This window comes from Alligator mississippiensis, chromosome 7 (genome assembly GCF_030867095.1).
Source record: "Alligator mississippiensis isolate rAllMis1 chromosome 7, rAllMis1, whole genome shotgun sequence".
Lineage (NCBI taxonomy): Eukaryota > Metazoa > Chordata > Crocodylia > Alligatoridae > Alligator > Alligator mississippiensis.
Window position 1 is genome coordinate 36,351,628 of NC_081830.1, and position 122,471 is coordinate 36,474,098.

Consider the following 122,471-nt stretch of genomic DNA (forward strand, 5'->3'; position numbering starts at 1 on the left):
CTTCCATAAACATATCCAGTGTTATTTTGAAGCGATTCAGGTTCTTTCTACTCCCCACTTGCTTCAAAGATTTATCTAAAACGTTAGTTCTCTGATCATTAGACAACTCATTCCAGCTCTGGAATCAGAACTTGTGGTAGAGAGATGATGTCTTTTACTAATTTCTTATCTGAATTTATCTATAGCTAGTTTGCAGCCACTTGATCTTGTACCAATGTTGTTTTTCGACATGAAGAACTGTTCCCCTTCCCTAAAATTCACTCCATGACTGTGCTTGTAAAGGATGATCATACAACCTCTCTATTTCTTGTTTGTTACACTAAACAAGCCCAGTTCCTTTAATCTTTCATAAGAAAAGCTCCCTATTCTCTTAATCATCTGCGGCCCTTTTCTTGAGCCATTCCAGTTGCTTTTAGTCTTTGGAACTCTGCTGACCAGAATTGCATATAGTATTCTAAATGGAGTCTTGCCAGGGCCTTTAACCCCCCCATTTCTATTGGCTATACAGCATCGTATATACCTTATGATCTAAAGTTGCAGTGAGGGAAGTTTAGGTTAAATATCAGGAAAAACTTTTTCACTAGGAGGGTAGTAAAGCACTGGAAACAGGCTACCCAGAGAGGCTGTGGAATCACTATCCTTAGAGGTTTTTATGGTAGACAAATTCTTGGCTGGGATGATATGTTTGGGGGTGGTCCTGCTTTGAGCAAGGGGTTGGACTGGATGACCTCTTGAGGTCCCTTCCAACCCTAATTGTCTATGATTCTAGGATTGCATTAGTCTTTTTCACACCTATGTTGCAGTAGCAGTTCCTGATCACTCAACATTTGACCAATATGCCCAGGTCTTCCTCATCCTCCAGATATCTCTCTATCCCTAGAGTCCTTGCTATTTGTCTCTAAATGTGTGACTTTGCACTGTTCAGATTAATTCAATTTCTAATATTCCAATCCACAAGATTATCTGATTTTTTTTTGTATTAATAATCCAATCCTTTATACAACTGCAGTACACTCCAATTTAGAGTCATTCACAAATATCAAGAGGATGCTTCAAACTCCAGTACCACGGTCACTTACCAATTGGTCTTAAAACCAATTTCTGAGAGACAACCACTGATAACCACCTTGCAATCAGACCAGTCACCTTTTAACATATATCTGCTATAGTCTCTCTTTGAGATAGCTCCTTTATTTCATGATGTAATTCCCATCCTCCCATTTGGTCAATAATTTCCCATGAGACAGCATCAAAAGCTTTTCTTAGATCCATATAAATTAAGTCCACTGCAATAACCTTGTCTAAGGAAAGTCCTTTATTTTAACACAGAAGGATATTAAATAACCTGACATGGTTGTTCTTTGGCAAACCCTGTTGCATTCTGTCTTATTCTTCTTTTCCTTCCAGATCTATAATGATTATTTGCTTCAGTATGTATTCTAAGACCTTCCATACTATTGAAATTAAGCTAACAGGCCTGTACTTAGCTTGGTTACTCATTCTCCCTTTTTTAATTGGCAACTTCAATATTCTAAGGCAGCAGTGTGCAATGTCTTCACCTTGCAGGCCAGATGGATGGTGCCCAGTCCATCCATGGGCCAGATCTGGCTGCTGGGCCCAATCCAGCTCTCAGGGTGGCTGCAGCAGAAGCCAGATCTGGCTATACAGAAAGAAGGGGCAGGGGGTAGCCCAGCCCCAGTCTGGCCATGTGGGATAAAGAGGCATGGCCTGGCCCCAGTCTGCTCATATGGGGAGAAGGGGCATAGCCTAGTCTCGATCCAGCTTTGTGGGAGGAGGAAGCATGGTCCACCCCTCATCTGGCTGCACAGAGTTTGGGAATGTGTCAGTGAGGGAGAGGCGGCAGTATTAATTGCCGCTGCTTCCTGCCACCAAATTTCCCAACCTGTGGCATGCTACATGGTCTGGGGGTCACAGCTCCACGGGCTGGATTTGGCCCTCAAGCTGGAAATTGAGCATCCCAATTCTAGGGGAAAGAATATCTGGACCTTGCCCCCAATTTTATGACAGCAAGCAGTCCCAGTATTATTTCCACCTCAAGTACAAGAATTTCTATTAATAATTTCCTCTGTATATTCTTAATGGCCTATTTGAAGTGCTTGCTCATTCATGCAGGTTTGTAGCACTCCCCCCCCCACCACCACCCCCACCCCCACACACGCATACACACACACACATTTTTTCTTTTATTTAGGATGCAAATTCCTGATTGCATTTATACTTTTTCCTTGAAATAATAGGTCCATGCCACTTCCACATCCAAGTCTCTTAGCTCTCAAATCCAATCAACTGCTTTAACCTCTTTAATTGGTTGCCTATGGTTCCCAAAGTGAGTCTTTCAGAGGTCTCAGACCCTGGTTATAGACCTCTTTTTGTCCCTTCTGAATTTAGGGGACTGTTAACACGCCTCCCAACACAAGCTCTTTAAGGTCCTTTTTCTTATTCCTTCCTAAGTGATTTTCACCTAAATAGATTCTATTTTGTCTACACCATCACATCCCTAGTCTACCACCACAGGTCACGCAGGTCGATTCCCTCCTACACCCTCCACAAGCCCCACACCTACGCAGGATTCTGCTATCCATTCCCCTAAGACAGACACAGAGTTGCCTCAAGGGGTCCCAGCAGCTCCAGTCCTCAAGCCGAGAACAGGACAGGTCACCACCTCCTTCCCCCAAGACTATTGTCAATCTCCATTGCTGCAGTCAGGATATATTCCCAGACCCCCACCCCCACCCCTCGGCAGTACTGGGGTCTCTGCCTTACCCCCTCTTGGTATCCTCTCCTCTTCCCATCTCTCTCTGTCCCTTCCCCGCCCATTCTGGGCTCACCCTGTCTAGCCTGTATGCTCCTCCCCTGACCCTCCCTCTGATCTTTCCAGATATAATTACCTCTAACTATAATCTGTTCCTCCTTCCTTGTCATGGCACAAAGCTTCCTGGTGGCACTTGCTTGTTCCTTAAGGACAGATGCATTATTACAGCCGGATGTCAACAAGAGCCACTGGTCTGATGGCATAACAAGGAGCCTGAGTCACCTCCTTGAACCCAAGGGAGAGCGGATTGATTCAGATGCTTTTGAAGCACATGGTGACATTGTAACAAATACCATTGATTCAAGCAGCCACCTGCTCCTTCCCATTGCCATCCTCCCCGGGCCTGCCTAACACCTCTGTCTGTGCAATCTCTTTCTGTCCATCCATCTGTCCTTCTGAGCTGACAGAACATATCCATCTGTCCTAAGCTCTGTCCAGCACTCCAAGCTCTGTCTTTCAGCTCCAATGGTCAAAGCAGTGAAGTACCATTCACTTCTGCCATTGTCTATAGAGCAAAGACCTGGCCAGTGACAACACTTAAACCCTTCCAAGACAACAATTCACCACACCACCACCCCTGGGCCACTTTGCCCACCCTCCTGGGAATAGCAGAGGGGATGAAAGCCAGGCATGCGGATCTCCTGCCATGGGGGAGTAGGAGCTCCTGTTATGAGGGGAAGGGGAAGCCTAGAGGAACCCAGAGCCCATGAGATGAGAAAAAGGCAACTTGGTATGAGAGAGGAGTACTGGGGCAAAAGTCCTGAGATTCAAGGGAGGCACACTGGTGGGGGAAGGAGAAATGGAGGCATAGGGGAAAGCAGGGAACAGGAGGACACAGAGTTGCTGGTTGTGGGGAAAGGTTGGGGAAACTGTAGGGAGCACCTGAATTAAAGGAGGGCAGCCAAAGGGGCAGAAAAGGGGGAATGAGGCCCCTCGGCTACATTAAGCGCACCTGAAGGAGACTATGCCAAGTGGTACCCCTAACAGTCCCTTTTTCTGTGCTACGTATCCATCTTTTTTCCCCCTCCCCCTACCCCACTCCCTGCCAACCAATCTCCTGGTGGGCTTCACGTATCCATCCACCTGAGTATTGTTTATCCCTCCCTCCATCCCAGCTCTCTCCCATCTACCTATCCATCTCAGCACTGGAGGCCAAATTTAGTGCATTTGTTAAAATCAGGCTGGAATAAGATTTCTAGTGAACAGGAAGCTCTCAGAGCCAGGCAGCCTAGTCGATTTGATGCCCGGGTCAGTTTCACTGCTAATGGCAGCTGCAGAACTGACCCACTGTCAGTTCCAAGGGGCAGGGCCAGGGCCAGGGGCAGAGGTCCCCCAGGATCCCCCCTCCCCCAGCCTCCCAGGCCTGTGTAGAGTCAAGCCGGCACACCTGCCCCCAGCAAGGCTCCCTGCTAAATATAACGCGGCCAGGCTAAACACAGCACAGAGCTTGCTGGTGCAAGAGGTCCCGGGGGGAGACCCTGAACCCAGGAGCCAGGCACAGCCCCCACCTCAGCTGGGACCTTCCTTGGCTGGGACTCACAGGCCCCTGCCGGAGCTCAGCCCCGTGGCCCCAGCCGCCTAGCTCCCCCGATGTCCAGGGGTCACCTTGCCAGTCACCGGCGGCTGCCAGCCGGTGTCCATTGACACGGGTGGGTTCACAACAGCTGGATCCAGATGCCCGGTGGCTTCATTGGGGTCAGTGGCCCCGCACCCCTGGCGGGAAGGCGGGCTTGTGCCCCGCTTTCTAGGGGAGCTGCCGGCGCGGCGCGGCCCGGCGCAGGGGACAAGGCGGGGGCTGGTGGCGGGTGCGGCCCCAGGAAGGGCTGCGGCGGCGGCGGCGACGCATCCCCGGTCCTCGCCGCCCCGTGTCGCCGTGACGACGCGCCCAGAGCCCGCCCCGCCCGCGCCGTCTGCCCGCCCCGCGGCTCCCATCGCTCGGCGGCTCCGGCGGGGCCGCACTGCGGGGGGGCGATGCCGGCGGGCGGGCGGGCGCGGGGGCGGCCCGCGGCTCCCAACCCCTTCGTGCACGACCTGCGGCTGAGCGGCGGGCAGCGCGCCCAGGTGAGCGCGGCCGGGCCGGGCCGGGCGGGGCTGCGGGGCGATGATGCTGAGCCCCTGGGCCCGGCGGGGGGGGGGGGGGGCGCTGGGACCTCCCGCGGCGGGCACGGCCCTGCCCGGCCCGGCGCGGCGCGGCGTGTGTGCGCTGCTCCCGCGCGGCGGGCGGCGGATGCCTCGGCCCGGGGGCGCAGGGAGGCTGGCGGAGGCGATGCCGGGAGCGCAGGGATGCTCGGCGCAGGCTGCCACAAGGGCAAGGCGGCTGCCCCGCTTCCACCCAGGCCCAGGCCCAATCTCCCTCGGAGCCTGCCTGCACCTTTGGAGCACCGAAAATCCCCTTGAAAAGCCCAGCCCCGCAGATGAAAGCGCCGCAAATGTACCCGCGGTGCCGGAAGCCAGTGGGCCATCTGACAGCGGCTGAGTTCTTCGAGGGCTTGCTTTGTGTCTGTGCCATCGTTATTCGTTTCCTTATTTTCTGGCCGCCACATAGGCGGTCCGTCTCTTTCTGCAGACCTGCCTGCCTGCCCTCACTTTGCTCCCAGCCGCTCCGTTTCCTTTCCTTCTCCCCGTAATCCCACGCTGTTGCCCCTTGCAGGCCCCCTCCATGCCTCCCCTGCGGTTCCCAGCCGCCGGGTGGAGCAGGACCCTGCTGCATTAGCAGTCTTCCTGCTCCAGGGTTACTACCGGTCAGTTCCTCCAGTCCCGTGGGGATCCCTGAGGGCGGCTGTAGGAGGACAGCACGCAGAGCAGCTACATTAACAGCCACTCACCCAGCCATGTTATGGCTGGGAGTTTGACCAAGGGGATTCGTGCACCATGGATCCGGGGGTATGTTAGTCTAGATGAGAGCCCCTCAGTGTCATTGGTGGTTCACTGCCTCCTGGCCCAGGACATCACTATTATTAGCAGCAGCAACCCCATACCAAATTTAGGGTTTTCATGTATGTTGGGTGGGATAGACAGCCAGGGCCTGCATGCTTGGCAAGGGCCCCACTCTCATTGCCATAACACAGGTGGCTACGCCAGAACCTGGGCTTTCCTGGTTAGTGCTCATTAGTCACAATATCTCACTGCTTCCATTGGGTTATAGCCAACCAGAAGCACCTCCTTCATGGGGAAAATGCTTCCAGGGGGCCTTGTGCTCAAGTCAACCAGAATCTCTGAACCGCTGCCACCCTCCCCAGGGGCTGCGGGAGCCCCTCTTCTCCCCTGCCCTGTCCCCGTCCAACTCAGGGGTTCTCTGCAACTCCACACCCCATCCCCCACATGCCAGAGGTGTGTACTTCTCATTTCCTCCTTTCACCAGCATCCCCTATCCTGCAGATTTTCATGCTCATCTCCCCCACTTCTAAGGCTCCCCAGTGTGCCAGGGGCTCCGTGTTCCTTCTCCTCCTCTCTGCCAGGGGATCTGTGTTCCTGCATTCTTGTCTCCCCCGACTCCAGGGTTCCCCATTCTTCCCCATGCAAGAATTTCTTTGTGCCTTCATATCTTCCTTTCCCTGACCATTCTTTCCTCTCTTCTTCATGTCTGCCAGACAAGACATTTCGGGGGCCCTGCATGCTGAGCAGATGGCCAGAGCCAAGATGAGGGGCATCACACTACAAAGCATTGATTGGTGCCCAGGCTGGTCTGCTGTTCTATAGACAGTAGCAGAGGTGACCAAAGCTGTGATGTGAAGACTTCCATGTCCCCTGTTTTTCCCACTCTTGCTTTTCTGATTCCTCCTCTCTCCCCCCAGTTTGCTGGTTGTCTCAAATCTAACCTGAAGGCTTGGAATGGTGAATATGCATTCATTCACGTTACATCTATCTGAATGACTTTAAGATAAGGATACGTCTCATAAGCATGGCTGATTTATTAGTAATTCTTTCTGGAAGTCTGTGCAACCTGGTATTAATGACATGAATTTTCATTTTCATGCTTGTATGAATTTTATCCCAAAAAAAAGGATCTTGATAGATTGGGGAGGGGATCAGAAAACAGCCCCAAGCATAATGAAGAGATGGGGAAGATGGGGGAATAGTATGCCTTAGAGTGAAAGCTACTGGGAGCTCATTCTGTTTCACTCACTAGGAACGGGTAAAGGTTATGTGGTCAGTCTGAAATTAGAGCGGGTCAGAAATTTTCTGATGAACCAAAGTATTACCAAAAAATGCTAATTCACTGAGCCCAAAAAGATGTGTGTGGAAACATTTGGATTTGTCAGACTCTCACCACAACCAGTAAAGGATTCTTAAGGAAATGCATGTGTATTTCTGAAAATCTCTGTGGGCTGGGGTCCTGGAAGTGTATTATCCCCCACTTATAGCCAATGCGCAGGCAGGTCTGCCCCTTAGCTGGTGACCTCTGGAGCTCCCTGAAATTGACATTCCTGCAGCTGTACTTAGCCATGAAACTGATGAGAATATCAATTTCACTGAGCAGTTGCTGAGCCTGGAGAGCTTCAGGTTCACTGAAAATCTGCATGGAAGAAAGAAATGTGAAGTTTGATTAGGGATTCTTCATTCAAGTAGTTAGTAGAACAGCGAAAGCCAGACAGCCACACGCTAGAAATAAGATGTGTGGGTTTAACAACAAAGATGACTGGTGTTTGGACCAATTCCCCAAGGTTGTTCTCCATCCATGGCAGTTTTTAAATGAAGATAGGCTGTTATTTCTCAAGGTGTACTCAGGTGGAGCATCTGCTGAGCTGTGATATATATAAGTCAAGCTCCTGTATCACCACCTGCACATTACAAGAAAGTGGTCGCTGGTGCATTTGAGGAGGGACCCAGTCATGTTGCTCTGAATTATCTCCATGCAGAGAACACTGACCGCATGAGGCCCCACAGAGGATTTAAGCTGAGGAATGCCTGGGTACCAGATCCTGACTGGAGGCTGGAGACCAGAGCTGGGCAGCTCAGCCTGGACAAGCACAGCAGCAAAATTGAGGCATCCGGGAAGCTTTCAGCTCATGTTCAGAAGTGCTGTATGAAGTCAGGTGTCTCCAAGATTGGGCTGCAGCTGAATGAGGTGTCCTAGATCACAAATTTGGATTTAAACACCCTCAGTTCAGCCTAAATCACTTTAGGAACCTAAGTCCTATGCTGGATCTACATTGGATCTAGCTAAATCCAAGAAATCTTAGAGTACTGTATTCCCAAGGGGGAGTATGGCATGGGAGAGGGCTCCTGAACTTTACCCCTCTCCATGGCTTAGGTGCCTGCCTGCAGCCCTGAGTGAGGCATCTGAAAGCACTCACAACCCAGAGCCCAGAACCTGACCCCAAGGAGTTTCAAAGAGAAGGGCTCACCCTTTAATTCTTAAAAATTTCCTGAAGATGCTGGTGCCCGCCTTTCATATGAGGACTTAAAGCTAGGTTCTGTTTCGCCTTTGCACACCCAAGTGTGCTAATGTGGTTATGCAAGTGCCAGTTTTCAGCACATATGCACATTTTAGATTCCATGCCTGATGAGGAGGCTCAGGAGGCTGCACTAGAGCTGCATAAGTGCCCATGTGGAATAGAATACACATGTGCCAGATGAACAGCAGTTCAGTCCTGAACCTTAGTAAGGGGGAAAGCCATGAGTTATGAGTGCCTGGTGGTAGAGGAGGAGGCATATTCTCCCAAATTGTAACTCAGTTGTCTGCTGTATAGTCACTTGTCCAGGAAGCAGAAGATCCCAGTTCTAGCTTACCCTTATCCTGGTTTCTGTCCCTAAAGTCTTTTCTGTGCTTTGAATTTAGTTTTCATTGAAAAAAGGATAAATATCTGTGGGATAGTTTCTGCCCAATAGCCAGTCTCCTCCATCTCACTGACCTACATCCTCTCTTGGTTGCTTGCTTTTGCCTGGCTGCCCAAGGTGCTACTACCTTCAAGAGAAGAGCTAGAGTGTGTTCTGGGCAATGCCTAAATCACAGTCTGGTGGTTCAAACACTTTGCAGGAAAGCAGGACATACAAGGTCAGAGTTGCTCCAGGTAACATAAGCTTAGAACCCCAGCCTCCCAGACCTTAGGCAAGTGCCCTAAGCATTGAGTCTGCAAAGCCAGATACACTTTGTCCTAGGGTGCTGAAGGAACCAGCAGAAGGGAACTCAGATTGTCTATACATGTGCTCAGGGTTGGGGGTTGGACATTTTAATTAGAGTGGTTCCTGGAAAGCTGCTGTAATTAAAACACTGCAGCATCACTTGTATTAAGCCCCCCATGCATTTAAAAATGGTTGTGGGATGCTTTAACTAAAGCTTATTCAACAAGCTTTAGTTAAAGCACCCCCACACAGACATTTTGAAATGGGGGGGGGGGGGTTAATACTTGTGATGCTGTGGCATTGCTAGAGCATTCCAATTAGAACAGGGAGCAGACTTGATTAATAGAGTCTGCTCCAACACAATCCAATTAGAACATGTCAGAGCATGTGTATAGGCAGCCTCAGAGTCCTTAACAATAATATGTGCCAAGTGGTAGGAGACAGGCAAGGCACCAGTGGTGTGAAAGAGGGCCAGCATAGTACACCTCTACAAAAGGTAAAGAGGGTCCAGGGAACTTGTAGTAAGCCTGGTGAGGGAAGGGCTCAGGCAGTCTGGCACTCCCTGTTACCTAGCCAAGGTCTGCTTTCTACTCTGGCTACCTGGTATGCTCTCCCAGCTCATCTGCCATGCCTTGATGCTACAAGTTATGAGTCCAGGAAACTGTCCTTGATCAACCAGGTTGTTAGTCTGAAACCCCTTCTCCATTCAGAAGGTCTCTGTTCCTCTCTCTCTCCTCCCTGAGCATGGTGATAGCCCCCAAAGAGGCTGTGGGCCTGACCATCACCCATCCAATAGGCTGTTTCTCTCAGTGGCCTCCTTCCATCCTTCCAGCCACTCCCATACCTCACAGCTTGTAAAACAGCAACAGAAATATAAACACCCAGCACAAATTAATTAACTTTAGTCTCAAACTTCCTGCAGAGCTTCTCCTACTCCCAGAGCTCCTTCTCTGAGCCTGGCACCAACCAATGGGTCTGGGCTTATATAAGGCCTCTAGTCTCTCCTCTTGCAGCCCCTGCCCTCCCTGTCTCCCATGTGGCTACTGGCCCTTTCTTACAGTTCTCAGTAGCGGAATCGTCAGGGCAGCTGTGGCCATTCTCCAATTAGGGCCTGTGGATTAGTGCTGGGAGTCCTGCAGCTTCTTGGCTCTGCAGTCTGGCTGTACTCCCAGTACCTGGAGTAGGGGCAGCAGTTTTCTCCAGTATCTGGGTTTCCAGCAGTTCCTATAGTGTCCAGGAGACTGTCTGGAGCTTCTAAAGGGCTCTGAAGCCTACTCCTGAATATGTGCTAAAAAAAGTCTTTTTAAGGCTGCCATACCACTTTCTCGCCCTCTACTTATCAGTTACAGGGTAGGGGTCCTGGTACAGAATTATAGACAACTTAGCCTGGCTTCAATACTGGGGAAGTTACTGGAACAAATTATTACCTGGTGCATATACCCTTCTCATAAGCAAATTGGACAAATGTGGGCTAGAAAGAATTACTACAAGGTGGACAGATAACTGGCTTTACAACCGCAAGTGAAGAGAAATTATAAATGGATCAGTTTGAAATGGCAGGAGGTCTTGAGTGGACTCCCACAGGGGTCTGGTGCTTTTCAATGTGTTTGTTAATGATGCCCGAATGGAGAGCTTCCTGAGCAAATTTGCAGGTGACATGAAACTGGGAAGTATTGCAAACACATAGGAGGACAGGAGTAGAATTGAGAATGATCTTGGTAGCTCATAAAGCTGGGCTGGAGCCAACAGGATGAAGTTCCATGTAGACAAATGCAAGGTGCTACACCTCAGGAAGAATAATCAAAAACACAAATACAGAATGGGAGGTAACTGCCTGGCCCAGTGGAAGCATTGCTGAGAAGGATCTTGAAGTTTTGATGGATCACAAACTCAACATGAGTCAGCAATGTGATGCAGCTGCAGAAAAAGCCAGTGCAGTTATGGACTGCATCAAAAGGAGTATTAGGCGTATTAAGGGGGAGGCATGATGGCAGTTTTTAAATGTCTGAAAGAAGAAGAAAAACATGTCCACCCTCATTGCAGAGGGCAAGACATGTAGCAACAGCTTGAAATTGCAGCAAAGTAGGTTTAGATTGGATATCAGGAGAACATCACTGTAAAAACAGTAAGGTAGTAGAATAGACTGCCGAAAGAAGCTGTGGAATCTTCTTCACTGAAGGGTTTCAAGGTTGGATACACATTGGTCAGGGATGATCTAAGAGTAGCAAAACCTAAGGTATGCTGTGAAGAGCAACAGATGGAAGCCCAGTAGATTCCCACATGTGCATTGTTCAGACACGATAAAAAGCACTCTGCCTCCCAGAGAAGGTGAAAATTGGAGAGAGCCATGCACATCACCAGGAGAATGAAGCAGAGCTCCTCGGTTGTCTTGGTTATACAAGACATTTAAAGGAGCTGGGGTGATATTATGCAATTTTTGGCACTTATGCACAGTTTGGATTCTGTTTCCACCTGTGGAATAGAATTGCCTAAGTATGTGTGTACTTGCCAGAAGTAAACTGAGGAGGAGTATAACAGAACAGGGATTTCTGGCTCTCCAGTCAGTGTGTGAGATCTGTGGAGTTGTGCTTGTGATCCTCAGGTTGCTATACGGAGTGGAGGGCATTTGGTTTTTCCCATGTTCCTGGATTTTGTTGGTTGCCTTATGTGGCCTGGAAGGAATTTTTTCCCCTCCTGTTGTTATGGGTCTCAGGTTTGATTTTGTTTGGATTTTTTTCACTGTCCTATGAAGCATTGGGTGTTGGCTGCTGCCAAAGCTGGGGATTATGACTGGGGTATGCTGATGTTCCTGCTGGGACTTAAGAAACCTGGAGGTTCCTTGTTAGAGAATCTTGCTTCTTTGCTCAGGGACAAACTGATTGCCACATTTGGGATCAGGAAACAATTTTAGCCCAGGGCAAGATTGGCCTGGACTTTCAGAATTGTTGCCTGTCTCTGTGGCGGGGGTGTGGTCCTTCCTCTTGAATCTCTTGAGTGTATTTAAAAGAACTACTTCCTGTCCTTGCAGTGGCAGAACATTAACAGTGCCCTCATTTCCCTGTGGCAAATTAAAGAGTATTTGGATAGTTCAGGCATCATGCCTGGTCACTGAGTGTAAGGGTTAAAACTGGTTAGACCAGTGGTGCTGAAACTTCCAGCTCTGCAGGATGGATGAATGATGCAGGGCCGGTCCACAGGCTGGATTCCAGGGGCAGGGATGGTCTGCGGGCCTAATCCAGTGTGAGGGTGGCACAGTATCAGTCCCTGGATGCAGCCCCACCCACCACATCCGACCAGCTCCATCTGCCAGATCTGGCCAGAGCTCAGCTGTGTGTGCAGGGTCATGTCACCCAGTCCAGAGGGCTCCCCACTGGTCTAGAATGGTGGCAGCATGAATTGGCATGGCTCTGGAAGTTGTGGCAATTAATGCTGCCATTTCTCCTCCACTGCCAAACTTCCAGAACCACAAGGAGCCCTGTAAACCGGATGACACAAGCCTGTGGGCTGGATTAGGCCTGTGAACTGAAGGTTGAGCACCACTGAGTTAGACAAACACTTGTCTAGAATGGCTTAGATAGGGATGATCCTGCCTTGAATTGGGGGTTGGACTAGATGACATCCTGAGGTTCCCTCCAGCCATACTTTTCTATGCTTAGACTATCAGGAAGGCTCTCCTCCTCTGTTTCACTTTCAGCGGGTACACACATACCTGGGCTATCCTATTCCACTGCAGGTGGAAATAAAATCCAGACTGCATACGTGCCAAAAATTGCAGTCACACAGCTATGTAAGTGCTACTTAGGCTCACGCAATTGAAACAGGATTATAGAATCAGATAAAATAAGGGTTTGGAAGGGACCTCAGGAGGTCATCTAGTCCAACCCCCTGCTCAAAGCAGATCCATCCCCAACTGGATCATCCCAGCCAAGGTTTTGTCTAGCGAGGGACAAGGATAGAGATTCCACAACCCCTCTGGGTAACCTGTTCCAGTGCTTTATTACTCTCCTCTTGAGAGAGTTTTTTTTTCTAATATCTAATCTAAACTTCCCTTGCTTCAACTCGAAACCCTTGCTTCTTGTTCTGTTATCTGCCACCATTGAGAACAGTCTAGCTCCAAGGACTTAATCCTTACTAGTTGGAGCACTCCCTTAGGTAATGTCAGACCTGGATTCTATTCCCTCCTCAGCCTGAGGGAACTCAAACCTGTAGATCCAATCCTGCAGGAAACTATCCTAACCAGCAGGCTGTGTGGCCAGGCTGGTTATGGGCATACTCCATTGCTGCTGTAGAAGCTGGTCACTGTGCAGAAACAAATTCAGTATTTTTATGGGCAGAGAGACTGCACAAGAAGGAACCTTACTTTGTAGCACTGGTTCACCTGGGAGGGTGGAGGCCTGAATTCTGATGCCTGCTCCAGGTACTGATTTTATCTTTTCCATTAAGCAGTCATTAGATCAAATGAATACAAAGGCCTTGGAGCAGAGACTAGAATTAAGGTCTTTCCTGCCAGGCAAGTAGTATCACCACTAGGATACAGAATGGATAGAGCAGTAATTCTCTGCTGGACTGCTCTGGCACCTCAGGGTGCTGCAGGAGCCTCATGAGAGTGCTGCAGTGTCTTCCCCCTGTGCAAAGATATAAGCACTTTACTTACTCTTTCCCCTGCCTGCCCCAGAGGTCCTTGGACAAGGGGCACCAGTGGCTGCTCCCCCACCCCCTTCAGCCCCAGTGCTAGCTGCTCTGAGCAGTGCACTCTGCTGTGGCCAGGCAGATATGTAGATGCAGAGCTGTGCTTTTCAACCTAGTTTATCCTCAGTTCCTTGCTTACTTCCAGGGCTGACAGGATGGGTTGTGGGGGCAGGTGGCTCCAGTCCCCAGCATGCAAGTCCCCAGTAGACCAACTAAGGCAATGGGGGTTGCACTTGTCCCCTCAGATACAGACTGGGAGCAGGGAAGGTGTCCCCCACCCCAGTCTTGCTCCCAGGTCTCATGTGTTGTGTTGTCTCCCCAATGTCCCCCCACCCCCAACCTCCTCAGTGCCCTCCACCTGCATATTTGCAACCTGGCACCTCATCCCTACCAGCTGGGTGTCCCTAGGCTCTGTTCACTTTGGCCCCCTGGCTGGAGTTCAGGGGGATTGCCCTGTGATAACTAAGGGCAAAAACTGTCCTGCCAGCATCCGGTTCCCAGCAGATACCTGATGCCACGTGCAGAGAGTTCAGGAGCTATGCTGGGAGCAAATATGTGTAGAGCCAGGTAGAGCTGGGAAAGTGCTCCCCAACGGCAGCCTGAAGAGTTGAAAATTGTATTATATTTTTTATTATAATTTGGTAATGGTGTTAGTGCATATTAATAACACACTAGTATAACATAGGAGTATCATAATTGCATGATTATTCATCCTGTAGTTATATTAGTTTTTGAAATGGGGTGCTGCTCAATTCTGAAGAGTCACGGAGGGCTGCTTTGAGTCTAACAAGGCTGGGAATCGCTGGGGTAGAAGCAGACCCACTGTCCCAGGACCCATGAATGTTGTGTGGGGAGTGTGTCTTTTCTGTACATCAGCCCAAATTTAACAGGTGGGATGGAGAGTGTTTCCCACCACCCCTGTCTATTCTAGCCTGATGGTGAAGGCCTATTCCTGGGACAAGGGTGATGTGGTCTTGAACCCCTCAGACTGGGGTAGGACATGAGCCTGTATCTGAAACAACCCAAGTTCATTTTTTTTCCAAAAAAAGTTGTTGTTTTTTTACTTTTCTCATTCACTGAAAATTTCACTGAAAACAATATTTTTTTAAACTTTCCAAAACGGCTAATAAATAGAAAAAAAATCTATTCCTCACCCAAAATGGATTAAATAGTTACACTTAACATTGACAATAATAGCATTAACACACAGCACAGTGGTGAGGAATCTTTCCCTCATGAGGTTTATAAATCCGTTTCCTGTTTTCAAATAACATTTAGAAAATGGACTACAGATTTCACCCACAAACTGTACAAGAACCCACAGGAAACACAAAATAACTGTACAGAGGACAGATAGGCCAGACAACCAATAAGCAGAAAATGGAGGACAGATAGGCCAGCAAATACAGGGTCTTCATAAAGTCCTTGTGCATTTTTAAACTTTAATAACTTCGGTGATAGGTGTGATAGAAACAATCTGTAAATGGCATTTAAAAGCAAATTTTTTGAAGTTTTAGGACAACTAGAGTACACAATGCTAGACTTCAATATAACCACCATTTTCTTCTCACAGCTGATATGGACTTCAATTCTGCTAGCCATAGGACACAGTTTACTTTCTCGTCTACAGTAGCCATTTTTTGTTTGTCAAAGGATCTGAAATAAGTATAAATTCATTATTACTTATGAAGTCTAGCAATATGTACTCCAGTTGTCCTTAAACATGAATAACTTTGCTTTTAAATGTCCTTTACAGATTGTTTCTATCATACCTACAACCTAAGTTACTAAAGTTTAAAAGTGCACAAGGACTTTATGAAGACTCTGTACATGCCTGCAACAAACAAACATGCATGCAAAATAAATTCAACATGCAAAACAAATGGCACACAGAGCAAATGAACACACAAACTAAATAGGCACAACATATAATATACAATGCACACACAAATCAAATAAACACACAAGCAACATGGCAACTTAACATATACAACATAAACAAATAAAAACTAAACAACATAAAAGACATCAAAAACACACACCAAACTTACACAATGCACACACCAGAAGCAATATACACATGCTGCAACACACCACAAAAAATACAACATGAACAAACAGAAAATAATCACAGTACACAAAACATATTCAATATGTATAAAACGTGTAATAGAAAACATACACTACATGTGCAGAGCAAATATACACACACAAATTGAAACTCAGTACAAAAACATTTTTTAAAAATCTTGAAAATAAGCAAATAATGCAAAGCATATACAGCACACAATATATATAAGCAAACACACATATACAAACAAATATGCATGAGAATGATAAGGAAAGCAATCAAAAAACTCCTAAAATATGGATAGTCAAATAAACCTTCCCCATCGTAGAAACACAACCTACTTCCCTTTAAAAATAACTCACAGGCTAAAAATAAACAGCAAACAGAAGGAGTGAATCAGGGAGAACTCCATAGTACAAGAATTTCAGACTTTCAACATGATGCACAAAAGAGTGAAAGGGGAAAACCCCAAAGAAATAAACCCAAGGTGCAATACGTGCATGTGTGCACACACACACAACTTCACAACGCTATTGAGCACAATGTATGAAACGTAAAGTACCATGTGTGTCCTGTATTAATGTGTATGCTACTTGTACACACTATCCAGACAAGTGTCTGGTACTCTGATACAGAATAAAAACCACGACAGGCCTCTGCTAATAGTGAACCCCCTTCCTCTCGCCTTCCCCACCCCTCACTCAGGCCCTGTCTAGGATTTATTCCATAACTATCTGGGCTTTCCTCTTCTGCCCTGCAAGCATCTGGTTGTGGGTCAGAGCGCACTAAAGACACAGCACATGCTTGCTGATCCTGGAAATACAGCTGCAGTCCAGGATTATTTCTTGTGGGATGTGTCCACTGCACTTGAGATTTCCTCAGGCCTGGAAATAATCTCATCAAGCTGAGGGAACTAGTTCTATATGTACAAGTGCCTCTTTCTGTTGGGGAGAAGCCCAGTGTGTGGGTGGCAGTGTAACCCTGTTATCGCTTGCTGGGGAAGTAAGAGCCTTGCACTGTTGATGCATGTTGATCCTAGTTTGCCCATTATCCTTTCAGTTCTTGGTCTCTGCTGCTGTTTCCTGGAAAGGGTCTGACAGTTGGTGTTGACCATCATTTTTCCTGTTGCTTTTCAGTTCTACCTGCTGGGAGCACTGTTGGCCCCTCTCCGTGTGGCTCTGGCCTTCATTGTCCTCTTCCTCGTCTGGCCCTTCGCGCTGCTTCAAGTGGTGGGACTGTCTGAGGAGAAGCTGAAGGAGCCACTGAAGGGATGGAGGAAGTAAGTGACCCCTCTTCACAGCTGTACTGAAGCCCCTGAAGCCCTGGGCTCTACCCCCCCACCCCTCCATGCACTGTCTCACTCTCTCCCATTCCAGCTCCATCGCCCATGGCTCTGTCTACTTCCTGAGCCGCCTGATGTTCTTCCTCCTGGGCTTCATGCGGATCCGGGTGCGGGGTCGACAAGCATCACGGCTGGAAGCCCCGATCCTGGTCGCTGCCCCCCACTCCACCTTCTTTGACCCCATCATTCTGCTGCCGTGTGACCTCCCAAAAGTGGTATCCCGTACAGAGAACCTCCATGTTCCAGTCATTGGAGGTGAGTCGCTGGGATAGGGTGGAAGATAAGACTTGCCATTGCATGGCGGCACTGGGTGATGCAAGAGGACCACATGACAGAGTGGAAAATGGGACTTCCATTGCATGGTTGTCCCAACTGCATGGTGCCAGTGCAGGGTATCAGGGTTGTTAGATACATGAGACCCTCTGGGCAGGGCAGAGATGAGATATTCCATTGTTGGGTAGTACCTGTTGAGTAGTATCTAGTGTCAGTCCATAAAAGAGGCCCAGGTAGTTTCTTGGAGCTGCTGGTGTGGTGGAAGCCTGTGGTGTATGTGTAGAAATGAGCCCCTCAATTGCATGCTCTGCCTGAAATGGGACATGGGAAGTGAAGTCTCTTTGTAGCTTGCTCCCTGCAATGGGACCTACCCTGTACAGGACATCCCAGTCAGGGTAACAAGTGCTGCAGGCTGGAAAAGTGGAACCTGGAAGGAAATGGGAACAAGAGTGCAGGCATGATGACTGTTAGCAGCTGAGGGTTATAAGGGGCATTAGGGAAAGGGTGCAGGCATGACGACTGTTAGCAGCTGAGGGTTTTAAGGGGCATTAGGGAAATCTGGGGAGTGAAGGAAGGTGAAAGTGGATGGAAAGAAGGAAGCCATGAGCTGAAAAACGGTGGGATGGAAGTAGCTGAAGGCTGTAGAGTAGCAGGAGGGCACTGGTCTGCCTCTTGCCAAGTAGCCCTCACCTCTAAATGCTGTTCCTTTATTTCCAGCCCTCCTCCGGTTTAACCAGGCCATCTTAGTGTCACGCCATGATCCAGCCTCCCGCAAGAAGGTGGTGGAGGAAGTGAAGAGACGGGCCACATCAAGGGGGAAATGGCCACAGGTGAGACCAGAGCCTTGCCGTCATCTATCCTATAAGCCACAGCCTGACCCCTTTGCCTAGCCATCTCTTTCTTCTCATCCCTCACATTAGCACCTTGGCTCAGCCAACCCAGTCTCCTCTCCACACCTATAATCAGTACCTCAGCCAAGCCAGCATAGTCTCTCCTCCTCCCATTAGCCCTGTTTCCCCTCTGTCCCCCTGCATCACCCCAACAATGCTTGACTCATGCCTCTGTTACCCACTCCCCTAGGTGCTGTTCTTCCCTGAGGGAACTTGCTCTAACAAGAAAGCCCTGCTGAAATTCAAACCAGGTATGAGAGATTGCAGTGGTTCGGGGACATGCAGCAGGGTCATAGGGATGGAGGCTGAGGGGGGAAGACAGTAGGCCTGATTCCCCTTCACCATTCATCAAAGCCCAGAGACCTCCACACCATGCCTGCTGCACTGTCAGAGAAAGGCTGTAGAGGTAGGCAGGAAAATCTGGCCCTGGGGTGTATTCAAGCTGAGTGCAAACCTGGGGCATCTTGACTGTGCCACATGTGAGGGGCATGCTGATAAGTCCAAAACTTTTGGGACTCCTGGGGTAACTAATAGTCCCACCAGTAACAATGTAATGCCTATGCCAGTCTCTGCACACTCTTGCAGTGACAACTATCAGTTCCTGTGCACTTGTGCAGTGACAGATGTGTCACTCAGTGGACACTCAGGCAGAAAAGGGTTGTCAGTAGCAGCACCCTTCTGCAGCAATCTCTGAACACTTGTACTCTAAGGCCCCTGGCAGACATTATATTTAAGACATGATTAACCAGTTAATCCTATTTTAAGTAGTTATCTGGCCACACATTCATGAAATTAATGGTGCAATAAAACAAGAAATAAGCCACCAATTTATTATACAAAATATGTTTAATAACTTTGTAGCCATGTCCCATCACACCTTACATTGCATGTATCAGTTAATTGGTGTTCCCAGTCTCAGAGGCATGTTGGAGTCCTTGATTCCTGTGTGTTTGCAAGGCTGGGAGCAAGGACCATCTGACTGGCTTGCTACTTACCAAAGCAGGGGGGAGCCCAGGATCATGATCCTGGGCTTCCCCCACACCAGTAATATGGCACAACTGGGATCTGATCCCTGATCCCATAATTGCACCTCCTGCCATGAATCCATAGCAAGGCTTAAAGCACTGTTGTTGGGGTGTGCATCAGATCCTATGGTGCTTTTAACTGAATGTCTGCCAATGGCCTGACAGGTGTGTCAATCCATTGACAAGTACATATATTCCCACATGCTTATCATCTCTCTCTTTCTCTCCTAGGTGCCTTTATCGCTGGGGTTCCCATCCAGCCTGTCCTCATCCGATATCCCAACAGCTTGGTGAGTGGCCAGGTGGACTCATAGGTGCGTGTCATGCACCCTGGGGAGTGGTGTGCTTGCTCAGCACAACAAATATGCTTTTCTTTTTGCAGGACTCAACCACCTGGGCGTGGAGAGGACCTGGAGTGTGAGTCACAGTAGAGATTTTGTGCATGTGTGTGCGCGTGCGTGCATGTGTGTGCATGGCCACATGTATGTGTGTGCTTGCATGTGTGTGTCTGTAGGGGGGCTGTTAGAAAGGCTAAGGCAGAGACAGAACTGGGACTAGAGACCCAAATCAAAGACAACAAGAAGTCCTTTTTTAAATACATAGGGAGTAAAAACAAGGCACCGGGTAATGTGGGGCCCCTGCAGGACATGCTTGGCAATCTGGTGGTTGCACCAAATGATAAAGCTGACTTCTTTAACAAATTCTTTGCCTCCATATTTCCGAGCAGGGACTGGGACACCCCCCCACCGGGATCCTGGACAAACTCAGGAGAGGCACAGCCAGGCCCAGGGTCAGAGAGGACCTAGTCAGGGTTCTTCTGGTGGGATTAGACATGTTGAAATCAGCAGGTCCAGATGATCGCCATGCAAGGATGCTGAGGGAATTGGCAGAAGCCATTGGCAGAAGCCTGGCACAGCTCTACGACCACTCGTGGTGCTCTGGCGAGGTGCCAGAGGATTGGAAAAGGGCCAATGTGGTCCCCATTTTCAAAAAAGGGAGGAAGGAGGACCCAGGAAACAATAGGCCCGTTAATCTTACCTCGGTCCTGGGGAAGCTCTTTGAGAAAATTATCCAAGAACACATCTGCAAGGGGCCAGCAGGGGGAATCATGCTTAGGGGCAACCGACATGGGTTCTGTGCGGCCAGGAGCAGTCCGAGGCCCCTTTTTCACACGGCAGGCTGTGGCCAGCAGCTCGGACACGCCGGGTCGGGGAAAGCAGGTGGCATGCTAGAATTAGGCACGGACGCTTAGTGGTTGATTTAAGATTATTTTACTTACACCGAAGATGGTCGCGGTGCAGGCAGGAAAACTTGCTTGAGTTGCGGTTACAAAACAAAACAAAAAACTCGAACCTGCAGAACGTAAGGGTACATCGCAATGGGGTTTCGGCGACGGGAGATGGCCAAAAACCTCAGGAGTACGTCGCAATGGGGTTTCGGCGACAGGAAGAAAAAAAAGCTGCAGGACTTGAACCCCAGGTAGAGCTCTGGATTCACTCACATGAAGTTTGCTAGGCTCCGTGGAACTTTGCGCACAGGGAAGGGTACGTCGAGGGATCAGGCAGCGACGGGGAGAGGCGAGAGGGTGATCAGACCCCTGTAGCCTTCTTGAGATACATGCTGGGTCTGATAGGCTCCGCAGCACTTAGAGATCTTCACAAGATGTGAAGTTCTCTTCCTCCTGATAATCATGGAGTCCTCCAACTTGGGTGGAAACCACTCAAGCCTTTTATACGGCTAGCAAGCCAATCGCTAGCCGCCACGTGGGAATAATTTAGAACTGACCAATAGTGGGGCACGAATCTGAATACAAATGGCGGGAACTCCTTGCAACGCGCATTTCTCTGTTGCAACGAAGAAATGCACCCTGCAAAGAAAGCTACAAGTGGCAGGAAATAATTCAGCAGTGCCGAAGCACACACAAACAAAAATCACACCCTTGGGTTGTGACAGGTTCATTCGAGGCAGATCCTGTCAGACCAACCTAGTTGCCTTCTACAACCAGATCACAAAATCCTTGGACACTGGTGTCGCGGTAGACATAGTCTTTCTGGATGTTAGGAAGGCCTTCAACACTGTCTCTCACCCCATTCTCATTAAAAAATTAGGCGACTGTGGCATCAATACCTACACAGTCAAATGGGTGGCAAATTGGCTAGCTGGTCACACCCAGAGAGTGGTGGTGGATGGGTCATTTTCAACCTGGAGGGATGTGGGCAGTGGGGTCCCCCAGGGCTCAGTCCTCGTGCCCACACTGTTCAACATCTTCATCAGCAACTTGGATGAGGGGGTGAAAAGCAACTTGTTCAAGTTCCCAGATGACACTAAGATGTGGGGAGAGGTGGGCACGATAGAAGGTAGGGACAGGCTGCAACTAGATCTGGGCAGGTTATAAGGGTGGGCAGATGAGAACAGGATGGGTTTCAACACTGACAAGTGCAAGGTGCTGCACCTGGGGAGGAAGAACCAGCAGCATACCTACAGGCTGGAAACTCTCTTCTCATCAGCACAGAGGGAGAAAAGGATGTTGAAGTCATTATTGATTCCAAGATGAACATGGGCCGCCAATGTGGGGACGCTGTCAGGAAGGCTAACCGCTCCTTGCCATGCATCCACAGATGCATCACAAGCAGGTCCAGGGAGGTGATCTTGCCCCTCTATGTGACATTGGTCAGGCCGCAGTTGGAGTATTGTGTCCAGATCTGGGCGCCGCACTTCAGGAGGGATGTGGACAGCATCAAGAGGGTCCAGAGGAGGGCCACTTGCATGATCTGGGAGCAGCAGGGCAGGCCCAACGAAGAGAAGCTACGGGACTTGAATCTGTTCAGCCTCCACAAGAGAAGGCTTAGAGAGGATCTGGTGGCGATGTATAAACTTACCAGGGAGGACCAGCGGGGAACGGAAGAGTCCCTGTTCCCCCAAGCACTACCAGGAGTAACTAGGAATAACAGCCATAAGTTGACTGAGAGTAGGTTCAGACTAGACATCAGGAGGCACGACTTCACTGTCAGGGTGGCTAGGAGCTGGAACCAACTTCCAAGGGAAGTGGTGCTCGCTCCTACCCTGGGAGTCTTCAAAAGGAGGCTAGAAAATCACCTAGCTGGGGTGGTTTGACCCCAGCTTTCTTTCCTGCCCATGACAGGGGGTTGGACTTGATCTACTCAGGTCCCTTCTGACCCTACCAACTATGAAACTATACCTGCTGCCTCTTGCTAGGATGAGCCCTGCTGGGGGTGTGTGTGTGTGTGTGTCCCTGCTGCCCTCTCCTTGACTGGTAGAGAGCTGTTGATGTATAATTCCCTGTTTTTCACTACAGACTTAAAGTCATCTGGTTAACAGCATCACAGCTCTGCACTACTGTGGAAGTGGAGGTAAGACAGCACCACAGCATTGTTCTCTGCAGCACAGCACCTCCTACTGAGCCCCTCACCCTGACCCTTGCATGATAGCACCCAGCACCCCCTACTGAGCTTCCTGGGCCATGCCCTGCAGCAGCATGACATAGGGGGTAGAATCTGCACTGCTTTGTTCAGTGCAGCACCTCCTACCAAGTCTCCCCACATGCCCACTAACATGCCTGTTTCTTTCAGTTCCTCCCAGTCTATCACCCCAGTGCTGAAGAGAGTACCAACCCTACCCTCTATGCCAGTAATGTCCAAAAAACCATGGCACAGTAAGTGCTGGTGGGAGAGAGGACTGGGATCAGCTCTGGGAAGGGCAGTATAAACTTCCCCTGGGGGCTGATGCAGGGGTACCCAGGGTGTGATGCAGGAGAGGTGGATACAGAGAATGGAAGAAGTGGATGTGAGGGCCCCAGAGCAGCTGGAAGTGGGAACTCAAGGGAGGTTATCACGGGAGTCCTGGGGAGCTGTCACAGGATACCTGGGGGTGGAATGAGCAATCCAGGAGGGTTTGTGTGGGGTCGTAAGGGAGCAGGTCTGAGGTTCCTTGTGTGAGATTGCTGCAGGACACCTAGGTGGTTCATGTGGTTACCCTGGAGGTGACATGGGAAATCCCTGTAGACAGTTGATGTGTGGGGCTCCCTGCAGATTGGCACAGGGGCTCCTGGGAAGGGGAGTGTGAGTCCTTTGGGCATCCCCAGTCTCACCCTCAGTTGTGCTCCCCCAATGTGTCTCTACAGGGCCCTCAGCATTCCAGCCACTGAATGTGAATTTGTAGGGAACTTGCCAGTATGTGCTGTGGGGCGTTTGCGGGTGGCACTGGAGCCCCAGCTCTGGGAGCTTAGTAAAGCCCTAAGGAAAATGAGGTATGTAAATGAGGCAGAGGGATGGGGGAGGTAGCATCAGTGGGAGATGAGAAGGGGTGGGTTGGGGGCTTGAGGGAAGGGAATAGAGGGCAGCAGGAGAAGGGACATGGTCAAGGGAGGGACTGCAAGACACTGGGGGCAGTGACTTCCCTGTTTCTCTGATTTCCCCACTGTGGGCTCACCTTCTGCAGATGGGTCCCAGGAGGTAACTTGCAGCCCCCTTTGAGCAATGGGCCAGAAAGACTGGGGCACCAAGAACTTGCCCGCTGGCTGGGGCTGGCCCACCTGGAAGTGGCCAATGGGCTCCACACCTTCTTCAAGCAGGTATCAGCAAGGGAGACTGCTCAGGGGAGAACAAAAAACAAAAATGCCTCAGGGGTGAGGACTGATCCTGGGAGAGACAGGCTAGGCATGGATTTGCCCCTAGGAGTGAGAATTGGCCCAAGGGAGGTGGGAAGAGAGAAATATGTGGAGATTGCTTCTAGGGAACAAGTGGAGGTACTGCTCTGATTGTGACAGGAAGGTAGGGAATTACACCTGGGGGTAAGAATTGCTGCTGAGGTGTGACAAGGGAGGGGACTGTCCTACAGCTTGGAAGATTCCCTTGGGGAGAGCAATGGGAGGGGACTATCCCAGGAAAGTGTTTGGGAAGGTTGGATGGGGCTGCAGCCTGATGTAATTCCTCTCTGTACATAGGATGAAGAGGGCAGAGTGGATTCTCGGGAGGTGCAGCTGGCCCTGCAGGCCCTGGAGGGGACACACAGCCCCAAGGAGCTCACACAACTGGCCTTTCAGGTGCACCAAAGGGCAGGAGGGACTGGAGGAAGCAGAGATAAGAGGGTGCCAGAGTGGAAGGGTTTGCAGGACAGGTTGGGAAGAGATGGGGGGCATGTGGAGGGAAAAGGAGATAAGGCATGCAGGGATATGGGGAGATTATGGGGAAGAGATGGGATGGGGTAATACACAGAAAGCTGGGGAAATGTGCAAGAATATGGTGGCTGTGAAAGAAGGGCTGAGATGGGGATTATAAAGAGATATGAGGGAATGGGGTGTCTCTGGGATTGGGCTGAGAGGATATGCAGAGATCTGGCAGTGAAGAAAGAGGGGCTTGAATGGGAGAATGAGGGGAGATAGTGGAACTGAAAAGCTGCATGAGAACCTCTCTCATACTGCTGCTATTTCTCTCCTTGCAACTGTTCAGTAAGCAGGGGGATGGGCCAAGCCAGGGGAGCACCTCTGGTTCACATTTGCGCTCTCTCCCTACAGCTGTTCTGTGAGCAGCAGACTGAGCTGGAGGAGCCACGTCTGTGCCAGGAGGCCTTCTGCACCATCTTACGGCTGGTGCTGGGGACACCACTGGCTGATGGAGCTGAGCTCTATGCTACGCTGGGTGGGATTGGGATCCACGGCGGGCTGAGCATTGGTGAGCACCTACACAGACAGAGTCAGGAGAGGGAGACAGGTGGGGAGGAAGAGATTGACAGGGAACCTGTAAAGAGTGATGGGGAGGCTAGATGCATGGAGAGACAGACAGATGGGAAGGCTAGATACATAGATGGGCTGCTGGTGACTTTATCCTCGTCTTCATTCTCTCTTCTTCCCTAGGTCAGTTCCAGGATTTCACCCTGAATCACCCTGACTATGCTCCCCTCTTCACCACCTATCTCTGCCCCCCCATGCCCACCCGTGGGGCCCCCATACCTCACAGCAATGGCTCCCTCCTCAACCCTCCCAAGAGCAAAGCAGACTGAGCCACAACCCTAACCCCAAAAAGCCATGCTACCACGCAGAGACTCCCTCCAGTGCACTCGCTACTTGGGACACATGCAGCAACTCAGGGCAACAGAAAATGGGGAGGAAACAGCCAATTCTTGGGGTTGGGGAACATTTAATTTTATTTTTTTAATTGTTTTTAAATTTGCTTTTTTTCTGGGGGAGGTTATTTTGTTTTTGTTTTGTAAAATTAAAAGAATGCTATTTTATATATAAAATATCTATATTAAAATATTATATCTATATGTATAGATAGAGGTGTGTATATATATATATATATATATATATATATATATATATATATATATATATATATATGCGTTTTAAAGCAAAGGTAGTTTGAGCCTTATTAGTGTAAAATGGTGGTTTACCGGGAAACCAAGTGCTGTACCTTTTAGCTTAAACTGGTAGTTACAATGGTACCTTTTGAGCTGTGTACTTCAATTACAAACAGCTGTTTCAAGGGGGCTCCAAGAAGCTTTATTTTTCTCTTAAAATGATGGTTTCTAAAGGGACCTGGACCTGTATCATTACATACAAAATGCTAATTCTGAGGGCACCCTCACAATGAGCCTTTAAATTAAAGCATAAGTATCAAGGCAGACCCTCTAGAGCTGTTTTTAAACTTAAATGGCAGTTTCAAGAATAAATACCAAGATGATATGGGATGTTTTCAGATCTAATACAGTTCTAATCTGACTCAAGGGCTGGGTTACTGCCTGGCTTCAAGGGGTCAAAAGAATAGCATCACAATCCTAGGAAAACATACCCTAGGCCATGCACTTAGCTCTGGCCAAGATGGAGAGGGATCCATTAAGTCAACACTGGGGCCAGATTGTATCTATATCCCTTTAATTTGCTCAGTAAATGACAAATTTGCTTTTGTTCTGGTATATATTTTCTGATGGTACTTCCCATTTCAGTGTAATTCATGGCTAAGAGGTTATCCCCCAATCAGGGTTCATATATCACCTTGTATATTGCAAGAACTGGGGCTTTGAGGGTTGAGAAAATCTCTCTTTCATCCTTACGATTTAAAGGAGAGGTCTTAGGAAAAAATGCAGAGCCAGTGATTGACTGCAGAAGGAATTTAAGGAATTTTTTGGATGGATGCTTTCAGTTAATCTCTGTCAACCATCATCATGACCAGGTTCTCATTGGCTGTGTAGACGTTTGCTCCTCCGGGCAATTGTGTTGTTTTTCCTTCTCTTGTGGCTGTGCTGGATGCCAGGGTCTGGAGGAAGGGATCCATCTTGTGCTCCATCTGGGCAGAGTCGCATAGAGCGCCTCCTCTTGTTACCTTGCCTTTCTGTCTCCCCCGAAGGGAAAGGAACTTTGCCATGAGGCTGTGCTTGTCCCTTCGGCACTGGAATTATGGCAATAGCGCCCTTAGGACTGGAAAGGTGGAGTTTGTATGCCAATAGCGAGGAGAAATTAGATAGTTCTTCATCATCATCTTCCTCTTGACCACATTTCCCAGCATTCTTTATGCTTCCTGTTGAAGTTTCTGGGTTGGCATTGGAGGTTATCTTGGAAGAACTATTACTTGTGGCTAAACTGGCCTCTTCTGCTTCCTTCCCATCATTACTTGAACTCATCCTTGCACCACAGGCCCTGTAGAAACTTGAACTGCACTGTCCTGAATTTCCTGAACCAGATCCCTGATTAGCCGTGGTACTGATACTACTGTTTTCATGGCTGTTGTCATCTTGGAGATGAGCCTGATTTGACTCTGTCTCCAGTGTGAATTTCTGTTTTGGCTCTGTTTGACAACCAGGCTTGAAGGTCTCTGAAATTGCTTGAACAGGCTCCTCCTGGCCATTCAGGCCAATGAAAGGCATTCCTGTGGTATGATCTGGGTCCATACATTGCTCATAAACCTTGGCTGCTGTTTGGAATTCATCCTCCTCTTGTCCATTAGCGCTTGTTACCCTCAGAGGATGAAGAGAGAGACTTGATGACTGTTCACCATTCTTGCCAACTGGTAATGCCAAAGGATGTGTTGTGTTCAGTTTAGTTTCCAATCTAGTTAGCTGAAGTGTTTGGCAGTCATCTGGTTTTCTAAGTCCAATGGGAATTGATTTCTCAGTACCCTTTTTTCCCAAGTTCTTCTCCCTTGACTTTATGCTCCTTGAGGGGATGTCACTTTCTTTTGCAATGGCTTTACCCCAACTATCCTGTGTCTGTCTTTGATCTCCAGCCTTCCCTTCCTGGTTGCCAACTTGTTTTGGACATCCAGTAGGAAATGATTGTAGCCCTGCTTGTCCAGTAAGGGGGTTCCTACATGATCTCATTGTCTTGACCTGATCTGTAACACTTTGAATGTCACTCAGTTTGTCCCAGCCAGCCTTGGCCTGGGTTTGATCTTTGACCTTTTCTTCTTGACAGCCATTATGTATTCCACATTCAGAAAGTGTTGACTCTGGAGCTGCTTTTTCCACTAGGCTGTTCCTTTGTGATGTCACTTGTGAGACTTGGCTATTGCACTCTGTCGTCACTGGCACGTCTCTTAGTCCTTCCCAAACAGTGTAGGTTTCTGTTTGACCTTTGACCTTCTCTTCTTGGCTGCAGTCTTCTTTTCCACCTCCAGGAAGAACTGACCCTACAGCTTTTGGCTCTAACATGCTTCCAACTTTACCATCATCCTTTGTTGCTGTTTGGGCCTGCATTTGATCTTTAACTTTCTCTTCTGGGCTTCCTTCTTTTCCACACTGCATGGAAATTGACTTTAGATGTTCTTGTCCTACCAAGTTTTTCCCCCATGAACTTAAGTCTCTGGCCTGACTACCACACTGTATTGCACTCAGAGTGATTCCTGATCTTAACAGTTGACCTCCAGTTTGGACCTGCCCCAGACGCTTCAGCGTTGCCTTTTCAACTCTGTTCCTCAAAGATTTTAATAATTTCCCTTGGCCACCACATTCATGAGAGGATGTACCTCTTGGCATTACAGTGCCCTCTGGTGAACTGTATCCCTGATGGGATATCAACATGGGTGCTGGGGTGAGTGCCTCTGGTTGCTGTTTTCCCTGAACCCCACTCCTGTTTCCTCTTTTCCCAGGAGGTGAGGTGCTGGTACCAGCCTGGTCACCAGTGGCTGGTGCCTTATGACTGCTGTCTTCATCCTCCTCCTCAGACTGAGAGGGGGTAAAATCATACTGGGAGGCAGGACACCCAAGGGGGTTCAGCTCTTCCTCTAAGAGGGCTAGAAGACGTTTCTCGACCAACTGCAGGGACAGAAGGAGAAAGAGATCGCCAGTGCCTGGGGGGCTGGCTCGTAGGTGGAATAGCTTACACTGGTACACTATTTCCTTGTTTCTACCTCCACCTGGTGGCTGCATGGCCACACAGCAGAGAGAAGGGACTCCGTACCTGGCTTGGTGTGAGCCCTGATTCTTGCTCCAGTTGGGCTGCAAGATCCAAAGGGTCACATTGCTTCTCCAAAGAAAGCAGATCAGCCAGGAACTGGGGATGGATCACAGCTTCCACCTGCCAGAGCAAGGGAACAAAATGAGTGAGTGCAAGGCCCCGGTCCTGTGCTGCTTTCTTGGACACCTGAATGCCATTCGCCATCCCAAACTCTTCCCATGGAAGAATGGGAGCAGCAGGACCCCCTAAGGGGCAAACACCCTACTGCTGTCCTCATTCTCTGCTTTAGTCATGCCTTCCTGAGAACTGCAGGAACTGAGATTCCTTAGGGTAGAATACCCAGCAGTGCCATCCCTGACACCTGGGTTTTACTTCTCTTCTGTCCTTCCCCCTTAAAGTTATGTGGACCTCTATAGATGAGAGTCCTGCAAGACTGTCCCAGATGCCTAGGTTCTACCTACTTCTCTGATCTCTTACCCTGGAGATTAGGAGCTGGTTGTGTCCCCGAGGACAAGATCTGGACCCCCTCCCCCCAATCCCCCACCCCCCTGGTTGGCAGGACTCACCTTGCAGACAAAGCTCTCATCATCACACAACTGCTCAATGTACTGCAGCAGTGCAGGATCAGGTAGTTCCCCTTGGCCCTGGCTCTGAGGGTCCCCATCACTCCCAGAATTTCCCTCCTCCTTTTCTTCCCAGCTGGTGTGTAGTCCCTCCATGATGTCATCATACTGCTTCACAGCTTCAGCTGGAATCTCCCGTGGCACACCCAGGGCTGGGGTGCTGGGCGGGTGACGCTGCCGACGCCGGGGTTGGCTACCTTTGGACATTGCCTTCTTGGGGATATAGACTGTGTGAGAAAAGGAGGTGATATATGCAGAACCCTGTTGGTGTGCAGCATCTAGCACTCCTGAAGACCATCTACTCAGTCCCCACAAAAACTCCATTCAGTCCATTTGATTGTCATAACCAATATCAACCCCCACCCCCCCCAGCTTCATTTCTTTCTTCCATTCCCCAGCAGCCCCTCCATCATACCAGGTACTCATCCCTTAATCCATCCCTTCCTTTATTCATCCACCATTTAACCCTCAAATCATTTCAGCCATCTTTCCATCTCTTCTATCTCTGCCTCCCTCCCTTCCTCCCCTATCAATCCCTCCTCTCTGTCTTGTCCTTCATTCCTCCATCCGCTATCTGTTACTTTATCCTCTCCCTTCTTAATTTCATCTACTTCATTTTCATCCCCACCTCATCCGCTCTAACTACCCATCAGTCTGCCTCTCTATCCAGCCATTTCCATAGCCAAACTTCAAAAAAGTTATAGAAGGGTGCATCGAGTCCAGTGAGGGGTGACTTGAGTTCAGCAGGGTTGAGAAGCCTTGACGTAAAAGATATACAAAGCTGTGAATTCATGCCAACACCCCCACCCCTGTAAAAATGTACAAGGTCTGTGCAAAAATGTGCAAAAGTTCTATGTCTGTACAATAATAATGAATCTTGCAAAATACTAGCAAAAGGAGAGGGGACCAAATCCATCAGAGAGATAATGGCTCTGCCCACTGGCTCCCTTACTGGTGGTAAGGGACAGGTTTCCATGTCTGTACTGGTGGGCTGGGAGGGCAGAATACCTTGTTGGTTGGTACCAGAGGCAGGGACTGCAAGGGGCATGATGGGCTCAGCAGGGGGGGCCTGGAACTGGGAGTTACTCAGGAGCTTCATCTTTTGGATCTGTAGCTCCTCTTCTGCCTCAAACTCCATAAACCTGAGGAAGAGAGACAGAGTCTAAAAAGGGTGGCATTGTCTGAGTCCCTCTGCCCCAAGGTGCCAGAAGCAGGAAACCTGGGACAGACTCTAGAAGAGCCCCACTAACTTCTCAGCCATCTCATAGAAGATCATGCGCTCAAAGTTGCTGCTGTGCTCCCACTCTTGCACAGCACGTGGCACGCCCTCCTCCAGAGTCATGTCAGGGCGCAGGCGAGTCAGGGAGCGCAGGACGGGGCTGAAGAGGGAGGAAGAGGGTTAATGCCAGAGAATGCCCCTCATCCTGAAACACAAACCCCTTGCAAGCTCCTTTAAGGCAAACAGCTTTGCCAGTGCCCCTCAATCTTAACCCACAGGCCCTCTGCTTTCCCAGCCCTGGTCTCCCTCCATCTCTCACATGAAGAAACAGGCCAGTGCTTCTGCATCGGGTGTGTTTGGGAAATGTTGCCTTGCCAAGGCTTTGTAGTGCTGCCAGCGCCGAAAGTTCTCATAGACCCCTTTGGAAGTGCAGGCTGAGGAGGAGTCACTGGGAGGAAGTGGCTGCGTTGGGGCACCTTCCGACTCCCCCGTTTTCCTCACTCTGGGCTCCTCCCCAGCTTTTGTCAGCAGAATGGTCCTGATCCCAGCTCCAAATTGAAGTCGAATAGGGGTCCCATCCTGCCGTGGGGGGACCCAATCTGCAGGAGCCGCTGTAAGGATGATAGTCTGCCCACAGGGGGCCTCCTGGGTCCCCTCCTCCTTCAATTTGACAATCAATTTGCCATTGGGAGCATCTGGTGAGGTCAGGAGCAGAGCAGTGCCAGGGAAGGCAGGAAGCAGGATTGGGGATGGTGGGGGAGGCTGTTGGGATTGGGAGCTCATAGCTGAAAGTGCATGGGTATTGAGAATCAGAGAAAGATGGGGAAGAAATGGGGCTCCTTTCTCTCCTCCGTCTTTTAGGGGGGATGGCAGGATAGGGTGTGCAGGAGTGTCAGCTGCACCAGCTCAAGAGCAAGTCTGGGAAAGATCAAGGCTGTCCCAGGTTGGTGTCCCAGCAATAAGGTTGAATCAAAACAAATCCGGAACCTGGAGGCCTCAGGGGTTCTGAGCTGGGTGTGGAACGAGAGTGGGTGTTGAGAACCACGCAAAGGTGGGCAGGGAATGCAGGTCCTTTGTGTGCAGGGGGGGATGACATGGTGGAGTGTACAGGGGCGTCAGGGGCACCAGCTAAGGAGTAAGTCTGAGAAGGATCAAGGCTATCCCAGGTTGGTATCCCAGGTCCCAGCAGGAAGGTTGAATCAAAACAAATCTGGAATCTGGGGGTATGCGGGTTCTGAGTCGGGCGTGGTGTGCGCAGTCAGAGACTAATCGCAGTTCTTCCCTCCTCTCCAAGCTCTGTAGATGCCCCAGTCCCATCCTGGAGGCCCTCTGCCCTTCCAGGCATGGGCTTCACACATTCCCAGGTGTGCCAGGGCTCCTCACCGCTAACCAGCTTTGCACTCCCCATACACAAAGAACTCTCAGTCCCTCACTCCAGGGTTTTTAGGAACAATGTAGGAATAACCAAGATGCTCCCCAAATTGCATTCAATGGTTCAATTTAGGGTACGCTAAAGCAAAATGGCTGAATGGAAATGGCAGTATCAAAATCATTACTGGCAGGCAACCAGGGTTTAGGAGGCTACAACTCCTGTGTTGCACTAGGGTATTAGAGATTTACAACTGTATTAGGGAATTGTAAAAAGCAGGCTTATTCACATGGCTTTGTCCCCTCCAAGAATGAATCATGGCCTGAAAACAACTCCCAAAACAGGTGGGTAGCAGAATCTACAGCTGCCATCCAACGTTGAACAAGAACCTACATGCCCTAGGGTACACGGGGGACTTGAGAGGCTGCAATTCTCAGACTGCAGGGGCACAGCTGAGCCATTGAAAGTCCTGGAGCATTTAGGGAGTCAACATGAGGAAAAAGCCTCAGGTTTCCGGACTAGAGAGCAAAGTGTGGAGCCAGAGCGCATGCATTTTAGGAGATGAAACTGCACATGGAAGATATCGAATTTTGCCATTTGAACTGGAAACTTCACAACATGAAGAAAAAAGAAGCTAACCTCAACAGCGACATCTAATTTATATTCTCACTGACCTCCTGTTGCACTTTTAGCTTTTTTCATTCCTTAGAGATCTCAGAACAACAGCTGAGTCTCCCTATGCCTGAAGAAGGGTGATTGCGCCCAGAAGCTTGCAAAGAACTTTTTTCTAACTACTCAGTCTTTTATCTAATAAAAGACATCACATTGACCCAAAGAACCTTGCCTGCCCAGGTCCTTGAACAGGCAAGGCTCTTTGGGTAGATTTGATATCTTTTATTACACCAACTGAGTAGTTGGGGAAAAGTTCATTGCAAGCTTTCAGGTGCAATCACCCTTCTTCAGGCATAGGAAGTCTCTGCTGTTCTGAGACTCCAAGAAATGAGAGAAGCTAGAAGTGTGGCGGGATGTCAGTGAGAACGTAAATAGGTAGAAATCAGGAAAATAAAAGGTAAAGCAGGGAAGGGTGGGGGGAGGGGGGCAAAGGTGAGTAAGGGGGTGTAGGTTGTAGCCATGTTGGTCTAAGGACGCAGGCAGACAAGGTTCTTTGGGTAAATCTGATATCTTTTATTAGACCAGCTCAAATAGTTGGAGACATGGGCGACTGGTGCCACCTTTGTGGAGGGGGGGCACGTGCCCCACCCTACGACCAGTCCTACCAACTTGGGGTGGGGGAGGAGTCCCCCCTCCACAAAGGTGATCTCGCTACCGGGGGGGCCCCCGGAGCCGTTCCTGTGATGGCCGATCGCTGTGCTGCAGCCTGCAGCAATTGGCTGGTGCTTTCAGGGGGGTACCTGCTCTCCGGCCTGCCCCCACACCCATCACTGAAGTGGTGAGCACAGCCTGTCAGAGGGTGCACCTGCGCTCTCGGGGGGGCACGTGCACCCCCATGCACCCTCTACCTGTCTGTCACCACTGACTGGAAAAATTCTTCTTTGCAAGCTTTCAGGTTTACCCTTGGCCAGGCTGAGGAAGCATCTGCAGTTGGTGTGTGCTCTTCCTGGATGGAAGCAATAGTAAAGGAGCCAAAGGGGAATAAGGGAGACTGCAGTCATACAAGGCAGAAAAGAGGCTGTCTGTACAAAAGGAAAGAGCTGGAAATTTGGAAGACAAAGGGCAGGACCCGCCTAGCTCCTTAGACCAACACGGCTACAACCAAGACCTCAGGCCCTGGAGAAACCCTCGGCAAGCAGATCAAGTCCCGCGTTTGGAGGACCTGCAGCTTGGTTTGGCGTGTTCATTTCCTGGCCAAGCACAACGTATTTCCAGAGGCTGAGGCAGAAACGGGGCGCTGGGCGGGCTGCCCGGGACCGGCGTCTCCTACAAGTCCCAGAGTGCCCGGGGAGGGGAAGGAGAGGCGGCCGCAGCTCCCGCCCCCCCCGTGCGCCGGGGCGGTCCCCGCTGGCAGTCGCGGGAGCGGGCGCGCTGGGAGCACGTGTGCGGCTGCGATCTGGGGCCGGGTCGGAGCCGGAGCCATGTTCCTGCAGTACTATCTCAACGAGCAGGGGGACCGGGTGTACACCCTCAAGGTGAGCCCCTGCCGCAGCCCCGGGACCTTTCTCGCCTTCCCTTATCTGCCCCAAGATCTCTTCCAGCCTCCCGCGCACGTCCTGTGCAGCCGGGGCCGTGTGTCGCTCTGCCCCTGGGTGCAGGTTTGCATCCCCCTGGTCGGGGGAGGCAGGCAGTGGGACAGCCCAGGGCAGGTGGGGCAGGGGGGTTGTGCCCCAGGGCTGGGGTGGGACCTGGGGGTCAGGATTGAGTAGTCATGGCAGAGTTGTGCCCGTGGAGCTCAGGGCTTGGGGGGGCAGCGAGTTGGGGGTTGAGTGACATGCCCTCGCCACCTGGGTGGAGGCTCAGAGCTGGGAGAGGAGGTGGCAGTGAGTGAAGCACAAAAGTGGAGCCGTGGGGGGTGGGGACGTCAGGGTGGCCAGACTTGGGTATTTGTATTTTAGGACCCAGTTGCCGTGACCTGGTATGATATCATCTCTTTCCATTTCCTTCCCTGTAGAAAGTAAGCCCCTCTGGCCAAGTGACTTCCTCTGCACATCCTGCCCGCTTCTCCCCAGATGACAAATACTCCCGCCACCGGGTCACCATCAAGAAGCGCTTTGGCGTCCTCATGACACAGCAGCCGCGGCCCATTATGTGAGGGCAGGCCTTTTCCCAGCTGGAAGCACAGAAACGTGCCCCTGACTGCCCTGAAATGGGACAGTCCTGCTCAGCTGAAGCTGGCTCAGTGGCTCCCTCTGCACCAACTCATCTTCCACTCCTTTGTTTATCCCTCTCCTTGTGATCTGACTGCTGATCCTAAACACATCCTAAAACCTTTCCCCATTCTCCTCTTGTCTGTGGAAAAACTGCTTTGATTCCCCTTTTGATCAAGCCAGAGTTAATCACTGTAGTTGAAAACATGGTTTGTCTTTTGATTGCCAATAAATTATCTGATGTTTATTTCTACCCTTAGCCCAGACTCTCCTTCCCTGCTGAGCTTTTAACCCTCTAGTAGTGGTGAAGCTGTACTCATTTGTTTCATGCTGTGCAGATGTTCATGTTGTGTTAGGAACTTAAGCATAACAAGGGAAGGTTTCTGACTAAGCTTTCATTGTTTTAGTAGGGAAGCATATTCATCATATTAGAAATGTGAGATGGCCTTTATTAGATGTGGGGGAAAGCTGCATTCAGGGTCTGATATGGGATCAGGTGGTTGGGCCGCATGGCAGGAAAGGTGGGGAAGATTCTACAAAGTGAAAGAGAGGAGACTGCAAGCTTGATGGAAGAGAATAAGCTTGAGTCTCTGCTGCTCAATTTGAGAGGGAAAGATACTGAATGCTAGTATCCCAGCACTGCACCACTCAGCTGCTTAGCTTGGCATTCAGGACTGGCATCAGTAGTGTAACTAAAGCACCCACTTAAGGAGTGCAGAAATAATACTTACCACAGATGCTGGCCCGCCATGCCACCAGCAGCCTAGCCGCTGTCTTTGACTTGTGCGTTGCTGGTGCCCAAGGTGTCACACCCATGATAACTCTGGGGGCTCTTGTTTATCCAGAGAAATATAAGACAACCCAAAGCAAGTTCCTTTGAATGATGCACCAGTTTATTGGGATATTATCAACCTATCAAAATTACTAATAGTGGCTATATGCAGCAGAAAATACATAGATATACTCAGTACTAAGCAGCGAGCTCTGAGGGCCCTCAGAATCCATCCTTATAGTTGAAGCAAGTTCCAGTTTCCCACACAAATGCCTTTGTGTGGAGGAGTTTTATACAGCTCAGATTCAAATTTCTGTATTCCTGCCCATTTCTCTGCGATAACTCTGTCTTGGCCAATCACGTAGGGAGCAAGGAAGCTCTGAGTCCTGACCTGTGACTGCTGTTCTTACCTGGAGTCATCACTTGGTGTTATCACCTGCCTAGATATCTCAAGTGTAAGAGTGATGTAGCTGTGATGGTCCAGAAATTATGCGAAAGGCAAGGATTTCTTAGGGTGAGATCTTTTATTGGACCAATTAAAGATCTCACCTTAAGAAATCCCTGTCTTTTGCATAGCTATCTCAACACACTTAAAACTATCCTGTTTCTCACATACTAATCACTGATTCAGACTGGACTGCTTTTGGGATCAGTCTACCCGGAGAAGGAATGTCATGAGACCCAGCGCTGGGCAGTTTGGGGCCTCGGGGCTCTCCAACAAAAGTGCAGGGCTGCCTTGTTAACACCTCTGTTTGCTGTGACCTATTTGGGACTGCCAGCACTTGAGGCTTCTGTACTCATTGCTATAACACGTAGGTTGGTTTTTATTTCCGCGTTTTCCCTTTAACCTGGGATTAGAAATGGCTGAAAAGGCCATTTTATGCAGCACTGAGAGAGATTAAATCGGAGTTTACTGAATCAATGTCCATTCATTTGTGGCTGATGAAAGAATGTTGTATGGGCAGAGTTTGGAACAGAACCCAGTCAGCTGTCCTGTTGCTGCTTTAACCACTAGATATTACTCCCCTGCTAGAGCCAGCCATAAAATCTAGGTGTGCCCTCCCAGGTCCCTGCCCTGACGTCAGAGGCTCATCCCACAGCATGGGCTGCAGCCTAGGAGTCATGACTTCTGGACCCCAGCAGTAACTACTAACTAGATACTGCTTCCCTACCACAGCTTGGAATGCAATTATAATCCTTCTTCCCACTTCTATCTTTTCCTTTTAGCTGCAAATCAGCTCTACTCATTTCAGAGACAGCAGAGAGTTCAGCATACTTTCACTGAAGTATGTGATGGATAAAGGTCACTGAAAGTTTGGGCTGTGCCTACCACCCAGAGGCCTCTTAAAGAGCCCAGCACTGTCAGATCTGTGCCAAAGAGGGAGTCACTAGTGTCATAATTTATACAGAGAGGCCACAAAGATGGGGATGTTCATTAACCCGAACCACTGAGAAATCCTGGGCCTGCTGCGCAGGCACCAGCACCCAGGACTCAGCCGGGCCCAGGGAGGCGGACAGGCAGGTGCCTGGTTTGCAAGTGCAAATATCAGCTGTCGCCTCAGAAGAGTCCCAGGACTCTTTGTCAGAGCCTTTGGCCTTTGGTCTTTGTCAGAGCAGGTGGACACAGAGCAGGGACAGCCAAGCTCTGCAGGACACAGGACCACTGGTCTGACACGGAGGCCCCAGGGCCTTGGCCAGGTGCCACACACAGCCTTCTGCCCCGGGATCATGAAGGGAAGGGCGCTGAGCTGCGCCCCTATCCCTCATTGCTCCCCACTCCTCTACGTCATCGCTCTTCCTGCTGAGGCTGACCTCAATGGGAGGCTAGAAGACATCATGAGTCCTTCCGGTCACGAACTACAACTCCCAGCGGCCCCCGCGGCCTGCCCCGCCCCGCCCCGCCGAGCCGGTGCCTGCGCGTGCGCATGCGCCGTGGCGGGCGGGAGGGTGAAGTGCGACTCTTCCAGCCCCAGAGCCCTTGCACCTGGCAGCCTCTTCTTCTCCCTCCTCCCCGGGCGCGGCCTCCGGGAGCAGACGCCGGTCCAAGGTAAACGACCGCGGCCCCTAACAGCCTTTCCCGCCTTTTTTGGGGGGCCCTATTCACGGGTACAGGGTTGGTGCGCATGCGCAGCTGAGCGTTCTCACCCCCTCCCGTTCCCCTAATTTAGTGGCAGGCTGCGCATGCGCAACTTGTCGCCCCGTCTCAATGGCAGGTGCCTGTCTCTCCCCATTACAGAGCAGCAGCTGCGGCATCCCTTGCAAGGCCATGTGCTGCCATGGATCCCCTTGCCACCACTGTCTGGCCCCTGCAGCAGGTCCGCATGGCAGGGCAGTGTTGGCCCCAGGCTTAATGCTGCCCCACCCCCCTGCCCTGCCACCTTGACCCTTGCTTGGTTTGGTTTGGCTTGGCTTGGCTTGGCGATCCTTGGGCTGCCCCAGTTTGCTGTAGCAATGGCACTGAGCTTGGAGGGGGCGTGCACATCCCAATACTGTGGGCTAGTGTGGGTGAGGCCTTGTCTGGTGTCTCCTTGGACCGAGCGCTCTTTAATAGCAACCTTCTTGTCCCATGACCCTAGGGAAAATCCAGCTGTGTTAACCTTGGGAGCTGGTGGAACTGGAGCATCGTTGAGTCACGGGGACCTCGTGGGCATTGCGTGGAAGAGTTTTTGCCCGGCGGGAGGATATTCAGCTGCCAGAGCCCTGAGGGATGGTGGCAGTCCTACTCCAGGACTTGGGATATTCAACCTTCCAGCACACTTTTTTGGTGCATCCAAAGTGCAAGGTGTATTAGCACAGAGTGCTCTTTGGGACCTGCTGGCGTACTCGCTGTCCTTGCTCGCCACACCAGAAATCGGTCAGTGATTCTCCTCCTCGTGCTCGGATCACTTGGTTTGCTTGGTCTCTTCGCACATTTTGCACCAGGACTTGGTGAAACCTCTTGTCTTTTTTTGCACTTTCACATGTTTCTAACCAATGGACCCCTCTTCAAACCAAATCCCTTTTTGGATATTTACCCAAAAAATAATTATTTGCATCAGGACGTGAAAGTTTCTTCTTGCCTGTTTTGGCACTGGAAGTCTGCAGAGTAGTAATAGTAACGGATTATCTGTGCAAACAGTTTCAAATCAGGAACTCTGACAAACAGCTCACTGAGTGAATCAGATAGCTGTTGATTGATTTACTGGGTAAACCATGGGTCAAGCCCTGCACTCCCTTCTTAGCCACACCCATGGAAAATTCACTTGATAATCAAGAGGTGTCTGGACACCACATAGTAGCAGATCACAGGAGATCCATGGTAGACATGCATTTGCTGTATGGTGGAACTTCTTGTTATGCAGTTCATTTTGCTACCTTCTTAAATTATCACTTCTTTTTTATTTATTAAGATTTCTGGATGATCATAATTTTAACATTTCCAGGAATGTATTAGATTGTTCCACCACCCTCCCAACAACAGCAACACAGTAGCTACACAATGGCTTCTGTCCGGTTCATGGTGACCCCTACGAAAATCGATGACATCCCAGGCCTCTCTGATACCAGCCCTGACCTCAGCTCCCGCTCTAGCTCCCGGGTTCGCTTCAGCTCCCGGGAGAGTGTTCCTGAGACAACCCGGAGTGAGGGCATGAGTGACTTCTCTGTAGCGACTACATCACTGGCTACGGTAGCAGCTGATCCAGCTAGTGATAAGATATCCAACCCTCGTGATGTGACAGAAGGTAAGAAGGATGTAGATGTTGATGTATGCGAATGAGGGGACTGAAAGTTATGGATGGTATTAATGCTTCTGGGTTGGCTTGGGCTTCTGTTGGACGTTAGAGGGAGACTGCTTCTGTATTAATTAGCAGTAAAGGAGGATGTTCTGTGGGGATGTAGAATCTGTCCACCTCAGTTTGTGCATACATTGGAAGTGGAGGCATGTGTTTTATGATAGCAGTGGAGATTGATCAACAGCTCCACCTTTAGTACATCCATTTGCTAGTTATTTTGTGGGCCCTTTGGAAATAGCAGACCTCTTCCAGCTACACTAGGGCCACTTCTTGGTATGTTGGAAATGCAGTGAGCTCTTTCAGAGCTTTGGGGTTGTATCCATTTGAACTGATGGCTGCTTTAGAGTTGATCACATTTAGGGTGGATGGTATGTTGCTATGACTGTTCTCCATAGGTAGTGGCATCTCACCAGATCTTCTGGCCACATGGAAACTCCTGGAATATCATGGAAGAGCAAAATACTTGCATTAAAGGCCAGGCTGGCACTGTGTTTGTGTTTCCTGGGAATGGGTGCCCACTTAGAGCTTTTCAGTTTTATTAGTGAGGTGACGCCCTGCTTGAAGATAGAAATAGCCATGTGAAGTCTGCATTTTCAGTGCATTTGTGGTGTTGACTCTGAACAGCTAAACTTGGTTCTGCTTTTCTTCAGACTCTTTTCCTATATTGGGAAATGCTGTATAAAGCCCGGGGGAAATGACTTAGGGGAATCTCGTTTCCTGTAACTGTGTTGACTTCCTTTTTATTGAAAATCTAGCCATAACTGGCTGCTAAGAGTCATGGCTTCTATTGGGATTTTTAGATAAAAGTTATGAGTTGGGGTTTTTTTTAGCTATTAATCCTGAGTCTCTTAATTAGGCACTGTGGCTGCCATAATGATACTGCAGGTAGATGAGTGCCTCTTTTTGGTGTTAAAGAATATGTACAATGAAATGCATCTGTCTTCTTAGGTGGGCCAGCAGCGTAACAGCAGCATTATATGCGGGTAGTTCCAAAATGTGGAAATCAGGAATGAGGCAGGGCAACTGGTCTACCAGTCACATTACCTTGGGTACATCTACCAGGGATATGGATCATCACACTGACATGGTTATGCTGTGTCTAGCACCCAAGCTGACCTGCTACTGCCCTGTCCGGTGCAAACCTGAAAGAAAGCAAAGGAGAACTCTGTGTTGCATTGAAACTGTAAAGTGGGATTTAGGGGAAGCAGAGGTGGGTCTTTAGACCTGGGGCACTCTGGCCGAAGTGTCAGGAGGTCTTCTACAGTGGTCACAAGCATTTGGGTCCTCATTTACACATTTTTCCTTGTGCCACAGAGGGAACACTAGGGTCATCTCTGACTGAGACAATGGTAACACTGAGCTGTCTTTTGCTGTTTCTTATTCTCCTTGAGCAAGCCAGTTCTGCTGTTGGGCTGCAGTCAGTTCTCCCAGAGTAGAAGAACTTTGTAAATGATTTTTTGCCTTATGAACCAGTAACTTTCACTTCCCAGGGACCAGGTTGGAGCCAGCATCCCATAAAGGGGAAAGTTCCATATCCCAATCCAAATCAATACTTTCCCTGCCCCCTCATTTGTCATCTTTTTGAACTAGCTCTTGTTTTCCACTTCTGGACTGAATTGGAGTCATCAACTCACAAAAGGAGAAGTCCTGTGTTCAGACTAATGGCATCTTAGTGACTAGGAAATGTGAGAGGCAGGGATTTTTGTGGGGGATATTGATTATTGCACCAACTCCATGGTTGGGGTAGACTTAGACAAGCTTTTGAATGCTGCACAGTATACTTGAAGGGAGGGTATTGGCTAATGTGGTCAGGCCTGTGTCCTTTCAGTGTTCAGCTGGGCTGAGAGCAGAAGTTGCCCTTTGTGCTTTTACGTATTACATTCCCTTGCCCTATTGTCTTGTCATCCCTTCCTCCCCCCCCCCCCCTCGGCTTTTTGCTGAGGCTGCCTCATTACAAAAGTCTGATCTTCAGCCTGATGCAGTCTGCTTGTCTCTGTCTAACCACACCACTTCCTGTTTTGAAAGCTTTGTCACAGTTTTCTGCAATGTTTGTGATCAAGGGCCTAAGGTGATTGTCCTTGGGTTAGGAAGGGACAGTTAATTGGTTTGTGGATGTTGTTATTCTCCAACTCAATCTGCTCATCATGGGTGCAAATGCATTCTCTTTTTTAAGTGATTGTCCTGTGTGGGTTTCTTAATTCTGTCCCCCCACCCCATGCACATAGAGGTGGGGATGCACATTTGCAGTGCTTGTAACACTCACAGTTATACATTAAGATAGTGCCTGTAATCTTATCTCATGCATTGGGGCTTCGGCCAGTCATCTGCAGGAATCATGAAGGATTTGTTTCCCCTGATGCACAACCATGCATAGAGGTCTTCTGAATTCTGGAGGGGGGATGTCCTTCTTTCCACTGCTTCAGGGAAAGGTAGATCTGCTACAGTAGGATGTGGGATATTGGGCTGAGGCGGTGGAGAGAATACGTTCTGTGATGCCTATCTTTGCTGTCTTGCTCAGGGACACATTTTGGGGTGGAAAGGAGTCTTTTTTTTTTTTCCCCCATGGCAGATTGAAAAACATTTTGGGAAAGGTATTTAGCTTTCCTTGCAGTCTAGGGTGTGAATCGCTTCTGCCAAGATTATCTTCCATATCTCCCCTGATTAATTTCCAGCCTTCTCAAAGGGGCTTTGGAATTGGTGGCACTATTCTTTGTCTGGAGCACACACTGTAGTCTCCTGAGTAGAGGTGAGTGTCTTTCTAAATCTGTAGACTTGGCATAGGGGTGAAACATGATGACTTCTGTTTTAGAGGCAATCAGACTAGGAGATCTTGTGGTTCCTTCTGGCCTTAAAGACTTTAAGCAGCATCAGTACATTATCCCCAACTTTCAAATTCAGCAAACTGGAAGTTGTGGCAACCATGTTCTTCACAAGGATCCTTTTAGTTGTCATCAGTGCCTTGTGATGCAACAAAGCTGCTGCTGTGGGAACTGGAGAAGATGCATGTGTGAATATGCATGCCCTGAAGGGAGACCAGATCACATACGCAGTCTGTACTTCAGAGACATTATATCCCTTGTACTTCTATTGAAATCCCTTGTATTTGTCTCTCTCAGTATGGCAGTTGTGCATTTTCAGCTACCATTTATTTTTGCAGAGCAGAAGAGAAAGGGGGAGAAGTGATATTCCTGTGCCTTAGATTCAGACATTTGAGGCAAGCTCCTACTTTCCTAAACATGTATGTGAGGCTGCCTTGGGAGGCTTGCTTTTTTTAAAACCTGCTTGCAAACAGACACATACCAAAGGCCTACATGATCCTAAATGTATCCACATATCCATGCAATTCTGTGCAAGGAGAACTGAGTTAAGCCTAAGATGAGGCCCCAGACCCTGGTGTGTGCTTCCTTCAGTGCTGAGCTGTCTCATCTATCCTCATTTTTTTTTCTGTCCCATTCCATAATACTCACTTTGATCCCATAATGAATATCCATTTGTTTCCCTCATCTATACTTTTATTCCTTGCTCCTCCTATGGCTGGAGCTAAGAGAGTAACAAGCCTTCTCATTGTGAGTGCCTTGCCAAATTCCCTTGATGCTGGGTGATAGATTTGTCCCTTTTGTGGGAGCTCTTACCCAGTTGGCATTTGGACTTGGTTATAGGGAGCATTGCCCATACGCTGGCTTATCCACCCAAACTAGTTGAGTTTATCCTTTCCAGGTTGTGAACAGAATGGAGTTAGGTCACCCTGACTTGCTTACAACACTACCTGTTTCCCCTCTTTTGCAGTTGGTGGGTGAGCCTGGATTCCTACCTAGGATGGGATTATTGAGATCGAAGTCTGTCCATAAAATTATCACTGTTGGTAGATTATGTGATCTTCCACCTGGCTAATACGGATTAGATTCTAGCTGTAACTCTAGGAAGAGCCCTATATGAATGTCGCCACAGTGGTGATCATAACTCCAGTTCTGTGCCCCAGTGTAGTTTCATAGTTGATGGGGTCGGAAGGGACCTGAGCAGATCATCAAGTCCAACCCCCTGCCATGGGCAGGAAAGAATGCTGGGGTCAAATGACCCCAGCTAGGTGTCTATCTAGCCTCCTTTTGAAGACCCCCAGAGTAGGAACGAGCACCACTTCCCTTGGAAATTGGTTCCGGATCGTAGCTGCCCTGACTGTGAAGTAGCACCTCCTGATGTCTAGCCTGAATCCACTCTCCGTCAACTTATAGCCATTATTCCTTGTTACTCTCAGTAGTGCTCGGGGAAACAGGGACTCTCCCATTGCCTGCTGGTCCCCGTTGGCCAGTTTGTAGATGGAGACCAGATCTCCTCTCAGCCTTCTCTTGTGGAAGCTGAACAGGTTCAGGTCTTGTAGCCTCTCCTCATAGGGCCTGCCCTGCTGCCCCCTGATCACGCGAGTGGCCCTCCTCTGGACCCTCTCCAAGTTGTCCACATCCCTCCTGAAGTGCGGCGCCCAGAACTGGACGCAGTACTCCAACTGCGGCCTGACCAGTGTCGCAAAGAGGGGGAGGATCACCTCCCTGGACCTGCTCATGATGCATCTATGGATGCATGGCAAGGTGCGGTTAGCCTTCCTGACTGCGTCCCCACATTGGTGACCAATGTTCATCTTGGAGTCTATAACGACTCCAACATCCTCTTCTGCCTCTCTGCTGATGAGAAACGAGTTCACCAGCCTGTAGGTATGCTGCTGGTTCTTTCTCCGTAGGTGCAGTACCCTGCACTTGACAGTGTTGAGTCCCATCTTATTCTCATCCGCCCACCTCTGTAACCTGTCCAGATCCAGTTGCACCCTGTCCCTCCCTTCTAGTGTGCCCACTTCTCCCCACATCTTAGTGTCATCCGCAAACTTGAACAAGGTGCTTTTCACCCCCTCGTCCAAGTTGCTAATGAAGATGTTGAACAGTATGGGCCCGAGGACTGAGCCCTGGGGGACCCCACTGCCCACATCCCTCCAAGTCAAAAATGACCTGTCCACCACCACTCTCTGGGTGTGGCCCTCCAGCCAATTGGCGACCCATCTGACTGTATAGGCATTGACACCACAATCTCCTAATTTTTTAATGAGATGGGGGAGTTGACATGTGACAGGTTGACTTTTGCTGCTTCTGCTTTCTGTAGGACACTACAGCCCTGCATACGGTTGGGGCAGAGATCAATGGAGGGAAAACCCTTCAAAAATTAGAAAGCATGTCCAAATGAAAAAAAATGGGAAAGCTGACAAACTCTGGCAGGTCAAATGTATAAGCAAAATAAGGCAGGCCAACAAAAGAATTGAAGGCTGCCATGCAAAAGATGCTACATTTAATCATAAAAAATAGTTTTAAATAGAACAGAAGCAGGAAGCTAGCAGGAGAATTGTTGGGATCTTCAATGACCAAGGTGTTAAGGATCTCCTGGAGATGATAGGGCCATAGCAGAGAAGCTAAATGAATACTTTGCATTGGTTCTTACTGCAGAAAATACTGGGGGAATTCCCACACCAAGTCAGTCCTTCCTAGCAGATAGATCTGAAGAGCAGATCACATTGAACTGACAACAGAAGAAATTTTAGAACAAATTTATAAATCCTCATGAGTTGCCAGGACCAGCTAGCATTTACTTGAGTTCTGAGTTAACTTAAAGGTGAAATTGCAGAACTCTTGGCAATAGTATGTAAACTATCATTATAAATGACCTCTGTGCCAGAGGACTGGCAGGTTGCCACCATAATAGCTATCTTCAAAAAAGGCTCCAAGGGTGACTGTGGGAGCTACAGACTAATGAGTCTCGCTTCCATTCCTGGCAGATTGGTAGAATCTATAATGAAGAATAAAATCAGCAGTCATGTGGACAAATATGATCTGCTGAGGAAGAGTCAGCATAGCTTTTGTAAAGGGAACTCCTGCCTTACCAATCGGGTGAAGTTATTTGAGGGTGTTAAAAAGCATGTAGACGAGAGGGATCCAGTTGACATAATACGTTTGGATTTTCAAAAAGCTTTTGGCAAGGTCCCTCACCAAAAGCTTTAAAAAAAAAAAAAAAAAGAGTTACCATGGAATTGGAGGGAAAGATAGCAAGGGGTGGGGGTAAATGGCCACTATTCAGGATGGAACTGAGGTTCTGCAGGGATCTCTGCTAGGTCTGGTTTTGCTTAACATTTTCATCAATGACCTAGAAATAGGTGTGCGCAATGAAGACAAGTTTATAAGTGATACTAAATTATTCAATGTAGTCAAATCCCGAATTGATGGAGAGAAGCTGCAGAAAGATCTCAGCAAGCTGAGTGGGCAGAAAATGGCAAGTGAGCATCAGTGTCCACAAGAGTAAGGTAAGGCACCTGATGAAAAATAACCTCAATTATACATACACATATTCTGAACAAGCTCTTAAAATTCAGGGAACAGCCCTTAGAGTCTCTAAAACATCAGCTCAAAATGTAGGAGCAACAAAAAACCCCCAGCAAAATGTTGGGCATCATTAAGAAAGGCAGTAAAAACAGCATCATGCCACTATATGAATCTAGGTTGTTCCCACATCTTATATACTGTGTAGTTTTAGTCCCCACATCTCAAAAAAGGATGCAATTAGAAAAGGTACAGAGATGGACTACCAAAATGACCAGAGGGATGGAGCAGCTGTCATGCCAGGAGAAACTAAAAAGGCTAGGACTCTTAAGTTTGAAAAGGAGAAGACTGAGGAGGGATGTGATAGAGGCCTATAAAATCAGGAAGGGTGTGGACAAAGTGAATAGGGAACTGCTATTTGCCAAGTCACAGAATACTAGGAGGTACCCACTGAAGTTTTTATGCAATGTGTAGTTAACCTGTGGAAGTTGCTACTATAGGAGAAGCAGCTAGAATAGCCAGGTTCAAAAAAGGTACTAGGCAGATTCATGGGTGATAGATCTATTAATAGCTATTAAACAGAACAGGTAAAGATGTATTTATCCTTTGGCATCTCTGAACTAATAGTGATGAATGCCAGGGAGGGTAGTGAATAGGAGATGGATCACTCTACCTGGTTCAGTATATATCTACCCAGTTCAGTGCCCTCCCTCTAAAGCATCCACTTTGACCACTGTCAGAGACAAGGATACTAGGCTAGATGGACCACTGGTCTTGACCTAGTATGGCCCTTTATGTTTCTAAGAACCAAAAAAGCTAAGAATGACAAAACAGGTGGACTTTGCGATTTAAAGGACATCTGCAGGACTTTTCCCATCTCTGGAGTGCCTCACTATCCTGTCTGATAGACCCTCTACTACAATTACAGCCCTAGAATCCTTCCCTTTGCTAGTTGTTGCTGATGGGCCTGAATTGTGGCCTGAAGCCCCTTTTATTTCCCTTGAATACATACGGTCCAATGGGTGGCTTGGTGGCCAGAGTAAAGCGAAACACTGCTTGTAAAGAGAAATCTGTAGTCCTGTTCTAATCCCTTTGCCCCAAACTATCTCAGAGTAGTTTAAAAGGATTAATTTACTTGTCTGACCTAAAAAAGGGAGTGCTCTGGCCCCAGAATAGAACTGAATAGGCCCCCAAACCTGGAGCTGCTTCTTAATGGAAGCGGCTGTTGCCTCCCTCTCAGCCTTGTGTAAGTGAGAGAGTCTGACCTGGAGTCTCTAATCCAGCTATTTTCTAAATTGGTATAGGCCAGCAGTTCAAACCCCAGGTGGTGACCCAAATGAGGGTCGTGGGGACAATGCTGGCAGCGCCGCACAGAAAAGATGCAGCGAGGCTCATACCAGGAGCTCCCCCGGGCCACCACTGCACTCTGCTCCCAGCAGCGGGTCGTGGAGAAAAAAGGTTGGGAACCACCTTAATATAATAGGCCTCAAAGAGACTCACTGAGGGCCTTGAAGGGTCATTGAGTTCAGTCCCCTGCTGTCACAGGTACCCATGTCATGTAGTCCTCATCATTAAAGTGATCAAGCTCCATCTTAAAAAAAACCCTTAGCTTGTTTGTCCCTACCATTTTTGCTGAGACGCTGTTCCAGACCCTCATTTTGCTGGTATTTAGGAACCTTCTGATTTCCTGTCTAAACTTTTTCATGGCTGGTATATGTTCCTTTGTTCTTGTGCCAGGATTGTCCTTATTTTAAGTCGTTCTTCTCCCTCCTTGGTTAGTTTCCCTCTGCTGAATTTATAGAGAGCAGTTGTATCTCTTCTCATCCTTGTTTTCTTGGATTACAAGCCAAGCTTTTGAGTTGCATGTGATAAAATGATCAAGAAATTCTCTGCACCTTTTTCAGCTTTCTTGAACATGAGGGACCATAATTGTGACAGGATTCCAGCCTTTTCTCTTTTATACTATAAAGACGTGAGACTACATAGGGAAGATGCCACCATGCTCTGGAGGCATCCGTGCCAATTACACTACACCTCATTCTGTTCCTAAAACAGGGGAGAGGTGGCAGTGATGGAGAGAAACTCCTTAGCTGGGAAGGGAATCCAGTCCTGACTGCCTCTCTGAAATGCATGCTCTGACACTTCAAGTAGCTTCTTTCCCTCGGTTGCTGTGTTTCTCTTAAACATCTATTGCACCCACCCAACCAACCAAGAGCTGGCTGCATCTTGGCTTTGGGCAAGCCATGTTCCTGTGCTGGTGGTATGTGACTTATCTGGGTGTCCCACAGCAGAACTGGTTGCATCTTGGCAACAAGCAAGAAAATGGTGTGATTGCTACTTCTTGTGCTGTGCCTATCTAGGTTCAGCAGGAGAGTGAAAGCAGCAGTAGGTGGAGCAGTTAAGCCGCTTAGTATCAGGGTTCGACATGCACATACTTGCTCACTCATGCACACGCCAAGGGAGGGCGTGTTTTCCCCCCACCACCACCACCCGGTCCTCCACCCTATCCTGCCTCTTCTAGAAAGCCAGTCACCTGATCTCCTGTAGCTTTCAGTCCCTTTCCTGGTTGGCACTGGGAGAAAAGTTAGCCCCAAAAATGCCTCACTTCACTGTCACCAAAGTGGACGACGATGAGGAGGAGGAAGAGGTGGGAGTGGAGGAATGTATCCTGGAGAGACCTGCTGGGTCCCAGATCTGGAAGCCTGGTGCGATGATGGTGCAAGGTGAGCTAAATGAGAGCGGGGATTGGCAGGGATCATCTTATGGAACGGAGTTTCCCCAAGGTAGCCTCCTGTCACTGGAGTTGTGTAAACATGCAGTGTTAATCTGATTTACCTGCAAATCTGTTTCCAGGAGCCCAGGGCTTGAATTTCTCTCTCTGTCTGTGGGGGTGCCTCCTGTCACCTAATTTCTGAACTGCTCTGTCTTCCTGGTGTTTTTCAGCACTTGGCAAGGTGTTTAGTTAAACACCAACCAGGGCTAGGAAGCAAAGAAACCTAATTCCATTGGTTTGCAGTCAGGACGTTGGGGCGGGAGGGGGGTGGGGCAATGGCATTTCAAACTCCTTGATTCAATCATCCCTTATGGGAGGGAAGTGAGGTCCTAAAGGCTTGGAGCGACAGTGCCTGGGCTTCTGAGTGCCATTTTGAGCTCTTTCTTGCTGTAGGATCTCTGTGCTAGTTCTGCCCTTGCTGTAGATCTCTCTTTCTCTATTTATTGGTGACAGGAAGGTGTTGTGTATAAAGCTCTAATAAGATTTCTGAATTGTGCCCCAAAACCTTTACGATTGAGTCAGGATCAGGCCTGTAGATTTTGGGAAAGAGGTGCTGTGGAAAGGCTGGGGAGCTGGGGGTCTCGAAGAAGGGCTCTGAGAGGGGGCATGCAGACTCTCATGGGCCCTAGGGGCCTCTGCCTGAGATAATCTAGACGGGTCTTTGGAAGACAGTAAGAGTATTGTCAACCTGTGTTTGCCATAAATTTCTTGCTCTCTGTGCTAGGTTAGAAAACCCTATGTCCAAGCCACATCCAAATGCTAGATTGGGTGATTTTTATTTTGGTTTTTTCCCTGTTCCCCTGAAGCTTCAGTCCATACCAGGACTCCTCCTTTACTCCTGTTCCAACTTCTTGTAGGTGGCTGGTACACCACTGTCCTGTACCCCTACTCCCCACCCCCCTCCAGGTAGCTGCATCTCAGCACCATGTGAAGGCTCTGTGTGCAGGATCATGTGTAGAAGATTACCCATGTTCCAGGATCCACCCAAGAAACAATTGCATTTTGGTGCTGGGTGTGCCCTTGCCCTGCAGTGTTCTTATAACCCTGGTGGATATTAGTGAAGCTAGAATAATTATGAAATGTCATGTGGGGGGGAAAAAACCCTTGTTTTTTAAACTTTTTCTTTTTTCAGGCTGACTCACTGATCCTTCTCCTCCTCCAATTTCCTTATGAAACGATCCTGTGTACTGATTTTCATTCAACTTTGCTGCTATTTGTCTCCATTTTTTTTTTTTTTACAGCAAAGACTCCAGGACTCCTTTTGTGACAGGCACTTATCTCTAACCTAACACAAATCTTCCTTGGGTGGAAAAGGTGCAGGTGCAGGGTGGATAAAGCAGTACATAGGAGATGTGATCCCTTGCAATTCTCCCAGTTTTGAGCTCATGTAGAGGAGTTGGGCATTAGGAGCTGCCAACTTTGTACTTTTCACTGGCAGCTAACTAATTCTATCCTTCCTGGTAGTAGTGCCATGCAGACTTGACCAACTGAGCTCTGCTCAGTCAACATTTGGAACTGATTTGTCCCTGGAAACAAAATTTAATAATAAAAAGGCCAAAGGAGCAAGTTGGGTGGAAAGCGAGACAGCAATCCCCCATCAGCACAAATTGTGTAGCCTAGATCCTTGTGTTTGGAGGCATTTAGACTCACCCAGGTCAGGTTCCCTGCAGTGCAAGAGACAGGCCTTCACTCTCTGACTAAATTGAGTCATTCAAGGCCAAGAAGATGGTATCTCCCCAAATTACCTGGTTGATCATAATATCCCCCTGGCCAGCTACAGACCTGAGAATAGTTTGCACTGTAAACAGCGTTGGGGATTATATCCCAAGCTCAGCCTCTGGCCCTCTTCTGTCAGGGTAAATGCCTGCTTGCTTGAAGTAGAGGTGCTAATCTATGGAAGCACATAGCATCTGTCTGGTGAGATGATACCAGCTCTGCGTTTCCGTTCATATGGCATACTGGGAGCCTGGACTGTTGGGTTTCACTCCCAGCTCTAAGCGTGAGTTGGGAAGTGACTTATAGAAAGTCTACTGAGTTCTGTGGATCAGTAACCAGTGTTGGTTGCCAGGCTAAAGAATTGTGACTTGAGATTTAAAAAAAACACCCAGGTTGTGTGGGGTCTGACGGTATTCACCTCAACCTCCAGTGCCAGAGGGAAGCTTTTTCCCTGTAAGCAAAGATTCCTGTCTCGCATTTTCTGCCCGCAGCTTTCCCCTCCTCCCCTGCCAAAACAGGGTCACATCTCAAGTAACATGCAACATCAACTCCTTACAGTGAATTAGTACTGAGCCAGCATTGAGGATATGCTTGTTTTGGATTGGCTGTTTTTTGGCTACCGGAAGAACAGGGTCCCAGGCGCTTCAGTGTAATCCCCTATTATCTTGGGCAGTTGCACTTCCCAACAAGCAAAGACAAAGCCCCTAATCTGAGTGCCAGACGCTGCCTCATCAGCTGGGCAGGCACTGTTTGTTTATGCCAAGCTGGGGGTGCTGGAGGCCAGTCCCAGCTGGGAAGTGGGGAACAAGGATCCGTTGGGTCTGCAGTTCTGACTTTTGTTTTGGGGTTTTTTTGGTTTTGTTTTTCTAATGCCCCTTCCCTTTTTCTTTCCCTCCTAGCAGCAGGTAGTCTGTCAATTGATCCTCCTTCCCCTACCCCATATATACACACCCACTCATTGGACCAACTTCCAGTATCCTTAGGAGCAGGTGTATTTCATTAGCATCTGATTCACAGCTCATTGCACCAAATTGCAGCCAGTCATGCTGCCCTCAGACCAGCCACCCCTTTGCTCCATCAAGGTGTTGTCCATTGCTTGAGGGTGTTAGGACTGGGGAAAGGTCTGATGGGAGACAAGAGCTCCTAGCACCCATTGGATCTGCTCTGCTGTGTGTGGAAGACTGACAAATGTCTATCCTGCTGCTAGCAGGAAAGGACTTTCCAAGCTGGTACCCCCAGAAGGGAAAGGCTGCATGACCCAGCCATGAGACTGGATCCAAACTGGTTCCTCTTAGACCTGGTTCCTCCATATCCCATTCCCTCACCCTGCTAGCTGTTTCAGTTTCTTTTTATGGCAAATATTTTTAGGTTTGAAATCCTTCTTTAATACTTACCGTAATTTCCTTTTGTTGGTAATGTTTCAGGAGGACAGAATATATAATTTTTATCGGTATCTCTTTTGTTTCTTTTTTGTGATTCATATTTTCCCAACTTCTGTTTGATTTTTCAGACATGAGTCAAACTTCCATCACAGGGGAGCAGTGTCAGCTTTTAGGTATGGTATTGCCGAGGACTTTCTCTGTGTCCTTTTGTGCTGGCAAGGATACGCCCTGCTCTGTACATGTGTGTGTGTGTGTGTGTATGTGTGTGTGTGTACATGCCCCTGCAGGTGTGGATGAGCCCACTCTGTTCACTTCTCAGTACGCTACCCCAGGGCAAGACAGTAATTTCTATTATCTGTATACTAATTCTTCTATTTCTGTATTTACTCTAAGGCCATTGCAGGAGTCAGCAACCAAAATATTCAGCCTAGAACTTAGACATAGCTTTGTGCATATTTGCAGTCACTAATTTGCACGTCCCCTGTTACTAGTCAGCGATGACATGTGGACTATTGGCCAGAGTGGGTGGAACTGAAAGACGGGACTCCTCTGTTCTCTTTAAGATGCTGGGGGTGTTGGGTGATGCTCACTTTAGCACAGTTTCTAGGTTCATACAGAGATAGTGAGGCCAGCCCTGACTGCAGGTGAAGATGATCTTCTTGAGCCCTAACCCTGCTTCCTAGACTTGTTAGGGATCAGCACTGTGTGAGGACATGGCTGAGTTCTCCATCATGCTCCATGTAGCTTTCCCCAGTACGTGTGTAAGAGGTTGGTTCTTCTGGCCAGGAGCCCATGACGAGTTGAATGAGTTTCAGGAGCTCGTGTGTTAGACATTCTCATTCTGTTGACCTTGTCCAGCATCGGAAGACATTAATCAGCATTACTTTACTTTGCTGCGCATGTAGCAAACAGATGCTGGCTGAACCCTGGCACTAGCTAGATATACTAACAAGCAAGCTGCCCTTAATGGGTGACATGACCTTAAGCTCAGTATACATGGCTTTGGGTCAGGGGAGGCAGCATGCTGCAGAAAGCGTGGCAGTTGGGGGAGGAGGCTCTTCTGGGAAATACGTCTCTGCAGTAGGTGAGTAATTGTGGCTGTAGGGCAGGGGTTGGCAGCATATGGCCCGCAGGCTGGATCCAGTCCACATAGCCACAGGCTCCAGCCCATAGGGCTTTGCTTGTGCCCATGCCTATGCCTGTACTAAGGCTGAACAGCAAGGAACTGAGCCCACAGTGCAGCTGTTCTTCTCCCCTCACCCTCCCCAAGGCTGCAATATGAGTGTAACTTCTAGCTGGTGTGGAGCTGTGCTTTTGGCACAGCTGGGATTGAGGGGCTGGGAGAAGCAGTGCCAGCACAGGCACAGCTTACAACTTCCTAGCCCTGGTGAGGGCACAGGGAAAGCCCCCCCACTGCTGATGCATCGCCTAAGCTATCCAGCCCACAACAAATGGAGCTGGGTTGTTCCAGCCTATGCCTTGAAAAGCTTGTTACCTGCAGGGGGCTCCCCAAGGAGTCAGAACCTCTTGAAGATTGCTGCAGAGGCAACTGCGTATTCCTGCCTTGCTTTTTCCCCATTGTAGATACCTGCCTATGATTTCATGGCAAAGGAAGAGGAGACAGATGTATAGCAGGCCTGTCATGAAAGCACATTTTATAGATGAGATGGGTTGGAAAGTTAAAGTTCTTAGTCTTAGCAGGGTGCCACCTTGAGTTTTGACTTGTTTAGCTCAGGGAAGCAGGGAGCAGTGGTGAAGACAGGCTGAGGAGTTTAAAGCTTAGGGTGGGGAAGCTGGGAGCCAGGACTCTTGGCTAAAGCTGAGGTCTAGTGACTAGAGCAGAGGTGCCTGGGAATCTTGTCTCCACAGTTTGACTCTTGGTGCTGTACCTCACTCTCCATCCATCACAGGAGAGATGAATAAGTTTCAGGGTGCCTGTGCGATTGCCGCAGCCCTAGTGCTAGGAGGGAGCCTGGATCAGCTGACTTCTGATGGCACACTAGTGATTTTGTTTTTATTATTATTATGTTAATGTCTTGTTTGTGATGATCTGTGATTCCACCTCCTTGCACGGGGCTAGGATCTGTTCTTCCCTGCAGGGACAGAGACTGAAGCCCCCTCCACATTGATGCAGTTTAGGCAAGGCTTTTCCATAATCCTGCTCTCCTCTTGGCTCTCCACAGACCCTGGGCACAAAAAGGATCTCCACAACTATCTCAATAACAGCAACTATGAGGATGGCGATGAGTACTTCGACAAGAACCTGGCACTCTTTGAGGTACTCCCAGAGATCTATGGCCTGCTGCTTGCAGGATGGGGAGGGCAGTCTCAAGCAAAGCAGAGTGGGTTGAATCCTGCCACTCGGATCGGTTCTGGCACCTGCAGAGTCCATTTCATAGTAATGCAGGGCCAATAAAGTTACTTGTTCCCCTTGTCCCTCTGTGGTGTGGGCCTCATGCTGCACGTGTGGTAATAGGAGAGGGGATTTACTCACCTAACTGTTTATTCAGTATGTGGATTCTCTGCTAGACTGGTCATACTTGGGGTAGCTCCCCCACTGCAGTGACTGATGGAACATCTGAATCTTCAAGGAGCCTGAAGCACTTATACAGTACTTGGAACAGGTTTCCCCCCTTGATCTCCTTCTGTCTTTTTCATTCTGCAGGAGGAAATGGACACCAGGCCTAAGGTGTCCTCTCTACTCAACCGCATGGCAAACTACACCAACCTGACTCAGGGGGCACGGGAGCATGAGGAGGCAGAAAACATCACGGAAGGCAAGAAGAAACCCACCAAAGTGAGTGGTTGTTGATTGGGATTGAGGGGCATTGATAGAGGTGGGTGAAGTAATCCAAGGCTGGGATGGCAGGAAAGGCTGAGAGGATTCGGAGTTGCTTAAGGACTCAAGGGGCATTTTTACACATGCAAGTGCTACAGCGCCAGGCTCTTTGAAAAGCACTCAGTGCTGTGATGCTTGCAGTTGTATAAGTGGTGAAATGCACATCAGTGCTGAGAAAATGGTGTCAGCGCGCTTTTGGACTAAAACACGTAGAAGGTGCTCTCGTTGAAAAGCACACCACTGTCATTTTCTGCACACTGACACACATTTTGCTGCTTATACAACTGCATGTGATGCAGTGCAGTGATGCAGCACAGTGCACAATTAATTAAGTCTGCTCTGAAACAGCAGATCTTTGGCACGTGTCAGGACCAAAAAGTATGTGTATAAATGCCCTAGACTCCCAAGTCTGCTGTCCCTGAAGCACTTTATCACATTTGTCTTCCAGCACTGGAACAGAAGAACACAGGAGTTCTGATTTCAACCTCTCTCATACTAACTTCTATCTGCCTGCAGATCCCCCAGATGGGCACCTTCATGGGCGTCTACCTTCCTTGCCTGCAAAATATCTTTGGAGTGATCCTCTTCCTGCGTCTCACCTGGGTGGTGGGCACAGCTGGAGTGTTGCAGGCCTTTGCCATTGTCTTCATGTGCTGTAGCTGTGTGAGTGTCAGCCTTCTCTGCCCTTTGCGCACTCGCTCTTTGCAGTCAGTGAGCATCCCTGTGTGGCATTAATGGGTGCTGTATTTCAAGGACTCAAGAAGGGGGTGCTCTCCAGTTAGTCATTGCTGGCCCTCCTGTAGCACTTGAAGGGGGTATTCTTCCCTTATGATCCAGGCTGGTCACAGTGCCCCTATGTGGTGCTGAATAGTACTATGCTTTGGGGGGATCATCATGTTCTCTGGGTGAGTGACTTGACTACTTTTAAAGAGCATGAGTCCTGGTCTCCTGCTCTAGTCTTACTTCAAAAGCTGTGATTCTGCCTCCCTGTACCCACCCATCTGCCAGCTGTTATTCTGTCCCCTCCTGACCTAATCCTTGTCAAACTGTTACTGTAACAGAGCTGGTGCATCTCACCCCAGATGGAGATGGGTTTCTGTTGGATGAGTGGCCACCAGTTCAGTTTTAGGTAAATCCTTGCTATTCCTGTATTGGCACTTCCTGCTATCTTATTCTGTCTTCTCTGCAGACTTTACTGACAGCCATATCCATGAGTGCCATTGCCACCAACGGAGTTGTACCAGGTGAGTGTGATGTGGTAGCTTGGTTCCCTCCCCCACATCAGACCTTCCAGTCTAGTCTCTGCTCTCCCCATACCATTTCCTTTCTACAGAAGGTCAATTCCTTCCTGACCCCTGTCTTACAAGTCACTCCTGCCCTTCAACATTTATATGGAGAAGTTTTTGGATCAGCATCCCCATCTCTTAAGCACACCCTGACGGATTGTGTCTCTCTTTCTTTCTCCAGCTGGGGGTTCCTACTTCATGATCTCCCGGGCACTAGGCCCTGAATTTGGGGGTGCTGTGGGGCTGTGCTTCTACCTTGGTACGACCTTTGCTGCTGCCATGTACATCCTGGGAGCCATTGAGATCTTTCTGGTGAGAGTCCTGTCCTTTTCAGGGATGCACAGAAGCAGGAATTACTAGCATAGCCCCTCTGGCTAGGCAAGGAATCCTGTTAGGCAACTGATGCCATCCTGGATTGGGATGTAGGTTGCTTGTGTCAAAAATGTAGTGAAACCTGTCTAAGATGGAACCTGTAGAAGCTGGAAACCTGCTCAAGCCAGAAAATTTCTACAGTTGTGGCATACCTTGTGGCAAATTTTGTATATTTATTCTGTATAACCTAGAGACTAAATTTTCTTTGTTTCTGTGTTGGAGCACATTTGTAGAATCATCCTGTAAATTGTGGAAGTTGCCAATAATTACTGTATGTGGGTGTGTGAAGCATGTTAGCACCATGCAGAGGAGAGGGGCTGGGTAGCAGAGAGAACTGAGTGGAGGAGAGGGGCTGAGAAGCTCTCCCTGTAAATTGGAAACATGTCTCAAGTAATTTTTTCCCAGTTCTATGCAATTCCATCTTAGACAGGTTTCACCATATACAGTCATCCATCGGAGCTGGTACTTCTACAGGGGCAGGTCCTATAGCTCAGCCATTCTGCCATAGGACTGGATTGGACCTGAGGCCCTGGAGGGGGGGAAAGGCACTATACCTTATTACTTGATCCCCTGAACTAATTAGTCATCCCATCCTGAGGTTGGATTGGAGTTGGTGTCGCCAAAGAACAGGGGCGGGGAAGACTTGTACCTTATTCCTTGATCACCTGATCTGGCTAGTTGCCCTACCCTGGCTGGCACTGGACAGAAGCCTGCGCCCTTAGCTGTGATGCCTGTTTGCCCTACGCAGATATACATTGTCCCTGCGGCGGCCATCTTCCACAGTGAGGATGTACTGAAGGAGTCAGCAGCCATGCTGAACAACATGCGGGTCTACGGTTCTGCCTTCCTCCTCCTCATGGTGCTGGTGGTCTTTGTCGGGGTGCGCTACGTCAACAAATTTGCCTCACTCTTCCTAGCCTGCGTCATTGTCTCCATCCTGGCCATCTACGCTGGAGCTATCAAATCTTCCTTTTCTCCCCCCAGCTTCCCGTAGGTGTTTTGGATCCTAGGAACATTGCTCAGATCTGGCTGATGTGTTATAGGGGGTTGGGAGGGAGGGAGGGGGCTCACTCTGCTCCTGGTAATCTAGGAGAACTGCTCAGAGCTGGGATTAAAAACAGGGCTGTTAAGAGGAGGCCTTTGTGCATCCAGAATTGACTTGTGTGAAGCTCTGTTCACTGGTTGCTAAGAGATAATCTTTTTGGAGGTTGGCCTGAAGGGTACTTGTATTCAGGGCACTCCTTAACCCTGCACAGGGTCTGCATGCTGGGAAATCGCACACTCTCTCGTCGGCACATAGATGTCTGTGCAAAAACCCAGGAACAGGGCAACATCACAGTGCCCACCCGACTCTGGGGTCTCTTCTGCAACTCCAGCAAGCAGCTCAATGCCACCTGCGATGAGTACTTTGCCCACAACAACGTCACCTTCATCCAGGGCATCCCAGGTCTGGCAAGTGGCATAATTACTGGTGAGTGTCCACTGGGCTGTCCCTTTGGGGTGCCAAATTGGGAGAGCCTTTGGCCTGGTGGCCATGGGATTGGACAGTATGAGGCCCACTTAACTAGTAGATTCCCTGCTTGGCACCCATATGCCCTATTAACCTGCTTGTCATTCTCTGCAGAGAATTTGTGGGCCAGCTATCTGCAAAAGGGGGAGATTGTTGAGAAGCCCTCAGTTCATTCTGTCGATGTGCTGGGAGCCATGAACCAAGAGTATGTGCTGGCTGATATTACCACTTCCTTCACCCTCCTCGTGGGAATCTTCTTTCCCTCTGTCACTGGTAAGAGCTGGGGCCTGGGTCTCTCATCTCGGACTCATGGGGACTTGGGCAGAAATGGGACTGGGAGCTGGGTGTCCGGAATGGCAACCCAGTGGATACCTGCAGCTTCCACTCTTCAGAAGCAGAGACCAGGATGGGGAGTGAGTGCCAAACTTCTGAATGGCAGCGCAGGCAGTCATCCCACTGGGGGTCTGACAGCTTCAGGATCAAGTAGTGTCTTTACATATGCTCCGGGGATTGGGGGGAGGGCACAGCACTTTAATTAAAGTGGCTTTCAAGAACTGCTCTAATTAAAGTGCCCACAACATCTTGTGTATTCAGCATCCCACATTTCAAAATGGCGGCAAGGCTGCTTTAAGGCTCATTTGATGAGCTTTAATTTAAAGTACTCCTGCCGCCATTTTGAAGTGCAGGGATGTTGAGACTGCTGGAGTATGCTAATCAGCATGCTCCAGAAGACTCAATTAGTCGACTCCAACACACTATAATTACAGCATGTTGGAGCAGGTGTTCCACACTTCTACAGGCATCCAAGGTGTCTAAAATAACAGCACAGGTTGCTCAGCTTGACAGCTGTTTGTGTCCTTTACTTTCCACAGGTATCATGGCCGGTTCAAACCGCTCTGGAGACCTGAAAGATGCTCAAAAATCCATCCCCATTGGCACCATTCTAGCCATTCTCACCACCTCCTTTGTCTGTATCCTTCTGAAAGGGGCCTAGATTTGTGTCTGGAGAACTTGGGGTGGAGTGGGTCAGTGTAAGTGGAAAAGCAGCCTGGTTCAGGAGAGGCACAGAGGAATGTCCCTAGCTTGGGTTTCAAGACTGAAGGAGGAGATCTGCTGTAGTGTAGGTCATGTTCTCAGGTATGTCCCGTCCCAACCCACCCCCTCTCTGATGTTCCTTGACTCCTGACTGTCCTAGATCTCAGCAACGTGGTTCTCTTTGGGGCCTGTATTGAAGGAGTAGCACTGCGGGACAAGTAAGTACTGTCACCACTGTTCCTACTAGGATTTTCTAGCTGTGGCTTCTCCCAGTGGGTCTCTTCATGCTTGTTCCCAGCCACTGGGTCCCCTTTTACTCAGAGCCCCACTCTCTCAGGCCCCATCTCCATTTGGTTTCTGTATCATCAGTTTCTCTGTCAGAATCCTCTGCATACCTTTCCTAGTCACTGACTGGTCTGTCTCCTGCCTTGCAGGTTTGGTGATGCAGTGGATGGGAATCTGGTGGTTGGCACACTCTCCTGGCCTTCACCCTGGGTCATTGTTATTGGTTCTTTCTTCTCCACCTGTGGAGCCGGACTGCAGAGCCTCACTGGTGCCCCCAGGCTGCTGCAGGCAATCGCCAAGGACAACATTATACCCTTCCTACGGGTAAGAATATTATCTGGTTTGTTATCCCTTTCTTGTTCCTCAGGTGCCTTCCAGAGGAGTCTGCACCTCTAATAAAAGGGGAACCACCCCCTTGCAACATTGCTGTGTTATCCAGCTGCTTCCTGCTGGAACTGATGGCATTTGCAACTTCCTAAAATGGGTTTGTTTTCTGCTGTTCCCTCAGGTATTTGGCCATGGCAAAGCCAATGGGGAACCAACATGGGCACTGCTCTTGACAGCAGGCATTGCTGAACTGGGTATCCTCATTGCTTCATTGGACCTTGTGGCTCCTATCCTGTCTATGTAAGGTCACCTTGGACCTAATTGAGAGGCATCTCTCACCCATGGGTTGTCTCTCCTCGGTCCCAGTGGAGGGAAGGGGCAGTCCCTGGGCAGTTGACAGGCTGCTTTTCAAGCCTTAATCTCCCCCACTCCCTGGGGCTACTACACCGCTAATCATCACTTTCCTTATCTATCTTGGTCTGTAGGTTCTTCCTCATGTGTTATCTCTTTGTGAACCTGGCCTGTGCATTACAGACTTTGCTGCGTACCCCCAACTGGAGACCCCGCTTCCGTTACTATCACTGGTAAAGCTAGTCACCTGGGTTCTGTGCAGGGCACTCGGTAGATAATGGGATCTTGAGACAGACCCAGATATTTTGATTCCTGGGAGGTGAGTGTGGCTTGGTAGGTTGAGATAGTGGGTAGTGATTCAAGAGTTCTCATCTTTCTTTGCAGGGCACTCTCCTTCATGGGCATGAGCATCTGCTTGGCACTTATGTTCATTTCTTCTTGGTATTATGCCATCATAGCCATGGTGATTGCTGGCATGATCTACAAATACATCGAGTATCAAGGGTGAGTAACACCCTGCTGACCAGGCAAGCAACTGGCACTTTGAACAGAGATGCTGGATCAGGAGCCCCTAAACTCCTGTGTCAGCTATGGTAGCATAATTACACAGTGTTTTGGATGCATGTCATGACCAGGGTCACAGAGGAAGTCTGTTTCAGAGAAGAGATTTGAGCCCAGATCTTCCAGGTGCCCCTAAGCACTGCCACTTACTCACCATATGCTTGCACTGCGGTACACATCAATCTCCTCTTTCATCCTGAGCATGCAGATCCTGGCCTGACAGCTGAATGAGGAACAGGCCAGGGTTATAGGGACATCACCACTGTGAGGGCCTCAGAACACTTTTACACATGCCCTTCCCCCTTGCATTCCAAAGGCAGATCTACAAATACATCGTGGGTGAGTTGCTGACCAAGTAGAACACTGGCACTTTGAGCTGAGAAGTACTGAACCAGCAGATCAGACTCCTTTGTGTCAGCTTCTTGAGTTCTTCCTTTCCTTGTTTGTAGCTCTGTTTCCTCTTGGGGATCAGAGGAGGATATCTGTGGCCCAATAGCTCTTTCCTTCTGTGATGTGCCTGTCAGCCAGGGAGTCTGTTAGATGCTTACCACCAGTGTCTGCCCTGCTAGGAACCAGGCTGTCTGCACCAATTCATTGTACCGCTGGTCTAAAACATGCCCACACAGTTGAAGTTCATTGCTGTGTTTCTGAAGAGGAAAACTATGTGTAGTTGATAGTCGGGCTGGGAACCTCAGATGGGGAGGACAGTGGCAAGAGCAGGGAGGGGTCAGGACTCCTGGTTCTCTTTTCAGCCTGGCTTGAGACCTGTCCCTTTCCCTACTAAGTTTCTCTATCTTATCATGTAACCTCATCTCCTGGGGTGGCAGGTGTGGGGAGAAAGGGAGCGGTCTTCAGGTCTGTGTCAACATTGTGCATCCTTTTTTCCTGCAGAGCTGAGAAGGAGTGGGGTGATGGGATCCGGGGCCTGTCCTTAAGTGCTGCCCGCTTTGCTCTGCTGAGGCTGGAGGAGGGACCCCCTCACACCAAGAACTGGAGGTAGGAGAGACTTGAGAGACTTCAGCTCTGAAACTGCGTGTGCCTTAGCTGGAAACAGACGTCACCTCTGTGCCATAATAAGCATTTTTATGGCAGCACAAAAGGCCAGGCAAACAGACTTCCATGCCCCTTGTCATGCCACAAATGCCAGAAACGCCATGACAATAGTCGATTTAAAAATTTGTCGCTTTTTTTTTTTTTTTTTGCATCGGACATCTGTTCACTTTTTGGTGAGAGAGCACAGGCAGCCTGGAGGTGCCTACACTGTACAGCTGCTCTGCATAGGTGCTCCTGGAGCTTCAGGGGCCCACTCCTGCATGGCCCAGGAGTTCCCATTCCCAGGATGAGCAGGATTGGGCCCCTGAAGAGCACTTGCCTGGGTTCCTGCTTACAGATGCGCACCCCAGGAATCCCACAACAGGGTTGGGGTTTCCTGGGCATACACATTGTACTGCCACATCAGAGTTGGAGTGTGCCTCTGTCAGTGGGAAAACCCAAGGGCTGAAAATCCACATTAACATTACAAAAGCCTGGGGTTCCCCCACTTGTAGAGGCGTGCCACAGGATGAGGCACAACAGCATGATGCATGTGCTCTGGGACCTAGGGTTCCCTCATCTGCAGTTGTTGGGCAGGGTTGTGCCCCTGAAGCTCTGGGAGTGGCAGAGGCTTGATCCTATAGCACATTGGGTGACATCTATGTCACCCAGTGAAGCAGATCATCAGGATGCATCCTGGCACAGCTCCAACAACAACATCTGCTACAGGATCTGAGCTCTGCACACAGGTGCTGCTCTCTGCTGGAAGAGAGTGGATTTGACTTGAGAGACGTCCCTTCTGTCCTCCATTTTAACTCCTTCCTCTCCACAGACCCCAGCTGTTAGTGCTTCTGAAGCTAGATGAGGACCTGCATGTGAAGCACCCACGCCTGCTCACCTTTGCATCACAGCTCAAAGCTGGCAAGGGCCTTACCATTGTGGGTTCTGTCATGGTGGGCAACTTCCTGGACACCTATGGAGAAGCCCTAGCAGCTGAACAGGTAAGGGATGACAGAGGCACCTCCTACTGAGCCCCACCCCAGGCTTCCCTCATGTCCTTCTGAAGCACTGAGGCCAGCACTGTCTGCAGAGGGGAAGTGCCTGCACCTCCACTGCTTGCCAATACAGTGCCCCTTAACAGCTTACCTGTGTTATTTGTGTTCCAGACCATTAAGCATCTGATGGAGTCGGAGCGGGTAAAGGGTTTTTGCCAGGTGGTGGTGGCTGCCAAGGTTCGGGAGGGCATCTCCCACCTCATCCAATCCTGTGGCCTTGGGGGCATGAAGCACAACACGGTCGTGATGGGCTGGCCCAGTGGCTGGCGCCAGAGTGAGGATGCCCGTGCATGGAAGACCTTTATTGGTACAAAGAGGGTGTGGATTGGTCAGATTCCTCAACTACCAGGGCACTGGTGCATGCTGCCCATCTTGACTTCATTTTTTCTTCTCACAGGCACTGTAAGGGTCACTACAGCTGCCCGACTTGCCCTCTTGGTGGCCAAGAATGTAGCCTTTTTCCCTAGCAACGCAGACCCATTTGTGGAAGGCAACATTGATGTGTGGTGGATTGTCCATGATGGTGGCATGCTCATGTTGCTTCCCTTCCTGCTCAAGCAGCACAAGGTGCCACTAGAATCTGGACAGAAATAGCTTTGAATGCATATGGGTGGGGAAGTTGAATGGCACAGGGAGGAAAGGAGTGGGTCTTGGTACAATTCTACTCATGCTCCTCTAGGGCTTTTTAAGTGAGAGCATGGGAATATGGGCTGGATCCATATGGAGAATGTCTCCTTTCTATATTCTTTTCATGTCCCAGGTGTGGCGTAAGTGCAAAATCCGTATTTTCACGGTGGCCCAACTGGAGGACAACAGTATCCAGATGAAGAAAGACCTGGCTACCTTTCTGTACCACTTACGAATTGAAGCTGAGGTGGAGGTGGTGGAAATGGTGAGAGCATGCAGAGCTGTAAAGTTTCCAAAGGAAAGGAGTGTCAAAGAGCTGCATTCCTTGAGGCCCCTAGAGTGGTGGGGGGAGAGGCTTGCAAGAGATGCACTTGCTACAACTTTCTAGGGGATGGTGAGGTGTGGGAGAGCCATGCCTATGCCAACCAGCTAGAATCAGGGCTCCAGGAAGAGGCACTAGTACTCAGAACTCCTGGATTTTTCTATCACTTAATGCCACCCCACTGCCCAAACCAGTCAAACTTCCAGCCCATCTGTGATCTATTTGTTTCTCTACTGCCTGTAATTAGAGCCAAGAGTAGCACAGAAGAGAGACGTAATGGACAGGCCACTTCCTGGCAGCTCTTTAAACAGAGTCCTACAGCGTGTGGTCCTTGTGTGGTTGCAGATGCTGCATGGTAATACAGGACATAGAGAAATGTGCACTGGAAAAGGGGGAGCTGCAGCTTGGAAACATGCAGCAGCAGTTAGGTTCTAACTGTGCATATAAGCCAGGAACGAAACAGATGGTAGCAAAACTGTTCCAACTTCAACCTTGGCTTGGAGCAGTTTTGATACCATGTTCTGCTCCTAGCTTGTATGCACACAACTGTTAGAACCTGACAGCTGCTATTCATGCCTGAGTAACAACAGTCCCCCTGCTCCTTGGAAACCATGCCAAATGCATGTTTGTCCATCTCCATAGACAGAAAAGGGCAGCTCATGGGCAGATGGCAACCCTTGACATCAGGGGCCAGGGAGAGCATGTATCTCTAGTCTCAGCTTGGTTTTTGTCCTCTACAGCATGACAGTGACATCTCTGCATATACCTATGAGCGGACTTTGATGATGGAACAGCGTTCCCAGATGCTGCGGCAAATGAGGCTCTCCAAGACAGAGCGGGATCGGGAGGTGGGTGAGCTCTGTGTGCTTAGGAGGGAAAAGGAGTATGGTGGTAAGTTACTGCTTAGGGGATACTCACTAGAGTTTTCCTGAAGGCTCAGCTGGTGAAAGATCGCAACTCCATGCTGCGCCTAACCAGTATCGGCTCTGATGAAGATGAGGAGACTGAAACCTACCAGGAGAAGGTGCACATGACCTGGACCAAGGACAAGTACATGGCATCCCGTGTCCAGAAAGCAAAGACATTAGAGGGTTTCCAGGACTTGCTCAACATGAAGCCGTAAGTACTTCCCATCATCCTTTGGGTCAGTGAAGTGGGGACATCCCAGCAAGTCCCATCAACCTGTTCAGTAAGGTCATAAGTGCCTCCTCACCCATCCACCTGTAGGGGCAGTGACCTGAAAAAGATCTTCTGCACCTTGCCTATCTCTCAAGCTGTCTTTCCCCTGCATTCCTGCTCTCTTCCTTGGGTTCACATCCCTGTAACCTCTCAGGCAGGCAAGCTGGAATTTCAGCCTCTGTATCTTCTTGGTGCACAGGGACCATTCCAATGTGCGGCGTATGCACACAGCTGTGAAGCTCAACGAAGTGATTGTGAACAAGTCGCATGATGCCAAATTGGTTCTGCTGAACATGCCTGGACCTCCACGTAACCCTGAGGGCGATGAGAATTGTATCCTTGATCATGTGAAATTAATAGTGAGAGTGGTCATTAGTTCCATGTTGCCTCCTTGACTGTTCCTCCCAGATATGGAGTTCCTGGAGGTGCTTACAGAAGGCTTGGAACGTGTGCTGCTGGTGCGTGGGGGTGGCAGTGAGGTCATCACCATTTACTCCTAGTGCCCTCCTGCATCTGGCTGGCTGCCTGCCTTCATTACACTGTAGCACATTTGACCATTCCTTTACCTGCCTGCCTCCCCCTAGGAGCCATCTTCTGCCACTGCAGCCTTCTTTTTCTGTCACAGAATGAGGCCTGCTTCTTTCTCCTTAACAGGCTACCTGGTTGTTAGCCATGGCTCAATGGAGTGTGTATGCGAAGGGTGGCTCAAAGCTGACACTTCCTTGGTCCTAACCCTGGAGCTGATACAGATCAGAATTAGCGTAGCTAGGGGCAACTGGACAGATAAATGGAGTGGGATAGTAGATGTGGTGGGGGCACACCCCACACTGAGCCATTACCTGAGCATCTAATCTGTGGTAAGAAGGGGGAGGAAGTGAAGGGACGTAACCTGAAGGGGGTGGGATGGAGGTAGAGATTGTTACACAGCAGGGCAGGGAGGGGTAGTATGGTACAGAATGAAGTAGAGGACAGATCTAAAATGGATAGGTTGCAGTGGGGGAATTCCCCCTCCCCAGGAGTCATGTGGAGCAGGTATTCTCCAATTCCACTTTCCATGCAGTGCCAAAGCTGCTTTGCTTTTCGTATTATTTAAGTAGAGAAAAAGAGTGAGTGCATGTATGGAAGAGAAGTAGGGGACTTTTCAGGCTCTTCTGGACTATCCCCCCCCCCTTTTTGTCTAGTCTGACCCAGGCCCCCATAACCTTTCTTCTCACTTAGACTGGCTTCAAAGGAATCTGGTGTTTCAGGAACTGGGGCTTTGGTGACTGTTCCATTGGTTTGCCAGAGCAGAGCACCGACAGGCACTGGCACAAAATTCCCTTTCTGCCTCCCTGTCCTAATAATCAGGGACTCCTTTGGGCCCCTTCCTTCCCAGGAGGGGCTGCCTAGGAGTGAGCACCAGCTTTATCCTATCACTGGCTGTAATTCTCTGGTGGCTGTAGTGAAAGGTCTGGCTGACCACTCAGAGTTGTTTTTGGTGTTACTATTTTAACGATCCACCAATGGCTCAAGCTCACCAATTACTTGTTCTAACCTCACAGTGATAGACCCAAGATAAATGAGGAAAGGGAGCATTATCAGTCCATGGTACCCTAGTTCACTGGTGGGGTGGGGGGATTCTTAGAAGTCTTCTTTCCCTGTTTCCCCCATAATCTGTTTATCTTAAAAACTGTTTAAACCCCCCCCCCAGCAAATGCACTGGGGGATGCCTGGCCAAGAGCAAGTGCAATCCTAAAGGGAGAGCAAGTTCCCTTTGTGTTAGTGAGCACAAGGAGATGCTTACTGTATTCCTAATCATGGCTGGCTAAAATGGTTACTAGGACCTTAAATCACCCAGGAGCCTCAAAACCAATAATAATTTAAAAAACAAACAAAAAAAAAACCCCTTCTTCCTTGCTTACTTATTTTGAAGGGATTTTTTTTTTTAGTGAGGGTGGGATTTTTAATTTATTAGGGGACAAGAGGCCCCTGTTTACATGTCACTCTTTATGTGCATTTTTTTGCTCTGTAACAGAACTGTAAAAAATAAAAAAATTTTGTACATGATTTGCAGTGTCTGGGGATGAAGTTGTGTGTTTAACAATGATATCCCCTCCCTACCACTCCAGGGAGTAGTGCTTCTCCTACTACTTCCTCATGCTGACAGCACTTTAACATAGAACTGCACAGGGCCTGGCTAACATGAGATCTAGCAGTACAGGAAAGACACTGTTGCTGACAGTACAGTGCCTGTCTCCCTGCTGGAGAGGCTGAGCTGTGGTGTACCATACCCTCTTCCTTCTCAGACAGCAGACACTGGACTTTGCCTCATATACACAGCAGCTTTATTAGTCCCTACACAGCAGAGAAAGGAAGATACCAGGGCTTGTCTTGCTTCCCCCACAGCATACTTTAGCAGTACAACATCCAGCTTGGAGTTGATGGGGGCCCAAGCCCTGGTATCCCTGGGAAGAGTAGTCACAAAAGTAGCCCACCACCTGTGTACTCCATTCGCTGCAATGAGAGAAAAGATCAAACTAGCACAACTCTATCATCCCCCCAACCTTTGTCCTCTGACTTCCCAGAGCCAAACCCTCCCCCTCTCTTTCCTCTAATGCCAGTCTATACCGACTCACCTCAGGAGGTTCAATGAAAGCCAACCAGTCAGAGGCATGGGTAGGCAGCAGCCCCATTGACTGGCACTTGTAGACAGCCAGTGCCAGTCCTAATAGGTTGCCAATCAGATAAACCAGCCCCTGTAGGAACTTCTGGCTGGAGCTTTCCAGCAGCTTGAAAGCTGAGGGAAGGAGAAAAAGATGATCAGACGTGGAGACCTCCAGATATTGGGTGTCCTTCCCACACTACAACCTCAAATATGGAAAGGTGCTAAGGCTGCAGGAGATGAGGTTGGTCCTGGAACTGGAGGAGGGTGGGAGAGGAGGGGACTAGGCAGGGGACAGGGCTGGTTGTTACTTAGCAGCAGAAATGGTCGTGGTTTGTGGATGGAGTGGGGGAGGCTGTAGAAGACTAAATATTAACAAGACTGTGGGAGATACAGTGTTGCCAACCCCACTGTATCAAAAAAATCAAAAGACAAACTCTTAAGAGATTTGGTATGTAAATTATGAGATGCTTCTTTCTAATCCTCCCTTGCACATGCACCCTGAGCAGTTCCCCTGCCCATTATGGCCTTGAGCTCAGTCCTGCTCCCCTGGCAGGACTCCCTGCACCCTTACACAGCTGGGCCCCACCCAGGCTTCCAGAGACCATGTGGCCGGTTCCAGCCTGCTTGAGGCCAGAAGAAAAAAAACTCCTAAGATTTGAGAGTTCTCGCACAAGATCATGAGTCAGACTTAATTTTACTTAGAAATCGCAACTCGCAATAATTTCATGAGAGTTGGCATTACTGGAGATACTTACTGGCAGATATAGCCATGAGGGCCTGAAGAGGGCGCCAGGCCATCATACACACCATCATGGTGGGGAAGATGGAAATAGTATTCCCAGCCATGTACATGATGAATAAGTTCATGGGGATCTGCTTCAGTGGCCCCAGGGCAATATCCCAGCAGCGCTGAGGAGAGAACATGGATAGAATCAGAAAGTGAGAGTTGGAAGGGACCTCAGGAGGTCACGTCTGGTCCAACCCCCTGCTCAAAGCAGGACCATCCCCAGCTAGATCATCCCAGCCAAAGCTTTGTCTAGCCAGATTTTAAAAACCTCCAAGGATGGAGCTTCCACCACCTCGCTGGGTAACCTGTTCCAGTGGTTTTACTATCCTCCTAGTGAGAACATTCTTCCTAATATCTAAGCTAAACGTCCCTTGCTGCAATTTGAGACCATTGCTCCTTGTTCTGTCATCTGCCACCACTGAGAACAGCCCCATCCTATTTGGAAACCCCCTTCAGGTACTTGAAGGCTGCTATTAAATCCTCTCAATCTTCTCTTTTCCAGACTGAATGAGCCCAGTTCCCTCAGTCTCTCCTCATAAGTCATGTCCCCCAGCTCCCAAAGCCATTTTGTTGCCCTCTGCTGGACTCTCTCCAGTTTGTCCACATCCTCTCTGTAGTGGGGGGACCAAAACTGAACACAGTACTCCAGATGTGGCCTCACCAGTGCTGAAGAGAAGGGAATAATCACTTCTACCAATGCAGCCCAGATTCTGTAAGCAGTTTCCCACCTTGAGATCTCTGACCCACAAGAGAAGCCAGGAGTTGTGATCCTGACCCCAGGCATCCTGGGGAAGTTCTTTGTGATGCCATGCTCAGAGCCTAGCTCTCCGGGGCCTGATGCCCTCCTAACACCTGCAAAAAGAACCCAGCTGTTCTTGGGATGCTCCCCATAGTTGCCCCCCGCCAAAAGTCCCTTGATCCCAAACACTTCCCTCCACATAAAGAGAAGATATAAGTCTTGCCTCTCTTTCCCCTACCAAGAGGACCCCAGCATCTTGCAGAGATTTCCACCCCCTACTCCAGGATTTCACTCTCAACCTTAAGCCCAGGTAGCCTGCAAACTCATCTGCCAGCATGGGATCTTGCTTCAACCCGAGCCCTTGGTACCTTCTCCACCAGGATGCGGTCAGTCTCCTGGACACTGGTGTCAGGAACCTGCTTGTCTGAGTAGCCCACAGGGTAAAGGGAGTCACCTTGGCTGCTGCCCCGGTCACTACGGCCCCTAGGAAGCAGAGAGAGAGAAAACAGATAAGCCTACAACAGTGGTTCTCAACCTTTTTTTAGACTTAAGAAATCCCTCCATAATTTCTGAATTAGTGGCACCTTATACAGATGTGGGTGGAGCAAGACCCTCCTTTTCCCCCCATGTAAGAAGGGAAATACCCCTACCTACCTCTACCTTTGCCTTAATCTTTGAAGCCCAACCCCCCCCCTGCAAAGTACAAGGGCAGGGGTGGCCCTTACTCTATATCCTGGCTGTGGTGGTGGTTTGTATCTGGGATCTGTTGACCTCCACCAGCCAAAAGAAATACATTCTGAGCACAACAAAAATGTTAGCAGGACTGGATCTTCAAACCTAAATATTTACTCACATAAATACAAACTGTAATCATGAATGTGATGGTGAAATACTGAAAGTACATAAATGACTAAACTGTACAACTAAGTCATATTAAACAAATGATTAAGGTTTTATAAAATGCATGTTCATCTAAAGAAATAACTATCTTGTTAACACTTGAGAGAATTTTAAAATGAATTTCTTTAAGTCCTAAAGTCTCAAAACGCCTCTAGAGTCCTAACGGAGATCTTCTCTTAGTTCACCTGCAGATGGGCTGTTCAAGCAAGAACAGAGATTCTGAGATGAACCCAGATTTTCCACTCTACAGCTCAGTCAAACCATGAAAAAGCTTCCTAAATAAGAGAAAGGGGGGGGGGGGGGGGGGCAGCAGTAATTTTAATTAATATAAATAATTAAAAAAAAAAAAAAACAACCAACCTTATTTAGGAAGCTTTTTCCATGGTTTAGCCAAGCTGTACAGAACAAAATCTGGTTTCATCTTATACATATAAGTGTTCCTAACTGGTGTTATGCTAATGAATATTCATACACCTATTCCTATCTGCTCTATATGATAGACAAAGCTAATTTTAGACAAGCTCTAACTCCTGAACATGCTTTAAGTGAGACCTTGAACCAAGTTGTTGGGTTTTTTTCTATTCCATCTTCCTTGAAATTTCTAAATTGGCTCAGGCCTTGGGACATCCTCTGGCCTATCCCTTCCTGTGCCACCTCCTCTCACCCAAGCTTTGGCCAAGCGGATGCAAGCAAAGGCTGCGCTGTATTACCACGCAGCAACCCGCGCCCCACCGCGCTCTGCAGCAGCAGTTCCCAGCCTGCGGTGTGCGCACCACCAGCGGTAGCGTCAGCAGATTTATTATAGTTACTTCCTATGACAGAAATTCGCTGGCGGTCCTTATCGTTTTCAATTGGTCTTGCGCAGCCGGCCACTTCGGGGGAAGGGCTGCTCTACAGCTCCCCGGGGGGCGGCAGCAGTAGCGGCTGCTTCCTGGAGCTCCCCCCGGCCTGGCCGCCAAGGCCCCAGTCCTGCCACCGCCGCTTGTGACCCCGCACGTAGCGGCCCGGCCCCGGAGCGGGGGCAGCACCCGACGCCCAGCGGAAGCCCCGCGGCGGGACGAGAGCCGCAGAGGGAGCGGAGCCGCCGCAGGGAGCGGGGCGGGCGGCCCGGGGGGTGGGGGCCCTCACCTGCTCCCGCTGCCCGGCCCGCTCAGCTCGATGGCCCACTTGAAGCGCCGGCCCCGGTTGGACACCAGCCCCCCGGGCGTCGCCATCGCGCTGCAGGGCCGGGGGCAATGGCAGGGCGCGGCCGCGCTCCGCCCGGCAACGGGGGCCCCAAGGCGCCAGGCAGCGCCGCTCCGCAAGGGACACAGGCGTCCACGGGCACCGAGCCGGGACGCGGCTCAGTCCCCTTCTACTCCCCTCAAGGGCCAGTGGGGGCCTCACTGCTCAATGGACCCGCACTGGAGAGACCAGCGCCACTTCCGGCTGGGACCAGAACCTTACTTCCGCCTTCCGGCTGCGGAAAGGCTCGGGCTGCCTGCGCCGCGCCCTAGCGGCTGGCACGCGTCTTGGTGTTGGGCGGGCGCGCGCGGGGAGGTGGGGCGGGCCGGGAGCAGGCGTGCGGGGTGGGAGCGGGGCGTACTCGGCCTGAAAAGGGCCGGGCGAGGCAGGGCTGGCGCCTACGGCCATACCACCCTGAACACGCCCGATTTTGTCTGATCTCGGAAGCTAGGCAGGGTTGGGCCCGGTTAGTACCTGGCTGGGAGACCGCCTGGGAATACCGGGTGCTGTAGACTTTTGCTGTTGCGCACAGCCTGGCCAGCCCTTCTTTCTTGGTCCCTGGCCGGGGGCCCGGGGTGCCCGGTGCCTCTGGCCTCCTGGGCTGGGCACTGCCAGGCAGGCAGGCGCGTGTGCTCTGGGCTCCCTGCCCTAGCCCTGGAGCGCCCTTGCCCGAGGCGCGTGGGCCTGTGTGGAGTGGAGCGGGCGGGGGAGCTTGAGGGAGTGCTGCGCCCCCAGCCTGTGGGGGCGGGCCTGGTGCTGGCTCTGGGCGGGCTGGGGGTGCCGAGGCGGCAGCGTGCAGGCACAAGCACATCACAATTGCCCTTTACCGTGTGGGGCCGTAGGTGCGCCTTGCTCAGGCTCCTGCGTCGCCCGATGAATTCTACGGTTCTGTATTGGACGCCTGTTTCTCCCGGTTTGCCGGGAGCAGAAGATAGGCCGCCTGGCCCGTGGTGCCCTGCATCCCCTCTGGAGCCTGTCCTTGGGTGCTGGCAGCCCACCAGGGCTCGGGGACCCGGGCGGTTTTCGGCGGGGGCTTGCATGCTGCGGTTAGGAGCGCGGCCGTTTCCGCTTGGAGCTGCTCCAGGGCCCGGGGCCGAACGCCAGCAGGTGCCGGTGGTCGGCCCCGGTGGAGTTTGTCAGTTTCCGCTCCCGCCTGAGGTGCTGCGGCCTGGGTTGGGGTCAGCCCCGCTGCCTTGTCCCTGGAGAGGAGTGGGCGTGGGGAGGGAACGCCCCTGAGATCTTGCCCGGGGCAGGCGGGCGCAAGGAATGCCTGGAGGCTCTGGGCGGCGGCCCTGGCCTCCTTGAGCGCCCCCCAGGCCGGGCTGTGGATGCGAAGGCCCCGGTGAGTCCCTGGCAGGTGTTGGGCTTGCGCTGGACTGCGAGACGTTGGGGGGAAGCTTGCGTGTAGCCAGTGCCTGGGCCCGCCGTTTCCGTGCGGGTGTTGGTGGAGCGTGGCTGGGGATTGTCTTTTCCTGGTCGCGGTTTAGGATTGGGTGCGGTGGCGGGGCAGGCTGTGTGCGGGGCCAGGAGGGGAGAGGTGGGGCCCGGGTCGGGGGTGGGGTGCTGGAGCAGGGAGGCGGGAGGCCGGCAGCAGGCTGGAGTTGGGGGAGGCGGGCCGGGGGTGGGCGGCGTGCGCCCGGGGCAAGCAGGGGCGGTGGGCCATGGGTGCACGCGGGTTGGTGTTGGGCGCACGTGTGAGGGGAGGGGCAGGCTGTGTGCGCGCGCGGGGAGGTGGGGCGGGCCGGGAGCAGGCGTGCGGGGTGGGAGCGGGGTGTACACTGGCCTGAAAAGGGCCGGGCGAGGCAGGGCTGGTGCCTATGGCTGTACCACCCTCAGCATGCCTGATCTCCAAAGGTAAACAAGGTCAGGCCCGGTTAGTACCTGGATGGGAGACTGCCCGGGAATACTGGGTGCTGTAGGCTTTTGCTGTTGTGCACAGCCTGGCCAGTCTTTTTTTTTGGTTCATGCTTGCCCAAGTGCCCCCAGTCTGCCTTGGTCATGACCATGGCACGCAACTTTCTGTCAGCAGCACGTGTGACCAGCTCGCTACTTGCCCCCTTTCCAGATCACTTTTGCCTGTGCTAAAGAGCACGGCCCTGCTCCCCCTGGGGGACCCTGCTGCTCGCTTCTTTCCATCCTGAAAAAGAACCATTTCTGCTCCTTCTTTGCTTTGGGCCCTGAAGCCAGCTTCTGAACCGCAAGTGGACATTGCCGGTGCTCCCCTGACTGCCTCGCTCAGTGATGAACCCCAAGTCAGGGACCTTATCAGAGGCTTTGTGGAAGTCCAGGCAGCCAGTGGCAAGCGGACCACCCTGATCCCCCTGCTTAATGACACCTTCCAAGCACTCCAATAGGCCGGCGAGGTGCGGTTTCCCTCGGGCAGAGCCAAATGGTTCTTTTTTGGATGATTGTTTCTCTCTGTTTGCCCAGTACTGAAGTTAAGCTGACTGTCCTGTAGTTTCCTGCATCCCCTGTGGAGCCTTTTTTAAATATGGGAATCACGTTGACGGCCCTCCAGTCCTCTGGTACCAAGGCTGTTTGTAATAATAAGTTGTATGCTAGTTAGTAGCTCAGCAATTTCCACTCTCACCTTTTTAGGGCCCTGGGGTAAATGCCATCAGGTGCTGGTGATTTGCTACTGTTTCATTTATCAATGTCCTCTACAACATAATCTATCGAAACCTCAGTTAGGGTCAGCTCCACTCCCTAGAGAGGAGTGGATCTGGTGAGGGAATCTCCCGAATATCCTCCCAGGGAAGGCAAATGCAAAGAACTCATTGAGTTTCTCAGCAATGGCCCTGTCATCCATTAGCACCGCTTTTCCACCCTGATCGCCCAGGCCACATGTACACCTGCCAGGGGTTTAGTTCTCCCTACATTGAAACAGTGGGTTTTTAATCAGTGGGCTTTTAATTGTGCCGATTAAAAACCCACCATTTCAATTTAGGGACCTCCATCATCATGGTGGAAGTACTGGCCCCATCAGCTCACGCCCCCCACTACCTCTGCCGTGGAGCAGGCAGGCTCTGCCAAAGGAAAAAGAACAAAAAAACAGTGAGGGGCCCAATCCTTTTTTTTCCTGTAGCCTGCCCACGGCTCCCGCAGTCATGGGGGTGAGCTGCCAGCAATCCCTGAGCGGCAGGGGACTCCTGTGCTTCCCTCTGTGGCAGCACCACTCCCTGTGTGGCACCGCTTGCTAGCATCCTGCCCAGGCAGTCCTGGCACCACCACCACAAAGAGAAACACCAGCCCCGAACCCCACAGCTCAGGGGCTGCACAGCCGGGTGTCAGCACACATGGGCAGGCTCCACTGGGGAAAAACAAAAAAGTGACAGGGGGCCTGATCCTTTTTGTCTCCCTGAGCCTGCCTTTGTCTCCCACAGCAGGGGGGTAAGCTGCCCGTGAGTCGTGTAGCCCCCTTGCCACTTCCTTTTTTTTTTCTCAGCAGAGCATGAGCTGCCACCCGGGCAGGGTGCTAGCTGCGCAGGTGCAGCCCCAGCTCACAGACAGCACCCACCGGATCTAATGGTACACAGGGAGCTGGAAGCTTGGGTGTGCTCAGGGAAGCTCAGGCTTGGCTTTCTCATGTCTGTGGAAGCAACGAAGGGCTGGCTGCGCTGCGTGCAACAGCAAAAGGACATGTTACCAGGATAAGCCTTCTACCTAGCAAGCAAGATTTAGCTTCCAGCATAAATGTAGCTGCGCTCCTTACCCATATCCTTGATACCCACATAGACCTTGACCCACCAGCTTCTCCCCAACCCTCCTTAGCACCTTATGTACACAGCCTGTGAGGTCCACTACCTTTGCACCCGGTAGGTAAGTCACCATGTGGTCCTCTCGGATGTCACAAACCCAGCTATCTATATGCCTGATAATCAAATCTCCCGCTACCACCACCTGCCCCTTCTGTCCTGTGGGGTTCCCTCCCTTGGAGGAGTATCCTATGTGCCAGAAGACACTGTACCATCAGCTGGAAGGTGGGTCCCATCTAAAGGATAGTTTCCCTCCGTCCCTGCTTGATGCCCTCCATCCCCATGGCTCTCAGTCCCCTCAGCAGCATGGGAGCTGCTACAATGAAGGTGGGACTGCTCTACAACACCCCTAAAAGCCTCATCTATGAACCTCGCTGCCTCCCTTAGCGGCTCCGGTTCTACCAGCCTAGCCACAAGGGGATATATTCATTCTCGCAGCACCAGGAGTTCCCTGCACCAATTGCACACATGAAACCTGTCCCTGGGGCAGGTAATCGTACATGCTGCACTCAGTGCAATAAGCTGGGGACCCCCGACCCTGTTGCTTCTGATCATGGGGGGGGCTTGAAACTGGCTTATCTTCTCTTCCACCCCACAGGTCTAGGGGTCTCCTGCGGGGGTTGGACTTTCTCAAACCGTCTTGTTTGGCTGACAGTGTGGGGAGGGGAGGGGCTGAAATCTGGCTTTTTTTCAGTCTTGGGGGCTCAAACCTGCCATTGGGAGGGGTGGGGTGCCTAGAACTGGGAGGTGAAGGGGCAGGGGTGGGGCACCAGAAAAGGAAATGGTGGCAGCCCAGTGTTCAAGAGAGGAGTGGAAGTCGAGCGGCCATCAAGGTACCTTAAGAATAGAGGACAGGTCCTCCCAAGGCTGGGGGCGCACAGCAAGCTCCCGCAGGCGGCAGGGGCATGGCAGCGGCAAGTAGGGAGCTCCCACAGGTAGCCGCAGTGGTGTCGGCAGCCAGGGCGGGCAGAGCAGGGAGCTCCCACAAGCAGCCAAGGCAGTGGCCGGGAGGGGGGGAGGGGGGGGGAGTGCTTTGCCACCAAGCACTGAAAAACAGAAGACATAAAGGCGTCCAACAGAAGACCAGAAAACTGGACTGTCCTCTATAAAACCGGATGAATGACCACCCTAAGTGGGAGGGTCAGGGATCAGAGGAGAGGGCTGGAAAGTGTGTACTGGGTGGGAAGCCTTGAAACAGACTTCTCTTGGGGAGAAGCGGCAGCCAGGCTCTTAACAGGGGACCCTGCTCTGTTACTGAGAGTGAGAAATGTGCATCTGTGCTGAGTGAGGAAGGGACACAGGTGAGTGGGAGCTGTGACCAGGCCCAGGAAGACCCAAGGTGGGAGAAGCCAGCAGAGCAGAGCAAAAGCTTAGGGAAAGCTTAGCGAAAGGCACCACAGCTGCATTTGATTGCATTTGGGTTTGGCTTTAAGTTTGCTGCTTAAGCTGGGAAGAAAGGAATGAGGCTGAAGGGTTCTTGATTCCTGGTTCCTTTTCAAAGTTACTGTTTACAAAATTAGAGGCTATTAGTGTAGCCCGGGTGTACATGGCTTTGTACTCCCCTCTCCAATTGAGGGAATTATTGGCAAGGTAGTGTGCTGCGGAGGGACACAACAGCCCAGCAGCCACCTCCATTCCCTATAGAGTCAGGCCCAGTTAATCAATTACTTAACTATATATGCATTTATTATTACAACAAAACTATTAAAGGGTAAGGACATAAATTATACACACAAACATACATACACACACACATATATATGTATATGCACACATATACATACACGCATACATATATACACATATATACATATACATATATACACACATATACACATATACACATACGCATACATATATACATATATGCACACACATATATATCTACATATATACACACACACATATATATATCTACATATATATATACACACACATTTACAAAACAATAAACCTTATATGTATAAGTACACACAACCAATTATTATTTAAAAATACAGATGAACAATAGAACAACCTAGAACAAAGGATATTGATCAGGCAACCTTATAACTATTAATATACAAGCTATTGCTTCAACTTATTCACATAAACCGTAAGGCACAGTCTACAAATATAACCAACAATCCTTAGATTATCTGGGTGTCCTCCAGGGCAGGGGCCCCACTCCCAAGGCACCATTACAGGAAAGGAGGTGGGGGGAAAGAAAAAGGAGAGGAAGACCCCAAAGACTCCTAAGCTCCCCACTATCACCCAGGAGCGGCCCCAACCCTGGGGGGTCCTTCCCCTCTTGGGACCCTCTCTCCGGGGTAACTTACTACTCCAGTCCCAGAGGGTTGCCTCCCATTCTCCAGGTCAAGCTCTGTTCATCTGACTCTGCTGCCACCAGCCTGACTTAGGGCCACATGCACCACTGCGTGTACTGGGCACTTGGCCTTGTGCTAGGGGTTGGAGGACCAGACAGCCTTGTGCAGCACCGGGCTTGGTCTGATCCCGGACCTTCTGGGCAGTGTCGTCTGCCCTGAGCTGCTGTCCCAAGCCACCTCGAGCGGCTCCCAGGGTCTCTCACCCTCTGTGCAGCGCCTCCTGCACTGAGCTCCCAGCCTCGTGCTGGGGGTTGTGGACCTGAGCTGCTCAAGGGGCTCCAAAGATCCTGCTCCATGCACCAGCCTGTGCTCCATGTCTCTGGCCACATGCCAGAGGTTGCAGACCCGAGCCGCCTAACGCAGCTCCCAGGGCCTGAACGCTGTGCACTGTGCTGTGCACCAAGAGCCTAACCGCTGGAGCCATCCATCACTCCCCACTGATAGAAGTCTTCAGGGAGCCTTCCTGGGCTACTGCTGTGCAGCTCTTCTCAGCTCTTCTAACCCCACTCTTCTCTGTCCCTGAAGCATCTCCCTCGTGCTGCCCGCACAGCTCGGTCGTCCAGACCTGACAGTTTGCAGTCTTCAATCAGGTCCAGGAGAGCTGTTCTCCCCCTCCCCTCAGGAAAGGGGTGCAACTTTATTTCTCTTGCTGCCTCCTGATGGGCTCCACCAATCAAAACAGCAGGATCTCAAGCCTGGGCCTCAACCCAAGCTCTGAAACACAAGCCTGCTAAATTAGCATGTCTAATTCATTGCTAAAGAGTCAGATTTTCATCAAAAATGTGTTTTTATGCTCATTTTTATTAGACTAATAAAACTGTAATATAATATAGCAAATATTATAATAAGGGACTGAGATTAGGCTGGGATTATGGGGCAAAATCCACAATGGGTCACCCCAAACCACACACGTCCTCCACCAGGGGACTCCCCTGGCCCTACCCAACCCAGAGCTTGGTTTTCAAGTGCCATCCTCCCACCTGTCAGCCCCCTGTGCCTGCATGTTAAGTACATGGTGTTGAATATGTGCCGACTTGGTCCATTTTCCTTATTGGCTTTTCTCATTTAATACAGAATGGTCTTCTCAGACAGAAATTTTGGCCAGCATGAGTGATTTTTGGACAAGCACTTCTCACATCTTTAAGCAATGAATATGTAATCTTATCTATCCATTTAGAGTGATTTTCTTCTACTTTGTGCAAATACAGTTTTAACATAAAATATTGATGTAACCCAGGTGGTACTCCAAGAGGTACCCCCTCTCCAATTGAAGGGATCAAAGCAGGTGCACAAGTGCTGAGCCCCGGCCTCATGACGAGCTGCCTGGCCTCTTATTAGAGGAGCTGGAAGCAGAGCTGGGAACCTCTCAGGTCGCTGCTCAGATCCTTGCTGGAGCTGGGGAGCCTCTCCTGCTGGCCGCAGCCTCTTGTAGGGGATCCTGGAGCCCAGCGGGAGCCTCTCCTGCCGGCCGCACGCCGCGCTGCTGAGGGTCCCACTGCTGCCTGCAGGTCCCACTCCTTCAGGTGCTTCCTGGGGCAACTGCTCCCACCCTGCTGGCCCAGCTCTTTGAAACTCCTTCCTTGTGGTCCCTCACTGGTCTCCCCTCACTCAGCTGTGCTGCCCCTTTTATCCCCCTCCAGGTGACCCAAGGGGCCAATCAGGGGACACAGAGGGTGAGTCTCTGGGGCCTGATTGGTGAGGAAAGGGAATCCCAAGTCCTCCAATCATCTTTTGCCCCTTCAAAACCCCTGGGCTAAATCACTGCCAGCTAGCCCATCACACTGATAATTAAGTTAAAGATATTTAAGTATGTGCCCACCACACATTTGCAGTTCCTGATGTCAGTCAGTTCCTTATTCTTCCTTCAGATATTTTGGATTAGAGCATGCAGTTTCCAACCCAGAACTGCACCGCACTGGCACATGTCATGTCTGGTTCAGGACATACACAATCCCTCCTCTCTATTCCTCCTGCCTTCCCCCCTTACCCTACTGCTGCTTTGCCCAGGGGCAGGGAAAGCTCCTGAGCCATTCCTGCCCACTCCAGCCAGGCTGTACAATGGCCAGGCTCAGCTGGGGATAGCAGCTGTGGAGGTGGTGTGGGAGGAATTTCCCCTTCCTGCACCTGCTCCTGGGGGACCGGGCACAGGGAGAAACCCACCCGTTTGCCACCACTGCTGCTGCCATCCCCAGCTGAGCCCAGCCCACAAGCAGCCTGCTCTTGTAGCTGGTATTGGATCAGAGCAGTCAGTGGCATTCATCCTGCATGGGGTAATGTACTGCACTGATCTTCTTGGGGCTGAGAGAACCACAGATTGGGGTGATTACCATTTATTCCTTTGACCCAATCATGGAGTAAAAACTCTGTTAAAGACCTGAATTAACATTCCTTCCCTGGAAATGTAATCAGCCTTTGTTGTTATAAGGACACCAGTGAGGTGATTTTCCTGAGGCCTCTGCTACATATTACAGCTATTAAGTTAGTGCTTGGAAATATGTGACAACTCTATAGCTGGTTTTTATTCAGCTTTAATTCAAACATGTGGCAGGACCAAGTTCCAACAGAACTTGTGCAGGTTTTATATGGACAATGTTTGTAGTAGGGTGCCATCTAAAGATGGGAGTCAAACAAAGAAAATAACTTGGAATTCAAATAAAGCAGATAAAATGTTATATTGAATGTCAGTAGTGTAATAATGATGATGTAGCCATGATGGTGCAGAAATTATGAGAGGCAAGGATTTCTTTGGGTGAGATCTTTTATTGGACCAACTATGTAGTTGGGATAAAGTTAGACAAGCAGCTTTTGAATGCAAAACTTTTCTTCATCAGAGGGAGGCGGGCACAGCATAAGTGAAAAAACAGTAGAGGAAGGAGGGTGAAAGAAATCCCCATGAGTAGCAGGTACGCAATTAACAGAAGAAAATAAGCTGATCCCTGGGAGATCAAGCCCTCTAAAAGAGAGGAGGGTCATTCTCGCCTTTCCTGTGCTGGAAAAAAAATCAGAAATTGGGTAAAATATAGTGTGCCTTAAAACTGATATCCATTTTTATCCTTGATTCTTTGTGTCCAAGATTTATGTATCCATTTATGTTCCAAAGTTCACCTTTTTAAAGGTGTTAGGTAGATTAACCGTGAGCATGAGAATAGTGGGAGGGAATGGTTCTTCTGTGAGAAATGTGCTTCTAGTGGTATGTGTACGTCTCCGTCCTTTATATTTTTTTGTGGTCAAAAAATCATTATCGTTCTGGTGTATAGTTGCTGTTTAGTTTCACCCACATAGTTGCCATAAGAGCACTTGGTACATTGGATCAGATATATCAAACTTTGGCGAAGACATGTGTAGGAACCATAGATTCTGATGGTTTCTTTATGGAGGTGTTGACAGTAGTGGTAGTAGAGATGTGCTGACAGGTTAAGCATTTCTTGCCAAGAAAGGCTGTGTCCCAGTTGATGTCTATTGGGCAGAGGTAAATCTGCTTCTAACGATGAGATGGGCAAGGTTAGGGGGCTGTTTGACAGCCACAAGTGAAGGATCTTTATCTTTGAGTTTAGGCTATAGTTGTTTGCTGAGTCTTCTCATTGGTTCCACTGTGGGGAGGCAGATGGCCACCAGGGGTGTGCAGTCACAGCGGGGTTTCTTTTTTGTATTGTAGCAGGTTACTGTGGGGTATTTAGATAGCTGTTTCAGATGTCTGGTCTATTTTTGTACTGGAGTGTCCTTGTTGCATAAAGGCTGATTTGAGGCTGGTCAGGTGGGCATCATGAGCCTTCTCCTCAGAGAAGATGAGATGGTATCTGGGGGCCTGACTGTAGATTACAGAGTTTTTGGAATGGCATAGGTCTTGTGGACGTAGGTAGGGTGCCTTGTGGTTTTCTGTATATAGTGATTTCTGGGTGCCATGCTAGATATGGATTGTGGTATCTAGAAAGTTGATGTTAGTGTAGGAGTATTCCAGAGAAAGTTTGAGTCATGCCAGGTCTTGGGCAGCCGCATCTGAGGGTCACACAGGGTTGGAAGAAGCAACCAAGTTCCAAGGGGAGTGTGCCAAGTCCACGTGTAGGGGAGCAGGATACCAGAAGCCAGAAGATTTGTCTGGGCAACCAAATGAGAGATCCAGAGGGTCAGGCAGAGCATGGGGTCAGGAAGCCAGCTGCATTCAGTATCAAACCAGAGTTGGGTTAGGGAGCCAGAGGATCAAGCCAAACTCAGGGTGTGTGGGCAAGCCAGGTCAGGTAGCTAGAAAACACATCAGAGCCAGTAGAGGCACAAGCTGAGGGCAAGGCCGCCTGGATTGAAGATTGGGCCTTGTTGCCTAGACACTTCTTCTGGGTCAGGGGCTTTTATAGAAAGGGGTAAAGGGTCAGCTGACCCTAGATGGCCACTCTGGTTGCAGGTAGCAGGTGGGTGGCTAGGCCCCGATAGTGGATTCTAGCAACCTATCTCCACCCAAAACACTTGGCTGAGGAGATGGTAGGCTGGGATAAGTAGCTGTGCCAGGCATGCCAAGGCAGTTTGATCAAGGGATGTTAGGGCATTTTTACACATGCATGCACCGCAGTGCCGGGTGCTTTGGAAAGTGCCTGGCACTGCAATGCATGCAATTGTGTATGTGGCATAATGCACGTCAGTGCACAGAAAATGGCAGTGGTCCCCTTTTGAACGAAAGCACATCGAAGGTGTTCAAAAGCACACCGCCACCATTTTCTCCACGCTGATGCACATTTCACCACTTATACAACTGCAAGCAATGCAGTGCAGTGCACGTCAACTCACATGCAGAGTTGCAATATAAAAGACAGAGACATCTGACGCGCCAGATTTCCGGCATGTTACAGCACGAAAATGTGTGTACAAATGATAGTTGTTAAACCTGTGGTGGTAATCCAACAAGTTAGTCCAGATAATGAAAATATCATCTATGTAATGCAGGTTTAATGGTACAGTTGCCGGTAAATTTTTCTCCAGGTGGCCCATGAAGAGTTTGATATATTGAGGGGCCCTATATCTACATGGGCATCTTACAAGACTGATGGGACTACACAAGCTCCATTGAGAAAAACTGACAATTCCCTTACCCTACTTCTTGAGAAATGTGGTGGTACTGTAGTGATTACATACCAGAGTAGGACTTGGGAAACCTGGGAAATCAATTCCCTGCTCCCCCTCAAAGTCTCCATGTGACAAGTCACTTGGTCTCAGTTGTACTTCTGCTCTTCATCTGTAAAATGGGGATAAGACACCGTCCCTGCCTGACAGCAGTATTGCAAAGATAAAACGTATGCAGTGCTCACGTACTGCAGTGATGGATGCTTACATGTATATCTATATAGGGTAGGAACAGCCAGCAGCTGTTTCAAAACTCTGATCTTCCCATAAAAATCAATGAAGAGTACAACTGGCTGATTACAGTCTTCCCATATGGTCCAAAGATATGATTGAGAGACAGGCACAGGTGAGAAAGTCTTGAAATCACTCTAAAAACCAAGAGATGTAATATAAAAACAGACAAAATATACTTCTCTCATGGGGCCTCTAATGTCAAGGAGAAATAATCATTGTTCTCAATGGCACTGGTGTACTTAAAGGTCATATCCTCCTGCTCAACCCAGTACCTGTAAAACACAAAGACAAAAGAAAACCTGGACTTACAGGTGCTTGGAAACTGCTGCAGAGCAGATTGCGATACTTATCGCTTTTTGGGAGCATAAGCGGTGAGCATTTCTCACCTGTTAGAATCGGCATGACATTTGGGGGGAGGGGGCGGGGGGGAGAGGATAACTAAAAGGTAACTTTTTAACACCGACAATGCACCTATGTCAGGGTATATCTTGTTAATACTACAGCTTAGCAGGAAATAAAAGCCTTGCCCGGTTAATGCCCTGTGTCCTGTTAACAGGAACTGTATGTTGTTTATTTTAATGTTACAACAATCAATTTGCCACCTCAAAATCTTTCTGACATAAAGATGTGCACCGCCTTACAACAGCCTTGTGAAACCATGAGCTTAAACCAAAACTGCTGCAACCACTAATGCCCTGCTGCATTGTGGTAAATCCTGCCGCTAGAGGGGAGGGGGGTCACCCAAAATGAGCCTGACTGGGCTCATGCACTGCACGAGTGTCTTACTTCCAGCGTGTTGTTGAAAGTGTGCAAAGGAGATGGACTCTGGGGCAGGATCTGATGCCTTGTTTCTCTCTTGGGATATTACAGGGCAGCTTGGGGGAAGCTTTCTCAACAGGTTTCCCTGATTTTCCTTTTAGTTCCCCATTAGGAACTGCCTTTCTCCCCCATCCTCAGCAGGCAGGCTTTCGGGTGCTCTGAACAAAGGAGCAATGTCATCCATATGGAGACTGAGGAGGAGGAGGAAGTGATGGGGAGGGAAAAGGGGTTGTGGAAGTTCTCAGGAAATTTGCAGCCAGTGCAGGGCCCTTGCTCCAGCCCCAGCACAGGATTATTTTTGCATTATTTCTGCATTATTTTTTAATCGCCTGTCAGAAAGCCCTGGTATTCTTATAGCATCTCTCATGCCTGCTTCATATTAGAAACAGAAATGTGCGCATTTCTGAGCCCTTACAGAGTCTGCAGAGTGGTAAGGTCTTGAGGGACCCAAGAGCGCAGACTTCACTGAAATACAATGAGTACCTCCCCTCTTGTTCTTGCTTTTCTCTATAACTTAGTCTTTATCCTTCCTTAAAATATTTTAAATTAGTCATAACTCACCACCCTCCCCCACCATCTATGGAGACAGATATCTCAGGAGAGAGACATCTCTGTCCTGAGTTACCTAGGGAGAGAGATACCTCCCTTCCAAGATATTTAGGGAGACAGCTATCTCAGAAAAGCTGTTTCTCCTCTCCAAGATATCATTCTTCTTACACAATTTGTTTCCTACACTGAATGAATATGAAACACTCAATAGTAAATGGATGCATCTCTATTGTGGGTAGCAATTGTACACGCTTGTTTTTCAGTAGGACACCCAAACCATTTTTCCTGTACTGTTCACAGTAGCAAGATCATATTTGCCATATGGGACCAGACCAGTTTTCCCTGTAGCCCACATCTTGTCTCCAAGAACAGCTGCTACTAACTGTTTCTGACTAACCTGCAGCAATACCTACAGAAGGTAGCTATGAACTATTTGCCCTGAAGGGAAGTTTCTTCTGAAACCCTTGTTGTTTCATCTTTGCTGTCACAACCATGAGCTATAATATAAAGGTCAATTCCTTTTTCATGTTCAGCGAGTTCTGTTAGGTAAATGGGCTGAAATGCTGTATCCCTATTAAAGTGTGAAATGTGAAGTTAGCCACAGTGAAATTTGCTCACTGAAAACTTGAACAAAAACAGTGTTTCTAACCTTCTGTCCCCCAGCAAGAATCCTCAAGTCCCCCAGAACCTCCAAGGCAGACAAGAGCTTTAACACCAGCCTCACTTAAATCGATACAGGGAATGGGCACACAAATAACCACTCTGAGAAATAGACGTGAGACTTGATTCATCAAAACTGCATCTGACAGTTACATTATAGGATTTGTAAACACTTTGTAACTTTAAATGGGCTTTGGGCATTCCCATAGGTGAGGCAACCATAGCAGGGGTGAGGGACCATAGCTTATATCTGAATGCCCTGTCCATTACTGTATTATAGGTACATCTAGGTCACGTCTACACATTGGCGATTTGCGGGGGGAGGGGGCGGTTGTTTTTCTTTAAAAAAAATTGTTTCTCTCTCTCTCTCATACACACACACACACACACACACACACACACACATCATCATCATCTTCATCATCATCTAGCAAAAGCTTTTATTCACACACCTTACAACACATTTAGAGCCTGCGCACGTGTTATAATAAATGCACCCGTGGACCTGCGCACCTATCCACAGTCCTTTCCCTAACCCAACTGCTTTTAGTTCTAGCCCTGATTTTGGAATTTACATTCTCAATTCATTCCCTGCCGTTGTTGCTGCCACCACTGCTTCCGCTGCTGCTGACACTGCTACTGTCACCATCGCTGTCTCCAGGCCTGGTGGTCTCCCTGTCCATTCCCCTCTAGATGTAACAATGCTCTACATCAAAGTCGCGATCACATGATTGCCAGCTACATTGCCATAGTGGCGCACTCTCCAGGTGTAGTGTGTAATGTAGCTGGGAAATCCAAGCATATGCCACTCACATGGCACAGTAATTGCCTGCACTACACTGTGCTTTAGCGTGGTGCCATAGCAACATTGCAGTACGGCAACATGTAGATGCACCCCTAGAGTGAAATATTGGAGGTAGAAGTGCCTTGCAAAACTTCTGTCACCATGTCCTCTCACATCTCCTTTCCTCTCCTGCTCTCAATCTTGGTCTCCTGAGCTTCTCAATTCTATAAACTACCCAACAAGCTACTGCCAAACTTTCTTCCTCTCCCATTGCTCCAACAGCATCAAACTTCTGTAAGTCTCCTAAAGTGCAGCTACAAATGGTTCACTGTGAGGACATTTCAAGTGGATTTCACCACCAAGGTTGTTCTAGACTGAGATTTATGCCATATTTTTCTTGACGACTTGGATAAAGGAACAGGGAGTTCAGCAAACTGTCTGGAGTCCAGGATCAGAATGCAAAATGCTCTTGTCAAATTGAGGAGATGAGCCAAAATCAACAAGATAAAACTCAGTATTGACAAGTGCAAAGTACTCCTCTTAGGAAGGAGAAATCAAAATGCATAAAAGTAAAATAAGTACATAGGTGGAGTACTGCAGAAAAGGACCTACAGGTCATAGCAAATCACAAACTAAGGAGGCAAGTCTGTGATGCTGTTGCAGAAGAAGAAAACATTAATTTCTCAGGCATTAACACCAGCGTTGAATTAAAACACAAGAGGCAACCTTTCCAGTCCAGTCAATGCTGGCGAGCCTCGAGCTGGAATACCACAACAAGCTGTTACTGTGGCAAACGTGCTGGGATAGATAGGCATTTATACACATGCTTTGGGAGGCAGGGAAGGTAGGGGAAGGAACTTTAATTAAAACAGCTCCAAAAGCCACTCTAATTAAAGTGCCTGGAGCATCTTGTGTATCAGTGTTCCCACGCTGGAAAATGGCGGCGGGGATGCTTTAACTAAAGCTCGTTGAATAAATTAGGTTTGTTTAGTCTGAACAAAGAGAAAACTGAGGAGGGACTTGATAACCATCTTCCAGCATATAAAACAGTATTTTTTATGATGCTGAGGATCAGTCGTTCTCCATGACCCCTGAAAACGAATATGAAGAAATCAGTATAATTTGCAGCCAAGAAGATTTGTATTGCTTATTAGGAAAATCCTTCTAATGCTTAAGATGGTGTAGCACTGGAATGGGATATCTAGAAGGGCTGTGGAGTCTCTTCAACTGAAGCGTTTCAGGATGGGATTGGACAAACATCTGTCAGGGAGGGTTAGAGTATAGTTGATCCTGCCCCAGGATCCAGTTTCCATTATTCCATCTTTCCATAAGTTTACTATTACCGCTTTCCAGGACTAGATCTAAAGTTTTACATAGGGGTGGGGGATGCAGTCAGATAGTGAGGTATATAACTCCTTTGGCCCTGCGGATCAGATCCATACCACAAGACTTCTCATAGGCCAGACAGTCCACCTTCAACAGCGTAGTGGCAGGTTGGTGGTTGGCTGTTAGAGCCACTAAGTTGACACGGGTCCAAAACCCATGGGGGTAACTGAAGATCCCAAATTTGGTAGCAGGCAAGAGGGTGGGGAGCACAGCAGCAGTGGCATTCACCCCTTGGGTTCATCCAGCTGTGCAAAAAGCCCTGTGTGTGCTACACAGTCAAAGGAAATAAGAGAGCACTGGTAGCATTACAAAGTCAAGAATTCAGAAGTCGGACGTGTCAGGATTAGGGCTTCCCATGGAACTAACTCTGCCTCCCTGTGTGTACATAGGCTATTATCTCTAATTACATGAGCACATATTTGTTTTTCCAATCTCATTTGGGTGTAGGAGTTGCAAAGTCATTAGTGAATAGTGGGTAGAAATAAACCCTTTGAAACTACTCATAATTAGCAGTCTTGATTTTATTGCCCCACAAAGATTCAGACCTTGCTTTTCTAACATCAAAGCCTCAGGACCTGGTATAATGCTTCGAATCTTATCATTCAAATCTTATAATTCGAATCTTAATAATTCGAATCTTAAGATGCATGAAGTACTTCTCAGATGGTGCTTAGCTGATGAAAGTTGCTACCCTCTGTTCCTTCCCTGTTCAGTTCAATACTTTTAATGAGAAGACAGCCTCTCTTCTCCACAGTACGTAACAGAATTAGCTTTACAATTGGGCTTCTTTTAAAATAATTTTAAACAATTTGTCTTGGTTGTTTGATTCTTTCAGACATTAGTTTGGACTCATTTCTCTTTTCAAGATGTCCTTGGCAATCTTTGTTCTTTAATGAAATGTGAGATTTGGGCACAGTCTGGCCATTCCAATAGGTGTGGCCTGAAGGGAGACTCCAGTATGCAGTGATATAATTTATAAAGTCTCTGAACAACAGTAGCTCCCACCAACTTAAATGGAAGCTGCTCATTCAGAAAATTAAGCCTTTAAATAAAAGAGCAGTCACCAGTCCTGCAGCTGACCAGTAGATAGATTTAATACATTGATCAGTCATTTCTAAATCCCACAAAGTTTTACAAATTTTGCATGGTGCTCTGCAAGGCTAGACTGTAATACGTACTGCCATAAAGGGGCAGTGTGGAAAACTGGAGCCTCACTCACAAACAAAAGAATCTTCTTGCTCCTTATGGCTTCAGTTGTATTTAACATCATCATCCTGAATCAGAAATACTCTCACTAAAAAAAACCCTCCAACGTTTCTCTCGCTTTACCAATGTTCAGGGAGGCTAGTGTATTACCTGCACCAATTTCAGTTTGCACACTATGGCTTCAAACAGAAATTATACATAAACCAGTATAAGTGATTGGAAACCAGTTCAAATCTGTAACACAACAGAAGTTCAGTGCACATAAACTGCTTTCAAAATGGCCAAAACTGGTTTAAAATAAACCTGTATGGATGAGGTATCAGACTGAACTGATTAGGTTAAATCAATTAAATCAATTTATTAAACTTATGTGCCAGATCCCCTCTAGATTCAAGCGAACAGTCCCCCAGCAGCCCAGGATGCTTTGCACCTCCCCCACAAACCTCCCCTGTCAAGCTTTAGCACACCTTTCCCCCCCCCACACACACCTTGCTTCTGGCCTGTGCCACTGCAGGCATGTGACTGCATTTCTGAAATAAAAAATGAATGTCTGTACGTTTGCTTATCAGTTCAATCTACACAGCTTAGACTAACCTGTGAAGACTGAATTGATTCAGCCTCCAGCTTTTTGATTATCTGTACTTAGCCCATGTCACTTACCACAAAATTGCTGATTCACTATTTATGAGTGTACAAAATCTGGTATGCCTTATTGGATGGTGTTGCAATTCCAGGTTTAACTACAACTCTGGCATCTCCTAGTCTCTGGCCTCTTCCCATCACCTTTCTCATGCATGGCATTATGCAACTCTTCCACTCTCAGACCAAGGTCTGGGAGCAGTCCCTTGTGATTAACAGTGATCAGTTCAGTAGGTCACTGTCACCAGCTGCAGTTCTGTTTTCTCCCTTCTTTTCTCCTAGTTTAATTGAAAATTGTAATCGGACTATTGGTCCGCTTCATTTCCTGCAGCATCTCAGTGTGGATAACTGAGATGCTTGAGACTATGTCTATGACTAAGTACACCTTGAACTCCTGTGCAAGTATTGCAGATGGAACTCGGACACCCTGAATTGGTAATTGTACCCTTCAGAGCATTGCCTTGTGGAAATCCCTCTGGAGGCCTCCACAGCCCAAGGTCCAGCCTCTCAGAACTCTTTGGAATGGTTTCCATTTCAATTTGTCACTCCTAAGCCCATATTCTTTGCCAGCCTCCAGCCACCTTCACACCTTCCCTCTCTGTGATGTGGTCTACTGTTACTTGGAAGACAGAGCAGAACTGAATTCATACCTAGGAGGCCTGGATGTGCTTGAAAGAACTGGGCCTGGTAATGACCTGCATGTTCCTTGTGATGAGAATCAATACCTGTGAGCAGTATCAATATGTAAGAGATTTTTAGAGGTGTGATTACAAACACCCTTCTGGGAGAGCAAGCAATCTAACTTCTCCATGCAGTGAGCGATGTTTATCTGGTGTTTCAGAGGTCCAGACCTGTGGCATCTGAAATACTGATCTTCTAGCTATACTAAACCTGGGAGCTGAACATTTTTTTAACTTGAGGTTTCAGCTGAACAGGCTGTAGCAGTTTGAAACATTATATAGTGTTCCTAGATAGATGCACACAAAAAAGACATTTGTTTCTGAAAGGGCTTATTGTACTCTTTTCTGCACTTGATGGCTTTCAGTAGGAGCTGAGGAACTGCAAAATACCAATGTATATTTCAAAATAAATCACAGCAAACCCATTAACAGCTATTAAGATTTTTATTTCTATCTTTTTCTGATGGTGGCGAGAGATTGTAAAGTGTTACGGGAACAGCCTAAACACCTCTTCAGAAGGATGAGTTAAAAGAAGGGGGGGGGGGGGGAACACAAACAAGCAGAGAGATCCCCAGGTAGATCACATACTGTACTGAAAACACAAGGAGGAATTCACTTTCCAGTTTTCCTCCCACTATGAGGAGCCCCCGTTCATTGGATTAATGAGACTGGAGGAATTTGCAGACCTGGAGGAGTTCTGTAAGAGACAGAGAACAGACAGGAATTCAGGCACAGTAAGCAGCTTGTTGAAAAGAAAAACAAATCACAAATAATTTTCTACCTGAACAAATAAAACTAACGCAATCATTTTACCACATGAGAACACACCAGGGGTTTGCATGCCCAGAGTGCTTACAAAGAGCTTCCTGTCTCAGCAGGTTTTCCTCTTTGAAATGGGATAGGGCCAGGGAACTCAAATCCGCTCTGGCCACATGTTTTCCCAAGACTGAGCACCACAAGGGAATGGAGAAGGAACACTGAGAGTTTACAGCAAAAATGTGTTATCTCTGACTCTCTCAACACAATAGTTCTACTTGCACGGCCGGTTCAAGGGCCCAAATCTATTGGGAGGCTAAGTGAACTTAGGGACCTAAGTATGATCTTATTCTACCTTGCTCAAGTCCCTGAAAATACCTTAATATGCCTTAGGCAGACAAGGTTCTTTGGGTGAATCTGATATCTTTTATTAGACCAACTTAAATAGTTGGGGAAAAAAATGTAAGCAAGTTTTCAGGTTCAAAACTATTTTTTCCAACCATTTAAGTTGGTTTAATAAAACATATCAGATTCACCCAAAGAACCTTGTCTGCCTATGTCCTTAGACCAATACAGCTACAACCTGCACCCCTGTTAATATGACTTATTTTGTGACACGCCATTACTGTAGCCTTAAGATGAAGTCACAAAACCACTGAGCAGGAGGAGTACCCATTTGCCCTTTGCGATAGCTGTTTATGGGGGACTTGAGCGAGATGGAATAGGATGACAGTTAGGTACCCGAGTCCCCGTAGGTAAGTAATAGGTAGAACAGGATCTTGCCTCCACTTTCCAGTGCTCTGAATGAATCTTGAAATAGGATTCTAAGGCACTACGTCAAATCTGTTCTAAGCCAAGAGTGGCCTAATGTCATTTCCATTCAATGTGTTTATGACAGGCTATACAAAATAAGTGGGTGGTCTCAGGTCTCCTTAGTAAACAGAGTCCACATCACAAGACTCGCCTTTGTCATAGCTACTAATTTGCTTTCTTGTAGGGAAACTCAGCAAAGAAGCCAAAAACTGAAAGGGCACGAACAATGAACTAGTTGTGCCTTATCTTAAGACTTAATTTCTACAACCCAGGACAGAGCACGCTGGCAGGAGGGGCAAGGTTCTGCTACCATTTCCCATGCTGCATCTACACTAGGGACAGATGAAAAAGGTTGGCATCTGATGATGCTCATACAACCCATTTCAAGTGAGTATTAAATTCATTCAAGTAACTTTACAAAAAAATATTTTGTCAACAGCCTGGACTTCTGTTCTCACTGGGCTTTGAAAACCAAAGGGGCAGGGACAGAAATGCCTGCCTTGAACCCCATCTCCCAATGTACCACATGTCCGTGAAACACAAAGAAGCAGTTCAGCTATTGTTCTTTTGTGTTCATTACAGTTACCTGATGGGTTGCACTTATTGAGACTAGAGACAGAATCAAAGTATTCTTTTCCAAGGTAATCTTGGTAGGTCGTCCCTTCAGGGACTTTGATCAAGCACTTGGTGTTGTCTTTGAACAAAAGGTCCTTGGTGTCAGACTGAAACATTTTAAAACGTTGGTTTCCTTTCACACCATTTCCAAAGTGTGCCTAAAATAAAGGAGCGAATGCATAAGTATAGATGAACAGAAGCAAGCAAAAGCTCAGCTGAATGCAGTCAAACTATCTTTACAGCATAAATCTTGAGAAAGTCTCTCACCATCAACAGAACAATAAAAACGCATGTACCCCAAAAAGATCATTCTTCTACCATGGACGGGAAAAGAGGAGAAGAATCCAGAAAGTCCACAGTGGGTCTTACCAAGGAAAAAATTTGGAATAAGGTCCAAAAAACAGACTTATTAGGCACCTGAAGTGGACTGAGTACATGCTCTATCATACCATAAAAATGTTTCCCATATCACCTCTTATGAGAGTTGATCTAGTGTCCAATGAAATCAGTGGGCACCCTCTAGCTTTTATGAACCTAGGTTCAGGCTCCAGAAGTCGTTAGAAATGAGATTGCATGGAAACAGTCAATGCAAAAAAGTACCCCGGTTATGTCTTCTTTGTAGCATCACAGACCTATACCTAGTATGTCTTGCTGATACCCTAATGTAACTGCATAGTTGGAGTGGAAAACGTCAGCTGTCAGCCATTGCTGCTTCAGAACCCTGTTCTGTCCATAACTAGGCCAATAAAGAGTATGGTTTGCTGACTACAGCCTTCTCATGAGCACCCACTGACTGTACCTGAGTGACAGGAACAGGTCACCCATTGTTATGGATCAAAACACTAATACAGTCTTCTAAATTTGGATTTAGGTGGTTCATTCATTTGCACATCCAACTACTGCCCATGGCCTGACTTATGCTCCTTATGTATAGACTGCAGTTGTTTCACTCTAAAATCTAAGACATGCAATATCAAAGTCAATATATTTCTCCCACAACACAGACCTCTTGATCCTTCACTATTGCACTGACTTCACGGGCTATCTCAGAACGTGTGATCACAGCATGGGTAGGGACTTTTGCCAGGTGGCAATGCAGGTAGTCATCAGGCCTTGCCCGCCTCCCATTAAGGCACAGCAATTCAAACTGGTCCCTTCTCAGGCCTCTGGCCCAGTCAGCTTTATTGTTTCCTAGAAAAAAAATTGGTTAGAAGATCCTGTAAACACCAGTAGCTGTGAGTTTCCATTCAGTGCGCTTGCCATCCTCAGAGTACAAGTGTGGGATTTGTTCATAAAGGTTTGTGTACGTGCACTTTTAATTGGATACAATAGGTGCATAAAGGATGCATTAACCAAAGGTCAGCAGAAAGCAAGGGGGGACTGAAACATTTAAACAATCAGAATGTATTCACATCACTTTGAATAGTGATCATTTGATGAGAAGATGCATCTCAATAGCCTAAAAAGCTTTGAAAGCATTACCCTAAAAGATCATGACTAACAGACTCTGTAACAGGACCTAGGACCGTTCATAAAACTGTTGCGTGTGAATTCAGCTGACTCTGGAAGGTATAATACCTTAAGTTCACCCAGGAAGAGACCACTAGCCCTGCAGGAAGGCCCAGGAAACAGCCTGGTCTGAGGAGAAAGCCTGGGCTGAGGTTTATCTTCTGTTAGTGGTTGTTTGAGGTCCTGATAGAGTCAGACTCCAGTAAAGGGTAGACTAAGTGACATTACACAGACGACTTAGCCATTCTCTGCAGTAGGTGTGGGGGTCACCATCTGAAGGGAGCAGGATTTGGGCCCATGATAGCAGTAAACAAACAATGGACTCTGATTACAGTGATAGTGCATCTGCCTCACACATCTGCACATCTGTATCCCTGATGAACTATTGCAGCTGTGCCCTTCTAGGACATTAGCCAAAGCTCACTGAGACCAAGAGAAAGACTTCCATTGACTTTGGGTCAGGCCCACAGAGCACAGAAATAATGAACTAAAGGGATGCAAGCAGTAATATAGGGACACAACTAGGTGCCCAAGACAAAGGAGCAGCAGCAACTTCCAGTTGCCCCATGATTGCAATCACACAGCTGCCAGCCGCAGCCATTTTTTCACCTCCCAGAGTCAGTACCTGGGGCATTTGCTCCATTCGCCCTGCCCTAGTTAAGCTACCGGATGCAAGGCTTCTAGACCCCAAATCTTCCTGAACAGCTGAGTCAGCACAGGGACATTCTCACCGGCATGATGAGGTGCCCTCCCTCCCTACCGACATTTCAATTTCCTGTGACTGCTGACAGATCCAAGGCCTTGCCCTTTGCTGTCAGCCTCTTTGCTTCACAGGTACAGAATCAAATCACAGAGGGAGCCTATTGTCAAGGTGGAATAGTCACTTACCATCGGTGTTCTCAAAGACGGTTGTGTGCTTAACAAATGCCACATCCCCGCGCTCAACCAGGCACCTACAAAATGCAGAGAAAAGAGGAAACCCAGAGCTACAGGTGCTTGGCAAATGCTGATTGTGATACCTATCACCTTTTGTGAGCTTAAACTAGGAGGATTTCTAGCCCATTAGAACTGAAATGGACTTTTGGGGGATAGGTAAAATGTAATACCTTAACACCAGCAGTGCATCTATTCCAGCCCTGCTGACACTTCAGCTTAGAAGGAAATATAAAGCCAGTCCAAGGGGAAAAAATCAAATCCTGTGAATGACGCAAGGATCTTTGTGGGTGATCTCCTATTGGATCAACTGTATGGTTGGGATAGACTTAGCCAAGCTTCTGAATGCAGTGTATTCTTCTTCAGGTCTTCTTCAAGAACACACGGCATTCAAAAGCTTTGCTAAGTCTATCCAGTGGGTCCAACAAAAAGCTACCACCAATAAAAATCCTCACACATTTTCTGGACCACCCTAGTTATGCTATCATTTGAACACTACCAAAGCCTATGACGGTTAGCCTTGTTTTATTCATTTTAAGGGTGTAACGATCAAATCACTGCTCTCAGGACCCTCCTGCAGTTAGGATGCCTGGCTGCATATTTTAATAGCAACAGCCTTGTGAAAGGAAGACCACTTGAATGTGAGCCCTGAAGCCCTGTGGCAATAATTTCTCTGCCCCTAGATGGGGCTGGCGCTCAAATGATGGCCTGGCTGGACTCGTCACAAGCTCCATAGACCTGAGCTGTTATTGGAAGACTGCAAAGGGGGACTCTGGAAAGGGATATGGCCCTCTCATTTCTCTTTTTGAGTCTCATAGAAAAGTCGGAGGGAAGGTTTTAAAAAACTCTTCCCTGCTTTCCCAGCAGGCTTTGCTGTTTTCCATTTAGTTAATGGGGAGGATCTAGAGGTGACACTCTTTGCCAAATCCCTGTCTGGTGTCACTCCTTCCCCTCATTAAGGGACAATTTCCAAGTCTTTGTAGGGTGCTCTGAGCAGAAGGGTGGCGTCTATAAGGCAGGGCCTGGAAGGAGGTAGCAATAGCTTAGGGTACCTTGGAAACTGATCTTCCCTCCCTCCATCCCCACAAAAGGAGCATTTTGCACTATTTTCTATCACCTACCGGAAGGCCCCAGCATAGCCAAAGTATTTCTCATGGCTGTTGGCTACACATTTCTGTGGTGGGAAGGTGTCAGAGCCCCGACACAGACTGCAGAGCGGCGAGGTAAGTGGAGACCCAGGTGCGCAGCTTTCATGGAAGAATTTATCTGAGAGGAGGAACACAGACACCCATTGGGCACCTCCCTTCTTGCTCTTCTCTAAGCCTCAGTGAACCTCAAGCTTCAGGCAACTAGTCACTGTTAGGCCTTAAAACAATTTAAATTACTTGAAAACAACAGTACGCTTGAAGAAGATCAACTAAGCATATCCCTAGATCCAAAGGTGGCTCATTCTTTAAACCAAACAAACGAACCATCACTCCTATGACCGAAGTACCAACGATCAGTGTCACATCCTCTTCCTAAGAAATGCAAACTGCATCACCACCATGATAGATCAACTTTTAGCTATCATTTACAATAAGACAACAAGTCTCTCCTATCAGAACAGATTAACGTTGCTCTACTCCACCTCTTGCCTCCAGCGGTATTTGGTACTGACTGCTTCTTCACACAGGAATTGTGCAAAAGGTGAGTAGGGACAACCTGCCCACAGAAAAGTTCCTCCCATCAGGCTCATCATTTTCATTATATTATGCACAATATATATTATTTCATCCATGGTGTACGTCTGGATGATCATATTACCCATACATATGTCCGTACCTTTTTCATATTCAATGGAGTTGGCTGTATAAATAGACTGAAATGCTATACTCAAGCATTGACCCCGTTACGTTAGAGTAAGAACAGTTGATCACAGTGAGATTTTGCCCATTGATGCCTTGAAAAAAGCAGCTTTTCTCACTTCCTCAAATCACCAGGAACAACAAGGGCAGACAAGAGCTGTGGGATGCCGCTCTTGTTCTCCACCACTGAACAGGGGAGACTTAGGCATCTAACCCTAACCCTAACACAAAAAGCCACTCCAACAAGCTGATACACCAGCAGACTCACCAAACCTGCAGCTCCCAGTCTGACGGTGAATCAAGCCCATGGGGACATTCCAGCCGGCCGTTCTCCCAACACCTGTGTGACAGGACTTCTTACCCCGCAGAGTTCTCCATGTGATCCTGTGGTTGGACTTCTTTACAACAGCCACTGCATAATATGAACCTGTCACAAGAGAGAGAGAGACAAAAGGAAGGGAAACAGGAAATCGGACGATGAACCTGAATGAATGCTGAAGGTCCCAACCTGCTTTACATCTTCCCTTCTCTGAGGAAGGGTCAACAGATGGGAACATAAAGAGCACTTTGTGCTCCTAAAATATCCGCCAACTGAAAAGGTCACTGAGCATTTTGCAGACTGATACACTTAGCCACACAACACTCCTCTGACATTCTCAACCTCGTTACATTTTTCCCCCACAAAACTGCAGCACAGGTCTATTCTGGGCCAGCCCTGTCCCTTGATTACAAACCCACTCTTCCTCCCTCTGTCTGGGGAAACATTTCCACAAAAAGTTTTTTTATAGTGCAGGCCGGGACTTTTTTCCCTATATTCTACCCTTGCAAGTCATGGAACCATAGAGAAATAGCACTGGAAGTGACCTCAGCAGATCATCTAGTCCAACCCCTCTGCTCAAGGCAGAATCATCCCTATCCAAACCATCCCATACAAGTGCTTGTCTAACCTTTTCCTAACACTCCACAAGCAACTTTGTCACCAAGCTACAAGGCACATTGCCTAAAAACACCAAAAACATCCTAACCTACCACAAGTAAATCAGGTGGACAGCGGCACTGTCAATGTCCTGCTGGTACAGATGTTCTTAAAACGCACTCAAGAGATCCGAGGAAGAAGATGATGCATCCCATTACAGAGAAAGGTAAGCCCCCCCCCCCACCCTAATACATGCATGCACGCACACACGTGCGCGCACACACACACACACACACACACACACACACACACACTCTTTCACACAGAGTCCATCCAATCTGACCATGGGGTAAAATTCCTTCCTGATTCCAAACGTGGCAGTCGGTCAGACCCTGAGCAGAGGCACAAGGCCCGCTAACCAGGAACCTATGGGTTTTAGTTCCAGTAAGAGCACTAGCGCACTCCAGTTAAGCCCCCAGCCTTAGCTGCAGCCAACACCCAATGCTTCTGAAGTTGGAAAAATAAAAACCTGACACACCTGTAGCAACAGGAGTAAGAAATATGTTTTGGCATGGGGGTGTTCTTCATGGAGTGAGGACACCAAGTCCTGCAGCCACATTCTACCTTTTGCAGTGAAAACAGCTGGTAGGTCCACATAGTCAGACACACTGCACTACTTACAATGATGCTCCACGAAGGCATAACACAGCCGTATACAACAAAAGCTGGGCCAACCGTCCTCCTGAGCTGACCACCTCCATTCCCTACTAAGGAACATTCCCATTTCTGAATGCCCCTCAGGTCATGTGCTTTCAAAGGAAGAAAGGTGTTGGATTTGGACTTCATGCAACAGTGTCCGAGGTGAGAGAATACAGGTTTGAAACCTTCCAGAAGGATGTTTCCACAGTGTCCTTCCCTACAGGACAAATGGCTTGCCTTCCCAAATTAGACAAATGGAAAAGTTATCTTTTTCTTTAGAATATGTACATACCCTGTAGATGTCAGAAGAGCACTTGAGTTTCTTTCTGTATATGGGGTTTAGTCTATAAGGCATCTCTACCTTGCCTTCTGCCTGATTTCAGACTCACATGGCTAACTCTCTCTCTTCTCTATAGAGGTCTTCATCATTCACCCTTGCCCAGGGCAATGGCAGCACCAACCAGCAGCAGGCTCATTGATGCCTACACATGGGCCAAGAACAGTGGGGGAAGTAACATACTCTGACCACTGCTTCACATAAACCTTTGTGTGAACATAAGAAATGCTGCACCAGATCAGGTGTGTTACAGTCTCTGGAAGAGGCAAGTACAAGATGTTTTAGGAAAGGCAATAAAAATCCTCCATGATCCATGTGGACAGTTGAGAAATACTAGATCAGAAGCTATAGGTCTCCCTGACCCCACTCATTTATGTCCCTTGGATACCCTAACATCTACCATTTTGCTCTGAAGTCAGGTTGTCAAAATGAATGTTTAGAGTGCTCCTTGTTCTCTTTATTATAAATGACAGTGAGCCATTAGCAAACTTTTGACTTCACTAAAAACTCCATCGCCCAGATTGTTCCTAAGTACACTGGATGTTAATGGACCATAATACAGAATTTTCTTGGTGAAAATGAGCCATTTATTCCCAACCCTTAGCTCTGTCTCTTGACTCTTCTTTTTTTCAGCTTTATCTACACTGAGTTTTTATCTTCTGCTCCTCTGTTAATCAGTAGTTACCTGGGTGTTCTGTTGTTAAGAAACATTTGCTTGTGTCATCTGAAATGAGAAAGAGGAAATGATGTCCGCTGAGAGGGAGCTTGCACAGCCAGTTACATGGAGATAAGAGCTCGAGGATGGTAAAATATGGTGATTGCAATTAATTCTGTAACTAATCAAGGATTCCTAAAGAGATAGGCAACTTCCCCAGCTTTTAGATCTCATCCTGGGTTCCAGACAGTGCCTTCAACTCTTCCCAGCTGGCAAAGAGGGGCTCTGCACCATCTGGAAATGGCACCAGGGAACACTTCTTACAGAGGGCAGGTGTTTCCTGAGAGAGAGAGAGCTTTATGCCAAACCTCAGTGCCGAAGCACCAAAGGTTGGCACCTGGGGCAAAGCCCACAGTGGTAGCCTACCCTCGCCCTGCCCTCATCCTGTTCAGATCCAGGGGGGTATACGCCCCCACCATGCTTGCTGGGAGCGCATGGAGTAGCGGGAGCCACCCTTCTTCCATCCCCACACCCCCCAAATGAGCCAGTCACGGCTCCATCCAGCACCCTGACTTAGCTGGGCAGCACCTGTTAGCACCTCCTTTGCTTTGGCACCCGGGGCTGCTGCCCCACTTGCCCTCCCGCCCTTGCTACAGCACTGCCAGGCCTCACCATATACCTTCAATTGTAGGCTTGAGGCCCCGCAGAGAAGCAATTGGTTAAAAGAGGGAATGGTGTGATAGGAGCACACTGTACTCCAGCGTTAAAGGAATTGCTCTAACTTATGGCCAGTGCTGCTACAGTCTCCATTTGCCCTCAGGATCCAGACAGTGCAAAGACAAGGTAAAGCCCCCTTAGATTGCCACCCACTTCTGGCAGTGAGTTAATTGTGGCCAGAGTGGACAAGAGTCACTGTCTTCCCATAATTCAGAGTAAAATCAGTGCTTCTGTCATAACAAATCCTCATCAGGAACAGGCAAGAAGAGCAGTCTGCACCACACTTACTGCCGTAGTATTCTCCCAAAATGGGCACCAGCCCACAAACACCAGCCGTGTAGACAAATCCTCCATCCACGCTAATCGCATCCGCTTCACCTGTCTGCAATGAACACAATGCATCAAACTGGAACAGAGCTACTCTTCCTGCAGTACTGGGCTTTTTACAAAAACACAGTCACAAAAGAGGTGGCTTATTGTGAGGAAGAAAAGGCCAAAGTTAAGGCTATTTGAAAGACAAAGATGCTGTGTATCCAAGCTTTTTCCTTAGTAAGTACAGGGCTGTTAATGCATTTGGTCACTGTTTACAGCTTTGGCAATGATATGAACTAAGTCCAAGATTGGGAGTAATCTCAGGGTACCGGTACATGACACTTTTGACATAGTAAAATAACTTTACTCTGTGATAAAGTGAGGCAAACATATGAAGATTGGTCCTGCTATAGGGTCAATCACTTGAATTCAGGGTAAAGTTATGTAATTTTTGCTAGATGACTTTACCCTGGATTCACAGGTAAGGTTACCCCTTGAAAAGTATGTAGTAACTTTACCACACAGCAATGCTGTAAAGTGTGTCACAGGTCTAGTTCTGGCAACAAGTGTGGATGAGCTGGTCATGTGGGGTGAAACTTCTTTACCTGGCATGAAGTAAATTTACTGTGGATTAAAATCAGAGATAAAGGAATAATTAATAAATGCATGGGGTTCCTGTACCCTTATACCTCATGCTGGTGTGTACTAGGTGGAAGGACTATCACGCTACCAACGCTGCCACCTGTACTGCTAACAGCCTCCTCTGCTATTTGTAATGGCAGCCTTTTAGGGCAATGCACTCTATCCTTCTGCCCCACAAGAGGTTATGAGTGCAGCCCCTGATACACAGCTGGGAATCACAGAGCTGTACGTCAACCTTGGTCAAGGAAATGAAAGCACTCTGCATTGCCAGCTGAATCAGCCCACTAGCCAGAGTCCCGGTTAAAGGAACAATCAGCTTTTCTTTAAAAAAAAATCACAGGTCAGCAAGGCCAGCACAACGTGGGGAATTCCTTGTATCAGCTTATGCAACAGAGGCAAGACCCTCGGCTTCCATTAATGGCTGCAAGTCAATAGACGTGTCCTTATACCACCCCAATGAGGATAAGCACCATTAACTGTAACGTAACATTTCTTTGTCTAGATCACTGCAAGTTACTTGTTCTTAAACACCAGTGTCCAGAAGAAAATGAGATGTACAAGCTAGCCAGAGACAGCTAGCCAATTATTTATTTATTCAGTTCATATGTGACCCTTCCCAACAAATTAGTACTTATTCCCATGTCACAAGATTTATTTCTTTTTTCTTTTTTTTTTTCTTTTTTTTTTTTTTTTGAGATTTCAAAGAACTTTCCTGTGCTAAATCAGGACAGAAAAAAGTCAAAAGCTCACAAATTTTCATGAACCAAAACTCAAAATAAGAAGTGAGATCAGATCAATGGAAATGTTTATAACATGTCTGCAATTTTTCATTTTGATTTTCATCGTTTTCAGTTTTTATCCTTTTTTTTTTTTTTTTTTACTTTAGCTTAAATTTCTAAACGAAAATCCCCTTTGCAAGTCAAACAAAAAATGGAATCTTTCGTTTAAAAATGTCAACAATAACTTTTGGGCAACTGCTAAACTTTCTTCCCCCCCAAGTCCAGATATTTGTGGAAACTGACACTTTCCCACAAAATATTAAAGTTTCAACGAATTGATATTTCCCACAAATAATACCCCAACATTTCTACCAAGGTCTGACCAAAGATACAAAGGGGTCATATGCTGCTGTCCAAATGGAAGGAGAATGCCGAAGGAAAGGTCCTTACCAAAATCATTATAATGCATTGCTCCGTGGTGTACGCGGTGGCACATCCCACCCTGCCTCTGCTCACGGCACTCCATTTGTCACACTTTGTCTTCTCATCGTTACCAACCGTACACCATTTCACCTTTTGCAACGGGGGCTTAGGAAAAAGTGTGCCTAGGGTAGCAGCAAAGATAGAAAGAATAAACCAAGAAATCGGCTCAACCATAAAGCCATCGATGGGCAGATTTCAGCAGCCACTGAAATTGTTACTCTTGCAAACTCTCTGCTGCTCAATTTTAAACTCTCTCATTTAACAAACCTGGGCCTAACCAAGCACAGAATGTGCAGGAAGGACGATGAATTGCCAAGGTCTGAGTCTTACATTGGGAAGAAGGGTGCTTAGAAATCAGCAGAGAGAGATTTATAGGGTCTGCTTGTATAACACAAGCCATAGGGTTTTATCCAGTTTCCCCTGCATTTAGATCAATGCCTTGTGTTTGATTATAGGACATTCCAGCAAGGCTTTCAATTATTCAGTCTTGAGCTGAAGTTTTCAAGTGATGGCACTTCAGTTTGACTTCAGCTTAAGTCTGCTGATTTGTGGCAGTTGAGGCTCTGGCCCCAGAAACCAACTACGGAGGAATAACCACTTCCTCAACTTCCTTCGCAGCTCCCTGGCAGCCCCTCCGGAGAAAACCACAGAGAAAGCAAGGGCTTCTCAACCCTTTCCTGTGCAGCTGTGTGGAGAAGGCTGGGAAGTGGGGAAAGGCTTCCTCTACCTCCCCTCAGCCACTAACTGTGCTGAACCAGCATGGATGGGGAGGGAAAGTACTTGGCCTTGGGCTGTCCAGCAGCCTACTACTACAGCTACAAGGAGAAACAAAGGAGGAGAGAGCAGAGAAGGCAACGTGGCTTTCTGTGGCATGACTCCTTCCTTGGGAAGTTTCTTAGGCAGTGCAGCTCACACAGAGCTGAGAGTGTGCTGAGGATCTGTATCATAGTCTGGGGAAAGCTGTGAGCTGTCCGACTGCTCGTTCTTGGAGTGCAGCTTGAGAGAAGATGGACAAGAGCCCAGTACCTGAGACCGCATCATTTAAACTCCACTCCAGGAAATGCAGTGCCAGAGACAACTGTATGTTGCAGTCCTACTACAGAACGCAAATCCAGGTGGCTCAGTCCAGCTCTCAAGTACACCAACATAAATCTCTGCATCGCCATTCACATCAAGTGGCAGAAGGCAATGAAATTCCCATATATTTTATTGAACATTGCTAAGGGAGAATGGGTCCTCTCCCACCCTGGGGATTTGTGATCACTTGCCATGGAGCCAGTTCCCTGCTTACCTTCCTTGAGACTCTGGATAGAAGTATAATACTCAAGGCCCAGATAAAGCTTGAAATCCATGAGGTGGGGGACACGCACCAGCCTTAAAGCAGAGTCCTTAAAGAGCAGGTCTTTCCCATGAGAGGAACTGAAGAGCTGGAACATAGTTTTGGTGCCCTTGCCATACCTTGCCTGCCACAGGGGAGAAAGGAGCAGAAGAGCAGAAGTCAGAGACAGAGGAAACTAGAGAGACAAAGCAAAAGAGGGAGCAAAACAGGGAACAACAGAAGAGTGTAAAGAGAGGGTCTGGAGAGGGTGGAAAGTGTGGAATGGGAAGAAAGCATGTACTTGAGCCTGAGCCAGGAAGCTCCAGGTCTCATTGGCCTTGCCATCCACGCTTCGTGCCACAACAGCATGGGCAGGGACCCTGGCCCAGTTACACTCCTTGTACTTATCCAAAGGCTTCCGAGTGCCATCCAGACACAGCAGCTCATATTTGTTCCTTCCATTCGGGTCATTTTCTGGGAGGAACGAAAGCGCACAGATTAGAGCAATGCAACCGTGCAAGAATGGTCTGTCAAGCACATATTTTGGGATGCCACTTAATAGTTGTCCTTAACTGGGACCCAAAAGAGGGACATCTTCTGTGAGACAGATTTTCCCTCTCTGAGGTAGTGATGAATCAGTACTAGGGCATGTGGGACTGCTATGGGCTGCATGCATATATCTATGTGTATATCTATGCGTATATATGTATTTGTCATTATTCTGATACAGTAATCCTGTATTAGGGACTAGATCCCTAAACAAGACCAGAGACTTTGTGTAGTAGGTGCTGTCCAAACACATACTAAGAGATAGTCTATGGAGAACTTATCTTTACAGGCAGTCCTCGACTTACAATGTTTTGAGTTACAACGTTTCGCACTTACAACATTTATAAATTGACACCCTATTTCAACGTTATGACATCAGTTTTGACTTTACAACACTTGATCCGATGCGGCACCACGCCAGCAAACAAGTTTGCTGCATCGCTCATCTCCCTGGAGAACATCTGTCCAAACTTCCTTGGACATTTTCTTTAAGAAAGCAGACAAGACCCCAGAAAAACCTGCAGCCAAAACTCCTGAGAAGACCCCAGCCAAGAACCCTTAAAAAAATCCAACCAAGAGCCCTTCCAAAAGTCCAGCAAAGTCACCTCAAAGAAGTCCTTCCAAATCAATATGACTGCTATTTACAATATAAATACATACATGTAGCATATGACTCATCTATAATTGCTCGAGTACAGAATTCTGGGGTATTTTTGGTGGAAATAGGGTATTGGGCCTTGGTTCAGGAACCAATCCCCCATTTATAAAATGGTTTCTTATGAGAAAATTGGTTCTGAGTTACAACGTTTCGACTTAAGACGCGGTTTTCAGGAACCAATTGTGTCATAAATCCGAAGACCGTCTGTACTTTTATCCCACTTTAACAGGTGGACATTGGAAAACCGAGGCCCAGAGAGATGAAGTGAGTTATTCATAGTCAAAAAGCTGAAATGAGAATCCACGGCTCCATCCTCGCTCTTAGGAGGGTCATACATTATGCTCATAATGTTAGTGTAGCCCCATCACATATGGCAACTTTCAGAGAGCAGTGTACTTTAGCTGTACACTTTCCTGTCCTGCATTTGCAGTGATACTGTTGTGGTTGGTCTCTGTGTGTGGCATGGCTTATGATTCTGGATTCTGAAGCCTATGCAGAATGGAAGGATTAGGATAGCTTATACCCAGTCCCAGGCTTTCATTCTCAGACTTGTAACTGTAATCATGACATAGGACATTTCTATATCACGTCAAGAAAGAAGCATGTAAACAGGACCCTGAACTAGTAGCTTTGTTCAAGAACAAGAAAGAACCATCTTTTTTAAGAGGCAAAAACCAACTTAGCAATGCTAATTATCTTGCAGTCCGCCATACAACATCCAGGTCATACTGTGTCCCAGAAATAAAGGTGGGTGCACTAGAGAAAAAAATCATGGATGGGGTAGCAGTGAAAGACCTGACAAAAAACTGGAAAAATAAAATGATCTCACAGGCCTACCTAGAACGGTGGTATGTCGTACAAAAGCTACTTCTCCGGCTCCATCTCTCAGACACCTGAGAATGGAAGAAAGCAGAAAAAAAGAAACGTTAGAGCAGTAAAGTACTGTATTTGTTTCTCTTCCCAGACCATCCTTGTGCCCTTTCAGACAACAGGCAACCACCAAAACCCAACTCCCAAGCATTTATCTTCCCAAAAGAGTCATTGCCTGGGAAGGAAATGCAATGACAGAGAAGAAGCTTTTAATAAAATGCAGTGAGAATCAGCCCAGTGCTAATGATCTGTGCTGTCATGTGCACTATAGAGCTCAGTTTCTGGTCTCTGTGTGGTGGTTATAGATGGGGGAAGGCACCACTGGCAGTATATATCCCCTGGAATAGAGCTGTTTCTTCCATTGCTCAAAAGAAAGTAAATGTAATGAAACCCTTCAAATTCACTCATGTGAGGAGTCCCAGTTATAATAGAGGTGTTCCTTGTTGCAGTTAGAACATGAGAGTGTGGGGAAGGGATAGTCAACCAAGTAAAAATATGAATAAACCTTTACTCACTGAAAGGCTCCAGAATAGCCAGAATAAGGTCCATTACTGGAACATTTTTCAGGGCCTGTTCCTTTGCATAGGAAACACAAAGATGGCTCATTTGGGGGGGCACCCGGGACACAGCTGGCTGAGAAAAATCTGGCCACAGCTGTGGAAGAAAATATACAATAGTTATTAACACATGCACCCTCTACCAACTGCCCTCTCCAGGTTTCTCCTACATGTACAGGTTTGGTGTGGGGGGCCCCGTGCATTCGGAACAGGGAAGAGTGGTAACAATGCCATGACTCCAAAAATGTGAATTCAAATCTTGCTCTAAGCCTGTACCTAAGGCTGTCCCAAGTCGACCAAGTCACAAACAGGGATCTGGTCATCTGGGTTGAGGAGTGAAAAGCAGTGAGTGAGATACTAATCATCTTTCCCTCAAGTGCCATTGACTACCGAAATTGGTGTGCCTTCCCAATGCTAAATGAATGGGAGCCAGCTATGCCAAAGCAGAGGGGAAAGCAGTCTGTACCCAGGCACATTGGGCCAGAGTGGTTTGGAAAAGGGGATGCTGCAAGGTTGGCATCCCCTACCAGAGGGAAAGTTGCATGGCATGCTCTCTGGTGTATGGCAGGGGTCCAGGAGGGATACATGTGAAGGAGAGCAGGTTATGTAACATTATGTGGCCTAACTTCCCACTTCCTTTGGTTTGTTTCTGGAAGAAATGTTATGTGGTTAGCAACCTTCACTCTTGCAAAAGACAAACCCATTGAGTGAGTGGCTGAGGAGATAATGGTGAAATCCTAAGCAAAGAAGATATTGCCTTGGAAATGTCCTTACTGGTGAAAAAGGAGAAATAAGAGACATAGGAAGCATAGACAGTTCAGTTGGTGTGTTCATTTCCTCCAAAGCTCCTCAGGAGACCTGAAAAACCACCCCTTTATTCCTAATCAGGACCAGTCCTGCCCACCCCTGCTTAACTATTCTCCCCCTCTTCACCTGGCTTTTTCCCAACTTACCTCTCTCAATGGGCTCATAGCGTGGTCCCTTCCAGTTTATGGCCCTACGGCGTACAAGTGTCCCAATGGGAATGACCCAGCCGGCAGACCTGCCCAGGCCTGTATGGCAGGATCTCTTGCCTTGCAAATCATTTATCATAAAGCTGCTTCCTTTCTTCACCACAGCCACAGCAAAGTAGCTGGTGGCTGACGCTGCAGAGAAAGAAGGAGGAAAAGCAAAAGGTAGTGAAACAAGGAAACAAACACACTGGATTTTCATTCTTATGACTGTCCCTTCACACAAGAACCTGGACACAAAGCAAAAGGTCAAATTTACATTCACTCTTATCCTATATTGTTAAAGCTGACTTGCCATACCCCACTCTCAGCCCAGTCACTTTGGTCATAATGGTCACCATGTTGTTGCCTGCAGAGTTATGTTGAGGCAGTTCATAATCAAGGAGAGCTAGCCTTACACAATTCTTCACACACTGTTGCACTAGCCTTGCTCTGCTATTGCAATACCACAGTACTGGCTGCAGAATTTCCACAGAGGGAACAGCAACAGTAGCACACAGCATTGCACACATTTCCGTGGTGAAGACATTTCCCTTTTGATCACCGTTCTGCCCATTGGAACAAGACTGGTAGTCAGAAGGGGAGTGCAATGTCTTGCCATTTTAGATTACATTTTAGATTACAGACCTGCTACCACCCTCTGATATGGAAGAAACAAAGTCTCAGATGCTCAATGGAAAAGACATAAAGGTGCTGCTCAGAGAGGGAAGGTTGGCTTGGAATGTGATTTTCTTCTTGTAGGCATTTTTATCCCTTCCGTGGGTCCAGCATGAGCTAAGCTCTGTGTGACCCAGCAGTGGAAGGAGCAACTAGGAAAAACCATTCTACCTTTGCATTTCCCTCATATGGCCAACCACATCCTAAGTTTCTAATGCTCTGAACTGTCAGACACCATGAAAGGAGTATGTGTGTGTGGTTAGGAGTGATAGTGCTTCACTACTAATGTTTTGGCGATATCACTGAGAGGCTGGGATGCCGTAAAAGTGGCCAATGCCTTTCTGTGGGTACTGGATTTCTGCAAGGAGTCAAATCTTTCCACTTTGTCAGCCCTTCCTCCATCAGGGAGGTGGTAGGACTGCTAGTGGACAACAGCCCCTCCTCTCTCCTACCTAGACCTCCCCTCCCTGTACATTGCACCACACAAAAAAGACATTTAGGTTAGTTACTGGCAGCATGTTGACATGGGGATGTCACCTAGAATTACACTGAAATGGTTGCTCTGCTCTAAACTGCAAATAAAACTGGTATGACAACGCGATTTCAATTAGTCACTGGGAAGGAACCAGTCCAGAGCCCTAATATTCAGAGAAATGTGAAAGACAAACCAATCAAAATTCCAGGCAGGTTAGGAAAGGCCCCATCCATTCATGGGAAAGAGAGGAAACAATGGTGGGAGTGGAGAAAAAGGACTGTCTGGAACAGTTCCAAAATTGGGAAGGGTGATGTATCCCAGAGCCAGAAAAATGGGAGAGGGAACAAAAGCACGTCTCATAGCTGCTTCCTGCCAGAATATTTTTGGGCCGGATGCTGAGTTTTTGTGAAAGGGACCAGGTCCATTGCAGCGGGCTGAGTGCCCACTTACAGTAATGGAGACCCTGTCCCCAAGCTGATGGCCAGACCTGAATGAGCACACATGCTGGACTGAACAGTAATAGACAGCACCCATCTCTCCAGCATGATGTCCTGCCTGGTGGTTGCACTTCCCTCTGTCTCATGGCCCAACCAGCACACAGCTGGCCAGCACTGCAAAGGTAAAATTGCCATCATAGAATCAGAGAAAATGAGGGCTGGAAGGGACCTCAAGAGGTCATCTAGTGATAATCCACCCCCCTGCTCAAAGCAGGACCAACCCCAACTAGATCATGCCAGCCAGGGCTTTGTCAAGCCGAGCCTTAAAAACCTCCAAGGATGGAAATTCCACCAACTCTCCAGGTAACCCATTTCAGTGGTTCACCAGCCCACTAGTGAGAAAGCGTTTCCTAATATCCAACTGAAACCTCCGTTGCTGCAACTTGATACCACTACTCCTTGTTCTGTCATCTGTCACCACTGAGAACAGTCCAACTCCAGCCTGTTTAGTACCACCCTTCACAGAGTTAACAGCTGCTATCAAAACCCGCCTCAGTCTTCTCTTCTGCAGACTAGATAAACCCAGTTCCCTCAGCCTTTCCTCATAAGTTAGGTGCCTCAGTCCCTGAACCATTTTTGTTGCCCTCTGCTGGACTCTCTCCAGCTTGTCCCCATCCTTTCGATAGTGGGGGAGCCCAAAACTGAATACAGTACTCCAGATGTGGCCTGACCAGTGCAGAATAGAGTAGAATGATTACTTCCCTGGATCTGCTGGCAACGCTCCTACTAATGCAGCCCAGTATGCTGTTAGCCTTCTTGGCAACAAGGGCACACTGCTGACTCATATCCAGCTTACTGTCATATTGCCATCACTTCAGAGTTTCAGATGACACTCCATGAAAACATACCTCTATCTTGGTTGTAGACCTCAGCCACAATGGGCTTGAGGTTATATGGGGAACCGCCTGCCTGATAAACCAGGCCACTGTCAAGAGTAATGGCATCTGCACCACTCATCTGAAACACAAAAGAGCTAAATCAGTAAAGAACAATAGAGAAATACTTCTGCCTATCAGCTGGAGCAGCTTCAAGTAAGTGAGGGCCGAAAAGCATCGAGTATTAAGAACACCTCTTCTCGTGATCTTTCAGAAGAGGCTCTGCAATGGCATGAGGGATGTAATCAGCAACTTAACCCAGTGAAACTTTGAGCCTTAATTAGAAAGACAGAATGCAAGAGAGCCCCCACCTGCCACATTCATCTTCACTTACACTAATAGCCTGTACGCAGTCCAAGTGATTTTGTTTTTGCACACAAGTAAGTGAGGGGAACAGATCTTCCATGGCCACCTTCAGTTCAAGACATTTCCTTTGTTCTGCACTGGAAATTGTGCACCATCTGATGGTGTTTGATAGTAAGACATAGAGCTGTTGAGAGAGCAGAAGAAGATGGGGGCTGTTTTATTAGCCTTGGACAGAGGTGTAGACAGGTGCCCCACTGAAAGAATCAGCATTTCTCCCTACAGATCCCTCTGTTATAGCTGTCAATCCCTAGCTGCTCCCAGCACCCGGATTTCACAGGCTATGAATGTGCACCAGTTTCACTTCTGGTATCACCATATTAGCTAGCTCTGGAGTTTACGGCACAGATGGATTTGGCCCAGGAGACAAGGCAAGGGGTATTCTGAGTTTCAGCACTCGCACTCTCCTTAACTGGCTTATCCAGATGCAGATCACCAAGAGATTCCTACTAAACCTCCTCACCACATAATGGAGTGAGATCCCAGAGGTCTGTGTTATAAGAGGACCAGCCTTTCCTCTCTCAGGAAAGATGAAGATGCAAGAGCAAGATCTGCCCTCTGGTACCCTATCACCATCCCTGAATAACTGACCTCAGTGGAGTTATGCCAGTTTTATGGCATAAGTTCAAGCAGAAGTACAACTTCCGTGGTCAGGGTGAGCAGGCTAAGCTGAAATCCTGGACAAACCCATATTCCAGGTTCCTCCACAGAGGTGCACTTGTTTCCCTGCAGGGGAACCACTCTTCCATTTTTCCCTGGTACCTAAGAAAAGGTACTTCTGGCATGCAGTGATGAAGAGATCCATGACATCAGGGCCCCTGGGTCCCCAAGGAGAAAGGTCTCTCCTTATCTCCCATGCAAACTTTATGAGACATGGAGGAGGAGAGTTCCTACCTTACAAACTTAAAGTTGTCTAGCAGGAGAGATCCACCTGCATGGCCCTTTTACTGGTAGGGAGGATGCTGGAAATGGAGAAAACTTTTGTGTATGGGTATTCATAGCAGTTTGCTGTACAGTGCAGTGTGTTGGAGACTACAGCACAGTCTTTATTCCAGTATTTAGAAATTAGATACCTAAGTGTGATCTATTCCAGCATACTTAAAGATTTTGTTGTGCATCGACATGGGTATTTTTATATGCATTGTGTATCATCTTCTCTGTTTAGGAATGCAGAATTCTGAATGAAGGCACTGGGGTCAGGAATGTTTGTCCACTTAACTGAAACACATATAAAAGTATTTATGGGCCAATTAAGGTTGAATGAGGATATGTATAGCCTAGATTAGAAGGATACGATCCTATTGAAGTCGATGGAAAAACTCCTTTTCACATCACTGATCTCAGATGGAAGGGCTGGTGTAGTAGAATGGGTCTGGACAGGTATTTAACTACCATATTCTAAGCATTCTAATACTCTCATTTCCAAAACGTTCAGTGTCTTTGTTGTCATGAGGTTTCTTTCCTCACATTGTTATGAAGAGTTAGTGGAAATGTCTTTGTGTGCAGGAATGGCTGCTACTAATATTAAAAGTATACCGTGAGACTCCTGGAGGAGTGCAGATAGTCAAGCACTCCAGCGGTTTGCCTTCTGTGTATTACACATTTTTAAAGAATGTCTTCTAAAGAAACCTGGTCTGAGCTTTCTTTCTACTGAAATCGATTGGTTTTCCTATAGCATATCCCAGCCACCTAAGTCATGGGCTACAGAGAATGCTGTTGTCCCCTGTCACCCGCACCCCCTCTCCCCACAGTCCCAAAGCTATTGCTTTGCAGTCACTTACTCAGTATCCCGAAGCACAGCACGGCCTGGAGGACTAGTTTCATCCTTCTTTTTTGGAGTCTATAGTTGGAGGTTGCTGAAGTTTCTGTCATAAACTTCCCCCACTCTGAGTCCACAGTGGCTTTCAAGCTACCTCTGCCCTTTTATAGAAAGACGTCAGGCAGCATTTGGAGAAACCATGATCTAACTGTATGAACGCTTCCTTGTTTCCCAAGAACTCCTAAATCAACCCTCCTCCTCCCCCTTCCCCCCATTACATTTTCAGGAAGCATTTAATTTGCCCACTGAATCACAGCGCAGATCTTGGTGGCAGCAGGACAAGGTGTTCTTAGTTTGTCCAAGAGGCTACAAATTCTCGTTTCATGTCATTTGAGTTCCTTTTAGGCTGAAAATACACTAAAGGGGGCTGATTCCTTTATTATGGCTCTTTCTGCCTTGCAAAGCCTTATCTCAGAAAGCCACCCTGGAGCCAGTTCAGAATCTAGAGAGCTCCATCAGAACTGGTTAGCTGACTGCCTTGGAAACAGCAGGAGAAACAACAGCAATTTGAAAGCCAGGGCCTTCTTAACCAGACCTCAAGAAAAGTTTATGCCTCAACCAATCAGTAACTCATTTGCTTATAACTGGACCATGCTACAAATAGATCCACTCTACCAAAACTAGGAATAAACTTGCTACCAATTCCAACCCCTTTTTGAACACTTCTAAGTCTCAGAGGGATCTCTTATCCTTGAAAACACTTCACAAGTAATAACTACCCTCTTCCACTGACACTAGATTATATCTTCTTCTTTTCTCTGATATTAGCTCAGCCTTAGAGACAAAGAATATCAATAGGGCATGTCTGGAATGACAACGTTTTTATCAAGATTTAGGTTAGATATTAGGAAGAATTCTCTTTACAGTAAAGGTGGCCAGAATCTGGAATGGGCTTCCAAGAAAGGAAAGGTGTAAAGGTGTAAAACCAGTAAAGGTGGCCTCCTCTGGACCCTCTCAAGATTCTCTGCATCCCTCTTCAAGCGCGGTGCCCAAAACTGGATGTAGTACTTCAACTGCAGCTTGACCAGTGCCGCATAGAGGGGAAGCATCACCTCCCTGGACCTGTTCATCATGCATCTGCTAATGCACAATAAAGTGCAGTTATCCTTGTTGATCACTTTGTCACACTGACAACTCATGTTCATCTTGGAGTCAACTATGACTCCAAGATCCCTTTCCACCTGCTGTGCTGCTGCTGTTGAGAAGGTCATCCCCCAGCCTGTAAGTGTGTTGATGGTTCTTCTTGCCCAGGTGCAGCACTTTGCACTTGTCTTTGTTGAACTACAGCCTATTTTGTTCTGCCCGTTTTTCCAACCTGTCCAAATTTGCCTGGATCCATTCCTTACCCTCTGGTGTGTTAACTGCCCCATAATTTGGTATCATCTGCAAATGTGGACAGGGTGCTCTCTGTGGCCTCATCCAAGTCACTGATGAAGACATTGAATAGCACCGGTCCAAGGACCGAGCCTTGCGGAACTGCACCGCCCACATCTTTCCAGGTCGATATCGACCCGTGCACCACCACTCTCTGGGTGCAACCCTTAAGACAATTTGCCACCAATCTGACAGTGTAATTGTGACAGGGGGGGCCTCCCGGGGCCGAGCTCTGTGGCCCGCCCACCTGTCTCTGGGCAACCACCCGCTCATCTCGCCCGCCACGCCTTTGATGATAATGAGTTCAATTATGATGATAATTAAGCGGGAGGCTGCCCTTCGACTGCCCCGATGCCCAGGGGCGCTCTGCGGCTCCGACCTCCCCTAATACCGCAGCCCAAGCCTCGCAGATGGCATCATGGTGTTCTTCCTCACCGGCCCCCGCACTGGGCCCCAGAAACTTCTATGCAAGACCCCACTATGGTCTTCTCTACTCAGGCGGCCACTCCGCCTTCATCTGGGCTACCTCACCCCCCCGAAGCTTTGTTCCCCTCTTGGGTGTGGTTCCCCCCGAACCTTTGGCTACCTAGCCCTGGCCCACCTCAAGGCCAGTCGGGACCCCAGGCCCCCGGCTCTTGGGCGTCCCTCGCGGTGGGCCCCTGGCCCTTTTGACCATCCTGGTCCTGGCCCCAGCATGGGCCAGTCGAGGGGACTCTCCCCTTCGGGCTGCTACCGCAGGACCCTGCCCCCTTGAGGCCTTTCATTGTGCTGGCCTTACCGGGCTCGATGTACCGCTCCTCTCGGGCTCCTCATCGGTGGCCCCCTTCCCACCGGGGCCTCTCACTACCGCCCCCTCACACCGGGGCTACGCAACCCACTGGTTGCAAGTGGCAGGAGCACCTTGTGCTCCGCCACACTAATCATCTACATCACAGCCTGTCAGTTTATTTATTGTTGTAGCCATAATAGTCCAGGTAATCTAAGGGGTAAGGATTTTTTTGTGTTATCTTTTATTGGACCAACTTTGTAGTTAGGAGAGCTCTTGGACAAGCTTTCAAGTGCCCTTTCTCAGGTAAGAGAGAGAGGCAGACTACTGCCATTTGCAGAGACAGGACACTGGGCTAGATGGACCCACCTTTGATCTGATGTAGTATGACACTGCTTTCATGTTCTATCATGTTCTTCCCCTTCCTCTGAAGCATCTGGGGCTGCCTGTGATCAGCAGTGTGCCCCTGAACTTGGGTGGACTCTGGGTCTGATTCAGCATCACCATACGTGTATTTGGATGAGCTGCATTCGCTACTCCATTCATGACTTTCTACCAGCTCAATATGTTGTCGCTTATTCATTACTTGTCTAAATAGACCCATTTTCCTCAGTTCCTCTTCATATCAAGTTTAGGAAAAGTGGAGGAACTGGGAATCAAGGCTCCTGGCTTCTCTTTCCAGTTCAAGCAGTGCAGAGAATTAGGACATGAGGCATATGAATAATACTGCCCGGGTTCTGTCTCGAGCTCTCAGAAAGAAGAGGGGTCTGTTGATTTAAAGCAATGTGAGCTGTGAATCAGGACTCCTGGGTTCTGTCTTTGGCTCTGGGAGGGAAGTGGATGGAGCTATAGGGTTAGAACAATGAGGCAAGAAAGTCTGGACTCCTGGGTCTTTTTAAGTGCAGTCTTAGAGCAAGGAAAGGGAAGAGTCAAGATCCTATGTTCTGTTACAAGTTCCAGTAGGGCAGGTACCAATTGGATGCGTCTACACGTGCACATTTGACCTGCATTAGCCCAATTTAAGGCACATTAAGGGTGCGCGTCTACATGTACACACCCTTAATTAGCCTAAAATGGCAGTTTAAGGCTATTTGAGCCTAAATTTGATACCTGCATAAAGCAGGTATCAAATTTATGCGCGAATAGCTAAATCACATTAGCAAACGTGTAGATGTGCTAATGCGCATTAATGCAATGTTTGTCCATTGACTTGGGACTAACTTTAGTCCCAAATTGGCCCGCACACTCGCATTAAACTGCATTAGTATGTGCATGTGTAGATGCACACCTATTTGCCAGCTCCCTCAGGTGCATCCCAACCAGCCCCATGGACTTGTACACATCCAGCTTTTCTAAATAGTCCCTAACCTGTTCTTTTGCCACTGTTGGCTGCTCACCTCCTCCCCAAACTGTGCTTCCTGGTTCAGTAGCCTGGGAGTTGACCTTGCCTGTGAAGACTGAGATGAAAAAGACATTAAGCACTTCAGCCTTTTCTGCATCCTCATCACAAGGTTGCCTCCCCCATTCAGTAAGGGACCCACACTGTCCCTCATCCTCCTTTTGCTACCAACATACTTGTAGAAACCCTTCTTGTTACCCTTCATGTCCCTTACTAGCTGCAACTCAAATTGCACTTTGGCCTTCCTGACTTCATCCCTGCGGGCCCGAGCAATGCTCTTATATTCTTCCCTAGTTATTTGTCCAAGTTTCCACTTGGAATCTTAGAAGATTCCTTTCTGTGACTTAATTTACAGAAGAGTTCCCTGCTAAGCTCTGGTCTTCTACCGTCCTTGCTAGTCTTCCTGCATATCTGGATTGTTACGCCTCAGCTCTGTATTCTTGGGCAACCCTGGCACAGGATGCAGTCTGTCTGACTCACAAAGGACTCACCCCCCCCCCCTCCCCTCCTCTACCTAAACGAAACTGATTAAGATGCAGTGAGAGACACACCTAAGACCCTCCAGATAAGGGTGACAAGAGTGAACCAACTGCCCTAGGTCTCATTTACATCCGAGATGGAACCAGATGACCATTCATTTACATGAGAGATGGCAAACAGAAAGCCTGAAGCAGAGGCTGCAGTGAATTCTGGGACCAGGGAAGCAGGGGAGTACTGCATGATGGGGAATCTGTGCTTCAAATGTTAATCAACCCATGTTCACACACACCCAGCTCAGCATTTATCAGACCAGTTCTAATCTGGATTTACTAAGGACTTCCCCCCCCACCCCCCCACCCAAGACACACGCACACAGCTCTAAGTTTAATAGGCATCTCAGGCCGTACATTCCCCGGTCCCACTATGGGTCTATGGGGAATGTAGACTATGGGTCTAGATCTAGTTGCAGCCTCCCCCTCTCCTCCAGCATGCCCATTTCTCCCCACATCTTAGTGTTATCCACGAATTTGAACAGGGTGCTTTTCACCCCCTCGTCCAAGTTGCTGATGAAGATGTTGAACAGTCCGGGCCTGAGGACCGAGCCCTGGGGGACCCCACTGCCCACATCCCTCCAGGTCAAAAATGACCCGTGCACCACCACTCTCTGGGTGCAGCCCTCCAGCCAATTTGCCACCCATCTGACTGTGTAGGCATTGACGCCATGGTTGCCTAATTTCTTAATGAGAATGGGGTGAGAGACATGTCAAAGGCCTTCCTAAAGTCCAGAAAGACTACGTCCACCACGACACCTGCATCCAAGGGTTCATAGACTTCACAGATTTCATAGACATTAGGGCTGGAAGGGACCTCAGAAGATCATCGAGTCCAGCCCCCTGCCCAAAGGGCAGGAAGTCAGCTGGGGTCATAGGATCCCAGCAAGATAAACATCCAGTTTGCTCTTGAAGGTGTTCAATGTAGGCGCTTGAACCACCTCCAGTGGCAGGCTGTTCCAGACCTTGGGGGCTCGGACAGTAAAGAAATTCTTCCTTATGTCCAGCATGAAACGGCTTTGCAGTAGTTTATGACCGTTCGACCTAGTCGTCATCCCTTGGGGCGCTCTGGTGAACAAACGTTCCCCCAGATACTGGTGGTCACCCCTGATAAACTTATAGGTGACCATCAGATCACCCCTGAGCCTGCGCTTTTCCAGGCTAAAGAGCCCCAGGGCTCTCAGCCTGTCATCGTAGGGTCTGCTTCCCTGACCTCTGATCATGCGCGTGGCTCTTCTCTGGACTCTCTCAAGCTTCTCCACATCCTTTTTGAATTGTGGAGCCCAAAACTGGACGCAGTACTCCAGCTGCAGCATCACTAAGGCCGAGTACAGGGGGAGAATGATGTCCCAGGATTTGCTTGAGAAGCATCTATGGATGCAAGCCAGCGTTTTGGTCGCTTTACTAGCCGCAGCATCGCACTGCAGGCTCATGTTCATCTTGTGGTCAATGATGACCCCCAAGTCTCTTTCTTGCATAGTGCTAGCCAACATAGCAGTGCCGAGCTTATAAGGATGCTGCGGGTTTTTCTTCCCAAGGTGGAGAACCTTGCATTTATCGGCGTTGAACACCATCAGATTCTCGTCCGCCCACTTGCTGAGCCTGTCCAGGTCAGCCTGGATCAGCCGCCGGTCTTCTGGTGTGGATGCTTTGCCCCAAAGTTTGGTGTCATCGGCGAACTTGGCCAGTCCGCTTCTGACTCCAGTGTCCACATCATTAATGAAGATGTTGAACAGTATGGGTCCAAGGACAGAGCCTTGGGGGACCCTACTGGTCACAGGACACCATAATGAGTGACTTCCATCAATTACTACCCTCTGGGTCCGACCACGGAGCCAATTTTCCAGCCAGTGGATCGTGGTGGACCCAAGGCAACAATTGGCCAGTTTCACCAAGAGGTGATCATGGCATACCAGATTGAAGGCTTTTTTGAAGTCTAGATATATGACATCAATCTCTTCTCCCTTGTCTAGGTGATAGGTCACCTGGTTGTAGAAGGAAATGAGATTGGTCAAGCAAGACCTACCCGCAACAAACCCGTGCTGGCTATCCCTTAAGATGTTGGCGTCGGCCAGCCCATTAAGGATGGCCTCTTTAATAAACTTTTCTAAGATCTTCCCCGGGATAGAAGTCAGGCTAATGGGCCTATAGTTAGCCGGATCCACTTTCCTCCCTTTCTTGAAGATAGGCACCACGTTGGCCTTCTTCCAGTCTTCGGGCACTACACCAGAGCGCCAAGAGTTTTCAAAGATCCGCGCTAGAGGCTGGGCTATGATGCTTGCCAGCTCCTTGAGTACCCTGGGGTGAAGATTGTCAGGGCCGGCTGACTTGAAGGTATCCAGCTTCTCAACATGTTCCTTCACGAAATCAGCATTAATGGAGGGCAGGGGATCACCCTCACCCGGACTTCCCTGTCCCGTAGCGGGCATGGGCGTCCCATGGGACTGATGAAGGACCAACGCAAAGTACCCATTTAATAGGTTGGCTTTTTCCTGGGCGTCAGTTGTCAGTTGCCCCATCTGGTTCAGCAGGGTCCAATGTTGCCCCTGCTTTTCCTCCGGCTCCCCACATATCTGAAAAAGGACTTTTTATTGTCCTTGATGCTCAAAGCTAGTTGGAGTTCAGTTGCAGCCTTGGCTTTCCTGGTCTGCTCCCTACAGGACCGGACCAGTGCAGAATAATCCTCCTTGGAGGAGACTCCCATCCTCCATCCTTTGTAGGCCTTTCTTTTTAGCCTCAGGAGGTCTGCTAGGTCCCTGGAGAGCCAGGGGGGCTGCTGTGCCCTCTTGCTGCCTTTCCTCCGAGATGGAATAGACTTAGTTTGTGCATTGAGGATCGCTCCCTTGAGGAGCAACCACTCTTCTTGAACTCCCCTCTCCCTGTGGTCACGGTCCCTTAGGGCCTCACTGACAAGCCTCCTGAGCTTGTCAAAGTTGGCTTTCCTGAAGTCAAAGACTTCCGTGTTGCTGGCTGACTTGCCAGCTTTTCGGCGGATGGTGAAGGTGATCAGCTCATGGTTGCTGTCACCCAGCTTCCCATCGATCACTAGGTCGCCGACTAGGTCATCCCCAGTAGCCAGTACCAGGTCGAGCAGCGCTTTGCCTCTCGTTGGCCCATAGACTTCTTGAGTCAGGTAGAGGTCATCCACGCACGAGGGGAAGCTTTGCGACTTCTCAGGTTTTGCTGAGCGATCCTCCCACGAGATGTCTGGGTAATTGAAGTCACCCATGACAACCATGGTCCTGGAGCAAGCTGCCTCAGCCAGTTCCCGGGCAAACTCCGGGTCAAGCTCAGCACTTTGGGTGGGAGGTCTGTAGTAGATTCCCACCAAGTCATCTCCCGTGGCCAGGACCAGGTCCAACAAGGCGTTTCCCCTGGTGGGACTGTGCACCTTCTGGGTTAGATGGAGGTCCTGTAACTTGGCTAGGAACCTACGTGAGCGGTCAGACCTGACTGACTGCTCCTCCCAGCAGATGTCTGGGTAGTTTAGGTTATGATGACCGTGTCCCTTGACTTAACTGCCTCCGTGAGTTGACCTGAGAATTCCAAGTCCAGCTCTTCCCCCTGGTTGGGTGGCCTGTAGTAAACCCCTACTGTTAAGTCCCTTTCCCCCTGACTCCCTTGTATACAGACCCAGAGCACTTCAGTCTGTCCCTCCTCTGACCCAGTGCTGTTTGTTGAGGATGTATATTGCTCTTTGACACCACACCCCTGCCTTTCCTCCCTGTTCTATCCCTCCTGTACAGCCTATAGCCCTTGATGTTCACTGCCCAGTCATGCATTGGATCCCACCAAGTTTCAGTGAGCCCCACTATGTCCGGGTTAGTGTTAGCTAGCAGGAGGACAAGCTCCTCCTGCTTGTTCCCCATGCGCAAGCATTATTGTAGAGGCATTTAAGGCCTTCTGGAGGTGCATGCACTGCCCCCGCTAATCCCAGGACTATCTGGGCCCCTGTCTCTTACCTGGGTACTTCTTGTGCTCGTCACCTGCCTTGTCTGGGCTGTTCTGGTGGGTGGCTCTTGGTTCGGTGTTCCATGGCTCCCTCCATCCTCATCTTCCCCCTCCCCTGATGAGCCTAGCTTAAAGCCCGCTGGAGGAGATTGGCCAACCTGAAAGAGAACACACGCTTACCTTTGGGAGAGAGGTGGAGCCCATCCCACCCAAGCATGTCTCTTGTTCTGAAGTATGGGTCGTGGTCCAAAAAGCCGAAGACCACCTCGAGACACCATTTCCGAAGCCGCAGGTTGAACTCCCTGATGCAGGTCTCATGGCGTCATCCGCGTCCGCTCACTGGAAGGACAGATGAGACGACCACCTGTGCCCCTGTCCCCTTCAGCTTGCTCCCCAGAGCTTGGTAGTCCTTCATCAGGTGATCTGAGCTGCTCCTGGCCACATCATTAGTGCCCGCATGGATTAGGACCATGGGGTAGTAATCAGTGGACTGGATAATGGCCGGGATCATCTCCATCACATTCTGAATCCTCACTCTGGGCAGACAGTAGACCTCACGTGACATAGGATCCTGGCGACAGATGGGACCCTCTGTACCTCTAAGGATGGAGTCACCTATGATGAGCACCCGGCGTCTCTTCTTCCAGGTCAACTTGCCTCCTTCAGCCTGTTCTGCATGTGGACTGGCCTCCTCTCCAGGGGTTTCCTCCTCTCCTTCCTCTTCCTCCAATGTCTCCAGAGCCTCATACCTGTTCCCCAGCTGGACTGGGGCAACTGGTACTGCACCACCACAAGCAGCCCTGGCTCTGGAGGGAACTGTCGGCCATTCCGCTATGGAGGGCACCTCGTGGGGTTCTTCTCCCTTTGGAGCTTGGCCTTGCAGGGAAAGGAGAGTCCAGAGTCCTTACTCTACTGCTCTCCTTCCTTCCTTCAGGATCCTAAACTCAATCACCTCATGGTCACTGCTGCCCAAGTTGTCATCCACTACTACATTCCCCACCAATTCTTCCCTGTTCATGACTGTACAAGGACTTCCAATTCTTCCTGCTTGTTTTCCCGGTTCAATGCATTTATGTACAAGTACCTGAAGTAACTAGTTGATTGCCCTGATTTCTCAGGAGGTAGGAGAGCACCTCCCCTGTTGACCCCTCCTGCTTGCTCTTTCTCCAGGTCTCCTGCTTCCCCACGTACCTCAGAGCTTTTGTCTCCATCCCCCGGCGAACCTAGTGTAAAGCTCTCCTCACTAGTGTAGTCCAGGCGTACACAGGGTATGTACCCCCCTTCTCCAAATTGAAGGGGATTGTCAGCAGGCAGAGGTACTATGGGAGAGAACTGTCAACTGTACACAGTTCCCTATAGAGTCAGGCCAGGACCCAACTGCTTAACTATATACAGGTTTATTAAATAATAAAATAAAGTTACATACACACATATCTACAGAAAAGTAATCACTTATTCAATGATGCAGGACTATATTATATACATGACTTATACCTCCTATAGAGCTTCAATCCACACAGGTAAGTAATGGATCTGGAACTGATAAGTATAAGCAAACACAGGTAAATACAGCACATCAACAGGGATAAACACAATTAACTATTTACAGTCCATGAAAGAACATTGTCATGTATGCAGTGGAAATCAAAGATAAAATACACTTGTACTCATATAACAGTGAAATCTCAACTGACAAAATATATGGCGCAAATGACAAAATATGAGGCACCCGTTCACCCTTCCAGGTGTTGAAGGTGCTACTATGCTAGGATCTCCCTATTCAATGAGGGGAAGCCTGGCCGCAGCTCTGCCAGGGGAAAATGGGACAATGCTCCAGGCCCCTCCAACCTCTCGTGGACTGGGATGGGACACCCTACCTCACAGGGGCCCCTGCTGGCTCCCTCCCAAGAGCTCGCTCCCCTGTGGGACACCCTTGTTCCCAACACTCATGATCCCTGGTGATGCAGGGCTGCTTCAACTCTGTGGGACAGGCACCTCTCCTGGCATGGTGACTAGCCGCAGCCCAGGGTTCTCTCCCATCCTGAGACCTGCTCATGGCCCTGTGCACTGACCCATGCACTGTTTAACTCACTCCTTATGGCAAGGGCTGGAGGACCAGGCCACCTTGTGTGACACTGGGGCTCAATTGGCTCCTGGACTCTCTGGGGGGTGCTGCCACATTGGCAGCCTGGCCATGTGCCACGTGCCAGGGCTTGGGGACCCAAGCTGTCTGAAACAGCTCCCAGAGTCCCAGCCAGCTCTTTAACCCTGCATGAAGTGATCTCTGCACCATGCTCCAATACTGGACTTACATGCCTAGAAGACACACTGGAGTGTCTGACTCGTAAGAACCTAGTCCCTCGAGCAGGGCTCTCAGGTCTGTGTTGAGTTTCCTATACAGTACATGGGGAAAGTTAAGTGCCTCTGAATGGGATCCACAACAGAGAGTGTGCTAAGAGGAGACCTGCTTAATAGGGCTGTGCGAAGTTTTGGGTGCTGACTTGATTCAGAGGAGATTCGACCCGATTCAGTGGCCAAATCTGCAAATCCAAATCGAATCAGGGGACCAATAAAGAAGTCCGAATCAATTTGAAGCTCTCTGAATCGATTCAGAAAAGATTTGGAGAGCTTCGGCGATTCAGGTAGTCCCTGTTGGCTGCAGTAGGGAGCTAGACCCGGACTCTGAGCTGGTAAGTAGGCGGTAGGGGAGAGGAGGCTGGAGGAGGGGGAGGGGACCATTGGGGGACCCCCCATCAGGCCTATCCCCTGCCTGCTCCTACAGCACCCCGAGCACCTCCCGACCCCCACCCGCTCTCCCAGCCCCACTATGGCTGCCCCACCCGCCCCAACTCCCTGTTGTTTAAAAAAAAGTCCCATTCACCGGGTGCTACCAGGTGTGGAGGGTGATCCCTGCTGCCCCACACTGCCCCGCGCTGTGTGGGGGGCTCTGCCATGAGCCCCCTGACCCTTGCCTGCTCTCCCAGCCCCCCCCCCCCCCCAGGGCTGCCCCACCTGCCCCAGCTTCAGCCCTTTAAAAACAAAAAACCAAAACCCTGCACTCACCAGCTGCTGCAGCAGCCTTGGGGCTTCTGGAGGCTCATGGCAAAGGCTGCCACACAGCACAGGGCAGTGGGGGGGCAGCGGGGATAGCCCCCCCTGCCTGGCAGGAGCCAGTGAGCCCAGGGTTTTTTGTTTCTTTTTTAAGGGCCGGGAGCTGGGGCGGTGCGAGGCAGCCATGGGGGGGAGGGGAGCTAGGAGAGTGGCCAGGGGGGCCCATGACAAAGCCCCCCCATGTGGCGTGGGGCAGTGGGGATTGGAGCCGGTGAGTGCAGGCTTTTTTTTATTTTCGAAGAGCCGGGAGTGGGGCGTGCGGGGGATGGGGCCTGTGTGATTTGGAGAAAACAATTGGGCCGAATCGATTCAAGACAGTGATTTGAATCACCGAATCAAATCACTGTCCCCCAAATTGGCCAAATCCGAAGCGAATACTAGCTGCTTCGCACAGGCCTACAAAATTAGGCACATGCCTGTGTTTAGATACCAGCCCCTCTCTGGGGCCTTGGCACCTCCATCCACCCAGAGATCACAGTTCATGTTGCTCTCTCCTGAGAGAGCAGGCACCTGCAGTCATGTTCTCAAAGAGGCCACAAAGCTACTTCACAGAGTACCTTAGTGGGCAGAGCACCGGTCAATGAAGTGGTAAACCTGGGTGCCTGGCCCTCCTTCATGTGATGGGATTCAAACCCACATCTCCTGAGAGACTACTCCAGGCACCGAGCTCCAGGCTGTTTGGGGCAGTGGGGCATTCTCTTGAGCCTGGGTCACAAAGCAGAACAGAATGAGAGAATGGCTCAGGTACAGGAGGGCTCTTGAACTTGTGGGTCCTACGTGGTCTGCAAAGCAGTTAATTAGCAGTCCCCAGGCTCCCAACCAGCAGCTGTTCCCCCAGGCAGAAGTAGTCAGGGGCTCCAAACTCTGCCTCTCTCCTCCAGCTTCTGCTTCCTGCTCCCACCCCATGAGGTGGTATGGTCACTGCAGCTCACAGGGTTGGGAGTGCCTGTGGCATGGGACACTGCGGGTTGGGGCTGGGACAGCTGCATGACCCAGTGCAATGGGGAAGAGGAGGTATGTCAGCCAGGGGGCCTATGGCTTGCAATGGTACAGTCCCCAATCATGTAACTCATGCAGCATGCG

General features: G+C 48.8%; 6 protein-coding genes and 1 non-coding gene across 11 annotated transcripts; 4 read left to right on the top strand and 3 right to left on the bottom strand.

The window, feature by feature from the left end:
- The first annotated feature begins 4,751 nt into the window (after nucleotides 1–4,751).
- LPCAT4 (lysophosphatidylcholine acyltransferase 4) lies at nucleotides 4,752–25,447 on the top strand. Of its 2 annotated transcripts, XM_059730804.1 has the most exons (14): nucleotides 4,752–4,894; nucleotides 16,796–16,938; nucleotides 17,036–17,256; nucleotides 17,992–18,104; nucleotides 18,355–18,415; nucleotides 19,421–19,479; nucleotides 19,572–19,606; nucleotides 22,506–22,560; nucleotides 22,780–22,862; nucleotides 23,331–23,456; nucleotides 23,648–23,780; nucleotides 24,153–24,251; nucleotides 24,723–24,879; nucleotides 25,062–25,447. In XM_059730804.1, exons 1-14 carry the CDS (start codon nucleotides 4,805–4,807, stop codon nucleotides 25,205–25,207), a joined length of 1,521 nt encoding a protein of 506 aa, XP_059586787.1. In that variant the 5' UTR covers nucleotides 4,752–4,804; the 3' UTR covers nucleotides 25,208–25,447. The 2 variants fall into 2 exon arrangements, with proteins under 2 accessions (XP_059586787.1, XP_059586788.1); XM_059730805.1 differs by lacking the exon at nucleotides 24,723–24,879 and having other exon boundaries at nucleotides 25,062–25,175.
- A 361-nt stretch (nucleotides 25,448–25,808) lies between these two features.
- On the bottom strand, nucleotides 25,809–32,524 carry LOC102563792 (NUT family member 1). Of its 2 annotated transcripts, XM_019499844.2 has the most exons (6): nucleotides 30,760–32,524; nucleotides 30,472–30,600; nucleotides 30,230–30,363; nucleotides 29,165–29,448; nucleotides 28,602–28,718; nucleotides 25,809–28,456 (listed from the first exon to the last, which is right to left on the bottom strand). In XM_019499844.2, the coding sequence occupies exons 1-6, from the start codon at nucleotides 31,221–31,223 to the stop codon at nucleotides 26,384–26,386; spliced, it is 3,201 nt and encodes a 1,066-aa protein (XP_019355389.1). In that variant the 5' UTR covers nucleotides 31,224–32,524; the 3' UTR covers nucleotides 25,809–26,383. The 2 variants fall into 2 exon arrangements, with proteins under 2 accessions (XP_019355389.1, XP_019355390.1); XM_019499845.2 differs by lacking the exon at nucleotides 25,809–28,456 and having other exon boundaries at nucleotides 28,540–28,718.
- Nucleotides 32,525–33,825: 1,301 nt separating this feature from the next.
- NOP10 (NOP10 ribonucleoprotein) lies at nucleotides 33,826–34,884 on the top strand. The gene is made up of 2 exons (XM_006258014.4): nucleotides 33,826–33,956; nucleotides 34,436–34,884. The coding sequence occupies exons 1-2, from the start codon at nucleotides 33,903–33,905 to the stop codon at nucleotides 34,574–34,576; spliced, it is 195 nt and encodes a 64-aa protein (XP_006258076.1). The 5' UTR covers nucleotides 33,826–33,902; the 3' UTR covers nucleotides 34,577–34,884.
- A 2,429-nt stretch (nucleotides 34,885–37,313) lies between these two features.
- On the top strand, nucleotides 37,314–66,221 carry SLC12A6 (solute carrier family 12 member 6). 2 transcript variants are annotated; one of them, XM_019499842.2, is made up of 26 exons: nucleotides 37,314–37,450; nucleotides 37,980–39,125; nucleotides 51,523–51,567; nucleotides 53,578–53,672; nucleotides 54,060–54,191; nucleotides 54,750–54,896; nucleotides 55,423–55,477; nucleotides 55,701–55,831; nucleotides 56,640–56,881; nucleotides 57,148–57,362; nucleotides 57,516–57,674; nucleotides 58,274–58,372; nucleotides 58,597–58,654; nucleotides 58,871–59,045; nucleotides 59,230–59,348; nucleotides 59,534–59,632; nucleotides 59,784–59,903; nucleotides 60,852–60,956; nucleotides 61,825–61,993; nucleotides 62,159–62,354; nucleotides 62,445–62,614; nucleotides 62,808–62,939; nucleotides 63,737–63,844; nucleotides 63,931–64,115; nucleotides 64,375–64,508; nucleotides 64,584–66,221. In XM_019499842.2, exons 2-26 carry the CDS (start codon nucleotides 38,882–38,884, stop codon nucleotides 64,673–64,675), a joined length of 3,426 nt encoding a protein of 1,141 aa, XP_019355387.1. In that variant the 5' UTR covers nucleotides 37,314–37,450; nucleotides 37,980–38,881; the 3' UTR covers nucleotides 64,676–66,221. The 2 variants fall into 2 exon arrangements, with proteins under 2 accessions (XP_019355387.1, XP_019355388.1); XM_019499843.2 differs by lacking the exon at nucleotides 51,523–51,567.
- Nucleotides 66,222–66,482: 261 nt separating this feature from the next.
- Nucleotides 66,483–70,674, bottom strand: EMC4 (ER membrane protein complex subunit 4). Of its 2 annotated transcripts, XM_006258016.3 has the most exons (5): nucleotides 70,374–70,674; nucleotides 68,714–68,828; nucleotides 67,575–67,728; nucleotides 66,791–66,951; nucleotides 66,483–66,668 (listed from the first exon to the last, which is right to left on the bottom strand). In XM_006258016.3, exons 1-5 carry the CDS (start codon nucleotides 70,457–70,459, stop codon nucleotides 66,633–66,635), a joined length of 552 nt encoding a protein of 183 aa, XP_006258078.1. In that variant the 5' UTR covers nucleotides 70,460–70,674; the 3' UTR covers nucleotides 66,483–66,632. The 2 variants fall into 2 exon arrangements, with proteins under 2 accessions (XP_006258078.1, XP_059586790.1); XM_059730807.1 differs by lacking the exon at nucleotides 70,374–70,674 and having other exon boundaries at nucleotides 68,800–68,825.
- A 191-nt stretch (nucleotides 70,675–70,865) lies between these two features.
- On the top strand, nucleotides 70,866–70,984 carry LOC132251982 (5S ribosomal RNA). The gene has a single exon (XR_009463727.1). It is a non-coding gene; the product is annotated as a 5S ribosomal RNA (ribosomal RNA).
- Nucleotides 70,985–89,081: 18,097 nt separating this feature from the next.
- On the bottom strand, nucleotides 89,082–110,357 carry LOC132251406 (ovotransferrin-like). The gene is made up of 17 exons (XM_059730808.1): nucleotides 110,220–110,357; nucleotides 108,410–108,565; nucleotides 108,049–108,157; nucleotides 105,515–105,706; nucleotides 104,520–104,658; nucleotides 103,972–104,027; nucleotides 102,229–102,401; nucleotides 101,901–102,072; nucleotides 100,577–100,731; nucleotides 98,742–98,835; nucleotides 97,767–97,805; nucleotides 95,398–95,556; nucleotides 94,404–94,548; nucleotides 93,238–93,302; nucleotides 91,847–92,031; nucleotides 90,812–90,998; nucleotides 89,082–89,353 (listed from the first exon to the last, which is right to left on the bottom strand). Exons 2-17 carry the CDS (start codon nucleotides 108,479–108,481, stop codon nucleotides 89,316–89,318), a joined length of 1,980 nt encoding a protein of 659 aa, XP_059586791.1. The 5' UTR covers nucleotides 108,482–108,565; nucleotides 110,220–110,357; the 3' UTR covers nucleotides 89,082–89,315.
- Nucleotides 110,358–122,471: the final 12,114 nt, after the last annotated feature.

What these genes read in the sequence shown, in the direction of transcription:
- LPCAT4 (XM_059730804.1), top strand. Translation starts at nt 4,805, where the DNA reads ATGCCGGCGGGCGGGCGGGCGCGGGGGCGGCCCGCGGCTCCCAACCCC. An exon ending in CCACTGAAGGGATGGAGGAA is followed by an intron (nt 16,939 to 17,035) that starts GTAAGTGACCCC and finishes CTCCCATTCCAG; the next exon opens with CTCCATCGCCCATGGCTCTG. An exon ending in AAAGCCCTAAGGAAAATGAG is followed by an intron (nt 23,457 to 23,647) that starts GTATGTAAATGA and finishes CACCTTCTGCAG; the next exon opens with ATGGGTCCCAGGAGGTAACT.
- LOC102563792 (XM_019499844.2), bottom strand. Translation starts at nt 31,223, where the DNA reads ATGAGCTCCCAATCCCAACAGCCTCCCCCACCATCCCCAATCCTGCTT. An exon ending in ATGAGAGCTTTGTCTGCAAG is followed by an intron (nt 28,719 to 29,164) that starts GTGAGTCCTGCC and finishes TTGCTCTGGCAG; the next exon opens with GTGGAAGCTGTGATCCATCC. An exon ending in CAGGGCTCACACCAAGCCAG is followed by an intron (nt 28,457 to 28,601) that starts GTACGGAGTCCC and finishes CTGTCCCTGCAG; the next exon opens with TTGGTCGAGAAACGTCTTCT.
- NOP10 (XM_006258014.4), top strand. Translation starts at nt 33,903, where the DNA reads ATGTTCCTGCAGTACTATCTCAACGAGCAGGGGGACCGGGTGTACACC. An exon ending in ACCGGGTGTACACCCTCAAG is followed by an intron (nt 33,957 to 34,435) that starts GTGAGCCCCTGC and finishes CCTTCCCTGTAG; the next exon opens with AAAGTAAGCCCCTCTGGCCA.
- SLC12A6 (XM_019499842.2), top strand. Translation starts at nt 38,882, where the DNA reads ATGGCTTCTGTCCGGTTCATGGTGACCCCTACGAAAATCGATGACATC. An exon ending in CACCAACGGAGTTGTACCAG is followed by an intron (nt 55,478 to 55,700) that starts GTGAGTGTGATG and finishes TTCTTTCTCCAG; the next exon opens with CTGGGGGTTCCTACTTCATG. An exon ending in GGCAAGTGGCATAATTACTG is followed by an intron (nt 57,363 to 57,515) that starts GTGAGTGTCCAC and finishes CATTCTCTGCAG; the next exon opens with AGAATTTGTGGGCCAGCTAT.
- EMC4 (XM_006258016.3), bottom strand. Translation starts at nt 70,459, where the DNA reads ATGGCGACGCCCGGGGGGCTGGTGTCCAACCGGGGCCGGCGCTTCAAG. An exon ending in CCTCATGGCTATATCTGCCA is followed by an intron (nt 66,952 to 67,574) that starts GTAAGTATCTCC and finishes TCCTTCCCTCAG; the next exon opens with CTTTCAAGCTGCTGGAAAGC. An exon ending in CTTTCATTGAACCTCCTGAG is followed by an intron (nt 66,669 to 66,790) that starts GTGAGTCGGTAT and finishes CTCTCATTGCAG; the next exon opens with CGAATGGAGTACACAGGTGG.
- LOC132251406 (XM_059730808.1), bottom strand. Translation starts at nt 108,481, where the DNA reads ATGGAAGATCTGTTCCCCTCACTTACTTGTGTGCAAAAACAAAATCAC. An exon ending in ACTGCGTACAGGCTATTAGT is followed by an intron (nt 108,158 to 108,409) that starts GTAAGTGAAGAT and finishes TTTGTGTTTCAG; the next exon opens with ATGAGTGGTGCAGATGCCAT. An exon ending in CTTAACAACAGAACACCCAG is followed by an intron (nt 95,557 to 97,766) that starts GTAACTACTGAT and finishes CTCTTGTGACAG; the next exon opens with GTTCATATTATGCAGTGGCT.